Here is a 139,219-nt window from a genome sequence, read left to right as displayed (position 1 = left end):
CCCCCCCCCCCCCCCAAGATTTGAAAGTATCTTGTCCCCTTATTGGTCCCTCTAGGTCAGATGCCAGCCAGGTTACCTGAGCTTCTTAACCCTTTACAGGGAAAAGGATTTTGGAGTCTCTGGCCAGGAGGGATTTTATAGTAGTGTACACAGGACAGCTGTTACCCTTCCCTTTATAGTTATTACACGCCCCCCAAAGCACAGATAGTGTTGTACGTTCAGTTCCACACTGGCTGGATTTCTTCCTGGAGTTTTAGGAGAAAACAGAGTTAATAAGACACATGTACCTTTAGACATACTACTGATTATATAAAAACTAACAATATGTTTTATTTCAAGAACAATTGTTAACCAGTTAACTTTGGGAAACTTTTCCGGGGAGAGTGCATCAACCACTTGGTTAGAAGCTTCAGAAATGTGTTGTATTTTAAAATTAAAATTTTGGAGAGCTAAACTTCACCGAAGAAGTTTTTTGTTATTTTCCTTGGCGGTATGAAGCCACTGTAGTGCAGCATGGTTTGTTTGTAGTTGGAAACGCCGTTCCCAAACGTATGGGCGTAGCTTTTTCAGCGCGTACACAATGGCGTAAGCATTCCTTTTTTGCTGATTGACCAGTGGCTTTTCCTCTTAGACAGTTTTTTGCTGAGAAACACGACAGGATGGAATTTTTGATTCGGTTCTTCCTGCATTAAAACTGCTTCCACGCCTCGCTCGGACGCATTTGTGGTTACTAGGAACGGTTGTTAAAGTTTGGGGCCCTTAGCACAGGGGTTAGACATGAGTGTTGCCTTAAGCTGGTTAAAGGCCTTTTGACACTTATTAGTTTACTGAACTGCATTTGGCTGGGTTTTTTTTGGTTAGGTTTGTTAGCGGGGCGGCGATTTGGCTGTAGTGGGGTACAAATTGCCTATAATATTTAGCCAAAGCCTAAGAAGGATTGGACCTGTTTTTTAGATTTTGGAACCGGCCACTTTTGGATAGCATTCACTTTGGCCAGTAGGGGATTTATAGTTTTTGACCCCACCTGGTGCCCCAGGTAAGTTACTCTGTTTTGGCCTATTTGACACTTTTTAGCCTTAACTGTTAGTCCTGCCTGCTGGATGCGCTTGAAGACTTTTTTTAGGTGCTCCATGTGCTCTGCCCATGAATTAGAAAAAATGGCCACATCATTGAGGTAGGCAACTGCAGATTCTTCCAATTCCGCTAGGAGACCATCTACAAGTTTTTGGAAGGTGGCGGGTGCATTTTGCAACCGAAAGGGAGTACATTGAATTTATACACCCTGCCTGGGTGACGAAGGCTGACCTTTTTTAGCGGGTTTATCTAGTGGTACTTGCCAGTACCCCTTGGTTAAGTCTAAAGTAGAGATGAATTGGGCATGTCCCAATTTTTCCAGTAGCTTATCTGTGCGTGGCATTGGATAGTTGTTAGGACGAGTTACAGCATTTAACTTACGGTAGTCCACGCAAAAGCGTATTTTCCCATCTGGTTTGGGAACTAGAACCACTGGAGATGCCCATGCACTATTAGAGGGGCGGATTATACCCATCAGTAGTATGTCCTGGATCTCTCTTTGTATAGCAGTTTTGTGATGAGGTGACTCCCGGTAGGGTGGGGTTCTAATTGGGTGAGCATTACCTGTGTTAATGGAGTGGTATGCCCCTTCGGTCCGTTTTGGAGTGGCTGAGAAAATTGGTGCAAAGCTTGTGCACAGCTCCTTGATCTGCTGTCGCTGCAGACGTCCAAGGGTCGTGGAGAGGTTCACCTCTTCTACGCCACCATCCTTTTTTTCTTCGTAATAGACACCTTTAGGCCACTTTGCGTTATTTGTTTTCTGGGCTGTAAACTGGCAAACCTTTAATTTTTTGGAATAAAAGGGCTTAAGAGAATTAACATGGTATACCTTGGGCTTTATGTTGGAGGTCGGGGAGGCTATGAGATAATTAACGGCTCCTAGGCGCTCCTGGACCATGAATGGTCCTTTCCACGACGCTTCCATTTTATGGGCCTGGAGCGCCTTTAAGACCATGACTTGGTTTCCTACTTTGAAGGGACCGTTCTCTGGAATGTTTATCATACCAGGCCTTTTGCTCTTTCTGAGCATTTTTTAGGTTTTCTTTAGCAAGGGCTAAAGAGTGTCGGAGGGTGCTTTGTAGGTTGCTTACAAAGTTTAGAATGTTAGTTCCTGGAGAAGGTGTAAGCCCCTCCATTGCTGTTTCACCAACTGTAATGGCCCCTTAACCTCGCGGCCATACACAAGTTCAAATGGTGAAAACCCTAAACTGGGATGTGGTACAGCCCTGTAGGCGAAAAGCAACTGCTGCAACACTAGGTCCCAATTATTGGAGTGTTCATTTATGAATTTACATATTATGGCCCCCAAAGTTTTATTAAACCTCTCCACCAGGCCATTGGTTTTATGGTGGTAAGGGGTGGCAACCAAGTGATTCACCCCATGAGCTTCCACAGGTTTTTCATGGTCCCTGCCAGGAAATTAGTTCCGAATCTGCAAGGATGTTGGAGGGCCAATGTACCCCGGCAAAAATGTCTGTTAATGCCTGGCACACACTTTTAGCCCTGGTGTTGCTTAAGGGTACTGCTTCCGGCCATCGGATAGCAAAATCCATGAAAGTCAGTACGTACTGCTTTCCTTTGGGTGTCTTTTTTGGGAAAGGACCCAGAATATTCACAGCTACGCGCTGAAATGGGACCTTAATTATGGGTAGTGGCTGGAGAGGGGCTTTAACCTAGTCTTGGGCTTTTCCACTCGTTGGCACACCTCACAAGACCGGACATATTAGCAACGTCCTTGCCCATTCCCTCCCAGTGGAAGGACTTCCCCAACCGGTCCCTTGGTTCTGTTCACCCCAGAATGGCCACTGGGATGATCGTGGGCTAAGCTCAAGAGCTTTACCCGATACTTAGTGGGAACTACCAACTGTCTTTGAGGATGCCAGTTTTTCTGGTGCCCACCAGAAAGAGTCTCCTTGTATAAAAGTCCTTGTTCTATAACAAAACCGGGATGGGTTAGAAGAGCTGAGAGGCGGTGGGGTGCTCCGCGCCGCCCGCCCAAGCTTTCTGAAGGCTGTTATCTGCTTCCTGCTCGGCCTGGAACTGTTTCCTTGATGCTGGAGACATCAGTTCCTCCTTGGATTGTGGGACTGGGGCTTGGTCCCTCTGGAAGTGATGCAGGTGCTGGGGCTGTTTCCATTGACTGTGATCCCTGTCCACTGGTGCACTATGTGGTATCTCAGGCTCTGGCTGAGCCTCTTGGGTAGGGTTATCTGCTGCTTCCGCCAGGTCAGGCTCGCTGGTGCCCTCTGGCGTTGGAGTTGTAGACGGGTTTGCAAGCGCTGGACTCAGTGCTGGCAATGGTCCTGGTGCTGGTTGCGTTGCCAGTTCCGGTTCTGGGACTGGCTTTGGCTGGGTCTCTGGGATTGGATTCACTACGGCTGTTGCAGTCGTTGGCAGGGGATCCGGTTCCACCACCTTTGTCTGGGTCTCTGGTAAGACAGACGGGGCCCTGGTGGACGGCTCAGGAACAGGGATGGGGGTGAAAGCTTGCTTAGCCTTTGCTACTTCCAGTTCATGCTTCCTTTCTTTTTCTCTCTCCTCCATCTCTTTTTTTTTTCAGCTCCATTTCTTTTTCTTTCAGCTTCATCTCTCTCTTGTGGGCCTCCTCTTTGGCTTTTTCTTCTCTTTTTCTCTGCTGTGTCTTGAGTTTTGTTAATTGAAGCAGTCTCTGATGTTTTCTTTCATTTTCTTCTGCTTTTAGTTTGGCCAGTTCTATTTTTTTAGCTACTTCTTTGGTAGTCATTTTCCTGTTTTCTTGTGCTGGGTCACCCCCTCTGCAGTTGACTGAAACTGGGAAGCTCTCAGCTCTGGCTGCTGCTGAGTTAACAGAGACTTTCTAACTAGCTACTCCCGAGGATGTAAAAAGAAAAAAAAAATAATTCAGCTTGTAAATTCCTTTTACCCTGTCGTTTGCTCATTTCAACACTTCTCTTAACAAAGGACCTTGTTAAAAAAACTTAACACCTCTGCCTTCAGGCAAGGATAGATAAGATATGCATCTATCTCCAGCTCTGCTTTTCAAGCAGCTAGAAGGAAAAAAAAATCTCACTGGCTTTGGGTTTAAAATGATACCACCGCTACCACCCTGTCAAGGCTGTATCCCCACTTTGAACTTTAGGGTACAAATGTAGGGGCCTGCATGAAAACTTCTAAGCTTAACTACCAGCTTATCTCTGGTCCGCTGCCACCATCCCGAGGCTAATTTCCTTCCCCGGGTAGCCTTGAGAGACCTTCACCAATTCCCTGGTGAATACAGATCCAAACCCCTTGGATCTTAAAACAATGAGAAATTAACCATCCCCCCTTCTTTCTCCCACCAACTCCTGGAGAAAGGACAAAAGAAGTAAGAGATGAAGAGAAAGGAAGGAGGGATGGAGGAAAAGGTAAAACGAAAAGAACAAACCCTAATGTCCCCAGTGATTCTAAGGGGCAAAATCCCAGGGAGGGAATAAAATTCTGCCTTTGTGATGTCACTGCCACACCCACCCAAACCCTGAAGTGCTAATGTCCCGCTGCTGGCCTGACACTTTGAAGGTTTGAGGTACTCTCTGTGGATCACCCCACTCAATGCGTCCTTGGATCTAAAACAAGGAGAAATTAACCATCCCCCCTTCTTTCTCCCACCAACTCCTGGTGAATACAGATCCAACCCCCTTGGATCTAAAACAAGGAAAAAATCAATCAGGTTCTTAAAAAGAAGGTTTTTAATTAAAGAAAAAGGTAAAAATCATCTCTGTAAAATCAGTATGGAAATAACCATACAGGGTAATCAAACTTAAAGAGCTCAGAGGACTCCCCTCTAGTTTTAGGTTCAAAGTACAGCAAACAAAGATAAACACTCTAGTAAAAGGTACATTTACATGTTGAGAAAACAAAGGAAAACTAACACGCCTTGCCTGGCTATTTACTTAGAACTTTGAAATAGGAGAGACTTGTTTAGAAAGATGTGGAGAACCTGGATTGATGTCTGGTCCCTCTCAGTCCCGAGAGCGAACGCACAACCAAAACAAAGAACACAAACAAAAGCCTTCCCCCCCCCCCAAGATTTGAAATTATCTTGTCCCCTTATTGGTCCTTTAGGTCAGATGCCAGCCAGGTTACCTGAGCTTCTTAACCCTTTACAGGGAAAAGATTTTGGAGTCTCTGGCCAGAAGGGATTTTATAGTACTGTACACAGGACAGCTGTTACCCTTCCCTTTATAGTTATGACACAGGTTCTCGTTCCCTTGCAGCAGGAGGACGTCACGGCCAAAGCGATGCACCTGCTCCGCATCATCCGGCACTTGCGCCAGGTGCCTGAGACACTGCAGGGGCTGTGCTTCTGAGGCCATCAGCAACTCCGGCTCCCTGCTGCAGGTACTGCTCTGGCTTACTGTAAGTGGGGAGCTGGTGGAAGGGGAAGTGGAGCCCCCTGGCACTCACTAAAAGGGAAAGTGGTGGATTCTCCATCTCTTGATGTCATTGAATGAAGATTAGATGCCTTTCCGGAATGTGTGTGCCCAAAAAGTAACTATTGTACTATACAGGAAGCCTATGAATTGCAGGGGCTTAGATTAGATGCTGTAAAGGTCTCTTCTGCCCATCAAGTCTACTAATTTTGTTAAAACTGAGTGTAGCGTTGGGAGCAGCCTCTGATGTTTTACCGTCTAGCCGGCTTGCTTCCTAGAATGAAGACGCATTGAGTGGGGTGATCCACAGAGAGTAGCTCAAACCTTCAAAGTGTCAGGCCAGCAGCGGGACATTAGCACTTCAGGGTTTGGGTGGGTGTGGCAGTGACATCACAAAGGCCTTTTGCAGGACCTCAGCCTATTGGTCAAAGGTGTTAGGGAGGTGGTGACCTCAGAGAGAGATGCTGACATCAGCCAGGCAGGAGAGGGGCGCAGGGCCAGGGAAACCTCAGAGACCCTTGTGGCTTTGCTTCAGCAAGTCTCCTTCTCGTGGTCTCTCTTTGAGGACTGAGAGAGTATTAGGGTTCACCTATGTGAGTGCGAGGAGGAACCTCTTTAGAGTTTTCTCCTTTCCTTTTACTGATTTTACTAGAAAACAGACGTCCCTTTTGAGAAGGTCAGAGCCTCGGAAAGGTTTTGGAACCTGTTCAGTCTGATCCACCTTGTGCCAGCTGAATTCTAGGCATGGAAAACACTAGTTCAAGGTGGCAGAATATTATACGCCACCTGGGATTTTGTCCCGTAGAATCACTGGGGACATTAGGGTTTGTCCTTTTCGTTTTACCTTTTCCTCCATCCCTCCTTCCTTTCTCTTTATCTCTTACTTCTTCTGTCCTTTGTCTTGTTCCCCTCCCACCACCAGGAGTGGTGTGTGTGTGTGTTGCTGGGGGTACTCTTCACCTCCCCTTGTGGGAAGTTGATCCACGACTGTGGGGTTGAAATAGTGCTTGGACTCCACTGACACAAGATGCTGCCATCCTGTGGCTTAGCATTAGTGTCTGGGATGACTTGGGGCAAGATCTCAACCTCCCCTCAACCCACTTCACTTCTGGCAGAATCCCTCCTGCCCCCCCGCTAGAGCCGCCTCCATGCCCAACCTGGGTGGGGGTGGAGAAGAGGGTTCTGATAACTTGAGGTTTGGTTTGGAGGTGGAACAGCTGTCAAGAACACTGAGGGGGAGGTACCAGGAGCTCACCCTCGAAGGAGGGGGTTTGGCACTGGAGGTTACTAGAAAGGACAAGAAGACTCCATTCTGGGGTTCAGGAGGTGAATTCATCCCTCAGTGGTGGGCAGGTGCTGAGTGGAAATACTGCTAGTTCCAGGTGCCCTTAATTGCCCCTGATTCCTCGGGGCGTTTGAGTCTCTGACAGGTTCTCGTTCCCTTGCAGCAGGAGGACGTCACGGCCAAAGTGATGCACCCGCATCATCCGCCACTTGCGCCAGGTGCCTGAGACACTGCAGGGGGTGCGCCTGTGAGTCCTTCAGCAACTCCCGCTCCCTGCTGCAGGTACTGCTCTGTCTCCCTGTAAATGGCGAGCTAGTGGAAGGGGAAATGGAGCCCCCTGGCACTCACTAAAAGGGAAAGTGGTGGATTCTCCATCTCTTGATGTCATTGAATGAAGACTAGATGCCTTTCTGGAATGTGTGTGCCCAAAAAGTAACTATTGTACTATACAGGAGGCCTATGATATGCAGGGGCTTAGATGAGATGCTCTAAAGGTCTCTTGTGGCCATAAAGTCTACAAATTTTGGAAACACTGAGTGTAGTATTGGGAGCAGCCTGTGATGTTTTACTGTCTAGCCGGCTTGCTTCCTAGAATGAAGACGCATTGAGTGGGGTGATCCACAGAGAGTACCTGTGTCAAGGCTGTATCCCCACTTTGAAGTTTAGGGTACAAATGTAGGGGCCTGCATGAAAACTTCTAAGCTTAACCACCATCCCAAGGCTAATTTCCTCCCCTGGGTAGCCTTGAGAAACCTTTCACCAATTCCCTGGTGAATACAGATCCAAACCCCTTGGATCTTAAAACAAGGAGAAATTAACCATCCCCCCTCCTTCCTCCCACCAACTTCTGGTGAATACAGATCCAACCCCCTTGGATCTAAAAGAAGGAGAAATTAACCATTCCCCTCCTTCCTCCCACCAACTCCTGGTGAATCAAGATCCAAACTCCTTGGATCTTAAAACAAGGAAAAATCAATCAGGTTCTTAAAAATAAGGCTTTTAATTAAAGAAAAAGGTAAAAATCATCTCTGTAAAATCAGTATGGAAATTAACCTTACAGGGTAATCAAACTTAAAGAGCTCAGAGGACTCCCCTCTAGTCTTAGGTTCAAAGTACAGCAAACAAAGATAAACACTCTAGTAAAAGATACATTTACAAGTTGAGAAAACAAAGGAAAACTAACACGCCTTGTTTGAAATAGGAGAGACTTGTTTAGAAAGATGTGGAGAACCTGGATTGATGTCTGGTCCCTCTCAGTCCCGAGGGCGAACACCCACACAAACAAAGAACAGAAACAAAAGCCTTCCCCTCCCCAAGATTTGAAAGTATCTTGTCCCCTTATTGGTCCTTTAGGTCAGATGCCAGCCAGGTTACCTGAGCTTCTTAACCCTTTACAGGGAAAAGGATTTTGGAGTCTCTGGCCAGGAGGGATTTTATAGTACTGTACACAGGACAGCTGTTACCCTTCCCTTTATAGTTATGACAACCTCAAACCTTCAAAGTGTCAGGCCAGCAGCAGGACATTAGCACTTCAGGGTTTCGTTGGGTGTGGCAGTGACATCACAAAGGCCTTTTGCAGGATGTCAGCTTATTGGTCAAATGTGTTAGGGAGGTGGTGACCTCAGAGAGAGATGCTGACATCAGCCTGGCAGGAGAGGGGCGCAGGGCCAGGGAAACCTCAGAGACCCCTGTGGCTTTGCTTCAGCAAGTCTCCTTCTCGAGGTCTCTCTTTGAGGACTGAGAGAGTATTAGGCTTCACGTATTTGAGTTAGAGCAGGAGCCTCTTTCGAGTTGTCTCCTTTCCTTTTACTGATTTTACTAGAAAACAGACGTCCCTGTTTAGAAGGTAAGAGCCTCCAAGAGGTTTTGGCAGCTGCTCAGTCTGATCCATCTGGTGCCAGCTGAATTCTAGGCATGGAAAACACTAGTTCAAGGTGGCAGAATTTTATAGCCCACCTGGAATTTTGTGCCGTAGCATCACTGGGGACATTAGGGTTTGTCCTTTTCGTTTTACCTTTTCCTCCATCCCTCCTTCCTTTCTCTTCATCTCTTACTTCTTTTGTCCTTTCTCCTGTTCCCCTCCCACTACCAGGAGTGGTGTGTGTGTGTATGTGTGTGTTGCTGGGGGTGCTCTTCACCTCCCCTTGTGGGAAGTTGATCCAAAATTGTGGCAAGATCTCAACCTTCCCGCAACCCACTTCACTGCTGCCAGAATCCCTCCTGCCCCCCCTGCTAGAGCCACCTCCCTGCCCAACCTGGGTGGGGGTGGAGAAGAGGGTTCTGATAACTTGAGCTGTGGTTTGGAGGTGGAACAGCGGTCAAGGGCACTGAGGGGGAGGTAGCAGGAGCTCACCCTACAACAACGGGGGTTGGTATTGGAGGTTACTAGAAAGGACAAGAAGACTCCATTCTGGGGTTCAGGAGGTGAATTCATCCCTCAGTGGTGGGCAGGTGCTAAGTGGAAATACTGCTGGTTCCAGGTTCCCTTAATTCCCCCTGATTCCTCGGGGCGTTTGAGTCTCTGACAGGTTCTCGTTCCCTTGCAGCAGGAGGACGTCATGGCCAAAGTGATGCACCAGCATCATCCGGCACTTGCGCCAGCTTCCTGAGACACTGCAGGGGCTGTTCCTCTGAGGCCATCAGCAACTCCCGCTCCCTGCTGCAGGTACTGCTCTGGCTCACTGTAAACGGGGAGCTAGTGGAAGGGGAAATGGAGCCCCCTGGCACTCACTAAAAGGGAAAGTGGTGGATTCTCCATCTCTTGATGTCATTGAATGAAGACTAGATGCCTTTCTGGAATGTGTGTGCCCAAAAAATAACTATTGTACTATACAGGAAGCCTATGATATGCAGGGGCTTAGATGAGATGCTCTAAAGGTCTCTTCTGGCCATAAAGTCTACTAATTTTGGAAACAGTGAGTGTAGCATTGGAAGCAGCCTCTGATGTTTTACTGTCGAGCCGGCTTGCTTCCTAGAATGAAGACGCATTGAGTGGGGTGATCCACAGAGAGTAGCTCAAACCTTCAAAGTGTCAGGCCAGCAGCAGGACATTAGCACTTCAGCGTTTGGTTGGGTGTGGCAGTGACATCACAAAGGCCTTTTGCAGGAGCTCAGCCTATTGGTCAAAGGTGTTAGGGAGGTGGTTACCTCAGAGAGAGATGCTGACATCAGCCAGGCAGGACAGGGGCGCAGGGCCAGGGAAACCTCAGAGACCCTTTTGGCTTTACTTCAGCAAGTCTCCTTCTCCAGGTCTCTCTTTGAGGACTGAGAGAGTATTAGGGTTCACGTATTTGAGTGCCAGCAGGAGCCTGTTTAAAGTTTTCTCCTTTCCTTTTACTGATTTTACTAGAAAACAGACGTCCCTGTTAGAATCATAGAATCATAGAATATCAGAGTTGGAAGGGACCTCAAGAGGTCATCTAGTCCAACCCCCTGCTCAAAGCAGGACCAATTCCCAGCTAAATCATCCCAGCCAGGGCTTTGTCAAGCCGGGCCTTAAAAACCTCCAAGGAAGGAGACTCCACCACCTCCCTAGGTAACGCATTCCAGTGTTTCACCACCCTCCTAGTGAAATAGTTTTTCCTGATATCCAACCTGGACCTCCCCCACTGCAACTTGAGACCATTGCTCCTTGTTCTGTCATCTGCCACCACTGAGAACAGCCGAGCTCCATCCTCTTTGGAACCCCCCTTCAGGTAGTTGAAGGCTGCTATCAAATCCCCCCTCATTCTTCTCTTCTGGAGACTAAACAATCCCAGTTCTCTCAGCCTCTCCTCATAAGTCATGTGCTCCAGACCCCTAATCATTTTTGTTGCCCTCTGCTGGACTCTTTCCAATTTTTCCACATCCTTCTTGTAGTTTGGGGCCCAAAACTGGACACAGTATTCCAGATGAGGCCTCACCAATGTCGATTAAAGGGGAACGATCACGTTCCCCGATCTGCTGGCAATGCCCCTACTTATACAGCCCAAAATGCCGTTAGCCTTCTTGGCAACAAGAGCACACTGTTGACTCATATCCAGCTTCTCGTCCACTGTGACCCCTAGGTCCTTTTCAGCAGAACTGCTACCTAGCCATTCGGTCCCTAGTCTGTAGCAGTGCCTGGGATTCTTCCGTCCTAAGTGCAGGACTCTGCACTTGTCCTTGTTGAACCTCATCAGGTTTTTTTCTGCCCAATCCTCTAATTTGTCTAGGTCCCTCTGTATCCGATCCCTACCCTCTAGTGTATCTACCACGCCTCCTAGTTTAGTGTCATCTGCAACTTGCTGAGAGTGCAGTCCACACCATCCTCCAGATCATTAATAAAGATATTAAACAATACCGGCCCCAGGACCGACCCTTGGGGCACTCCACTTGAAACCGGCTGCCAACTAGACATGGAGCCATTGATCACTACCCGTTGAGCCCGACGATCTAGCCAGCTTTCTATCCACCTTACAGTCCATTCATCCAGCCCATACTTCTTTAACTTGGTGGCAAGAATACTGTGGGAGAGCGTATCAAAAGCTTTGCTAAAGTCAAGAAATAACACATCCACTGCTTTCCCCTCATCCACAGAGCCAGTTATCTCATCATAGAAAGCAATTAGGTTAGTCAGGCACGACTTCCCCTTCGTGAATCCATGCTGACTGTTCCTGATCACTTTCCTTTCCTCTAAATGTTTCATAATTGATTCCTTGAGGACCTGCTCCATAATTTTTCCAGGGACTGAGGTGAGGCTGACTGGCCTGTAGTTCCCCGGATCCTCCTTCTTTCCTTTTTTAAAGATGGGCACTACATTAGCCTTTTTCCAGTCATCTGGGACCTCCCCCGATCGCCATGAGTTTTCAAAAATAATGGCTAATGGCTCTGCAATCTCACCCGCCAACTCCTTTAGCACCCTCGGATGCAGCGCATCCGGCCCCATGGACTTGTGCACGTCCAGTTTTTCTAAATAGTCGCGAACCACTTCTTTCTCCACAGAGGGCTGGTCACCTTCTCCCCATGCTGTACTGCCCAGTGCAGCAATCTGGGAGCTGACCTTGTGCGTGAAGACAGAGGCAAAAAAATCATTGAGTACATTAGCTTTTTCCATATCCTCGGTCACTAGGTTGCCTCCCTCATTCAGTAAGGGGCCCACACTTTCCTTGATTTTCTTCTTGTTGCTAACATACCTGAAGAAACCCTTCTTGTTACTCTTAACATCTCTTGCTAACTGCAACTCCAAGTGTGATTTGGCCTTCCTGATTTCACTCCTGCACGCCTGAGCAATATTTTTATACTCCTCCCTGGTCATTTGTCCAATCTTCCACTTCTTATAAGCCTCTTTTTTGCGTTTAAGATCAGCAAGGATTTCACTGTTTAGCCAAGCTGGTCGCCTGCCATATTTACTATTCTTTCTACACATCGGGATGGTTTGTTCCTGCAACCTCAATAAGGATTCTTTAAAATACAGCCAGCTCTCCTGGACCCCTTTGCCCTTCATGTTATTCTCCCAGGGGATCCTGCCCATCTGTTCCCTGAGGGAGTCAAAGTCTGCTTTTCTGAAGTCCAGGGTCCATATTCTGCTGCTCTCCTTTCTTCCTTGTGTCAGGATCCTGAACTCGACCATCTCATGGTCACTGCCTCCCAGGTTCCCATCCACTTTTGCTTCCCCTACTAGTTCTTCCCTGTTTGTGAGCAGCAGGTCAAGAAAAGCTTTGCCCCTAGTTGGTTCCTCCAGCACTTGCACCAGGAAATTGTCCCCTACGCTTTCCAAAAATTTCCTGGATTGCCTGTGCACCGCTGTATTGCTCTCCCAGCAGATATCGGGGTGATTAAAGTCTCCCATGAGAACCAGGGCCTGCGATCTAGCAACTTCTGCTAGTTGCCAGAAGAAAGCCTCGTCCACCTCATCCCCCTGGTCTGGTGGTCTATAGCAGACTCCGACCACGACATCACCCTTGTTGCTCCCACTTCTCAACTTTATCCAGAGACTCTCAGGTTTTTCTGCAGTATCATACCGGAGCTCTGAGCAGTCATACTCCTCTCTTACATACAACGCAACTCCCCCACCTTTTCTGCCCTGCCTGTCCTTCCTGAACAGTTTATATCCATCCATGACAGTACTCCAGTCATGTGAGTTATCCCACCAAGTCTCTGTTATTCCAATCACATCATAGTTCCCTGACTGTGCCAGGACTTCCAGTTCTCCCTGCTTGTTTCCCAGGCTTCTTGCATTTGTGTATAGGCACTTAAGATAACTCAATGATCGTCCCTCTTTCTCAGCATGAGACAGGAGTCCTCCCCTCTTGCGCTCTCCTGCTTGTGCTTCCTCCCAGGATCCCATTTCCCCACTTACCTCAGGGCTTTGGTCTCCTTCCCCCGGTGAACCTAGTTTAAAGCCCTCCTCACTAGGTTAGCCAGCCTGCTGGCGAAGATGCTCTTCCCTCTCTTCGTTAGGTGGAGCCCGTCTCTGCCTAGCACTCCTTCTTCTTGGAACACCATCCCATGGTCAAAGAATCCAAAGCCTTCTCTCCGACACCACCTGCGTAGCTATTCGTTGACTTCCACAATTCGACGGTCTCTACCCCGGCCTTTTCCTTGCACAGGGAGGATGGACGAGAACACCACTTGCGCCTCAAACTCCTTTATCCTTCTTCCCAGAGCCACGTAGTCTGCAGTGATCCGCTCAAGGTCATTCTTGGCAGTATCATTGGTGCCCACGTGGAGAAGCAGGAAGGGGTAGCGATCCGAGGGCTTGATGAGTCTCGGCAGTCTCTCCGTCACATCGTGTATCCTAGCTCCTGGCAAGCAGCAGACCTCTCGGTTTTCCCGGTCAGGGCGGCAGATAGATGACTCAGTCCCCCTGAGGAGGGAGTCCCCGACCACCACCACCCTCCTCCTCCTCTTGGGAGTGGTGGTCGTGGAACCCCCATCCCTAGGACAGTGCATCTTTTGCCTTCCAATCGGTGGAGTCTCCTTCTGCTCCCTTCCCTCAGATGGGCCATCTAGTCCACTCTCCGCATTAGCACCTGTAGAGAGAACATGGAAACGATTGCTCACCTGTATCTACATTGCCGGTGCATGGACGCTCCTCTTTCTTCTTCTGGAGGTCACATGCTGCCAAACCTCCTCACAATCCTTCTGTCCCTGCTGCGCCTGCTCTGAATCTTCAGAACATTGTGGCCGTAGAAGCATCTCCTGACGTCTGTCCAGGAAATCTTCATTTTCCCTTATGCAACGCAGAGTCGATACTTGTTTCTCCAGCCCTCGAACCTTCTCCTCCAATATGGAGACCAGCTTGCCCTTCGTACAGACAAAGTCACTTCTGTCCTGCGGAAGAAAGACAAACATGGCACAACCTGTGCAGGTTACAACAGCTGATCGCTCACCTTCCATATCACCGTCCTCTTAGGAGCTTCCTCAACTGTTGCAGGAACTACTCGGAGAAACCTGCAGATGAAAGCCTCAGTGCGCTCTCCCCACGCGAACTCCCAGGCAAACTCCCGCTGTTAGCCTCTGCTGTTCACCGCTCAGCTGGTTCGCTGCTGACTGCCCTTATATACCAGTCAGGCCCACTCAAGGCCCACCAACACAGCCCCCCTAATGCAGCACTTAGCATACCTCCTCTTGGACAGCTCCCAGGCAAACTCCTGCTGTTAGCCTCTGCTGTTCGCCGCTCAGCTGGTTCGCTGCTGACTGCCCTTGTATACCAGTCAGGCCCACTCAAGGCCCACCTGGAACAAAGCACTCCCAATTCACACTTTTCAAACAAACAAGCAAGCAATCAAGCACACGGTCAAACTGACCAACTGTCCCAGCAGCAGGCACTCAGATACTCACCAACACAGCCCCCCTAATGCAGCACTTAGCGTACCTCCTCTTGGACAGCTCCCAGGCAAACTCCTGCTGTTAGCCTCTGCTCTTCTTCACAAATCCATGCTGGCTGTTCCCTATCAGAACCCTCTTCTCCACCCCCACCCAGGTTGGCCAGGGAGGCGGCTCTAGCAGGGGGGGCAGGTGGGATTCTGGCAGCAGTGAAGTGGGTTGCGGGGAGGTTGAGATCTTGCCCCAAGTCATCCCAGACACTAATGCTAAACCACACGATGGCAGCATCTAGTGTCAGTGGAGTCCAAGCACTATTTCAACCATACAGTTCTGGATCAACTCCCAACAAGGGGAGGTGAAGAGCACCCCCAGCAACACACACACACACACACATACACACACACACACATATACCACTCCTGGTGGTGGGAGGGGAACAAGAGAAAGGATAAAAGAAGTAAGAGATAAAGAGGAAGGAAGGAGGGATGGAGGAAAAGGTAAAACGAAAAGGACAAACCCTAATGTCCCCAGTGATTCTACCAGACAAAATTACAGGGAGGGATTAAAATTCTGCCACCTTGAACTAGTGTTTTCCATGCCTAGAATTCAGCTGGCACCAGATGGATCAGACTGAGCAGGTTCCAAAACCTCTTGGAGGCTCTTACTTTCTAAACAGGGATGTCTGTTTTCTAGTAAAATCAGTAAAAGGAAAGGAGACAACTCGAAAGAGGCTCCTGCTCTCACTCAAATACGTGAATCCTAATACTCTCTCAGTCCTCAAGAGAAACCTCGAGAAGGAGACTTGCTGAAGCAAAGCCACAGGGGTCTCTGAGGTTTCCCTGGCCATGCGCCCCTGTCCTGCCTCGCTGATGGCAGCATCTCTCTCTGAGGTTACCACCTCCCTAACACCTTTGACCAATATGCTGAGGTCCTGCAAAAGACCTTTGTGATATCACTGCCACCAATCAAACCCTTAAGTGCTAATGTCCTGCTGCTGGCCTGACACTATGAAGGTTTGAGCTACTCTCTGTGGATCACCCCACTCAATGCGTCTTCATTCTAGGAAGCAAGTGGGCTAGACAGTAAAACATCAGAGGCTGCTCCCAATGCTACACTCAGTGTTTCCAAAATTAGTAGACTTTATGGCCACAAGAGACCTTTAGAGCATCTAATCTAAGCCCCTGCATATCATAGGCTTCCTGTATAGTACAATAGTTACTCTTTGGGCACACACATTCCAGAAAGGCATCTAGTCTTCATTCAATGACATCAAGAGATGGAGAATCCACCACTTTCCCTTTTAGTGAGTGCCAGGGGGTTCCATTTCCCCTTCCACTAGCACCCCATTTACAGTGAGCCAGAGCAGTACCTGCAGCAGGCGAGTGGGAGTTGCTGATGTCCACAGAGGCACAGCCCTTGCAGTGTCAACTTCCCACAAGGGGAGGTGAAGAGCACCCCCAGCAACACACACACACACACCACTCCTGGTGGTGGGAGGGGAACAAGAGAAAGCAAGGAGGGATGGAGGAAAAGGTAAAACGAAAAGGACAAACCCTAATGTCCCCAGTGATTCTACGGCACAAAATCCCAGGTGGGCTATAAAATTCTGCCACCTTGAACTAGTGTTTTCCATGCCTAGAATTCAGCTGGCACCAGATGGATCAGACTGCAGACTGAGCAGGTTAAAACCTCTCCAAGGTTCTTACCTTCTCAACAGGCACGTCTGTTTTCTAGTAAAATCAATAAAAGGAGAAACTCGAAAGAGGTTCCTCCTCGCACTCACATACTTGAACCCTAATACTCTCTGAGTCCTAAAAAGGGAGACCTCGAGAAGGAGACTTGCTAAAGCAAAGCCAAAGGGGTCTCTGAGGTTTCCCTGGCCCTGCGCTCCTGTCCTGCCTGGCTGATGTCAGCATCTCTCTCTCAGGTAACCACCTCCCTAACACCTTTGATCCATAGGCTGAGGTCCAGGATAAGGCCTTTGTGATATCACTGCCACACCCAACCAAACCCTAAAGTGCTCATGTCCTGCTACTGGCCTGACACTTAGAAGGTTTGAGCTACTCTCTGTGGATCACCCCACTCAATGCATCCTCATTCTAGGAAGCAAGCAGGCTAGACAGTAAAACATCAGAGGCTGCTCCCAATGCTACACTCAGTGTTTCCAAAATTAGTAGACTTTATGGTCAGAAGAGACCTTTAGAGCATCTAATCTAACCCGCTGCATATCATAGGCTTACTGTATAGTACAATAGTTACTCTTTGGGCACACACATTCCAGAAAGGCATCTAGTCTTCATTCAATGACATCAAGAGATGGAGAATCCACCACTTTCCCTTTTAGTGAGGGCCAGGGGACTCCATTTCCCCTTCCACTAGCTCCCCATTTACAGTGAGCCAGAGCAGTACCTGCAGCAGGGAGCGGGAGTTGCTGAAGGCCTCAGAGGAACAGCCCCTGCAGTGTCTCAGGCACCTGGCGCAAGTGCCGGATGATGCGGAGCTGGTGCATCACTTTGGCCGTGACGTCCTCCTGCTGCAAGGGAACGAGAACCTGTCAGAGACTCAAAGGCCCCGAGGAATCAGGGGGAATTAAGGGCACCTGGAACCAGCAGTATTTACACCCAGCACCTGCCCACCACTGAGGGATGAATTCACCTCCTGAACCCCAGAATGGAGTCTTCTTGTTCTTTCTAGTATCCTCCAGTGCCAACCCCCCTCCTTGTAGGATTAGCTCCTGCTACCTCCTCCTCAGTGTTCTTCACAGCTGTTCCACCTCCAAACCAAACCTCAAGTTATCAGAACCCTCTTCTGCACCCCAAACCAGGTTGGGCATCGAGGCGGCTCTAGCGGGGGGGCAGGAGGGATTCTGCCAGAAGTGAAGTGGGTTGAGGGGAGGTTGAGATCTTGCCCCAAGTCATCCCAGACACTAATGCTAAGCCACAGGATGGCAGCATCTAGTGTCAGTGGAGTCCAAGCACTATTTCAACCATACAGTTTTGGATGAACTCCCCACAAGGGGACGTGAAGAGCACCCCCAGCAAGACACACACAAACACACACACACCACTCCTGGTGGTGAAAGGGGAACAGGAGAAAGGACAAAAGAAGTAAGAGATGAAGAGAAAGGAAGGGGGGATGGAGGAAAAGGTAAAACGAAAAGGACAAACCCTAATGTCCCCAGTGATTCTACGGGACAAAATCCCAGGGAGGGAATAAAATTCTGCCATCTTAAACTACTGTTTTCCATGCCTAGAATTCAGCTGGCACCAGATGGATCAGACTGAGCAGGTTCCAAAACCACTTGGAGGCTCTTACCTTCTAAATAGGGACGTCTGTTTTCTAGTAAAATCCGTCAAAGGAAAGGAGAAAACTCGAAAGAGGCTCCTGCACACACTCACATACGTCAACCCTAACACTCTCTCAGTCCTCAAAGAGAGACCTCGAGAAGGAGACTTGCTGAAGCAAAGCCACAGGGGTCTCTGAGGTTTCCCTGGCCCTGTGCTCCTGTCCTGCCAGGCTGATGTCAGCATCTCTCTCGGAGGTCACCACCTCCCTAACACCTTTGACCAATAGGCTGACGTCCTGCAAAAGGCCTTTGTGATATCACTGCCACACCCACCCTTCCCCGGAAGTGCTAATGTCCTGCTGCTGGCCTGACACTTTGAAGGTTTCAGCTACTCTCTGTGGATCACCCCACTCAATGCCTGTTCATTCTAGGAAGCAAGCCGGCTAGACGGTAAAACATCAGAGGCTGCTCCCAATGCTACACTCAGTATTTCCAAAATTAGGGGACTTTATGGCCAGAAGAGACCTTTAGAGCATCTCATCTAACCCCTTGCATACCATAGGCTTGCTGTATAGTACAATAGTTACTTTTTGGGCACACACATTGCAGAAAGGCATCTAGTCTTCCTTCAATGGCATCAAGAGATGGAGAATCCACCACTTTCCCTTTTAGTGAGTGCCACGGGGCTCCATTTCCCCTTCCACTAGCTCCCCATTTACAGTGAGCCAGAGCAGTACCTGCAGCAGGGAGAGGGAGTTGCTAAGGCCTCAGAGGAACAGCCCCTGCAGTGTCTCAGGAATCTGGCGCAAGTGCCGGATGATGCGGAGCTGGTGCATCACTTTTGGCCGTGACGTCCTCCTCCTGCAAGGGAACGAGAACCTGTCAGAGACTCAAATGCCCCGAGGAATCAAGGGCAATTAAGGACACCTGGAACCAGCAGTATTTACACCCATCACCTGCCCACCACTGAGGGATAAATTCACCTCCTGAACCCCAGAATGGAGTCTTCTTATCCTTTCTAGTAACCTCCAGTGCCAACCCCCCTCCTTGAAGGATGAGCTCCTGCTATCTCCCCCTCAGTGCCCTTGACAGCTGTTCCACCTCCAAACCACAGCTCAAGTTATTAGTACCTTTGGACACAGACTGGCTAACCTAGTGAGGAGGGCTTTAAACTAGGTTCGACGGGGACAGGTGAGCAAAGCCCACAGGTAAGTGGGGAACATGGAGACCGGGGAGATGGGTCAAAAACGAGAGGGAGTGTGGGCTATATTGTCAGAGGGAAAGGAGGGTCAGGACAAAACTGGGAGGAAAGATCAAACCAGTATCTTAGATGCCTATATACAAATGCGAGAAGTATGGGGAATAAGCAGGAAGAACTGGAAGGGCTAATAAATAAATACAACTATGACATTGTTGGCATCACTGAAACTTGGTGGGATAATACACATGATTGGAATGTTGGTGTGGATGGGTACAGCTTGCTCAGGAAGGATAGACAGGGGAAAAAGGGAGGAGGTGTTGCCTTGTATATTAAAAATGTACACACTTGGACTGAGGTAGAGATGGACATAGGAGACGGAAGTGTTGAGAGTCTCTGGGTTAGGCTAAAAGGGGTAAAAAACAAGGGAGATGTCATGCTAGGAGTCTACTACAGGCCACCTAACCAGGTGGAAGAGGTGGATGAGGCGTTTTTTAAGCAACTAACAAAATCATCCAAAGCCCAAGATTTGGTGGTGATGGGGGACTTCAACTATCCGGCTATATGTTGGGAAAATAACACAGCGGGGCACAGACTATCCAACAAATTCCTGGACTGCATTGGAGACAACTTTTTATTTCAGAAGGTTGAAAAAGCTACTGGGGGGAAGCTGTTCTTGACTTGATTTTAACAAATAGGGAGGAACTCGTTGAGAATTTGAAAGTAGAAGGCAGCCTGGGTGAAAGTGATCATGAAATCATAGAGTTTGCAATTCTAAGGAAGGGTAGAAGGGAGAACAGCAAAATAGAGACAATGGATTTCAGGAAGGCAGATTTTGGTAAGCTCAGAGAGCTGATAGGTAAGGTCCCATGGAAATCAAGACTGAGGGGAAAAACAACTGAGGAGAGTTGGCAGTTTTTCAAAGGGACACTATTAAGGGCCCAAAAGCAAGCTATTCCGCTGGTTAGGAAAGATAGAAAATGTGGCAAAAGACCACCTTGGCTTAACCATGAGATCTTGCATGATCTAAAAAATAAAAAGGAGTCATATAAAAAATGGAAACTGGGACAGATTACAAAGGATGAATATAGGCAAACAACACAGGAATGCAGGGGCAAGATTAGAAAGGCAAAGGCACAAAATGAGCTCAAACTAGCTACGGGAATAAAGGGAAACAAGAAGACTTTTTATCAATACATTAGAAGCAAGAGGAAGACCAAAGACAGGGTAGGCCCACTGCTTAATGAAGAGGGAGAAACAGTAACAGGAAACTTGGAAATGGCGGAGATGCTTAATGACTTCTTTGTTTCGGTCTTCACCGAGAAGTCTGAAGGAATGCCTAACATAGTGAATGCTAATGGGAAGGGGGTAGGTTTAGCAGATAAAATAAAAAAAGAACAAGTTAAAAATCACTTAGAAAAGTTAGATGCCTGCAAGTCACCCGGGCCTGATGAAATGCATCCTAGAATACTCAAGGAGCTAATAGAGGAGGTATCTGAGCCTCTAGCTATTATCTTTGGAAAATCATGGGAGACGGGAGAGATTCCAGAAGACTGGAAAAGGGCAAATATAGTGCCCATCTATCAAAAGGGAAATAAAAACAACCCAGGAAACTACAGACCCCAGTGAGTTTAACTTCTGTGCCAGGGAAGATAATGGAGCAAGTAATTAAGGAAATCATCTGCAAACACTTGGAAGGTGGTAAGGTGATAGGGAACAGCCAGCATGGATTTGTGAAGAACAAATCATGTCAAACCAATCCGATAGCTTTCTTTGATAGGATAACGAGCCTTGTGGATAAGGGTGAGGCTGTGGATGTGGTATACCTAGACCTTAGTAAGGCATTTGATACGGTCTCGCATGATATTTTTATTGATAAACTAGGCAAATACAATTTAGATGGGGCTACTATAAGGTGGGTGCATAACTGGCTGGATAACCGTACTCAGAGAGTTGTTATTAATAGTTCCCAATCCTGCTGGAAAGGCATAACGAGTGGGGTATCGCAGGGGTCTGTTTTGGGACCGGCGCTGTTCAATATCTTCATCAACGACTTAGATATTGGCATAGAAAGTACGCTTATTAAGTTTGCGGATGATACCAAACTGGGAGGGATTGCAACTGCTTTGGAGGACAGGGTCATAATTCAAAATGATCTGGACAAATTGGAGAAATGGTCTGAGTTAAACAGGATGAAGTTTAACAAAGACAAATGCAAAGTGCTCCACTTAGGAAGGAACAATCAGTTTCACACATACAGAATGGGAAGAGACTGTCTAGGAAGGAGTACGGCAGAAAGGGATCTCGGGGTTATAGTGGACCACAAGCTAAATATGAGTCAACAGTGTGATGCTGTTGCAAAAAAAGCAAACCTGATTCTGGGATGTATTAACAGGTGTGTTGTGAGCAAGACACGAGAAGTCATTCTTCCGCTCTACTCTGCTCTGGTTAGGCCTCAGCTGGAGTATTGTGTCCAGTTCTGGGCACCGCATTTTAAAAAAGATGTGGAGAAATTGGAAAGGGTCCAGAGAAGAGCAACAAGAATGATTAAAGGTCTTGAGAACATGACCTATGAAGGAAGGCTGAAAGAATTGGCTTTGTTTAGTTTGGAAAAGAGAAGACTGAGAGGAGACATGATAGCAGTTTTCAGGTATTTAAAAGGGTGTCATAAGGAGGAGGGAGAAAACTTGTTCACCTTAGCCTCTAAGGATAGAACCAGAAGCAATGGGTTTAAAGTGCAGCAAGGGAGGTCTAGGTTGGACATTAGGAAAAAGTTCCTAACTGTCAGGGTGGTTAAACACTGGAATAAATTGCCGAGGGAGGTTGTGGAATCTCCATCTCTTGAGATATTTAAGAGTAGGTTAGATAAATGTCTATCAGGGATGGTATTTGGTCTTATAGACTCATAGACTTTAAGGTCAGAAGGGACCATTATGATCATCTGGTCTGACCCCCTGCATGCTGCAGGCCACAAGACCCTTCCCTGGACTGTGCCGTTGAAGTCCCCAATCCTGTGTTTTAGTGACTTCAATCGGCAGGGACCCTCCTGCTAGTGATCCCTGCCCCATGCTGCGGAGGAAGGCGAAAAACCTCCAGAGGCTCAGCCAATCTACCCTGGAGGAAAATTCCTTCCCGACCCCAAATATGGCGATCAGTAATACCCCGAGCATGTAGGCAAGAGTCTCTAGCCTGACCCTTGTTTGCCATTATGCTATTTACGTACCATTGCTTGGTTTTCCTCGGCTACTATGTTTTACCATTAAACCATTCCCTCCATAAACTTATCCAACTTAATCTTAAAACCAGACAGGTCCGTTGCCCCCACCGTTTCCCTCGGAAGGCCGTTCCAATATTTCACCCCTCTGACGGTCAGAAACCTTCGTCTGATTTCAAGCCTGAACTTCCCCACGGCCAGTTTATATCCATTGGTTCTCGTGTCCACATTAGTACTCAGCTGAAATAATTCCTCTCCCTCCCTTGTATTTATCCCTCTGATATATTTAAAGATAGCAATCATATTCCCCCCTCAGCCTTCGTTTTGTCAGACTAAACAACCCGAGCTCCTCTAATCTCTTTTCATACGACAGGTTTTCTAGCAGGGGGGGCAGGAGGGATTCTCGCAGCAGTGAAGTGGGTTGTGGGGAAGTTGAGATCTTGACCCAAGTCATCCCAGACACTAATGCTAAGCCACAGGATGGCAGCATCTAGTGTCAGTGGAGTCCAAACACTATTTCAACCCCACAGTTTTCGATGAACTTCCCACAAGGAGAGGTGATGAGCACCCCCAGCAACACACACACACACACACACACACACCCCACTCCTGGTGGTGGGAGGGGAACAGGAGAAAGGACAAAAGAAGTAAGAGATGAAGAGAAAGGAAGGAGGGATGGAGGAAAAGGTAAAACGAAAAGGACAAACCCTAATGTCCCCAGTGATTCTATGGCACAAAATCCAAGGGATGGAATAAAATTCTGCCATCTTAAACTACTGTTTTCCATGCCTAGAATTCAGCTGGCACCACGTGGATCAGACTGAGCAGCTGCCAAATCCTCTTGGAGGCTCTTACCTTCTACACAGGGACGTCTGTTTTCTAGTAAAATCAGTAAAAGGAAAGGAGAAAACTCGAAAGAGGCTCCTGCACGCACTCACGTACGTGAACCCTAATACTCTCTCAGTCCTCAAAGAAAGACCCCGAGAAGGAGACTTGCTGAAGCAAAGCCACAGGGTCTCTGAGGTTTCCCTGGCCCTGTGCTCCTGTCCAGCCAGGCTGATGTCAGCATCTCTCTCTGAGCTCACCACCTCCCTAACACATTTGACCAATAAGCTGACATCCTGCAAAAGGCCTTTGTGATGTCACTGCCACACCCAACCAAACCCTGAAGTGCTAATGTCCTGCTGCTGGCCTGACACTTTGAAGGTTTGAGGTTGTCATAACTATAAAGGGAAGGGTAACAGCTGTCCTGTGTACAGTACTATAAAATCCTCCTGGCCAGAGACTCCAAAATCCTTTTCCCTGTAAAGGGTTAAGAAGCTCAGGTAACCTGGCTGGCATCTGACCTAAAGGACCAATAAGGGGACAAGATACTTTCAAATCTTGGGGAGGGGAAGGCTTTTGTTTGTGTTCTTTGTTTGTGTGGGTGTTCGCCCTCGGGACTGAGAGGGACCAGACATCAATCCAGGTTCTCCACATCTTTCTAAACAAGTCTCTCCTATTTCAAACAAGGCGTGTTAGTTTTCCTTTGTTTTCTCAACTTATAAATGTACCTTTTACTAGAGTGTTTATCTTTGTTTGCTGTACTTTGAACCTAAGACTAGAGGGGAGTCCTCTGAGCTCTTTAAGTTTGATTACCCTGTAAGGTTAATTTCCATACTGATTTTACAGAGATGATTTTTACCTTTTCCTTTAATTAAAAGCCTTATTTTTAAGAACCGGATTGTTTTTTCCTTGTTTTAAGATCCAAGGAGTTTGGATCTGGATTCACCATGAGTTGGTGGGAGGAAGGAGGGGAATGGTTAATTTCTCCTTCTTTTAGATCCAAGGGGGTTGGATCTGTATTCACCAGAAGTTGGTGGGAGGAAGGAGGGGGGATGGTTTATTTCTCCTTGTTTTAAGATCCAAGGGGTTTGGATCTGTATTCACCAGGGAATTGGTGAAAGGTTTCTCAAGTTAAGCTTAGAAGTTTTCATGCAGGCCCCTACATTTGTACCCTAAACTTCAAAGTGGGGATACAGCCTTGACACAGGTACTCTCTGTGGATCACCCCACTCAATGCGTCTTCATTCTAGGAAGCAAGTGGGCTAGACAGTAAAACATCAGAGGCTGCTCCCAATGCTACACTCAGTGTTTCCAAAATTAGTAGACTTTATGGCCACAAGAGACCTTTAGAGCATCTAATCTAAGCCCCTGCATATCATAGGCTTCCTGTATAGTACAATAGTTACTCTTTGGGCACACACATTCCAGAAAGGCATCTAGTCTTCATTCAATGACATCAAGAGATGGAGAATCCACCACTTTCCCTTTTAGTGAGTGCCACGGGGCTCCATTTCCCCTTCCACTAGCTCCCCATTTACAGTGAGCCAGAGCAGTACCTGCAGCAGGGAGAGGGAGTTGCTAAGGCCTCAGAGGAACAGCCCCTGCAGTGTCTCAGGCACATGGCGTAAGTGCCGGATGATGCGGAGCTGGTGCATCCCTTTGGCCGTGAGGTCCTCCTCCTGCAAGGGAACGAGAACCTGTCAGAGACTCAAATGCCCCGAGGAATCAGGGGCAATTAAGGACACCTGGAACCAGCAGTATTTACACCCAGCGCCTGCCCACCACTGAGGGATGAATTCACCTCCTGAACCCCAGAATGGAGTCGTCTTCTCCTTTCTAGTAATCTCCAGTGCCAACCCCCGTCCTTGTAGGGTGAGCTCCTGCTACCTCCCCCTCAGTGCCCTTGACAGCTGTTCCACCTCCAAACCACAGCTCAAGTTATCAGAACCCTCTTCTCCACCCCAACCCAGGTTGGGCAGGGAGGCGGCTCTAGCAGGGTGGGCAGGTGGGATTCTGGCAGCAGTGAAGTGGGTTGCGGGGAGGTTGAGATCTTGCCCCAAGTCATCCCAGACACTAATGCTAAACCACACGATGGCAGCATCTAGTGTCAGTGGAGTCCAAGCACTATTTCAACCATACAGTTTTGGATCAACTCCCAACAAGGGGAGGTGAAGAGCACCCCCAGCAACACACACACACACACACACACACACATATGCCACTCCTGGTGGTGGGAGGGGAACAAGAGAAAGGACAAAAGAAGTAAGAGATAAAGAGAAAGGAAGGAGGGATGGAGGAAAAGGTAAAACGAAAAGGACAAACCCTAATGTCCCCAATGATTCTACCAGACAAAATTACAGGGAGGGATTAAAATTCTGCCACCTTGAACTAGTGTTTTCCATGCCTAGAATTCACTGCTGCCAGAATCCCACCTGCCCCCCCTGCTAGAGCCGCCTCCCTGGCCAACCTGGGTGGGGGTGGAGAAGAGGGTTCTGATAACTTGAGCTGTGGTTTGGAGGTGGAACAGCTGTCAAGGGCACTGAGGGGGAGATAGCAGGAGCTCATCCTTCAAGGAGGGGGGTTGGCACTGGAGGTTTCTAGAAAGGACAAGAAGACTCCATTCTGGGGTTCAGGAGGTGAATTTATCCCTCAGTGGTCGGCAGGTGCTGGGTGGAAATACTGCTGGTTCCAGGTGCCCTTAATTCCTCCAGATTCCTCGGGGCGTTTGAGTCTCTGACAGGTTCTCGTTCCCTTGCAGCAGGAGGACGTCACGGCCAAAAGTGATGCACCAGCTCCGCATCATCCGGCACTTGCGCCAGATTCCTGAGACACTGCAGGGGCTGTGCCTCTGAGGCCATCAGCAACTCCCGCTCCCTGCTGCAGGTACTGCTCTGTCTCACTGTAAATGGGGAGCTAGTGGAAGGGGAAATGGAGCCCCGTGGCACTCACTAAAAGGGAAAGTGGTGGATTCTCCATCTCTTGATGTCATTTCATGAAGACTAGATGCCTTTCTGGAATGTGTGTGCCCAAAAAGTAACTATTGTACTATACAGGAAGCCTATGATATGCAGGGGCTTAGATGAGATGCTCTAAAGGTCTCTTGTGGCCATAAAGTCTACAAATTTTGGAAACACTGAGTGTAGTATTGGGAGCAGCCTCTGATGTTTTACTGTCTAGCCGGCTTGCTTCCTAGAATGAAGACGCATTGAGTGGGGTGATCCACACAGAGTAGCTCAAACCTTCAAAGTGTCAGGCCAGCAGCAGGACATTAGCACTTCCGGGGATGGGTGGGTGTGGCAGTGACATCACAAAGGCCTTTTCAGGACCTCAGCCTATTGGTCAAAGGTGTTAGGGAGGTGGTAACCTCAGAGAGAGATGCTGACATCAGCCAGGCAGGACAGGGGCTTAGGGCCAGGGAAACCTCAGAGACCCCTGTGACTTTCATAGAATCATAGAATATCAGGGTTGGAAGGGACCTCAAGAGGTCATCTACTCCAACCCCGTCCTCAAAGCAGGACCAATTCCCAACTAAATCATCCCAGCCAGGGCTTTGTCAAGCCGGGCCTTAAAAACCTCCAAGGAAGGAGACTCCACCACCTCCCTAGTTAACGCATTCCAGTGCTTCACCACCCTCCTAGTGAAATAGTGTTTCCTAATATCCAACCTGGACCTCCCCCACTGCAACTTGAGACCATTGCTCCTTGTTCTGTCATCTGCCACCACTGAGAACAACCGAGCTCCATCCTCTTTGGAACCCCCCTTCACGTAGTTGAAGGCTGCTATCAAATCCCCCCTCATTCTTCTCTTCTGGAGACTAAACAATCCCAGTTCCCTCAGCCTCTCCTCATAAGTCATGTGCTCCAGACCCCTAATCATTTTTGTTGCTCTCCACTGGACTCTTTCCAATTTTTCCACATCCTTCTTGTAGTGTGGGGCCTGTTGGAGAAAAACAGAGTTCTCACTATTTGTTTAGGTACAGCAAGTCAGATGCTTTATTAACTCTCACAATTGCCCAGAGGGAGAGAGCTAAGCAGGTCTCTCCCAGGTAACTAATTACAGCAAGCATTTATACCTTTCATTACAGAAATAACGAGGGACAGCTGCGTTTTGTTTATACATAGGCCATCTTGATATCTCATTTCTTCACTTGTTTTGACTCTTGCCAACATACAATATTTTCTATACCTTATCTACACAAGGTCTTCTACACCTTATCTATACCAGGTCATAATGACTTCTTACACAGTTCTTTCTCACCCGCCTCACACATTCCTCGCTTCTACAAATCTCGCGTTATTAGGGTTACAGTTAGCCTAACTCTTGCTAACGAACTGTCATGCATTGCATCCCCTTCCTGTGAGCTCTTTCTCTGCTTCCACAGGCCCAAAACTGGACACAGTATTCCAGATGAGGCCTCACCAATGTCGAATAAAGGGGAACGATCACGTTCCTCGATCTGCTGGCAATGCCCCTACTTATACAGCCCAAAATGCCGTTAGCCTTCTTGGCAACAAGAGCACACTGTTGACTCATATCCAGCTTCTCGTCCACTGTGACCCCTAGGTCCTTTTCTGCAGAACTGCTACCTAGCCATTCGGTCCCTAGTCTGTAGCAGTGCATGGGATTCTTCCGTCCTAAGTGCAGAACTCTGCACTTGTCCTTGTTGAACTTCATCAGGTTTTTTTTGGCTCAATCCTCTAATTTGTCTAGGTCCCTCTGTATCCGATCCCTACCCTCTAGCGTATCTACCACGCCTCCTAGTTTAGTGTCATCTGCAAACTTGCTGAGAGTGCAGTCCACACCATCCTCCAGATCATTAATAAAGATATTAAACAAAACCGGCCCCAGGACCGACCCTTGGGGCACTACTCCGCTTGAAACCGGCTGCCAACTAGACATGGAGCCATTGATCACTACCCGTTGAGCCCGACGATCCAGCCAGCTTTCTATCCACCTTACAGTCCATTCATCCATCCCATACTTCTTTAACTTGGTGGCAAGAATACTGTGGGAGAGCGTATCAAAAGCTTTGCTAAAGTCAAGGAATAACACATCCACTGCTTTCCCCTCATCCACAGAGCCAGTTATCTCATCATAGAAGGCAATTAGGTTAGTCAGGCACGACTTCCCCTTGGTGAATCCATGCTGACTGTTCCTGATCACTTTCCTCTCCTCTAAGTGTTTCATAATTGATTCCTTGAGGACCTGCTCCATGATTTTTCCAGGGACTGAGGTGAGGCTGACTGGCCTGTAGTTCCCCGGATCCTCCTCCTTCCCTTTTTTAAAGATGGGCACGACATTAGCCTTTTTCCAGTCATCCGGGACCTCCCTCGATCGCCATGAGTTTTCAAAAATAATGGCTAATGGCTGTGCAATCTCATCCGCCAAGTCCTTTAGCACCTTCGGATGCAGCGCATCCAGCCCCATGGAGTTGTGCACGTCCAGTTTTTCTAAATAGTCCCGAACCACTTCTTTCTCCACAGAGGGCTGGTCACCTTCTCCCCATATTGTGCTGCCCAGTGCAGCAATCTGGGAGCTGACCTTGTTCGTGAAGACAGAGGCAAAAAAAGCATTGAGTACATTAGCTTTTTCCACATCCTCAGTCACTAGGTTGCCTCCCTCATTCAGTAAGGGGCCCACACTTTCCTTGACTTTCTTCTTGTTGCTAACATACCTGAAGAAACCCTTCTTGTTACTCTTAACATCTCTTGCTAGCTGCAACTCCAAGTGTGATTTGGCCTTCCTGATTTCACTCCTGCATGCCTGAGCAATATTTTTATACTCCTCCCTGGTCATTTGTCCAATCTTCCACTTCTTGTAAGCTTCTTTTTTGCGTTTAAGATCAGCAAGGATTTCACTGTTTAGCCAAGCTGGTCGCCTGCCATATTTACTATTCTTTCTACACATCGGGATGGTTTGTTCCTGCAACCGCAATAAGGATTCTTTAAAATACAGCCAGCTCTCCTGGACCCCTTTGCCCTTCATGTTATTCTCCCAGGGGATCCTGCCCATCTGTTCCCTGAGGGAGTCAAAGTCTGCTTTTCTGAAGTCCAGGGTCCGTATTCTGCTGCTCTCCTTTCTTCCTTGTGTCAGGATCCTGAGCTCGACCATCTCATGGTCACTGCCTCCCAGGTTCCCATCCACTTTTGCTTCCCCTACTAATTCTTCCCTGTTTGTGAGCAGCAGGTCGAGAAAAGCTCTGCCCCTAGTTGGTTCCTCCAGCACTTGCACCAGGAAATTGTGCCCTACACTTTCCAAAAACTTCCTGGATTGTCTGTGCACCGCTGTATTGCTCTCCTAGCAGATATCAGGGTGATTAAAGTCTCCCATGAGAACCAGGGCCTGCGATCTAGCAACTTCTGCTAGTTGCCAGAAGAAAGCCTCGTCCACCTCATCCCCCTGGTCTGGTGGTCTATAGCAGACTCCAACCGTGACATCCCCCTTGTTGCTCACACTTCTCAACTTTATCCAGAGACTCTCAGGTTTTTCTACAGTTTCATACCGGACCTCTGAGCACTCATACTCCTCTCTTACATACAATGCAACTCCCCCACCTTTTCTGCCCTGCCTGTCCTTCCTGAACAGTTTATATCCATCCATGACAGTACTCCAGTCATGTGAGTTATCCCACCAAGTGTCTGTTATTGCTTCAGCAAGTCTCCTTCTCGAGGTCTCTCTTTGAGGACTGAGAGAGTATTAGTGTTCACATGTGTGAGTGCGAGCAGGAGCCTCTTTGGAGTTTTCTCCTTTCCTTTGACGGATTTTACTAGAAAACAGACGTCCCTATTTAGAAGGTAAGAGCCTCCAAGAGGTTTTGGAACCTGCTCAGTCTGATCCATCTGGTGCCAGCTGAATTCTAGGCATGGAAAACACTAGGTTAAGGTGGCAGAATTTTATTCCCTCTGTGGGATTTTGTCCCGTAGAATCACAGGGGACATTAGTGTTTGTCATTTTCGTTTTACCTTTTCCTCCATCCCTCCTTCCTTTCTCTTCATCTCTTACTTCTTTTGTCCTTTCTCCTGTTCACCTGCCACCACCAGGAGTGGGGTGTGTGTGTGTGTGTGTGTGTGTGTGTGTGTGTTTGTGTGTGTGTGTGTGTGTTGCTGGGGGTGCTCTTCACTTCCCCTTGTGGGAAGTTGATCCAAAACTGTGAGGTTGAAATAGTGCTTGAACTCCAATGACACTAGATGCTGCCATCCTGTGGCTTAGCATTAGTGTCTGGGATGATTGGGGCAAGATCTCAACCTCCCCGCAACCCACTTCACTGCTGGCAGAATCCCTCCTGCCCCCCCTGCTAGAGCCGCCTCCCTGCCCAACCTGGGTGGGGGTGGAGAAGAGGGTTCTGATAACTTGAGCTGTGGTTTGGAGGTGGAACAGCTGTCAAGGGCACTGAGGGGGAAGTAGCAGGATCTCATCCTTCAAGGAGGGGGGTTGGCACTGGAGGTTACTAGAAAGGACAAGAAGACTCCATTCTGGGGTTCAGGAGGTGAATTCATCCCTCAGTGGTGGGGAGGTGCTGGGTGGAAATACTGCTGGTTCCAGATGCCCTTAATTCCCCCTGATTCCTCGGGGCGTTTGAGTCTTTGACAGGTTCTCGTTCCCCTGCAGCAGGAGGACGTCATGGCCAGAGTGATGCACCAGCTCTGCATCATCCGGCACTTGTGCCAGGTGCCTTAGACACTGCAAGGGCTGTGCCTCTGTGGACATCAGCAACTCCCATTCCCTGCTGCAGGTACTGCTCTGGCTCACTGTAAATGGCGAGCTAGTGGAAGGGGAAATGGAGCCCCCTGGCACTCAGTAAAAGGGAAAGTGGTGGATTCTCCATCTCTTGATGTCATTTCATGAAGACTAGATGCCTTTCTGGAATGTGTGTGCCCAAAAAGTACCTATTGTACTATACAGGAAGCCTATGATATGCAGGGGGTTAGATGAGATGTTCTAAAGGTCTCTTCTGGCCATAAAGTGTATTAATTTTGGAAACACTGAGTGTAGCATTGGGAGCAGCCTCTAATGTTTTACTGTCTAACCGGCTTGCTTCCTAGAATGAAGACGCATTGAGTGGGGTGATCCACAGAGAGTAGCTCAAACCTTCAAAGTGTCAGGCCAGCAGCAGGACATTAGCACTTCAGGGGATGGGTGGGTGTGGCAGTAACATCACAAAGGCCTTTTGCAGGAGCTCAGCCTATTGGTCAAAGTTGTTAGGGAGGTGGTGACCTCAGAGAGAGATGCTCACATCAGCCAGGCAAAACAGGGGCGCAGGGCCAGGGAAACCTCAGAGACCCCTGTGGCTTTGCTTCAGCAAGTCTCCTTCTCGAGCTCTCTTTGAGGACTGAGAGAGTATTAGGGTTCACATATGTGAGTGTGAGCAGGAGCCTCTTTCGAGTTTTCTCCTTTCCTTTTACCCATTTTACTAGAAAACAGAAGTCCCTGTGGAGAAAGTAAGTGCCTCGGAGAGGTTTGTAACCTGTTCAGTCTGATCCACCTGGTGCCATCTGAATTCTAGGCATGGAAAACACTAGCTTAAGGTGGCAGAATTTTATTCCCTCCCTGGGATTTTGTCCCGTAGAATCACTGGGGATATTAGGAAAACAACAAGGAGTCTGGTGGCACCTTAAAGACTAACAGATTTATTTGGGCATAAGCTTTCGTGAGTAAAAACCTCACTTCTTCGGATGCATAGAGTGAAAGTTACAGATGCAGGCATTATATACTGACACATGGAGAGCAGGGAGTTACTTCACAAGTGGAGAACCAGTGTTGACAGGGCCAATTCAAAAATCAGGGTGGATGTAGTCCACTCCCAATAATAGATGAGGAGGTGTCAATTCCAGGAGAGGAAAAGCTGCTTCTGTAGTGAGCCAGCCACTCCCAGTCCCTATTCAAGCCCAGATTAATGGTGTTGAATTTGCAAATGAATTTTAGTTCTGCTGTTTCTCTTTGAAGTCTGTTTCTGAAGTTTTTTTGTTCAATGATAGTGACTTTTAAATCTGTAATAGAATGACCAGGGAGATTGAAGTGTTCACATACTGTCTTATGTATGTTACCATTGCTGATGTCCGACATGGGGACATTAGGGTTTGTCCTTTTCCTTTTACCTTTTCCTCCATCCCTCCTTCCTTTCTCTTCATCTCTTACTTCTTTTGTCCTTTCTCTTGTTCCCCTCACACCACCAGGAGTGGTGTGTGTGTGTGTGTGTGTGTGTGTGTGTGTGTGTGTGTGTGTGTGTGTGGTGCTGATGGTTCTCTTCTCCTCCCCTTGTGGGGAGTTGATCCAAAACTGTGGGGTTGAAATAGTGCTTGGACCCCACTGACAGTAGATGCTGCCATTGTGTGACTTAGCATTAGTGTCTGGGATGACTTGGGTCAAGATCTCAACCTCCCTGCAACCCACTTCACTGCTGTCAGAATCCCTCCTGCACACCCTGTTAGAGCCGCCTCCCAGCCCAACCTGTGTCGGGGTGGAGAAGAGGATTCTGATGACTTGAGCTGTGGTTTGGAGGTGGAATATCTGTGAAGGGCACTGAGCAGGAGGTAGCAGGAGCTCACCCTACAAGGAGGGGGGTTGGCTCTGGAGGTTTCTAGAAAGGACAAGAAGACTCCATTTTGGGGTTCAGGAGGTGAATTCATCTCTCATTGATGGGCAGGTGCTGGGTGGAAATACTGCTGGTTCCAGGTTCCCTTAATTCCCCCTGATTCCTCGGGGCGTTTGAGTCTCTGACAGGTTCTCGTTCCCTTGCAGCAGGAGGACGTCACGGCAAAAATGATGCACCAGCTCCGCATCATCCTGCACTTACGCCACGTGCCTGAGACACTGCAGGGGCTGCGCCTCTGAGGCCTTCAGGAACTCCCGCTCCCTGCTGCAGGTACTGCTCTGGCTCACTGTAAATGGGGAGCTAGTGGAAGGGGAAATGGAGCCCCCTGGCACTCACTAAAAGGGAAAGTGATGGATTCTCCATCTCTTAATGTCATTTAATTTAGACTAGATACCTTTCTGGAATGTTTGTGCCCAAAAAGTAACTATTGTACTATACAGGAAGCCCATGATATGCAGGGGCTTAGATGAGATGCTCTAAAGGTCTCTTCTGGCCATAAAGTGTAGTAATTTTGGAAACAGTGAGTGTAGCATTGGGAGCAGCCTCTGATGTTTTATTGTCTAGCCGGCTTGCTTCCTAGAATGAAGACCCATTGAGTGGGGTGATTCACACAGAGTAGCTCAAACCTTCAAAGTGTCAGGCCAGCAGGAGGACATTAGCACTTCAGGGTTTGGTTGGGTGTGGCAGTGACACCACAAAGGCCTTTTGCAGGACGTCAGCTTATTGGTCAAATGTGTTAGGGAGGTGGTGACCTCAGAGAGAGATGCTGACATCAGAGAGAGATGCTGACATGAGGGCCAGGGAAACCTCAGAGACCCCTCTGGCTTTGCTTCAGCAAGTCTCCTCCTTGAGGTCTCTCTTTGAGGAAAGTAAGTGCCTCGGAGAGGTTTGTATCCTGTTCAGTCTGATCCACCTGGTGCCAGCTGAATTCTAAGCATGGAAAACACTAGTTCAAGGTGGCAGAATTTTATTCCCTCCCTGTGATTTTGTCCCGTAGAATCACTGGGGACATTAGTGTTTGTCCTTTTCATTTTACCTTTTCCTCCCTCCCTCCTTCCTTTCTCTTCATCTCTTACTTCTTTTGTCCTTTCTCCTGTTCCCCTCCCACCACCGGGAGTGGTTTGTGTGTGTGTGTGTGTTTGTGTGTTGCTGGGGGTGCTCTTCACCTCCCTTTGTGGGGAGTTCATCCAAACCTGTGTGGTTGAAATAGTGCTTGGACTCCACTGACACTAGATGCTGCCATCGTGTGGATTAGCATTGGTGTCTGGGATGACTTGGGGCAAGATCTCAACCTCCCCGGAACCCACTTCACTGCTGGCAGAATCCCTCCTGCCACCCCTGCTAGAGCCGCCTCCCTGGCCAACCTGGGTGGGGGTGGAGAAGAGGGTTCTGATAACTTGAGCTGTGGTTTGGTGGTGGAACATCTGTCAAGGGCACTGAGAGGGAGGTAGCAGCAGCTCACCCTTCAAGGAGGGGATTTGGCACTGGAGGTTACTAGAAAGGACAAGAAGACTCCATTCTGGGGTTCAGGAGGTGAATTCATCCCTCAGCGGTGGGCAGGTGCTGAGTGGAAATACTGCTGGTTCCAGGTGCCCTTAATTGCCCCTGATTCCTCGGGGCATTTGAGTCTCTGACAGGTTCTCGTTCCCTTGCAGCAGGAGGACGTCACGGCCAAAGTGATGCACCCGCATCATCCGCCACTTGCGCCAGGTGCCTGAGACACTGCATGGGTTGTTCCTCTGAGTCTTTCAGCAACTCCCGCTCCCTGCTGCAGGTACTGCTCTGTCTCACTGTAAATGGGGAACTAGTGGAAGGGGAAATGGAGCCCCCTGGCACTCACTAAAAGGGAAAGTGGTGGATTCTCCATCTCTTGATGTCATTGAATGAAGACTAGATGCCTTTCTGGAATGTGTGTGCCCAAAAAGTAACTATTGTACTATACAGGAGGCCTGTGATATGCAGGGGCTTAGATGAGATGCTCTAAAGGTCTCTTGTGGCCATAAAGTCTACAAATTTTGGAAACACTGAGTGTAGTATTGGGAGCAGCCTGTGATGTTTTACTGTCTAGCCGGCTTGCTTCCTAGAATGAAGACGCATTGAGTGGGGTGATCCACAGAGAGTACCTGTGTCAAGGCTGTATCCCCACTTTGAAGTTTAGGGTACAAATGTAGGGGCCTGCATGAAAACTTCTAAGCTTAACCACCATCCCAAGGCTAATTTCCTCCCCTGGGTAGCCTTGAGAAACCTTTCACCAATTCCCTGGTGAATACAGATCCAACCCCCTTGGATCTTAAAACAAGGAGAAATTAACCATCCCCCCTCCTTCCTCCCACCAACTCCTGGTGAATCAAGATCCAAACTCCTTGGATCTTAAAACAAGGAAAAATCAATCAGGTTCTTATAAATAAGGCTTTTAATTAAAGAAAAAGGTAAAAATCATCTCTGTAAAATCAGTATGGAAATTAACCTTACAGGGTAATCAAACTTAAAGAGCTCAGAGGACTCCCCTCTAGTCTTAGGTTCAAAGTACAGCAAACAAAGATAAACACTCTAGTAAAAGGTACATTTACAAGTTGAGAAAACAAAGGAAAACTAACACGCCTTGTTTGAAATAGGAGAGACTTGTTTAGAAAGATGTGGAGAACCTGGATTGATGTCTGGTCCCTCTCAGTCCCGAGGGCGAACACCCACACAAACAAAGAACAGAAACAAAAGCCTTCCCCTCCCCAAGATTTGAAAGTATCTTGTCCCCTTATTGGTCCTTTAGGTCAGATGCCAGCCAGGTTACCTGAGCTTCTTAACCCTTTAGAGGGAAAAGGATTTTGGAGTCTCTGGCCAGGAGGGATTTTATAGTACTGTACACAGGACAGCTGTTACCCTTCCCTTTATAGTTATGACAACCTCAAACCTTCAAAGTGTCAGGCCAGCAGCAGGACATTAGCACTTGAGAGTTTGGTTGGGTGTGGCAGTGACATCACAAAGGCCTTTTGCAGGATGTCAGCTTATTGGTCAAATGTGTTAGGGAGGTGGTGAGCTCAGAGAGAGATGCTGACATCAGCCTGGCAGGACAGGAGCACAGGGCCAGGGAAACCTCAGAGACCCCTGTGGCTTTGCTTCAGCAAGTCTCCTTCTCGAGGTCTCTCTTTGAGGACTGAGAGAGTATTAGGGTTCACGTACGTGAGTGCGTGCAGGAGCCTCTTTCGAGTTTTCTCCTTTCCTTTTACTGATTTTACTAGAAAACAGACGTCCCTGTTTAGAAGGTAAGAGCCTCCAAGAGGTTTTGGCAGCTGCTCAGTCTGATCCATCTGGTGCCAGCTGAATTCTAGGCATGGAAAACAGTAGTTTAAGATGGCAGAATTTTATTCCATCCCTTGGATTTTGTGCCGTAGAATCACTGGGGACATTAGGGTTTGTCCTTTTTGTTTTACCTTTTCCTCCATCCCTCCTTCCTTTCTCTTCATCTCTTACTTCTTTTGTCCTTTCTCCTGTTCCCCTCCCACCACCAGGAGTGGGGTGTGTGTGTGTGTGTGTGTGTGTGTTGCTGGGGGTGCTCATCACCTCTCCTTGTGGGAAGTTCATCGAAAACTGTGGGGTTGAAATAGTGTTTGGACTCCACTGACACTAGATGCTGCCATCCTGTGGCTTAGCATTAGTGTCTGGGATGACTTGGGTCAAGATCTCAACTTCCCCACAACCCACTTCACTGCTGCGAGAATCCCTCCTGCCCCCCCTGCTAGAAAACCTGTCGTATGAAAAGAGATTAGAGGAGCTCGGGTTGTTTAGTCTGACAAAACGAAGGCTGAGGGGGGAATATGATTGCTATCTTTAAATATATCAGAGGGATAAATACAAGGGAGGGAGAGGAATTATTTCAGCTGAGTACTAATGTGGACACGAGAACCAATGGATATAAACTGGCCGTGGGGAAGTTCAGGCTTGAAATCAGACGAAGGTTTCTGACCGTCAGAGGGGTGAAATATTGGAACGGCCTTCCGAGGGAAACGGTGGGGGCAACGGACCTGTCTGGTTTTAAGATTAAGTTGGATAAGTTTATGGAGGGAATGGTTTAATGGTAAAACATAGTAGCCGAGGAAAACCAAGCAATGGTACGTAAATAGCATAATGGCAAACAAGGGTCAGGCTAGAGACTCTTGCCTACATGCTCGGGGTATTACTGATCGCCATATTTGGGGTCGGGAAGGAATTTTCCTCCAGGGTAGATTGGCTGAGCCTCTGGAGGTTTTTCGCCTTCCTCCGCAGCATGGGGCAGGGATCACTAGCAGGAGGGTCCCTGCCGATTGAAGTCACTAAAACACAGGATTGGGGACTTCAACGGCACAGTCCAGGGAAGGGTCTTGTGGCCTGCAGCATGCAGGGGGTCAGACCAGATGATCATAATGGTCCCTTCTGACCTTAAAGTCTATGAGTCTATAAGACCAAATACCATCCCTGATAGACATTTATCTAACCTACTCTTAAATATCTCAAGAGATGGAGATTCCACAACCTCCCTCGGCAATTTATTTCAGTGTTTAACCACCCTGACAGTTAGGAACTTTTTCCTAATGTCCAACCTAGACCTCCCTTGCTGCACTTTAAACCCATTGCTTCTGGTTCTATCCTTAGAGGCTAAGGTGAACAAGTTTTCTCCCTCCTCCTTATGACACCCTTTTAAATACCTGAAAACTGCTATCATGTCTCCTCTCAGTCTTCTCTTTTCCAAACTAAACAAAGCCAATTCTTTCAGCCTTCCTTCATAGGTCATGTTCTCAAGACCTTTAATCATTCTTGTTGCTCTTCTCTGGACCCTTTCCAATTTCTCCACATCTTTTTTAAAATGCGGTGCCCAGAACTGGACACAATACTCCAGCTGAGGCCTAACCAGAGCAGAGTAGAGCGGAAGAATGACTTCTCGTGTCTTGCTCACAACACACCTGTTAATACATCCCAGAATCAGGTTTGCTTTTTTTGCAACAGCATCACACTGTTGACTCATATTTAGCTTGTGGTCCACTATAACCCCTAGATCCCTTTCTGCCGTACTCCTTCCTAGACAGTCTCTTCCCATTCTGTATGTGTGAAACTGATTGTTCCTTCCTAAGTGGAGCACTTTGCATTTGTCTTTGTTAAACTTCATCCTGTTTAACTCAGACCATTTCTCCAATTTGTCCAGATCATTTTGAATTATGACCCTGTCCTCCAAAGCAGTTGCAATCCCTCCCAGTTTGGTATCATCCGCAAACTTAATAAGCGTACTTTCTATGCCAATATCTAAGTCGTTGATGAAGATATTGAACAGCGCCGGTCCCAAAACAGACCCCTGCGATACCCCACTCGTTATGGCTTTCCAGCAGGATTGGGAACTATTAATAACAACTCTCTGAGTACGGTTATCCAGCCAGTTATGCACCCACCTTATAGTAGCCCCATCTAAATTGTATTTGCCTAGTTTATCAATAAGAATATCATGCGAGACCGTATCAAATGCCTTACTAAAGTCTAGGTATACCACATCCACAGCCTCACCCTTATCCACAAGGCTCGTTATCCTCTCAAAGAAAGCTATCAGATTGGTTTGACATGATTTGTTCTTCACAAATCCATGCTGGCTGTTCCCTATCACCTTACCACCTTCCAAGTGTTTGCAGATGATTTCCTTAATTACTTGCTCCATTATCTTCCCTGGCACAGAAGTTAAACTCACTGGGGTCTGTAGTTTCCTGGGTTGTTTTTATTTCCCTTTTTATAGATGGGCACTATATTTGCCCTTTTCCAGTCTTCTGGAATCTCTCCCGTCTCCCATGATTTTCCAAAGATAATAGCTAGAGGCTCAGATACCTCCTCTATTAGCTCCTTGAGTATTCTAGGATGCATTTCATCAGGCCCGGGTGACTTGCAGGCATCTAACTTTTCTAAGTGATTTTTAACTTGTTCTTTTTTTATTTTATCTGCTAAACCTACCCCCTTCCCATTAGCATTCACTATGTTAGGCATTCCTTCAGACTTCTCGGTGAAGACCGAAACAAAGAAGTCATTAAGCATCTCCGCCATTTCCAAGTTTCCTGTTACTGTTTCTCCCTCTTCACTAAGCAGTGGGCCTACCCTGTCTTTGGTCTTCCTCTTGCTTCTAATGTATTGATAAAAAGTCTTCTTGTTTCCCTTTATTCCCGTAGCTAGTTTGAGCTCATTTTGTGCCTTTGCCTTTCTAATCTTGCCCCTGCATTCCTGTGTTGTTTGCCTATATTCATCCTTTGTAATCTGTCCCAGTTTCCATTTTTTATATGACTCCTTTTTATTTTTTAGATCATGCAAGATCTCATGGTTAAGCCAAGGTGGTCTTTTGCCACATTTTCTATCTTTCCTAACCAGCGGAATAGCTTGCTTTTGGGCCCTTAATAGTGTCCCTTTGACAATCTGCCAACTCTCCTCAGTTGTTTTTCCCCTCAGTCTTGATTCCCATGGGACCTTACCTATCAGCTCTCTGAGCTTACCAAAATCTGCCTTCCTGAAATCCATTGTCTGTATTTTGCTGTTCTCCCTTCTACCCTTCCTTAGAATTGCAAACTCTATGATTTCATGATCACTTTCACCCAGGCTGCCTTCTACTTTCAAATTCTCAACGAGTTCCTCCCTATTTGTTAAAATCAAGTCTAGAACAGCTTCCCCCCAGTAGCTTTTTCAACCTTCTGAAATAAAAAGTTGTCTCCAATGCAGTCCAGGAATTTGTTGGATAGTCTGTGCCCCGCTGTGTTATTTTCCCAACATATAGCCGGATAGTTGAAGTCCCCCATCACCACCAAATCTTGGGCTTTGGATGATTTTGTTAGTTGCTTAAAAAAAGCCTCATCCACCTCTTCCACCTGGTTAGGTGGCCTGTAGTAGACTCCTAGCATGACATCTCCCTTGTTTTTTACCCCTTTTAGCCTAACCCAGAGACTCTCAACACTTCCGTCTCCTATGTCCATCTCTACCTCAGTCCAAGTGTGTACATTTTTAATATACAAGGCAACACCTCCTCCCTTTTTCCCCTGTCTATCCTTCCTGAGCAAGCTGTACCCATCCACACCAACATTCCAATCACGTGTATTATCCCACCAAGTTTCAGTGATGCCAACAATGTCATAGTTGTATTTATTTATTAGCACTTCCAGTTCTTCCTGCTTATTCCCCATACTTCTCGCATTTGTATATAGGCATCTAAGATACTGGTTTGATCTTTCCTCCCAGTTTTGTCCTGACCCTCCTTTCTCTCTGACAATATAGCCCACACTCCCTCTCGTTTTTGACCCATCTCCCCGGTCTCCATGTTCCCCACTTACCTTTGGGCTTTGCTCACCTGTCCCCGTCGAACCTAGTTTAAAGCCCTCCTCACTAGGTTAGCCAGTCTGTGTCCAAAGGTACTAATAACTTGAGCTGTGGTTTGGAGGTGGAACAGCTGTCAAGGGCACTGAGGGGGAGATAGCAGGAGCTCATCCTTCAAGGAGGGGGGTTGTCACTGGAGGTTACTAGAAAGGACAAGAAGACTCCATTCTGGGGTTCAGGAGGTGAATTTATCCCTCAGTGGTGGGCAGGTGATGGGTGGAAGTAGTGCTGGTTCCAGGTGCCCTTAATTCCCGCTGATTCCTCGGGGCGTTTGAGTCTCTGACAGGTTCTCGTTCCCTTGCAGCAGGAGGACGTCACGGCCAAAAGTGATGCACCAGCTCCGCATCATCCGGCACTTGCGCCAGATTCCTGAGACACTGCAGGGGCTGTGCCTCTGAGGCCATCAGCAACTCCCGCTCCCTGCTGCAGGTACTGCTCTGTCTCACTGTAAATGGGGAGCTAGTGGAAGGGGAAATGGAGCCCCGTGGCACTCACCAAAAGGGAAAGTGGTGGATTCTACATCTCTTGATGTCATTGAAGGAAGACTAGATGCCTTTCTGCAAAGTGTGTGCCCAAAAAGTAACTATTGTACTATACAGCAAGCCTATGGTATGCAAGGGGTTAGATGAGATGCTCTAAAGGTCTCTTCTGGCCATAAAGTGTATTAATTTTGGAAACACTGAGTGTAGCATTGGGAGCAGCCTCTGATGTTTTACCGTCTAGCCGGCTTGCTTCCTAGAATGAACAGGCATTGAGTGGGGTGATCCACAGAGAGTAGCTGAAACCTTCAAAGTGTCAGCCCAGTAACAGGACATTAGCACTTCCGGGGAAGGGTGGGTGTGGCAGTGATATCACAAAGGCCTTTTGCAGGACGTCAGCCTATTGGTCAAAGGTGTTAGGGAGGTGGTGACCTCCGAGAGAGATGCTGACATCAGCCTGGCAGGACAGGAGCACAGGGCCAGGGAAACCTCAGAGACCCCTGTGGCTTTGCTTCAGCAAGTCTCCTTCTCGAGGTCTCTCTTTGAGGACTGAGAGAGTGTTAGGGTTGACGTATGTGAGTGTGAGCAGGAGCCTCTTTCGAGTTTTCTCCTTTCCTTTTGACGGATTTTACTAGAAAACAGACGTCCTGTTGAGAAGGTAAGAGCCTCCAAGAGGTTTTGGTACTTGCTCAGTCTGATCCACCTGGTGCCAGCTGAATTCTAGGCATGGAAAACAGTAGTTCAAGGTGGCAGAATTTTATAGTCCACCTGGGATTTTGTCCCGTAGAATCACTGGGGACATTAGGGTTTGTCCTTTTCGTTTTACCTTTTCCTCCATCCCTCCTTCCTTTCTCTTCATCTCTTACTTCTTTTGTCCTTTCTCCTGTTCCCCTCCCACTACCAGGAGTGGTGTGTGTGTGTGTATGTGTGTGTTGCTGGGGGTGCTCTTCACCTCCCCTTGTCGGGAGTTCATCCAAAACTGTGGGGTTGAAATAGATAGATTCTAGGACTGGAAGGGACCTCCAGAGGTCATCGAGTCCTGTCCCCTGCCCGCATGGCAGGACCAAATACCATCTAGACCATCCCTGATAGACATTTATCTAACCTACTCTTAAATATCTCAAGAGATGGAGATTCCACAACCTCCCTAGGCAATTTATTCCAGTGTTTAACCACCCTGACAGTTAGGAACTTTTTCCTAATGTCCAACCTAGACGTCCCTTGCTGCAGTTTAGACCCATTGCTTCTGGTTCTATCCTTAGAGGCTAAGGTGAACAAGTTTTCTCCCTCCTCCTTATGACACCCTTTTAAATACCTGAAAACTGCTATCATGTCTCCTCTCAGTCTTCTCTTTTCCAAACTAAACAAAGCCAATTCTTTCAGCCTTCCTTCATAGGTCATGTTCTCAAGACCTTTAATCATTCTTGTTGCTCTTCTCTGGACCCTTTCCAATTTCTCCACATCTTTTTTAAAATGCGGTGCCCAGAACTGGACACAATACTCCAGCTGAGGCCAAACCAGAGCAGAGTAGAGCGGAAGAATGACTTCTCGTGTCTTGCTCACAACACACTTGTTAATACATCCCAGAATCAGGTTTGCTTTTTTTGCAACAGCATCACACTGTTGACTCATATTTAGCTTGTGGTCCACTATAGCCCCTAGATCCCTTTCTGCCGTACTCCTTCCTAGACAGTCTCTTCCCATTCTGTATGTGTGAAACTGATTGTTCCTTCCTAAGTGGAGCACTTTGCATTTGTCTTTGTTAAACTTCATCCTGTTTAACTCAGACCATTTCTCCAATTTGTCCAGATCATTTTGAATTATGACCCTGTCCTCCAAAGCAGTTGCAATCCCTCCCAGTTTGGTATCATCCGCAAACTTAATAAGCGTACTTTCTATGCCAATATCTAAGTCGTTGATGAAGATATTGAACAGCGCCGGTCCCAAAACAGACCCCTGCGATACCCCACTCGTTATGGCTTTCCAGCAGGATTGGGAACTATTAATAACAACTCTCTGAGTACGGTTATCCAGCCAGTTATGCACCCACCTTATAGTAGCCCCATCTAAATTGTATTTGCCTAGTTTATCAATAAGAATATCATGCGAGACCGTATCAAATGCCTTACTAAAGTCTAGGTATACCACATCCACAGCCTCACCCTTATCCACAAGGCTCGTTATCCTATCAAAGAAAGCTATCAGATTGGTTTGACATGATTTGTTCTTCACAAATCCATGCTGGCTGTTCCCTATCACCTTACCACCTTCCAAGTGTTTGCAGATGATTTCCTTAATTACTTGCTCCATTATCTTCCCTGGCACAGAAGTTAAACTCACTGGAGTCTGTAGTTTCCTGGGTTGTTTTTATTTCCCTTTTTATAGATGGGCACTATATTTGCCCTTTTCCAGTCTTCTGGAATCTCTCCCGTCTCCCATGATTTTCCAAAGATAATAGCTAGAGGCTCAGATACCTCCTCTATTAGCTCCTTGAGTATTCTAGGATGCATTTCATCAGGCCCGGGTGACTTGCAGGCATCTAACTTTTCTAAGTGATTTTTAACTTGTTCTTTTTTTATTTTATCTGCTAAACCTACCCCCTTCCCTTTAGCATTCACTATGTTAGGCATTCCTTCAGACTTCTCGGTGAAGACCGAAACAAAGAAGTCATTAAGCATCTCCGCCATTTCCAAGTTTCCTGTTACTGTTTCTCCCTCTTCACTAAGCAGCGGGCCTACCCTGTCTTTGGTCTTCCTCTTGCTTCTAATGTATTGATAAAAAGTCTTCTTGTTTCCCTTTATTCCCGTAGCTAGTTTGAGCTCATTTTGTGCCTTTGCCTTTCTAATCTTGCCCCTGCATTCCTGTGTTGTTTGCCTATATTCATCCTTTGTAATCTGTCCCAGTTTCCATTTTTTATATGACTCCTTTTTATTTTTTAGATCATGCAAGATCTCATGGTTAAGCCAAGGTGGTCTTTTGCCACATTTTCTATCTTTCCTAACCAGCGGAATAGCTTGCTTTTGGGCCCTTAATAGTGTCCCTTTGAAAAACTGCCAACTCTCCTCAGTTGTTTTTCCCCTCAGTCTTGATTCCCATGGGACCTTACCTATCAGCTCTCTGAGCTTACCAAAATCTGCCTTCCTGAAATCCATTGTCTCTATTTTGCTGTTCTCCCTTCTACCCTTCCTTAGAATTGCAAACTCTATGATTTCATGATCACTTTCACCCAGGCTGCCTTCTACTTTCAAATTCTCAACGAGTTCCTCCCTATTTGTTAAAATCAAGTCTAGAACAGCTTCCCCCCTAGTAGCTTTTTCAACCTTCTGAAATAAAAAGTTGTCTCCAATGCAGTCCAGGAATTTGTTGGATAGTCTGTGCCCCGCTGTGTTATTTTCCCAACATATATCCGGATAGTTGAAGTCTCCCATCACCACCAAATCTTGGGCTTTGGATGATTTTGTTAGTTGCTTAAAAAAAGCCTCATCCACCTCTTCCACCTGGTTAGGTAGCCTGTAGTAGACTCCTAGCATGACATCTCCCTTGTTTTTTACCCCTTTTAGCCTAACCCAGAGACTCTCAACACTTCCGTCTTCTATGTCCATCTCTACCTCAGTCCAAGTGTGTACATTTTTAATATACAAGGCAACACCTCCTCCCTTTTTCCCCTGTCTATCCTTCCTGAGCAAGCTGTACCCATCCACACCAACATTCCAATCATGTGTATTATCCCACCAAGTTTCAGTGATGCCAACAATGTCATAGCTGTATTTATTTATTAGCACTTCCAGTTCTTCCTGCTTATTCCCCATACTTCTCGCATTTGTATATAGGCATCTAAGATACTGGTTTGATCTTTCCTCCCAGTTTTGTCCTGACCCTCCTTTCCCTCTGACAATATAGCCCACACTCCCTCTCGTTTTTGACCCATCTCCCCGGTCTCCATGTTCCCCACTTACCTGTGGGTTTTGCTCACCTGACCCTGTCGAACCTAGTTTAAAGCCCTCCTCACTAGGTTAGCCAGTCTGTGTCCAAAGGTACTAATAACTTGAGCTGTGGTTTGGAGGTGGAACAGCTGTCAAGGGCACTGAGGGGGAGATAGCAGGAGTTCATCCTTCAAGGAGGGGGGTTGGCACTGGCGGTTACTAGAAAGGACAAGAAGACTCCATTCTGGGGTTCAGGAGGTGAATTCATTCCTCAGTGGTGGGCAGGTGCTGGGTGGAAATACTGCTGGTTCCAGGTGCCCTTAATTCCCGCTGATTCCTCGGGGCGTTTGAGTCTCTGACAGGTTCTCGTTCCCTTGCAGCAGGAGGACGTCACGGCCAAAGTGATGCACCAGCATCATCCGGCACTTGCGCCAGGTTCCAGAGACACTGCAGGGTTTGTGCCTCTGAGGCCATCAGCAGCGGGTTAGATTAGATGCTCTAAAGGTCTCTTGTGGCCATAAAGTCTCCTAATTTTGGAAACACTGAGTGTAGCATTGGGAGCAGCCTCTGATGTTTTACTGTCTAGCCCGCTTGCTTCCTAGAATGAGGACGCATTGAGTGCGGTGATCCACAGAGAGTAGCTCAAACCTTCAAAGTGTCAGGCCAGTAGCAGGACATTAGCACTTTAGGGTTTGGTTGGGTGTGGCAGTGATATCACAAAGGCCTTATCCTGGACCTCAGCCTATATGTCAAAGGTGTTAGGGAGGTGGTTACCTGAGAGAGAGATGCTGACATCAGCCAGGCAGGACAGGAGCGCAGGGCCTGGGAAACCTCAGAGACCCCTGTGGCTTTGCTTCAGCAAGTCTCCTTCTCGACGTCTCCCTTTAGGACTCAGAGAGTATTAGGGTTCAAGTATGTGAGTGCGAGGAGGAACCTCTTTCGGGTTTTCTCCTTTTATTGATTTTACTAGAAAACAGACGTGCCTGTTGAGAAGGTAAGAGCCTTGGAGAGGTTTTTAACCTGCTCAGTCTGATCCATCTGGTGCCAGCTGAATTCTAGGCATGGAAAACACTAGTTCAAGGTGGCAGAATTTTATAGACCACCTGGGATTTTGTGCCGTAGAATCACTGGGGACATTAGGGTTTTTCCTTTTCGTTTTACCTTTTCCTCCATCCCTCCTTCCTTTCTCTTGTTCCCCTCTCACCACCAGGAGTGGTGTGTGTGTGTGTGTTGCTGGGGGTGCTCCTCACCTCCCCTTATGGGAAGTTGACACTGCAGGGGCTGTGCCTCTGTGGACATCAGCAACTCCCACTCCCTGCTGCATGTACTGCTCTGGCTCACTGTAAACGGGGTGCTAGTGGAAGGGGAAATGGAGCCCCCTGGCACTCACTAAAAGGGAAAGTGGTGGATTCTCCATCTCTTGATGTCATTGAATGAAGACTAGATGCCTGTCTGGAATGTGTGTGCCCAAAAAGTAACTATTGTACTATACAGGAAGCCTGTGATATGCAGGGGCTTAGATTAGATGCTCTAAAGGTCTCTTGTGGCCATAAAGTCTACTAATTTTGGAAACACTGAGTGTAGCATTGGGAGCAGCCTCTGATGTTTTACTGTCTAGCCCGCTTGCTTCCTAGAATGAGGACGCATTGAGTGGGGTGATCCACAGAGAGTAGCTCAAACCTTCAAAGTGTCAGGCCAGTAGCAGGATATTAGCACTTTAGGGTTTGGTTGGGTGTGGCAGTGATATCACAAAGGCCTTTCCCAGGACCTCAGCCTATTGGTCAAAGGTGTTAGGGAGGTGGTGACCTCAGAGAGAGATGCTGACATCAGCCAGGCAGGAGAGGGGCGCAGGGCCAGGGAAACCTCAGAGACCCCTGTGGCTTTGCTTCAGCAAGTCTCCTTCTCGACGTCTCTCTTTGAGGACTGAGAGAGTATTAGGCTTCACGTATTTGAGTTAGAGCAGGAGCCTCTTTCGAGTTGTCTCCTTTCCTTTTACTGATTTTACTAGAAAACAGACGTCCCTGTTTAGAAGGTAAGAGCCTCCAAGAGGTTTTGGAAGCTGCTCAGTCTGATCCATCTGGTGCCAGCTGAATTCTAGGCATGGAAAACACTAGTTCAAGGTGGCAGAATTTTATAGCCCACCTGGGATTTTGTGCCGTAGAAGCACTGGGGACATTAGGGTTTGTCCTTTTCGTTTTACCTTTTCCTCCATCTCTCCTTCCTTTCTCTTCATCTCTTACTTCTTTTGTCCTTTCTCCTGTTCCCCTCCCACTACCAGGAGTGGTGTGTGTGTGTGTATGTGTGTGTTGCTGGGGGTGCTCTTCAGCTCCCCTTGTGGGAAGTTGATCCAAAATTGTGGCAAGATCTCAACCTTCCCGCAACCCACTTCACTGCTGCCAGAATCCCTCCTGCCCCCCCTGCTAGAGCCACCTCCCTGCCCAACCTGGGTGGGGGTGGAGAAGAGGGTTCTGATAACTTGAGCTGTGGTTTGGAGGTGGAACAGCGGTCAAGGGCACTGAGGGGGAGGTAGCAGGAGCTCACCCTACAAGAACGGGGGTTGGTATTGGAGGTTACTAGAAAGGACAAGAAGACTCCATTCTGGGGTTCAGGAGGTGAATTCATCCCTCAGTGGTGGGCAGGTGCTAAGTGGAAATACTGCTGGTTCATGGTTCCCTTAATTCCCCCTGATTCCTCGGGGCGTTTGAGTCTCTGACAGGTTCTCGTTCCCTTGCAGCAGGAGAACGTCATGGCCAAAGTGATGCACCAGCATCATCCGGCACTTGCGCCAGCTTCCTGAGACACTGCAGGGGCTGTTCCTCTGAGGCCATCAGCAACTCCCGCTCCCTGCTGCAGGTACTGCTCTGGCTCACTGTAAACGGGGAGCTAGTGGAAGGGGAAATGGAGCCCCCTGGCACTCACTAAAAGGGAAAGTGGTGGATTCTCCATCTCTTGATGTCATTGAATGAAGACTAGATGCCTTTCTGGAATGTGTGTGCCCAAAAAGTAACTATTGTACTATAGAGGAAGCCTATGATATGCAGGGGCTTAGATGAGATGCTCTAAAGGTCTCTTCTGGCCATAAAGTCTACTAATTTTGGAAACAGTGAGTGTAGCATTGGAAGCAGCCTCTGATGTTTTACTGTCGAGCCGGCTTGCTTCCTAGAATGAAGACGCATTGAGTGGGGTGATCCACAGAGAGTAGCTCAAACCTTCAAAGTGTCAGGCCAGCAGCAGGACATTAGCACTTCAGCGTTTGGTTGGGTGTGGCAGTGACATCACAAAGGCCTTTTGCAGGAGCTCAGCCTATTGGTCAAAGGTGTTAGGGAGGTGGTTACCTCAGAGAGAGATGCTGACATCAGCAAGGCAGGACAGGGGCGCAGGGCCAGGGAAACCTCAGAGACCCTTGTGGCTTTACTTCAGCAAGTCTCCTTCTCCAGGTCTCTCTTTGAGGACTGAGAGAGTATTAGGGTTCACGTATTTGAGTGCCAGCAGGAGCCTGTTTAAAGTTTTCTCCTTTCCTTTTACTGATTTTACTAGAAAACAGACGTCCCTGTTAGAATCATAGAATCATAGAATATCAGAGTTGGAAGGGACCTCAAGAGGTCATCTAGTCCAACCCCCTGCTCAAAGCAGGACCAATTCCCAGCTAAATCATCCCAGCCAGGGCTTTGTCAAGCCGGGCCTTAAAAACCTCCAAGGAAGGAGACTCCACCACCTCCCTAGGTAACGCATTCCAGTGTTTCACCACCCTCCTAGTGAAATAGTTTTTCCTGATATCCAACCTGGACCTCCCCCACTGCAACTTGAGACCATTGCTCCTTGTTCTGTCATCTGCCACCACTGAGAACAGCCGAGCTCCATCCTCTTTGGAACCCCCCCTTCAGGTAGTTGAAGGCTGCTATCAAATCCCCCCCTCATTCTTCTCTTCTGGAGACTAAACAATCCCAGTTCCCTCAGCCTCTCCTCATAAGTCATGTGCTCCAGACCCCTAATCATTTTTGTTGCCCTCCGCTGAACTCTTTCCAATTTTTCCACATCCTTCTTGTAGTGTGGGGCCCAAAACTGGACACAGTATTCCAGATGAGGCCTCACCAATGTCGAATAAAGGGGAATGATCACGTTCCTCGATCTGCTGGCAATGCCCCTACTTATACAGCCCAAAATGCCGTTAGCCTTCTTGGCAACAAGAGCACACTGTTGACTCATATCCAGCTTCTCGTCCACTGTGACCCCTAGGTCCTTTTCTGCAGAACTGCTACCTAGCCATTCGGTCCCTAGTCTGTAGCAGTGCATGGGATTCTTCCGTCCTAAGTGCAGGACTCTGCACTTGTCCTTGTTGAACCTCATCAGGTTTTTTCGGCCCAATCCTCTAATGTGTCTAGGTCCCTCTGTATCCTATCCCTACCCTCTAGTGTATCTACCACGCCTCCTAGTTTAGTGTCATCTGCAAACTTGCTGAGAGTGCAGTCCACACCATCCTCCAGATCATTAATAAAGATATTAAACAAAACCGGTTCAGGACCGACCCTTGGGGCACTCCGCTTGAAACCGGCTGCCAACTAGACATGGAGCCATTGATCACTACCCGTTGAGCCCGACGATCTAGCCAGCTTTCTATCCAGCTTACAGTCCATTCATCCAGCCCATACTTCTTTAACTTGGCGGCAAGAATACTGTGGGAGACCGTATCAAAAGCTTTGCAAAAGTCAAGGAATAACACATCCACTGCTTTCCCCTCATCCACAGAGCCAGTTATCTCATCATAGAAGGCAATTAGGTTAGTCAGGCACGACTTCCCCTTCGTGAATCCATGCTGACTGTTCCTGATCACTTTCCTCTCCTCTAAATGTTTCATAATTGATTCCTTGAGGACCTGCTCCATGATTTTTCCAGGGACTGAGGTGAGGCTGACTGGCCTATAGTTCCCCGGATCCTCCTCCTTCCCTTTTTTAAAGGTGGGCACGACATTCGCCTTTTTCCAGTCATCTGGGACCTCCCCCGATCGCCATGAGTTTTCAAAAATAATGGCTAATGGCTCTGCAATCTCACCCGCCAACTCCTTTAGCACCCTCGGATGCAGCGAACCCGGCCCCATGGACTTGTGCATGTCCAGTTTTTCTAAATAGTCCCGAACCACTTCTTTCTCCACAGAGGGCTGGTCACCTTCTCCCCATGCTGTACTGCCCAGTGCAGCAATCTGGGAGCTGACCTTGTGCGTGAAGACAGAGGCAAAAAAATCATTGAGTACATTAGCTTTTTCCACATCCTCGGTCACTAGGTTGCCTCCCTCATTCAGTAGGGGGCCCACACTTTCCTTGATTTTCTTCTTGCTAACATACTTGTAGAAACCCTTCTTGTTACTCTTAACATCTCTTGCTAACTGCAACTCCAAATGTGATTTGGCCTTCCTGATTTCACTCCTGCATGCCTGAGCAATATTTTTATACTCCTCCCTGGTCATTTGTCCAATCTTCCACTTCTTGTAAGCTTCTTTTTTGCGTTTAAGATCAGCAAGGATTTCACTGTTTAGCCAAGCTGGTCTGCCATATTTACTATTCTTTCTACACATCGGGATGGTTTGTTCCTGCAACCTCAATAAGGATTCTTTAAAATACAGCCAGCTCTCCTGGACCCCTTTGCCCTTCATGTTATTCTCCCAGGGGATCCTGCCCATCTGTTCCCTGAGGGAGTCAAAGTCTGCTTTTCTGAAGTCCAGGGTCCGTATTCTGCTGCTCTCCTTTCTTCCTTGTGACAGGATCCTGAACTAGACCATCTCATGGCCACTGCCTCCCAGGTTCCCATCCACTTTTGCTTCCCCTATTAATTCTTCCCTGTTTGTGAGTAGCAGGTCAAGAAAAGCTCTGCCCCTAGTTGGTTCCTCCAGCACTTGCACCAGGAAATTGTCCCCTACACTTTCCAAAAATTTCCTGGATTGTCTGTGCACCGCTGTATTGCTCTCCCAGCAGATATCAGGGTGATTAAAGTCTCCCATGAGAACCAGGGCCTGCGATTTAGCAACTTCTGCTAGTTGCCAGAAGAAAGCCTCGTCCACCTCATCCCCCTGGTCTGGTGGTCTATACCAGACTCCAACCGTGACATCCCCCTTGTTGCTCACACTTCTCAACTTTATCCAGAGACTCTCAGGTTTTTCTGCAGTTTCATACCGGAGCTCTGAGCAGTCATACTCCTCTCTTACATACAACGCAACTCCCCCACCTTTTCTACCCTGCCTGTCCTTCCTGAACAGTTTATATCCATCCATGACAGTACTCCAGTCATGTGAGTTATCCCACCAAGTCTCTGTTATTCCAATCACATCATAGTTCCCTGACTGTGCCAGGACTTCCAGTTCTCCCAGCTTGTTTCCCAGGCTTCTTGCATTTGTGTATAGGCACTTAAGATAACTCATCGATCGTCCCTCTTTCTCAGCATGAGACAGGAGTCCTCCCCCCTTGCGCTCTCCTGCTTGTGCTTCCTCCCAGGATCCCATTTCCCCACTTACCTCAGGGCTTTGGTCTCCTTCCCCCGGTGAACCTAGTTTAAAGCCCTCCTCACTAGGTTAGCCAGCCTGCTGGCGAAGATGCTCTTCCCTCTCTTCGTTAGGTGGAGCCCGTCTCTGCCTAGCACTCCTCCTTCTTGGAACACCATCCCATGGTTGAAGAATCCAAAGCCTTCTCTCCGACACCACCTGCATAGCCATTCGTTGACTTCCACGATTCGACGGTCTCTACCCCGGCCTTTTCCTTGCACAGGGAGGATGGACGAGAACACCACTTGCGCCTCAAACTCCTTTATCCTTCTTCCCAGAGCCACGTAGTCTGCAGTGATCTGCTCAAGGTCATTCTTGGCAGTATCATTGGTGCCCACGTGGAGAAGCAGGAAGGGGTAGCGATCCGAGGGCTTGATGAGTCTCGGCAGTCTCTCCGTCACATCGTGTATCCTAGCTCCGGGCAAGCAGCAGACCTCTTGGTTTTCCCAGTCGGGGCGGCAGATAGATGACTCAGTCCCCCTGAGGAGGGAGTCCCCGACCACCACCACCCTCCTCCTCCTCTTGGGAGTGGTGGTCGTGGAACCCCCATCCCTAGGACAGTGCATCTTTTGCCTTCCAATCGGTGGAGTCTCCTTCTGCTCCCTTCCCTCAGATGGGTCATCTAGTCCACTCTCCGCATTAGTACCTGTAGAGAGAACATGGAAACGATTGCTCACCTGTATCTCCATTGCTGGTGCATGGACGCTCCTCTTTCTCCTTCTGGAAGTCACATGCTGCCAAACCTCTTCACAATCCTTCTGTCCCTGCTGCGCCTGCTCTGAATCTTAAGAACATTGTGGCCGTAGAAGCATCTCCTGACGTCTGTCCAGGAAATCTTCATTTTCCCTTATGCAACGCAGAGTCGATACTCGTTTCTCCAGGCCTCGAAGCTTCTCTTCCAATATGGAGACCAGCTTGCCCTTCGTACAGACAAAGTCGCTTCTGTCCTGTGGAAGAAAGACAAACATGGCACAGCCTGTGCAGGTGACAACAGCTGATCGCTCACCTTCCACATCACCGTCCTCTTAAGAACTTCCTCAACTGTTGCAGGAACTACTCAGAGAAACCTGCAGATGTAAGCCTCAGTGAGCTCTCCCCAAGCGAACTCCCAGGCAAACTCCCGCTCTTAGCCTCTGCTGTTTGCCGCTCCTTCTCCAAGTCTCTCTCTTTGAGGACTGAGAGAGTATTAGGGTTCACGTATTTGAGTGCCAGCAGGAGCCTGTTTAAAGTTTTCTCCTTTCCTTTTACTGATTTTACTAGAAAACAGACGTCCCTGTTAGAATCATAGAATCATAGAATATCAGAGTTGGAAGGGACCTCAAGAGGTCATCTAGTCCAACCCCCTGCTCAAAGCAGGACCAATTCCCAGCTAAATCATCCCAGCCAGGGCTTTGTCAAGCCGGGCCTTAAAAACCTCCAAGGAAGGAGACTCCACCACCTCCCTAGGTAACGCATTCCAGTGTTTCACCACCCTCCTAGTGAAATAGTTTTTCCTGATATCCAACCTGGACCTCCCCCACTGCAACTTGAGACCATTGCTCCTTGTTCTGTCATCTGCCACCACTGAGAACAGCCGAGCTCCATCCTCTTTGGAACCCCCCCTTCAGGTAGTTGAAGGCTGCTATCAAATCCCCCCCTCATTCTTCTCTTCTGGAGACTAAACAATCCCAGTTCCCTCAGCCTCTCCTCATAAGTCATGTGCTCCAGACCCCTAATCATTTTTGTTGCCCTCCGCTGAACTCTTTCCAATTTTTCCACATCCTTCTTGTAGTGTGGGGCCCAAAACTGGACACAGTATTCCAGATGAGGCCTCACCAATGTCGAATAAAGGGGAATGATCACGTTCCTCGATCTGCTGGCAATGCCCCTACTTATACAGCCCAAAATGCCGTTAGCCTTCTTGGCAACAAGAGCACACTGTTGACTCATATCCAGCTTCTCGTCCACTGTGACCCCTAGGTCCTTTTCTGCAGAACTGCTACCTAGCCATTCGGTCCCTAGTCTGTAGCAGTGCATGGGATTCTTCCGTCCTAAGTGCAGGACTCTGCACTTGTCCTTGTTGAACCTCATCAGGTTTTTTCGGCCCAATCCTCTAATGTGTCTAGGTCCCTCTGTATCCTATCCCTACCCTCTAGTGTATCTACCACGCCTCCTAGTTTAGTGTCATCTGCAAACTTGCTGAGAGTGCAGTCCACACCATCCTCCAGATCATTAATAAAGATATTAAACAAAACCGGTTCAGGACCGACCCTTGGGGCACTCCGCTTGAAACCGGCTGCCAACTAGACATGGAGCCATTGATCACTACCCGTTGAGCCCGACGATCTAGCCAGCTTTCTATCCAGCTTACAGTCCATTCATCCAGCCCATACTTCTTTAACTTGGCGGCAAGAATACTGTGGGAGACCGTATCAAAAGCTTTGCAAAAGTCAAGGAATAACACATCCACTGCTTTCCCCTCATCCACAGAGCCAGTTATCTCATCATAGAAGGCAATTAGGTTAGTCAGGCACGACTTCCCCTTCGTGAATCCATGCTGACTGTTCCTGATCACTTTCCTCTCCTCTAAATGTTTCATAATTGATTCCTTGAGGACCTGCTCCATGATTTTTCCAGGGACTGAGGTGAGGCTGACTGGCCTATAGTTCCCCGGATCCTCCTCCTTCCCTTTTTTAAAGGTGGGCACGACATTCGCCTTTTTCCAGTCATCTGGGACCTCCCCCGATCGCCATGAGTTTTCAAAAATAATGGCTAATGGCTCTGCAATCTCACCCGCCAACTCCTTTAGCACCCTCGGATGCAGCGAACCCGGCCCCATGGACTTGTGCATGTCCAGTTTTTCTAAATAGTCCCGAACCACTTCTTTCTCCACAGAGGGCTGGTCACCTTCTCCCCATGCTGTACTGCCCAGTGCAGCAATCTGGGAGCTGACCTTGTGCGTGAAGACAGAGGCAAAAAAATCATTGAGTACATTAGCTTTTTCCACATCCTCGGTCACTAGGTTGCCTCCCTCATTCAGTAGGGGGCCCACACTTTCCTTGATTTTCTTCTTCTTGCTAACATACTTGTAGAAACCCTTCTTGTTACTCTTAACATCTCTTGCTAACTGCAACTCCAAATGTGATTTGGCCTTCCTGATTTCACTCCTGCATGCCTGAGCAATATTTTTATACTCCTCCCTGGTCATTTGTCCAATCTTCCACTTCTTGTAAGCTTCTTTTTTGCGTTTAAGATCAGCAAGGATTTCACTGTTTAGCCAAGCTGGTCTGCCATATTTACTATTCTTTCTACACATCGGGATGGTTTGTTCCTGCAACCTCAATAAGGATTCTTTAAAATACAGCCAGCTCTCCTGGACCCCTTTGCCCTTCATGTTATTCTCCCAGGGGATCCTGCCCATCTGTTCCCTGAGGGAGTCAAAGTCTGCTTTTCTGAAGTCCAGGGTCCGTATTCTGCTGCTCTCCTTTCTTCCTTGTGACAGGATCCTGAACTAGACCATCTCATGGCCACTGCCTCCCAGGTTCCCATCCACTTTTGCTTCCCCTATTAATTCTTCCCTGTTTGTGAGTAGCAGGTCAAGAAAAGCTCTGCCCCTAGTTGGTTCCTCCAGCACTTGCACCAGGAAATTGTCCCCTACACTTTCCAAAAATTTCCTGGATTGTCTGTGCACCGCTGTATTGCTCTCCCAGCAGATATCAGGGTGATTAAAGTCTCCCATGAGAACCAGGGCCTGCGATTTAGCAACTTCTGCTAGTTGCCAGAAGAAAGCCTCGTCCACCTCATCCCCCTGGTCTGGTGGTCTATACCAGACTCCAACCGTGACATCCCCCTTGTTGCTCACACTTCTCAACTTTATCCAGAGACTCTCAGGTTTTTCTGCAGTTTCATACCGGAGCTCTGAGCAGTCATACTCCTCTCTTACATACAACGCAACTCCCCCACCTTTTCTACCCTGCCTGTCCTTCCTGAACAGTTTATATCCATCCATGACAGTACTCCAGTCATGTGAGTTATCCCACCAAGTCTCTGTTATTCCAATCACATCATAGTTCCCTGACTGTGCCAGGACTTCCAGTTCTCCCAGCTTGTTTCCCAGGCTTCTTGCATTTGTGTATAGGCACTTAAGATAACTCATCGATCGTCCCTCTTTCTCAGCATGAGACAGGAGTCCTCCCCCCTTGCGCTCTCCTGCTTGTGCTTCCTCCCAGGATCCCATTTCCCCACTTACCTCAGGGCTTTGGTCTCCTTCCCCCGGTGAACCTAGTTTAAAGCCCTCCTCACTAGGTTAGCCAGCCTGCTGGCGAAGATGCTCTTCCCTCTCTTCGTTAGGTGGAGCCCGTCTCTGCCTAGCACTCCTCCTTCTTGGAACACCATCCCATGGTTGAAGAATCCAAAGCCTTCTCTCCGACACCACCTGCATAGCCATTCGTTGACTTCCACGATTCGACGGTCTCTACCCCGGCCTTTTCCTTGCACAGGGAGGATGGACGAGAACACCACTTGCGCCTCAAACTCCTTTATCCTTCTTCCCAGAGCCACGTAGTCTGCAGTGATCTGCTCAAGGTCATTCTTGGCAGTATCATTGGTGCCCACGTGGAGAAGCAGGAAGGGGTAGCGATCCGAGGGCTTGATGAGTCTCGGCAGTCTCTCCGTCACATCGTGTATCCTAGCTCCGGGCAAGCAGCAGACCTCTTGGTTTTCCCAGTCGGGGCGGCAGATAGATGACTCAGTCCCCCTGAGGAGGGAGTCCCCGACCACCACCACCCTCCTCCTCCTCTTGGGAGTGGTGGTCGTGGAACCCCCATCCCTAGGACAGTGCATCTTTTGCCTTCCAATCGGTGGAGTCTCCTTCTGCTCCCTTCCCTCAGATGGGTCATCTAGTCCACTCTCCGCATTAGTACCTGTAGAGAGAACATGGAAACGATTGCTCACCTGTATCTCCATTGCTGGTGCATGGACGCTCCTCTTTCTCCTTCTGGAAGTCACATGCTGCCAAACCTCTTCACAATCCTTCTGTCCCTGCTGCGCCTGCTCTGAATCTTAAGAACATTGTGGCCGTAGAAGCATCTCCTGACGTCTGTCCAGGAAATCTTCATTTTCCCTTATGCAACGCAGAGTCGATACTCGTTTCTCCAGGCCTCGAAGCTTCTCTTCCAATATGGAGACCAGCTTGCCCTTCGTACAGACAAAGTCGCTTCTGTCCTGTGGAAGAAAGACAAACATGGCACAGCCTGTGCAGGTGACAACAGCTGATCGCTCACCTTCCACATCACCGTCCTCTTAAGAACTTCCTCAACTGTTGCAGGAACTACTCAGAGAAACCTGCAGATGTAAGCCTCAGTGAGCTCTCCCCAAGCGAACTCCCAGGCAAACTCCCGCTCTTAGCCTCTGCTGTTTGCCGCTCCTTCTCCAAGTCTCTCTCTTTGAGGACTGAGAGAGTATTAGGGTTCACGTATTTGAGTGCAAGCAGGAGCCTCTTTCGAGTTTTTTCCTTTCCTTTTACTGATTTTACTAGAAAACAGACGTCCCTGTTTAGAAGGTAAGAGCCTCCAAGAGGTTTTGGAAGCTGCTCAGTCTGATCCATCTGTTGCCAGCTGAATTCTAGGCATGGAAAACACTAGTTTAATGTGTCAGAATTTTATAGTCCACCTGGGATTTTGTCCCGTAGAATCACTGGGGACATTAGGGTTTGTCCTTTTCGTTTTACCTTTTCCTCCATCCCTCCTTCCTTTCTCTTCATCTCTTACTTCTTTTGTCCTTTCTCCTGTTCCCCTCCCACCACCAGGAGTGGTGTGTGTGTGTGTGGGTTGCTGGGGGTGCTCTTCACCTCCCCTTGTGGGAAGTTGATCCAAAACTGTGGGGTTGAAATAGTGCTTGGACTCCACTGACACTAGATGCTGCCATCCTGTGGCTTCGCATTAGTGTCTGGGATGACTTGGAGCAAGATCTCAACCTCCCTGCAACCTACTTCACTCTTGGCAGAATCCCTCCTGCCCCCCATGCTAGAGCCGCCTCCCTGCCCAACCTGGGTGGGGGTATAGAAGAGGGTTCTGATAACTTGAGCCGTGGTTTGGAGGTGGAACAGCTGTCAAGGGCACTGAGGGGGAGGTAGCAGGAGCTCACCCTACATGGAGGCGGGTTGGCACTGGAGGTTACTAGAAAGGAGAAGAAGACTCCATTCTGGGGTTCAGGTGGTGAATTCATCCCTCAGTGGTGGGCAGGTGCTGAGTGGAAATGCTGCTGGTTCCAGGTGCCCTGAATTCCCCCTGATTCCTCGGGGCGTTTGAGTCTCTGACAGGTTGTTAAGGCTGTATTCCCATTTTGAACTTTAGGGTACAAATGTAGGGGCCTGCATGAAAACTTTTAAGCTTAACTACCAGCTTAGCTCTGGTTCGCTGCCACCATTCCAAGGCTAATTTCCTTCCCTGGGTAGCCTTGAGAGACCTTCACCAATTCCCTGGTAAATACAGATCCAAACCCCTTGGATCTTAAAACAAGGAGAAAGTAACCATTCCCCTCCTTCCTCCCACCAACTTTTCGTGAATACAGTTCCAACCCCCCTGGGATTTTAAAAGAAGGAGAAATTAACCATCCCCCCTTCTTTCTCCCACCAACTCCTGGTGAATACAGATCCAACCCCCTTGGATTTAAAACAAGGAAAAAAATAATTAGGTTTTTAAAAAGAAGATTTTTAATTAAAGAAAAAGGTAAAAATTATTTTTGTAAAATCAGTATGGAAATAACCTTACAGGGTAATTAAACTTAAAGAGCTCAGAGGACTCCCCTTTAGTTTTAGGTTCAAAGTACAGCAAACAAAGATAAACACTCTAGTAAAAGGTACATTTACAAGTTGAGAAAACAAAGGAAAACTAACACGCCTTGCCTGGCTATTTGCTTACAAGTTTGAAATAGGAGAGACTTGTTTAGAAAGATGTGGAGAACCTGGATTGATGTCTGGTCCCTCTCAGTCCCGAGAGCGAACGCACAACCAAAACAAAGAACACAAACAAAAGCCTTCCCCCCCCCCAAGATTTGAAAGTATCTTGTCCCCTTATTGGTCCTCTAGCTCAGATGCCAGCCAGGTTACCTGAGCTTCTTAACCCTTTACAGGGAAAAGGATTTTGGAGTCTCTGGCCAGGAGGGATTTTATAGTACTGTACACAGGACAGCTGTTACCCTTCCCTTTATAGTTATGACAGTACTATAGATGAAGCCTATGATATGCAATGCCCCTCTGCTATGTACATTGGCCAAACTGGACTGGACCTAACCAGATCAGCTACAACATCACCGGCTCATTCACCTGCACGTCCACCAATGTTATATATGCCATCATATGCCAGCAATGCCCCTCTGCTATGTACATTGGCCAAACTGGACAGTCACTACGCAAGAGGATAAATGGACACAAGTCAGATATCAGGAATGGCAATATACAAAAACCTGTAGGAGAACACTTCAACCTCCCTGGCCACACAATAGCAGATGTTAAGGTAGCCATCTTACAGCAAAAAAACTTCAGGACCAGACTCCAAAGAGAAACTGCTGAGCTTCAGTTCATCTGCAAATTTGACACCATCAGATCAGGATTAAACAAAGACTGTGAATGGCTATCCAACTACAGAAACAGTTTCTCCTCCCTTGGTGTTCACACCTCAACTGCTAGCAGAGCACCTCACCCTCCCTGATTGAACTAACCTCGTTATCTCCACACTGATATATACCTGCCTCTGGAGATTTCCATTACTTGCATCTGAAGAAGTGAGGTTCTGACCCACGAAAGCTTATGCTCCCAGTACTTCTGTTAGTCTCAAAGGTGCCACAGGACCCTCTGTTGCTTTTTACAGATTCAGACTAACACGCCTACCCCTCTGATACTTGACACCATGCAAGGCACTGCATTTAGCCGTATGGAATGGAAATCTATCAACCTCATGAAGAAACTTGCACAAATACAGACAGATATCATCTTCCTTTCCAAATGCAAACGGATGGACATCATACCAAATGGACTGAAGGTGAAAAATCCATTGCTATCTACATACTGCACAGACCACAGTGAGAGATTATGCCATACATTATCAAAGAAACTGAGGAACCACCTGATCAGCATCCTATACAGCAAACAGAAAAACATCAAGAAAGAGCTCTCCAACCTGGAGACTTTCATAAATAACCAACCCTCCACACAAATGGACTTTACTAAAATAAGACAGGAGATCTACTTTACACACCTCACCTCTCTACAAAGGAAAAAGGACCGTAAGCTGTCTAAAATCCTACCTGCCACATGGGGCCACAACAGGGGTACCCCGAACTCACCCAGCAATATCGTCAATTTATCCAGCTACACACTCAACCCAGCAGAAGAGTCTGTCCTATCTCGGGGACTCTCCTTTTGCCCCAGCACCCCCACGAACATGATACAGTTCTGTGGTGATCTGGAAGCCTACTTTCGCCGCCTCCGACTCAAAGAATACTTTCATGATAACACTGAACAGCGCACTGATACACAGATACCCTCCCACCAACAACACAGGAAGAAGAACTCCACATGGACTCCTCCTGAGGGTCGAAATGACAGTCTGGACCTATACATAGAATGCTTCCGCCGACGTGCACAGGCAGAAATTGTGGAAAAACAACATCGCTTGCCTCATAACCTAAGTCGTGCAGAACGCAATGCCATCCACAGCCTCAGAAACCACCCTGACATTATCATCAAAGAGGCTGATAAAGGAGGTGCTGTTGTCATCATGAACAGGTCTGACTACCAGAAGGAGGTTGCCAGACAACTCTCCAATACCAAATTCTACAGGCTGCTTTCCTCAGATCCCACTGAGGAATACACTAGGAAACTGCACCATCTACTCAGGACACTCCCTACACTAACACAGGAACAAATCAACATACCCTTAGAGCCCCGACCGGGGTTATTCTATCTACTACCTAAGATCCACAAACCTGGAAATCCTGGACGCCCCATCATCTCGGGCATTGGCACTCTCACTGAAGGACTGTCTGGATATGTGGACTCCCTACTCAGACCCTACGCCACCAGCACTCCCAGCTATCTCCGTGACACCACAGATTTCCTGAGAAAACTACAATGCATTGGTGACCTCCCAGAAACACCATCCTAGCCACCATGGATGTAGAGGCTCTCTACACAAACATCCCGCATACAGATGGAATACAAGCTGTCAGGAACAGTATCCCTGATGATGACACAGCACAACTTATTACTGAGCTCTGTGACTTTATCCTCACGCACAATTATTTCAAATTTGGTGACAATATATACCTCCAAACCAGTGGCACTGCTATGGGCACCCGCATGGCCCCACAATATGCCAACATTTTTATGGCTGACCTGGAACAACGCTTCCTCAGCTCTCGTCCACTCATGCCCCTTCTCTACCTACGCTATATTGATGACACCTTCATCATCTGGACCCATGGGAAGGAGGCCCTGGAAGAATTCCACCATGCTTTCAACAGCTTCCACCCCACCATCAACCTCAGCCTGGACCAATCTACACGGGAGGTCCACTTCCTGGACACCACCGTACAAATAAGCGATGGCCACATTAACACCACCCTATACCGAAAGCCCACCGACCGCTACGCCTACCTTCATGCCTCCAGCTTCCACCCCGGTCACACCACACGATCCATCGTCTACAGCCAAGCACTGAGGTACAATCGCATCTGCTCCAACCCCTCAGACAGAGACCAACACCTACAAGATCTTCACCAAGCATTCTCAAAACTACGATACCCACACAAGGAAATAAAGAAACAAATCAGCAGAGCCAGACGTGTACCCAGAAGACTCCTGCTACAAGACAGGCCCAGAAGAGAAACCAACAGAACTCCACTGGCCATCACCTACAGTCCTCAGCTTAAACCTCTCCAACGCATCATCAGTGATCTACAACCCATCCTGGACAATGATCCCTCACTTTCACAGACCTTGGGAGGCAGGCCAGTCCTCGCCCACAGACAACCTGCCAACCTTAAGCATATTCTCACCAGCAACCACGCATCGCACCATAACAACTCTAACTCAGGAACCAACCCATGCAACAAACCTCGATGCCAACTCTGCCCACATATCTACACCAGCAACACCATCACTGGACCTAACCAGATCAGCTACAACATCACCGGCTCATTCACCTGCACGTCCACCAATGTTATATATGCCATCATATGCCAGCAATGCCCCTCTGCTATGTACATTGGCCAAACTGGACAGTCACTACGCAAGAGGATAAATGGACACAAGTCAGATATCAGGAATGGCAATATACAAAAACCTGTAGGAGAACACTTCAACCTCCCTGGCCACACAATAGCAGATGTTAAGGTAGCCATCTTACAGCAAAAAAACTTCAGGACCAGACTCCAAAGAGAAACTGCTGAGCTTCAGTTCATCTGCAAATTTGACACCATCAGATCAGGATTAAACAAAGACTGTGAATGGCTATCCAACTACAGAAACAGTTTCTCCTCCCTTGGTGTTCACACCTCAACTGCTAGCAGAGCACCTCACCCTCCCTGATTGAACTAACCTCGTTATCTCCACACTGATATATACCTGCCTCTGGAGATTTCCATTACTTGCATCTGAAGAAGTGAGGTTCTGACCCACGAAAGCTTATGCTCCCAGTACTTCTGTTAGTCTCAAAGGTGCCACAGGACCCTCTGTTGCTTTTTACAGATTCAGACTAACACGCCTACCCCTCTGATACTTGACACCATGCAAGGCACTGCATTTAGCCGTATGGAATGGAAATCTATCAACCTCATGAAGAAACTTGCACAAATACAGACAGATATCATCTTCCTTTCCAAATGCAAACGGATGGACATCATACCAAATGGACTGAAGGTGAAAAATCCATTGCTATCTACATACTGCACAGACCACAGTGAGAGATTATGCCATACATTATCAAAGAAACTGAGGAACCACCTGATCAGCATCCTATACAGCAAACAGAAAAACATCAAGAAAGAGCTCTCCAACCTGGAGACTTTCATAAATAACCAACCCTCCACACAAATGGACTTTACTAAAATAAGACAGGAGATCTACGTTACACACCTCACCTCTCTACAAAGGAAAAAGGACCGTAAGCTGTCTAAAATCCTACCTGCCACATGGGGCCACAACAGGGGTACCCCGAACTCACCCAGCAATATCGTCAATTTATCCAGCTACACACTCAACCCAGCAGAAGAGTCTGTCCTATCTCGGGGACTCTCCTTTTGCCCCAGCACCCCCACGAACATGATACAGTTCTTTGGTGATCTGGAAGCCTACTTTCGCCGCCTCCGACTCAAAGAATACTTTCATGATAACACTGAACAGCGCACTGATACACAGATACCCTCCCACCAACAACACAGGAAGAAGAACTCCACATGGACTCCTCCTGAGGGTCGAAATGACAGTCTGGACCTATACATAGAATGCTTCCGCCGACGTGCACCGGCAGAAATTGTGGAAAAACAACATCGCTTGCCTCATAACCTAAGTCGTGCAGAACGCAATGCCATCCACAGCCTCAGAAACCACCCTGACATTATCATCAAAGAGGCTGATAAAGGAGGTGCTGTTGTCATCATGAACAGGTCTGACTACCAGAAGGAGGCTGCCAGACAACTCTCCAATACCAAATTCTACAGGCCGCTTTCCTCAGATCCCACTGAAGAATACACTAAGAAACTGCACCATCTACTCAGGACACTCCCTACACTAACACAGGAACAAATCAACATAGCCTTAGAGCCCCGACCGGGGTTATTCTATCTACTACCTAAGATCCACAAACCTGGAAATCCTGGACGCCCCATCATCTCGGGCATTGGCACTCTCACTGAAGGACTGTCTGGATATGTGGCCTCCCTACTCAGACCCTACGCCACCAGCACTCCCAGCTATCTCCGTGACACCACAGATTTCCTGAGAAAACTACAATGCATTGGTGACCTCCCAGAAAACACCATCCTAGCCACCATGGATGTAGAGGCTCTCTACACAAACATCCCGCATACAGATGGAATACAAGCTGTCAGGAACAGTATCCCTGATGATGACACAGCACAACTTATTGCTGAGCTCTGTGACTTTATCCTCACGCACAATTATTTCAAATTTGGTGACAATATATACCTCCAGACCAGTGGCACCGCTATGGGCACCCGCATGGCCCCACAATATGCCAACATTTTTATGGCTGACCTGGAACAACGCTTCCTCAGCTCTCGTCCACTCATGCCCCTTCTCTACCTACGCTATATTGATGACACCTTCATCATCTGGACCCATGGGAAGGAGGCCCTGGAAGAATTCCACCATGCTTTCAACAGCTTCCACCCCACCATCAGCCTCAGCCTGGACCAATCTACACGGGAGGTCCACTTCCTGGACACCACCGTACAAATAAGCGATGGCCACATTAACACCACCCTATACCGAAAACCCACCGACCGTTACGCCTACCTTCATGCCTCCAGCTTCCACCCCGGTCACACCACACGATCCATCGTCTACAGCCAAGCACTGAGGTACAATCGCATCTGCTCCAACCCCTCAGACAGAGACCAACACCTACAAGATCTTCACCAAGCATTCTCAAAACTACGATACCCACACAAGGAAATAAAGAAACAAATCAACAGAGCCAGACGTGTACCCAGAAGACTCCTGCTACAAGACAGGCCCAGAAGAGAAACCAACAGAACTCCACTGGCCATCACCTACAGTCCTCAGCTTAAACCTCTCCAACGCATCATCAGTGATCTACAACCCATCCTGGACAATGATCCCTCACTTTCACAGACCTTGGGAGGCAGGCCAGTCCTCGCCCACAGACAACCTGCCAACCTTAAGCATATTCTCACCAGCAACCACGCATCGCACCATAACAACTTTAACTCAGGAACCAACCCATGCAACAAACCTCGATGCCAACTCTGCCCACATATCTACACCAGCAACACCATCACTGGACCTAACCAGATCAGCTACAACATCACCGGCTCATTCACCTGCACGTCCACCAATGTTATATATGCCATCATATGCCAGCAATGCCCCTCTGCTATGTACATTGGCCAAACTGGACAGTCACTACGCAAGAGGATAAATGGACACAAGTCAGATATCAGGAATGGCAATATACAAAAACCTGTAGGAGAACACTTCAACCTCCCTGGCCACACAATAGCAGATGTTAAGGTAGCCATCTTACAGCAAAAAAACTTCAGGACCAGACTCCAAAGAGAAACTGCTGAGCTTCAGTTCATCTGCAAATTTGACACCATCAGATCAGGATTAAACAAAGACTGTGAATGGCTATCCAACTACAGAAACAGTTTCTCCTCCCTTGGTGTTCACACCTCAACTGCTAGCAGAGCACCTCACCCTCCCTGATTGAACTAACCTCGTTATCTCCACACTGATATATACCTGCCTCTGGAGATTTCCATTACTTGCATCTGAAGAAGTGAGGTTCTGACCCACGAAAGCTTATGCTCCCAGTACTTCTGTTAGTCTCAAAGGTGCCACAGGACCCTCTGTTGCTTTTTACAGATTCAGACTAACACGCCTACCCCTCTGATACTTGACACCATGCAAGGCACTGCATTTAGCCGTATGGAATGGAAATCTATCAACCTCATGAAGAAACTTGCACAAATACAGACAGATATCATCTTCCTTTCCAAATGCAAACGGATGGACATCATACCAAATGGACTGAAGGTGAAAAATCCATTGCTATCTACATACTGCACAGACCACAGTGAGAGATTATGCCATACATTATCAAAGAAACTGAGGAACCACCTGATCAGCATCCTATACAGCAAACAGAAAAACATCAAGAAAGAGCTCTCCAACCTGGAGACTTTCATAAATAACCAACCCTCCACACAAATGGACTTTACTAAAATAAGACAGGAGATCTACTTTACACACCTCACCTCTCTACAAAGGAAAAAGGACCGTAAGCTGTCTAAAATCCTACCTGCCACATGGGGCCACAACAGGGGTACCCCGAACTCACCCAGCAATATCGTCAATTTATCCAGCTACACACTCAACCCAGCAGAAGAGTCTGTCCTATCTCGGGGACTCTCCTTTTGCCCCAGCACCCCCACGAACATGATACAGTTCTGTGGTGATCTGGAAGCCTACTTTCGCCGCCTCCGACTCAAAGAATACTTTCATGATAACACTGAACAGCGCACTGATACACAGATACCCTCCCACCAACAACACAGGAAGAAGAACTCCACATGGACTCCTCCTGAGGGTCGAAATGACAGTCTGGACCTATACATAGAATGCTTCCGCCGACGTGCACAGGCAAAAATTGTGGAAAAACAACATCGCTTGCCTCATAACCTAAGTCGTGCAGAACGCAATGCCATCCACAGCCTCAGAAACCACCCTGACATTATCATCAAAGAGGCTGATAAAGGAGGTGCTGTTGTCATCATGAACAGGTCTGACTACCAGAAGGAGGCTGCCAGACAACTCTCCAATACCAAATTCTACAGGCCGCTTTCCTCAGATCCCACTGCGGAATACACTAAGAAACTGCACCATCTACTCAGGACACTCCCTACACTAACACAGGAACAAATCAACATAGCCTTAGAGCCCCGACCGGGGTTATTCTATCTACTACCTAAGATCCACAAACCTGGAAATCCTGGACGCCCCATCATCTCGGGCATTGGCACTCTCACTGAAGGACTGTCTGGATATGTGGACTCCCTACTCAGACCCTACGCCACCAGCACTCCCAGCTATCTCCGTGACACCACAGATTTCCTGAGAAAACTACAATGCATTGGTGACCTCCCAGAAAACACCATCCTAGCCACCATGGATGTAGAGGCTCTCTACACAAACATCCCGCATACAGATGGAATACAAGCTGTCAGGAACAGTATCCCTGATGATGACACAGCACAACTTATTGCTGAGCTCTGTGACTTTATCCTCACGCACAATTATTTCAAATTTGGTGACAATATATACCTCCAGACCAGTGGCACCGCTATGGGCACCCGCATGGCCCCACAATATGACAACATTTTTATGGCTGACCTGGAACAACGCTTCCTCAGCTCTCGTCCACTCATGCCCCTTCTCTACCTACGCTATATTGATGACACCTTCATCATCTGGACCCATGGGAAGCAGGCCCTGGAAGAAATCCACCATGCTTTCAACAGCTTCCACCCCACCATCAACCTCAGCCTGGACCAATCTACACGGGAGGTCCACTTCCTGGACACCACCGTACAAATAAGCGATGGCCACATTAACACCACCCTATACCGAAAGCCCACCGACCGCTACGCCTACCTTCATGCCTCCAGCTTCCACCCCGGTCACACCACACGATCCATCGTCTACAGCCAAGCACTGAGGTACAATCGCATCTGCTCCAACCCCTCAGACAGAGACCAACACCTACAAGATCTTCACCAAGCATTCTCAAAACTACGATACCCACACAAGGAAATAAAGAAACAAATCAACAGAGCCAGACGTGTACCCAGAAGACTCCTGCTACAAGACAGGCCCAGAAGAGAAACCAACAGAACTCCACTGGCCATCACCTACAGTCCTCAGCTTAAACCTCTCCAACGCATCATCAGTGATCTACAACCCATCCTGGACAATAATCCCTCACTTTCACAGACCTTGGGAGGCAGGCCAGTCCTCGCCCACAGACAACCTGCCAACCTTAAGCATATTCTCACCAGCAACCACGCCTCGCACCATAACAACTCTAACTCAGGAACCAACCCATGCAACAAACCTCAATGCCAACTCTGCCCACATATCTACACCAGCAACACCATCACTGGACCTAACCAGATCAGCTACAACATCACCGGCTCATTCACCTGCACGTCCACCAATGTTATATATGCCATCATATGCCAGCAATGCCCCTCTGCTATGTACATTGGCCAAACTGGACAGTCACTACGCAAGAGGATAAATGGACACAAGTCAGATATCAGGAATGGCAATATACAAAAACCTGTAGGAGAACACTTCAACCTCCCTGGCCACACAATAGCAGATGTTAAGGTAGCCATCTTACAGCAAAAAAACTTCAGGACCAGACTCCAAAGAGAAACTGCTGAGCTTCAGTTCATCTGCAAATTTGACACCATCAGATCAGGATTAAACAAAGACTGTGAATGGCTATCCAACTACAGAAACAGTTTCTCCTCCCTTGGTGTTCACACCTCAACTGCTAGCAGAGCACCTCACCCTCCCTGATTGAACTAACCTCGTTATCTCCACACTGATATATACCTGCCTCTGGAGATTTCCATTACTTGCATCTGAAGAAGTGAGGTTCTGACCCACGAAAGCTTATGCTCCCAGTACTTCTGTTAGTCTCAAAGGTGCCACAGGACCCTCTGTTGCTTTTTACAGATTCAGACTAACACGCCTACCCCTCTGATACTTGACACCATGCAAGGCACTGCATTTAGCTGTATGGAATGGAAATCTATCAACCTCATGAAGAAACTTGCACAAATACAGACAGATATCATCTTCCTTTCCAAATGCAAACGGATGGACATCATACCAAATGGACTGAAGGTGAAAAATCCATTGCTATCTACATACTGCACAGACCACAGTGAGAGATTATGCCATACATTATCAAAGAAACTGAGGAACCACCTGATCAGCATCCTATACAGCAAACAGAAAAACATCAAGAAAGAGCTCTCCAACCTGGAGACTTTCATAAATAACCAACCCTCCACACAAATGGACTTTACTAAAATAAGACAGGAGATCTACGTTACACACCTCACCTCTCTACAAAGGAAAAAGGACCGTAAGCTGTCTAAAATCCTACCTGCCACATGGGGCCACAACAGGGGTACCCCGAACTCACCCAGCAATATCGTCAATTTATCCAGCTACACACTCAACCCAGCAGAAGAGTCTGTCCTATCTCGGGGACTCTCCTTTTGCCCCAGCACCCCCACGAACATGATACAGTTCTTTGGTGATCTGGAAGCCTACTTTCGCCGCCTCCGACTCAAAGAATACTTTCATGATAACACTGAACAGCGCACTGATACACAGATACCCTCCCACCAACAACACAGGAAGAAGAACTCCACATGGACTCCTCCTGAGGGTCGAAATGACAGTCTGGACCTATACATAGAATGCTTCCGCCGACGTGCACCGGCAGAAATTGTGGAAAAACAACATCGCTTGCCTCATAACCTAAGTCGTGCAGAACGCAATGCCATCCACAGCCTCAGAAACCACCCTGACATTATCATCAAAGAGGCTGATAAAGGAGGTGCTGTTGTCATCATGAACAGGTCTGACTACCAGAAGGAGGCTGCCAGACAACTCTCCAATACCAAATTCTACAGGCCGCTTTCCTCAGATCCCACTGCGGAATACACTAAGAAACTGCACCATCTACTCAGGACACTCCCTACACTAACACAGGAACAAATCAACATACCCTTAGAGCCCCGACCGGGGTTATTCTATCTACTACCTAAGATCCACAAACCTGGAAATCCTGGACGCCCCATCATCTCGGGCATTGGCACTCTCACTGAAGGACTGTCTGGATATGTGGCCTCCCTACTCAGACCCTACGCCACCAGCACTCCCAGCTATCTCCGTGACACCACAGATTTCCTGAGAAAACTACAATGCATTGGTGACCTCCCAGAAAACACCATCCTAGCCACCATAGATGTAGAGGCTCTCTACACAAACATCCCGCATACAGATGGAATACAAGCTGTCAGGAACAGTATCCCTGATGATGACACAGCACAACTTATTGCTGAGCTCTGTGACTTTATCCTCACGCACAATTATTTCAAATTTGGTGACAATATATACCTCCAGACCAGTGGCACCGCTATGGGCACCCGCATGGCCCCACAATATGACAACATTTTTATGGCTGACCTGGAACAACGCTTCCTCAGCTCTCGTCCACTCATGCCCCTTCTCTACCTACGCTATATTGATGACACCTTCATCATCTGGACCCATGGGAAGCAGGCCCTGGAAGAAATCCACCATGCTTTCAACAGCTTCCACCCCACCATCAACCTCAGCCTGGACCAATCTACACGGGAGGTCCACTTCCTGGACACCACCGTACAAATAAGCGATGGCCACATTAACACCACCCTATACCGAAAGCCCACCGACCGCTACGCCTACCTTCATGCCTCCAGCTTCCACCCCGGTCACACCACACGATCCATCGTCTACAGCCAAGCACTGAGGTACAATCGCATCTGCTCCAACCCCTCAGACAGAGACCAACACCTACAAGATCTTCACCAAGCATTCTCAAACTTACGATACCCACACAAGGAAATAAAGAAACAAATCAACAGAGCCAGACGTGTACCCAGAAGACTCCTGCTACAAGACAGGCCCAGAAGAGAAACCAACAGAACTCCACTGGCCATCACCTACAGTCCTCAGCTTAAACCTCTCCAACGCATCATCAGTGATCTACAACCCATCCTGGACAATGATCCCTCACTTTCACAGACCTTGGGAGGCAGGCCAGTCCTCGCCCACAGACAACCTGCCAACCTTAAGCATATTCTCACCAGCAACCACGCATCGCACCATAACAACTCTAACTCAGGAACCAACCCATGCAACAAACCTCGATGCCAACTCTGCCCACATATCTACACCAGCAACACCATCACTGGACCTAACCAGATCAGCTACAACATCACTGGCTCATTCACCTGCACGTCCACCAATGTTATATATGCCATCATATGCCAGCAATGCCCCTCTGCTATGTACATTGGCCAAACTGGACAGTCACTACGCAAGAGGATAAATGGACACAAGTCAGATATCAGGAATGGCAATATACAAAAACCTGTAGGAGAACACTTCAACCTCCCTGGCCACACAATAGCAGATGTTAAGGTAGCCATCTTACAGCAAAAAAACTTCAGGACCAGACTCCAAAGAGAAACTGCTGAGCTTCAGTTCATCTGCAAATTTGACACCATCAGATCAGGATTAAACAAAGACTGTGAATGGCTATCCAACTACAGAAACAGTTTCTCCTCCCTTGGTGTTCACACCTCAACTGCTAGCAGAGCACCTCACCCTCCCTGATTGAACTAACCTCGTTATCTCCACACTGATATATACCTGCCTCTGGAGATTTCCATTACTTGCATCTGAAGAAGTGAGGTTCTGACCCACGAAAGCTTATGCTCCCAGTACTTCTGTTAGTCTCAAAGGTGCCACAGGACCCTCTGTTGCTTTTTACAGATTCAGACTAACACGCCTACCCCTCTGATACTTGACACCATGCAAGGCACTGCATTTAGCCGTATGGAATGGAAATCTATCAACCTCATGAAGAAACTTGCACAAATACAGACAGATATCATCTTCCTTTCCAAATGCAAACGGATGGACATCATACCAAATGGACTGAAGGTGAAAAATCCATTGCTATCTACATACTGCACAGACCACAGTGAGAGATTATGCCATACATTATCAAAGAAACTGAGGAACCACCTGATCAGCATCCTATACAGCAAACAGAAAAACATCAAGAAAGAGCTCTCCAACCTGGAGACTTTCATAAATAACCAACCCTCCACACAAATGGACTTTACTAAAATAAGACAGGAGATCTACGTTACACACCTCACCTCTCTACAAAGGAAAAAGGACCGTAAGCTGTCTAAAATCCTACCTGCCACATGGGGCCACAACAGGGGTACCCCGAACTCACCCAGCAATATCGTCAATTTATCCAGCTACACACTCAACCCAGCAGAAGAGTCTGTCCTATCTCGGGGACTCTCCTTTTGCCCCAGCACCCCCACGAACATGATACAGTTCTGTGGTGATCTGGAAGCCTACTTTCGCCGCCTCCGACTCAAAGAATACTTTCATGATAACACTGAACAGCGCACTGATACACAGATACCCTCTCACCAACAACACAGGAAGAAGAACTCCACATGGACTCCTCCTGAGGGTCGAAATGACAGTCTGGACCTATACATAGAATGCTTCCGCCGACGTGCACCGGCAGAAATTGTGGAGAAACAACATCGCTTGCCTCATAACCTAAGTCGTGCAGAACGCAATGCCATCCACAGCCTCAGAAACCACCCTGACATTATCATCAAAGAGGCTGATAAAGGAGGTGCTGTTGTCATCATGAACAGGTCTGACTACCAGAAGGAGGCTGCCAGACAACTCTCCAATACCAAATTCTACAGGCCGCTTTCCTCAGATCCCACTGAGGAATACACTAAGAAACTGCACCATCTACTCAGGACACTCCCTACACTAACACAGGAACAAATCAACATAGCCTTAGAGCCCCGACCGGGGTTATTCTATCTACTACCTAAGATCCACAAACCTGGAAATCCTGGACGCCCCATCATCTCGGGCATTGGCACTCTCACTGAAGGACTGTCTGGATATGTGGACTCCCTACTCAGACCCTACGCCACCAGCACTCCCAGCTATCTCCGTGACACCACAGATTTCCTGAGAAAACTACAATGCATTGGTGACCTCCCAGAAAACACCATCCTAGCCACCATGGATGTAGAGGCTCTCTACACAAACATCCCGCATACAGATGGAATACAAGCTGTCAGGAACAGTATCCCTGATGATGACACATCACAACTTATTGCTGAGCTCTGTGACTTTATCCTCACGCACAATTATTTCAAATTTGGTGACAATATATACCTCCAGACCAGTGGCACCGCTATGGGCACCCGCATGGCCCCACAATATGCCAACATTTTTATGGCTGACCTGGAACAACGCTTCCTCAGCTCTCGTCCACTCATGCCCCTTCTCTACCTACGCTATATTGATGACACCTTCATCATCTGGACCCATGGGAAGGAGGCCCTGGAAGAATTCCACCATGCTTTCAACAGCTTCCACCCCACCATCAGCCTCAGCCTGGACCAATCTACACGGGAGGTCCACTTCCTGGACACCACCGTACAAATAAGCGATGGCCACATTAACACCACCCTATACCGAAAGCCCACCGACCGCTACGCCTACCTTCATGCCTCCAGCTTCCACCCCGGTCACACCACACGATCCATCGTCTACAGCCAAGCACTGAGGTACAATCGCATCTGCTCCAACCCCTCAGACAGAGACCAACACCTACAAGATCTTCACCAAGCATTCTCAAAACTACGATACCCACACAAGGAAATAAAGAAACAAATCAACAGAGCCAGACGTGTACCCAGAAGACTCCTGCTACAAGACAGGCCCAGAAGAGAAACCAACAGAACTCCACTGGCCATCACCTACAGTCCTCAGCTTAAACCTCTCCAACGCATCATCAGTGATCTACAACCCATCCTGGACAATGATCCCTCACTTTCACAGACCTTGGGAGGCAGGCCAGTCCTCGCCCACAGACAACCTGCCAACCTTAAGCATATTCTCACCAGCAACCACGCATCGCACCATAACAACTCTAACTCAGGAACCAACCCATGCAACAAACCTCGATGCCAACTCTGCCCACATATCTACACCAGCAACACCATCACTGGACCTAACCAGATCAGCTACAACATCACCGGCTCATTCACCTGCACGTCCACCAATGTTATATATGCCATCATATGCCAGCAATGCCCCTCTGCTATGTACATTGGCCAAACTGGACAGTCACTACGCAAGAGGATAAATGGACACAAGTCAGATATCAGGAATGGCAATATACAAAAACCTGTAGGAGAACACTTCAACCTCCCTGGCCACACAATAGCAGATGTTAAGGTAGCCATCTTACAGCAAAAAAACTTCAGGACCAGACTCCAAAGAGAAACTGCTGAGCTTCAGTTCATCTGCAAATTTGACACCATCAGATCAGGATTAAACAAAGACTGTGAATGGCTATCCAACTACAGAAACAGTTTCTCCTCCCTTGGTGTTCACACCTCAACTGCTAGCAGAGCACCTCACCCTCCCTGATTGAACTAACCTCGTTATCTCCACACTGATATATACCTGCCTCTGGAGATTTCCATTACTTGCATCTGAAGAAGTGAGGTTCTGACCCACGAAAGCTTATGCTCCCAGTACTTCTGTTAGTCTCAAAGGTGCCACAGGACCCTCTGTTGCTTTTTACAGATTCAGACTAACACGCCTACCCCTCTAATACTTGACACCATGCAAGGCACTGCATTTAGCCGTATGGAATGGAAATCTATCAACCTCATGAAGAAACTTGCACAAATACAGACAGATATCATCTTCCTTTCCAAATGCAAACGGATGGACATCATACCAAATGGACTGAAGGTGAAAAATCCATTGCTATCTACATACTGCACAGACCACAGTGAGAGATTATGCCATACATTATCAAAGAAACTGAGGAACCACCTGATCAGCATCCTATACAGCAAACAGAAAAACATCAAGAAAGAGCTCTCCAACCTGGAGACTTTCATAAATAACCAACCCTCCACACAAATGGACTTTACTAAAATAAGACAGGAGATCTACGTTACACACCTCACCTCTCTACAAAGGAAAAAGGACCGTAAGCTGTCTAAAATCATACCTGCCACATGGGGCCACAACAGGGGTACCCCGAACTCACCCAGCAATATCGTCAATTTATCCAGCTACACACTCAACCCAGCAGAAGAGTCTGTCCTATCTCGGGGACTCTCCTTTTGCCCCAGCACCCCCACGAACATGATACAGTTCTGTGGTGATCTGGAAGCCTACTTTCGCCGCCTCCGACTCAAAGAATACTTTCATGATAACACTGAACAGCGCACTGATACACAGATACCCTCCCACCAACAACACAGGAAGAAGAACTCCACATGGACTCCTCCTGAGGGTCGAAATGACAGTCTGGACCTATACATAGAATGCTTCCGCCGACGTGCACCGGCAGAAATTGTGGAAAAACAACATCGCTTGCCTCATAACCTAAGTCGTGCAGAACGCAATGCCATCCACAGCCTCAGAAACCACCCTGACATTATCATCAAAGAGGCTGATAAAGGAGGTGCTGTTGTCATCATGAACAGGTCTGACTACCAGAAGGAGGCTGCCAGACAACTCTCCAATACCAAATTCTACAGGCCGCTTTCCTCAGATCCCACTGAGGAATACACTAAGAAACTGCACCATCTACTCAGGACACTCCCTACACTAACACAGGAACAAATCAACATAGCCTTAGAGCCCCGACCGGGGTTATTCTATCTACTACCTAAGATCCACAAACCTGGAAATCCTGGACGCCCCATCATCTCGGGCATTGGCACTCTCACTGAAGGACTGTCTGGATATGTGGACTCCCTACTCAGACCCTACGCCACCAGCACTCCCAGCTATCTCCGTGACACCACAGATTTCCTGAGAAAACTACAATGCATTGGTGACCTCCCAGAAAACACCATCCTAGCCACCATGGATGTAGAGGCTCTCTACACAAACATCCCGCATACAGATGGAATACAAGCTGTCAGGAACAGTATCCCTGATGATGACACAGCACAACTTATTGCTGAGCTCTGTGACTTTATCCTCACGCACAATTATTTCAAATTTGGTGACAATATATACCTCCAGACCAGTGGCACCGCTATGGGCACCCGCATGGCCCCACAATATGCCAACATTTTTATGGCTGACCTGGAACAACGCTTCCTCAGCTCTCGTCCACTCATGCCCCTTCTCTACCTACGCTATATTGATGACACCTTCATCATCTGGACCCATGGGAAGGAGGCCCTGGAAGAATTCCACCATGCTTTCAACAGCTTCCACCCCACCATCAGCCTCAGCCTGGACCAATCTACACGGGAGGTCCACTTCCTGGACACCACCGTACAAATAAGCGATGGCCACATTAACACCACCCTATACCGAAAGCCCACCGACCGCTACGCCTACCTTCATGCCTCCAGCTTCCACCCCGGTCACACCACACGATCCATCGTCTACAGCCAAGCACTGAGGTACAATCGCATCTGCTCCAACCCCTCAGACAGAGACCAACACCTACAAGATCTTCACCAAGCATTCTCAAAACTACGATACCCACACAAGGAAATAAAGAAACAAATCAACAGAGCCAGACGTGTACCCAGAAGACTCCTGCTACAAGACAGGCCCAGAAGAGAAACCAACAGAACTCCACTGGCCATCACCTACAGTCCTCAGCTTAAACCTCTCCAACGCATCATCAGTGATCTACAACCCATCCTGGACAATGATCCCTCACTTTCACAGACCTTGGGAGGCAGGCCAGTCCTCGCCCACAGACAACCTGCCAACCTTAAGCATATTCTCACCAGCAACCACGCATCGCACCATAACAACTTTAACTCAGGAACCAACCCATGCAACAAACCTCGATGCCAACTCTGCCCACATATCTACACCAGCAACACCATCACTGGACCTAACCAGATCAGCTACAACATCACCGGCTCATTCACCTGCACGTCCACCAATGTTATATATGCCATCATATGCCAGCAATGCCCCTCTGCTATGTACATTGGCCAAACTGGACAGTCACTACGCAAGAGGATAAATGGACACAAGTCAGATATCAGGAATGGCAATATACAAAAACCTGTAGGAGAACACTTCAACCTCCCTGGCCACACAATAGCAGATGTTAAGGTAGCCATCTTACAGCAAAAAAACTTCAGGACCAGACTCCAAAGAGAAACTGCTGAGCTTCAGTTCATCTGCAAATTTGACACCATCAGATCAGGATTAAACAAAGACTGTGAATGGCTATCCAACTACAGAAACAGTTTCTCCTCCCTTGGTGTTCACACCTCAACTGCTAGCAGAGCACCTCACCCTCCCTGATTGAACTAACCTCGTTATCTCCACACTGATATATACCTGCCTCTGGAGATTTCCATTACTTGCATCTGAAGAAGTGAGGTTCTGACCCACGAAAGCTTATGCTCCCAGTACTTCTGTTAGTCTCAAAGGTGCCACAGGACCCTCTGTTGCTTTTTACAGATTCAGACTAACACGCCTACCCCTCTGATACTTGACACCATGCAAGGCACTGCATTTAGCCGTATGGAATGGAAATCTATCAACCTCATGAAGAAACTTGCACAAATACAGACAGATATCATCTTCCTTTCCAAATGCAAACGGATGGACATCATACCAAATGGACTGAAGGTGAAAAATCCATTGCTATCTACATACTGCACAGACCACAGTGAGAGATTATGCCATACATTATCAAAGAAACTGAGGAACCACCTGATCAGCATCCTATACAGCAAACAGAAAAACATCAAGAAAGAGCTCTCCAACCTGGAGACTTTCATAAATAACCAACCCTCCACACAAATGGACTTTACTAAAATAAGACAGGAGATCTACTTTACACACCTCACCTCTCTACAAAGGAAAAAGGACCGTAAGCTGTCTAAAATCCTACCTGCCACATGGGGCCACAACAGGGGTACCCCGAACTCACCCAGCAATATCGTCAATTTATCCAGCTACACACTCAACCCAGCAGAAGAGTCTGTCCTATCTCGGGGACTCTCCTTTTGCCCCAGCACCCCCACGAACATGATACAGTTCTGTGGTGATCTGGAAGCCTACTTTCGCCGCCTCCGACTCAAAGAATACTTTCATGATAACACTGAACAGCGCACTGATACACAGATACCCTCCCACCAACAACACAGGAAGAAGAACTCCACATGGACTCCTCCTGAGGGTCGAAATGACAGTCTGGACCTATACATAGAATGCTTCCGCCGACGTGCACCGGCAGAAATTGTGGAAAAACAACATCGCTTGCCTCATAACCTAAGTCGTGCAGAACGCAATGCCATCCACAGCCTCAGAAACCACCCTGACATTATCATCAAAGAGGCTGATAAAGGAGGTGCTGTTGTCATCATGAACAGGTCTGACTACCAGAAGGAGGCTGCCAGACAACTCTCCAATACCAAATTCTACAGGCCGCTTTCCTCAGATCCCACTGAGGAATACACTAAGAAACTGCACCATCTACTCAGGACACTCCCTACACTAACACAGGAACAAATCAACATACCCTTAGAGCCCCGACCGGGGTTATTCTATCTACTACCTAAGATCCACAAACCTGGAAATCCTGGACGCCCCATCATCTCGGGCATTGGCACTCTCACTGAAGGACTGTCTGGATATGTGGACTCCCTACTCAGACCCTACGCCACCAGCACTCCCAGCTATCTCCGTGACACCACAGATTTCCTGAGAAAACTACAATGCATTGGTGACCTCCCAGAAAACACCATCCTAGCCACCATGGATGTAGAGGCTCTCTACACAAACATCCCGCATACAGATGGAATACAAGCTGTCAGGAACAGTATCCCTGATGATGACACAGCACAACTTATTGCTGAGCTCTGTGACTTTATCCTCACGCACAATTATTTCAAATTTGGTGACAATATATACCTCCAGACCAGTGGCACCGCTATGGGCACCCGCATGGCCCCACAATATGCCAACATTTTTATGGCTGACCTGGAACAACGCTTCCTCAGCTCTCGTCCACTCATGCCCCTTCTCTACCTACGCTATATTGATGACACCTTCATCATCTGGACCCATGGGAAGGAGGCCCTGGAAGAATTCCACCATGCTTTCAACAGCTTCCACCCCACCATCAGCCTCAGCCTGGACCAATCTACACGGGAGGTCCACTTCCTGGACACCACCGTACAAATAAGCGATGGCCACATTAACACCACCCTATACCGAAAGCCCACCGACCGCTACGCCTACCTTCATGCCTCCAGCTTCCACCCCGGTCACACCACACGATCCATCGTCTACAGCCAAGCACTGAGGTACAATCGCATCTGCTCCAACCCCTCAGACAGAGACCAACACCTACAAGATCTTCACCAAGCATTCTCAAAACTACGATACCCACACAAGGAAATAAAGAAACAAATCAACAGAGCCAGACGTGTACCCAGAAGACTCCTGCTACAAGACAGGCCCAGAAGAGAAACCAACAGAACTCCACTGGCCATCACCTACAGTCCTCAGCTTAAACCTCTCCAACGCATCATCAGTGATCTACAACCCATCCTGGACAATGATCCCTCACTTTCACAGACCTTGGGAGGCAGGCCAGTCCTCGCCCACAGACAACCTGCCAACCTTAAGCATATTCTCACCAGCAACCACGCATCGCACCATAACAACTCTAACTCAGGAACCAACCCATGCAACAAACCTCGATGCCAACTCTGCCCACATATCTACACCAGCAACACCATCACTGGACCTAACCAGATCAGCTACAACATCACCGGCTCATTCACCTGCACGTCCACCAATGTTATATATGCCATCATATGCCAGCAATGCCCCTCTGCTATGTACATTGGCCAAACTGGACAGTCACTACGCAAGAGGATAAATGGACACAAGTCAGATATCAGGAATGGCAATATACAAAAACCTGTAGGAGAACACTTCAACCTCCCTGGCCACACAATAGCAGATGTTAAGGTAGCCATCTTACAGCAAAAAAACTTCAGGACCAGACTCCAAAGAGAAACTGCTGAGCTTCAGTTCATCTGCAAATTTGACACCATCAGATCAGGATTAAACAAAGACTGTGAATGGCTATCCAACTACAGAAACAGTTTCTCCTCCCTTGGTGTTCACACCTCAACTGCTAGCAGAGCACCTCACCCTCCCTGATTGAACTAACCTCGTTATCTCCACACTGATATATACCTGCCTCTGGAGATTTCCATTACTTGCATCTGAAGAAGTGAGGTTCTGACCCACGAAAGCTTATGCTCCCAGTACTTCTGTTAGTCTCAAAGGTGCCACAGGACCCTCTGTTGCCCTTTGTGGGAAGTTCATCGAAAACTGTGGGGTTGAAATAGTGCTTCGACACCATTGACACTAGATGCTGCCATCGTGTGGCTTAGCATTAGTGTCTGGGATGACTTGGGGCAAGATCTCAACCTCCTCGCAACCCACTTCACTGCTGCCAGAATCCCTCCTGGATCAGCTGTCAAGGACACCGACGGGGAGGTAGCAGGAACTCACCCTACAAGGAGGGGGGTGGACACTGGAGGTTACTAGAAAGGAGAAGACTCCATTCTGGGGTTGAGGAGGTGAATTCATCCCTCAGTGGTGGGCAGGTGCTGGGTGGAAATACTGCTGGTTCCATTTGCCCTTAATTCCTCCTGATTCCTCGGAGCGTTTGAGTCTCTGACAGGTTTTCGTTCCCTTGCAGCAGGAGGACGTCATGGCCAGAGTGATGCACCAGCTCCGCATCATCCGGCACTTGCGCCAGGTGCCTGAGACACTGCAGGGGCTGCGCCTCTGAGGCCTTCAGGAACTCCCGCTCCCTGCTGCAGGTACTGCTCTGGCTGATTGTAAATGGGGAGCTAGTGGAAGGGGAAATGGAGCCCCCTGGCATTCACTAAAAGGGAAAGTGGTGGATTCTCCATCTCTTGATGTCATTGAATGAAACTAGATGCCTTTCTGGAATGTGTGTGCCCAAAAAGTAACTATTGTACTATACAGGAAGCCTATGATATGCAGGGGGTTAGACTAGATACTCTAAAGGTCTCTTCTGACCATAAAGTCTACTAATTTTGGAAACTCTGAGTGTAGCATTGGGAGCAGCCTCTGATGTTTTACTGTCTAGCCGGCTTGCTTCCTAGAATGAGGGCGCATTGAGTGGGGTGATCCACAGAGAGTAGCTCAAACCTTCAAAGTGTCAGGCCAGAATCAGGACATTAGCACTTCAGAGGATGGGTGGCTGTGGCAGTGACATCACAAAAGCCTTTTGCAGGACCTCAGCTTATTGGTCAAATGTGTTAGGGAGGTGGTGATGTGTTGCTTGGGGTGCTCTTCACCTCCCCTTTTGGGAAGTTAATCCAAAACTGTGGGGTTGAAATAGTGCTTGGACTCCACTGACACTAGATGCTGCCATCGTGTGGATTAGCATTGGTGTCTGGGATGACTTGGGGCAAGATCTCAACCTCCCCGGAACCCACTTCACTGCTGGCAGAATCCCTCCTGCCCCCCCTGCTAGAGCCGCCTCCCTGGCCAACCTGGGTGGGGGTGGAGAAGAGGGTTCTGATAACTTGAGGTGTGGTTTGGAGGTGGAACAGCTGTCAAGGGCACTGAGGGGGAGGTAGCAGGAGCTCACCCCAGAAGGAGCGGGGTTGGCACTGGAGGTTACTAGAAAGGACAAGAAGACTCCATTCTGGGGTTCAGGAGGTGAATTCATCTCTCAGTGGTGTTCAGGTGCTGAGTGGAAATACTGCTGGTTCCAGGTGCCCTTAAATCCCCCAGATTCCTCGGGGCGTTTGAGTCTCTGACAGGTTCTCGTTCCCTTGCAGGAGGAGGACGTCACGGCCAAAGTGATGCACCCGCATCATCCGCCACTTGCGCCAGGTGCCTGAGACACTGCAGAGGCTGCGCCTCTGAGGCCTTCAGCAACTCCCGCTCCCTGCTGCAGGTACTGCTCTGTCTCCCTGTAAATGTCGAGCTAGTGGAAGGGGAAATGGAGCCCCCTGGCCCTCACTAAAAGGGAAAGTGATGGATTCTCCATCTCTTAATGTCATTTAATTTAGACTAGATACCTTTCTGGAATGTTTGTGCCCAAAAAGTAACTATTGTACTATACAGGAAGCCCATGATATGCAGGGGCTTAGATTAGATGCTCTAAAGGTCTCTTCTGGCCATAAAGTGTAGTAATTTTGGAAACACGGAGTGTAGCATTGGGAGCAGCCTCTGATGTTTTACTGTCTAGCCGGCTTGCTTCCTAGAATGAAGACCCATTGAGTGGGGTGATTCACACAGAGTAGCTCAAACCTTCAAAGTGTCAGGCCAGCAGGAGGACATTAGCACTTCAGGGTTTGGTTGGGTGTGGCAGTGACATCACAAAGGCCTTTTGCAGGACGTCAGCTTATTGGTCAAATGTGTTAGGGAGGTGGTGATCTCAGAGAGAGATGCTGACATCAGAGAGAGATGCTGACATGAGGGCCAGGGAAACCTCAGAGACCCCTCTGGCTTTGCTTCAGCAAGTCTCCTCCTTGAGGTCTCTCTTTGAGGAAAGTAAGTGCCTCGGAGAGGTTTGTATCCTGTTCAGTCTGATCCACCTGGTGCCAGCTGAATTCTAGGCATGGAAAACACTAGTTCAAGGTGGCAGAATTTTATTCCCTCTCTGTGATTTTGTCCCGTAGAATCACTGGGGACATTAGTGTTTGTCCTTTTCGTTTTACCTTTTCCTCCCTCCCTCCTTCCTTTCTCTTCATCTCTTACTTCTTTTGTCCTTTCTCCTGTTCCCCTCCCACCACCGGGAGTGGTTTGTGTGTGTTTGTGTGTTGCTGGGGGTGCTCTTCACCTCCCTTTGTGGGGAGTTCATCCAAACCTGTGTGGTTGAAATAGTGCTTGGACTCCACTGACACTAGATGCTGCCATCGTGTGGATTAGCATTGGTGTCTGGGATGACTTGGGGCAAGATCTCAACCTCCCCGGAACCCACTTCACTGCTGGCAGAATCCCTCCTGCCACCCCTGCTAGAGCCGCCTCTCTGGCCAACCTGTGGCTTTGCTTCAGCAAGTCTCCTTCTCGAGGTTTCTCTTGAGGACTGAGAGAGTATTAGGATTCACGTATTTGAGTGAGAGCAGGAGCCTCTTTCGAGTTGTCTCCTTTCCTTTTACTGATTTTACTAGAAAACAGACATCCCTGTTTAGAAAGCAAGAGCCTCCAAGAGGTTTTGGAACCTGCTCAGTCTGATCCATCTGGTGCCAGCTGAATTCTAGGCATGGAAAACACTAGTTGAAGGTGGCAGAATTTTAATCCCTCCCTGTAATATTGTCTGGTAGAATCACTGGGGACATTAGTGTTTGTCCTTTTCGTTTTACCTTTTCCTCCATCCCTCCTTCCTTTCTCTTTATCTCTTACTTCTTTTGTCCTTTCTCTTGTTCCCCTCCCACCACCAGGAGTGGTATATATATGTGTGTGTGTGTGTGTGTGTGTGTGTGTGTTTGTGTGTGTGTGTGTGTGTGTGTTGCTGGGGGTGCTCTTCACCTCCCCTTGTTGGGAGTTGATCCAAAACTGTATGGTTGAAATAGTGCTTGGACTCCACTGACACTAGATGCTGCCATCGTGTGGTTTAGCATTAGTGTCTGGGATGACTTGGGGCAAGATCTCAACCACCCCGCAACCCACTTCACTGCTGCCAGAATCCCACCTGCCCCCCCGCTAGAGCCGCCTCCCTGCCCAACCTGGGTGGGGGTGGAGAAGAGGGTTCTGATAACTTGAGCTGTGGTTTGGAGGTGGAACAGCTGTCAAGGGCACTGAGGGGGAGGTAGCAGGAGCTCACCCTACAAGGACGGGGGTTGGCACTGGAGATTCCTAGAAAGGAGAAGACGACTCCATTCTGGGGTTCAGGAGGTGAATTCATCCCTCAGTGGTGGGCAGGTGCTGGGTGTAAATACTGCTGGTTCCAGGTGTCCTTAATTGCCCCTGATTCCTCGGGGCATTTGAGTCTCTGACAGGTTCTCGTTCCCTTGCAGGAGGAGGACGTCATGGCCAAAGGGATGCACCAGCTCCGCATCATCCGGCACTTACGCCATGTGCCTGAGACACTGCAGGGGCTGTTCCTCTGAGGCCTTAGCAACTCCCTCTCCCTGCTGCAGGTACTGCTCTGGCTCACTGTAAATGGGGAGCTAGTGGAAGGGGAAATGGAGCCCCCTGGCACTCACTAAAAGGGAAAGTGGTGGATTCTCCAACTCTTGATGTCATTGATTGAAGACTAGATGCCTTTCTGGAATGTGTGTGCCCAAAAAGTAACTATTGTACTATACTGGAAGCCTATGATATGGAGGGGGTTAGATGAGATGCTGTAAAGGTCTCTTCTGGCCAGAAAGTCTCCTACTTTTGGAAACACTGAGTGTAGTATTGGGAGCAGCCTCTGATGTTTTACTGTCTAGCTAGCTTGCTTCCTAGAATGAAGACGAATTTTGTGGTGTGATCCACAGAGCGTAGCTCAAACCTTCAAAGTGTTAGGCCAGCAGCAGGACATGAGCACTTTAGGGTTTGGTTGGGTGTGGAAGTGATATCACAAAGGCTTTTTCAAGGACCTCAGCGTACTGGTCAAAGGTGTTAGGGAGGTGGTGACCTCAGAGAGAGATGCTGTCTTCAGCCAGGGAGGACAGGGGCTTACGACCAGGGAAACCTCAGAGACCCCTGTGGCTTTGCTTCAGCAAGTCTCCTTCTCGAGGTTTCTTTTTGAGGACTGAGAGAGTGTTAGGGTTGACGTATGTGAGTGCGAGCAGGAGCCTCTTTCGAGTTTTCTCCTTTCCTTTTACTGATTTTACTTGAAAATTAGAAGGTAAGAGCCTCCAAGAGGTTTTGGAACCTGCTCAGTCTGATCCATCTGGTGCCAGCTGAATTCTCGGCATGGAAAACAGTATTTTAAGGTGGCAGAATTTTCTTCCCTCCCTGGAATTTTGTCCCGTGGAATCACTGGGGACACTAGGGTTTGTCCTTTTCGTTTTACCTTTTCCTCCATCCCTCCTTCCTTTCTCTTCATCTGTTACTTCTTTTGTCCTTTCTCTTGTTCCCCTCCCACCTCCAGGAGTGGTGTGTGTGTTGCTGGGGGTGCTCTTCACCTCCCCTTGTGGGAAGTTGATCCAAAACTGTCGGGTTCAAATAGTGCTTGGACTCCACTGACACTAGATGCTGCCATCCTGTGGCTTAGCATTAGTGTCTGGGACAACTTGGGGCAAGATCTCAACTTCCCCGCAACCCACTTCACTGCTGGCAGAATCGCTCCTGCCCCCCCTGCTAGGGCCGCCTCCCTGCGCAACCTGGGTTGGGGTGGAGAAGAGGGTTCTGATAACTTGAGCTGTGGTTTGGAGGTAGAACAGCTGTCAAGGGTACTGAGGGGGAGGTAGCAGGAGCTCACCCTACAAGGTGGTGGGTTGGCACTGGAGGTTACTAGAAAGGACAAGAAGACTCCATTCTGGGGTTCAGGAGGTGAATTCATCCCTCAGTGGTGGGCAGGTAGTCAGTTTAAATACTGCTGGTTCCAGGTGCCCTTAATTCCCCCTGATTCCTCGGGGCGTTTGAGTCTCTGACAGGTTCTCGTTCCCTTGCAGGAGGAGGACGTCACGGCCAAAGTGATGCACCCGCATCATCCGCCACTTGCGCCAGGTGTCTGAGACACTGCAGGGGCTGCGCCTCTGAGGCCTTCAGCAACTCCCGCTCCCTGCTGCAGGTACTGCTCTGTCTCCCTGTAAATGGCGAGCTAGTGGAAGGGGAAATGGAGCCCCCTGGCACTCACTAAAAGGGAAAGTGGTGGATTCTCATCTCTTGATGTCATTGAATGAAGACTAGATGCCTTTCTGGAATGTGTGTGCCCAAAAAGTAACTATTGTACTATACAGGAGGCCTATGATATGCAGGGGCTTAGACGAGATGCTCTAAAGGTCTCTTGTGGCCATAAAGTCTACAAATTTTGGAAACACCGAGTGTAGTATTGGGAGCAGCCTCTGATGTTTTACTGTCTAGCCGGCTTGCTTCCTAGAATGAAGACGCATTGAGTGGGGTGATCCACAGAGAGTACCTGTGTCAAGGCTGTATCCCCACTTTGAAGTTTAGGGTACAAATGTAGGGGCCTGCATGAAAACTTCTAAGCTTAACCACCATCCCAAGGCTAATTTCCTCCCCTGGGTAGCCTTGAGAAACCTTTCACCAATTCCCTGGTGAATACAGATCCAAACCCCTTGGATCTTAAAACAAGGAGAAATAAACCATCCCCCCTCCTTCCTCCCACCAACTTCTGGTGAATACAGATCCAACCCCCTTGGATCTAAAAGAAGGAGGAATTAACCATTCCCCTCCTTCCTCCCACCAACTCCTGGTGAATCAAGATCCAAACTCCTTGGATCTTAAAACAAGGAAAAATCAATCCGGTTCTTAAAAATAAGGCTTTTAATTAAAGAAAAAGGTAAAAATCATCTCTGTAAAATCAGTATGGAAATTAACCTTACAGGGTAATCAAACTTAAAGAGCTCAGAGGACTCCCCTCTAGTCTTAGGTTCAAAGTACAGCAAACAAAGATAAACACTCTAGTAAAAGGTACATTTACAAGTTGAGAAAACAAAGGAAAACTAACACGCCTTGTTTGAAATAGGAGAGACTTGTTTAGAAAGATGTGGAGAACCTGGATTGATGTCTGGTCCCTCTCAGTCCCGAGGGCGAACACCCACACAAACAAAGAACACAAACAAAAGCCTTCCCCTCCCCAAGATTTGAAAGTATCTTGTCCCCTTATTGGTCCTTTAGGTCAGATGCCAGCCAGGTTACCTGAGCTTCTTAACCCTTTAGAGGGAAAAGGATTTTGGAGTCTCTGGCCAGGAGGATTTTATAGTACTGTACACAGGACAGCTGTTACCCTTCCCTTTATATTTATGACAACCTCAAACCTTCAAAGTGTCAGGCCAGCAGCAGGACATTAGCACTTGAGGGTTTGGTTGGGTGTGCCAGTGACATCACAAAGGCCTTTTGCAGAATGTCAGCTTATTGGTCAAATGTGTTAGGGAGGTGGTGAGCTCAGAGAGAGATGCTGACATCAGCCTGGCAGGACAGGAGCACAGGGCCAGGGAAACTTCAGAGACCCTGTGGCTTTGCTTCAGCAAGTCTCCTTCTCGGGGTCTTTCTTTGAGGACGAGAGTATTAGGGTTCACGTACGTGAGTGCGTGCAGGAGCCTCTTTCGAGTTTTCTCCTTTCCTTTTACTGATTTTACTAGAAAACAGACGTCCCTGTTTAGAAGGTAAGAGCCTCCAAGAGGTTTTGGCAGCTGCTCAGTCTGATCCACGTGGTGCCAGCTGAATTCTAGGCATGGAAAACAGTAGTTTAAGATGGCAGAATTTTATTCCATCCCTTGGATTTTGTGCCGTAGAATCACTGGGGACATTAGGGTTTCTCCTTTTTGTTTTACCTTTTCCTCCCTCCCTCCTTCCTTTCTCTTCATCTCTTACTTCTTTTGTCCTTTCTCCTGTTCCCCTCCCACCACCAGGAGTGGTGTGTGTGTGTGTGTGTGTGTGTGTGTGTGTGTGTGTGTGTTGCTGGGGGTGCTCATCACCTCTCCTTGTGGGAAGTTCATCGAAAACTGTGGGGTTGAAATAGTGTTTGGACTCCACTGACACTAGATGCTGCCATCCTGTGGCTTAGCATTAGTGTCTGGGATGACTTGGGGCAAGATCTCAACTTCCCCGCAACCCACTTCACTGCTGCCAGAATCCCTCCTGCCCCCCCTGCTAGAGCCGCCTCCCTGGCCAACCTGGGTGGGGGTGGAGAACAGTGTTTTTTTCATACGTTCATAGATTCTAGGACTGGAAGGGACCTCGAGAGGTCATCGAGTCCAGTCCCCTGCCCGCATGGCAGGACCATGTAACGGACTTATTAGATAAGGGAAATGCGGTGGATCTAATATACCTGGATTTCAGTAAAGCGTTTGATACTGTACCCCATGAGGAATTATTGGTTAAACTGGAAAACATGGGGATCGATATGAAAATCCAGAGGTGGATAAAGAATTGGTTAATGGGGAGAATGCAGCGGGTCGTATTAAAGGGTGAACTGTCGGGTTGGAGGGAGGTTACTAGTGGAGTGCCTCAAGGTTCGGTTTTGGGACCCATTTTATTTAATCTATTTATAACTGACCTCGGAACCGATTGCAAGAGTGGGCTGATAAAGTTTGCGGATGATACGAAGGTGGGAGGAGTTGCAAATTCGGAGGAGGATAGGGATATTCTGCAGGGAGACTTGAATGAGCTTGTGAATTGGAGTGTCAGAAATAAGATGAAATTTAATAGTGAAAAGTGTAAGGTGATGCACTTGGGGATGACTAATAACAATTTTAGTTACAAGATGGGGACGCATTGGTTAGAAGTAACGGAAGAGGAGAAGGACCTAGGGGTCCTTGTAGACCGCAGGATGACTATGAGTCGACAATGTGACGTGGCTGTGAAAAAAGCCAATGCGGTCTTGGGATGTATTAGGCGAGGTATATCTAGTAGGGATAAGGAGGTCCTGCTTCCGTTGTATACGGCGCTGGTGAGACCTCATTTGGAGTACTGTGTGTAGTTCTGGTCTCCCATGTTTAAAAAAGATGAACTCAAATTGGAACGGGTGCAGAGAAGGGCGACTAGGATGATCAGAGGAATGGAAAACCTGTCGTATGAAAAGAGATTAGAGGAGCTCGGGTTGTTTAGTCTGACAAAACGAAGGCTGAGGGGGGATATGATTGCTATCTTTAAATATATCAGAGGGATAAATACAAGGGAGGGAGAGGAATTATTTCAGCTGAGTACTAATGTGGACACGAGAACCAATGGATATAAACTGGCCGTGGGGAAGTTCAGGCTTGAAATCAGACGAAGGTTTCTGACCGTCAGAGGGGTGAAATATTGGAACGGCCTTCCGAGGGAAACGGTGGGGGCAACGGACCTGTCTGGTTTTAAGATTAAGTTGGATAAGTTTATGGAGGGAATGGTTTAATGGTAAAACATAGTAGCCGAGGAAAACCAAGCAATGGTACGTAAATAGCATAATGGCAAACAAGGGTCAGGCTAGAGACTCTTGCCTACATGCTCGGGGTATTACTGATCGCCATATTTGGGGTCGGGAAGGAATTTTCCTCCAGGGTAGATTGGCTGAGCCTCTGGAGGTTTTTCGCCTTCCTCCGCAGCATGGGGCAGGGATCACTAGCAGGAGGGTCCCTGCCGATTGAAGTCACTAAAACACAGGATTGGGGACTTCAACGGCACAGTCCAGGGAAGGGTCTTGTGGCCTGCAGCATGCAGGGGGTCAGACCAGATGATCATAATGGTCCCTTCTGACCTTAAAGTCTATGAGTCTATGAGACCAAATACCATCCCTGATAGACATTTATCTAACCTACTCTTAAATATCTCAAGAGATGGAGATTCCACAACCTCCCTCGGCAATTTATTCCAGTGTTTAACCACCCTGACAGTTAGGAACTTTTTCCTAATGTCCAACCTAGACCTCCCTTGCTGCACTTTAAACCCATTGCTTCTGGTTCTATCCTTAGAGGCTAAGGTGAACAAGTTTTCTCCCTCCTCCTTATGACACCCTTTTAAATACCTGAAAACTGCTATCATGTCTCCTCTCAGTCTTCTCTTTTCCAAACTAAACAAAGCCAATTCTTTCAGCCTTCCTTCATAGGTCATGTTCTCAAGACCTTTAATCATTCTTGTTGCTCTTCTCTGGACCCTTTCCAATTTCTCCACATCTTTTTTAAAATGCGGTGCCCAGAACTGGACACAATACTCCAGCTGAGGCCTAACCAGAGCAGAGTAGAGCGGAAGAATGACTTCTCGTGTCTTGCTCACAACACACCTGTTAATACATCCCAGAATCAGGTTTGCTTTTTTTGCAACAGCATCACACTGTTGACTCATATTTAGCTTGTGGTCCACTATAACCCCGAGATCCCTTTCTGCCGTACTCCTTCCTAGACAGTCTCTTCCCATTCTGTATGTGTGAAACTGATTGTTCCTTCCTAAGTGGAGCACTTTGCATTTGTCTTTGTTAAACTTCATCCTGTTTAACTCAGACCATTTCTCCAATTTGTCCAGATCATTTTGAATTATGACCCTGTCCTCCAAAGCAGTTGCAATCCCTCCCAGTTTGGTATCATCCGCAAACTTAATAAGCGTACTTTCTATGCCAATATCTAAGTCGTTGATGAAGATATTGAACAGCGCCGGTCCCAAAACAGACCCCTGCGATACCCCACTCGTTATGGCTTTCCAGCAGGATTGGGAACTATTAATAACAACTCTCTGAGTACGGTTATCCAGCCAGTTATGCACCCACCTTATAGTAGCCCCATCTAAATTGTATTTGCCTAGTTTATCAATAAAAATATCATGCGAGACCGTAACAAATGCCTTACTAAGGTCTAGGTATACCACATCCACAGCCTCACCCTTATCCACAAGGCTCGTTATCCTATCAAAGAAAGCTATCAGATTGGTTTGACATGATTTGTTCTTCACAAATCCATGCTGGCTGTTCCCTATCACCTTACCACCTTCCAATTGTTTGCAGATGATTTCCTTAATTACTTGCTCCATTATCTTCCCTGGCACAGAAGTTAAACTCACTGGGGTCTGTAGTTTCCTGGGTTGTTTTTATTTCCCTTTTTATAGATGGGCACTATATTTGCCCTTTTCCAGTCTTCTGGAATCTCTCCCGTCTCCCATGATTTTCCAAAGATAATAGCTAGAGGCTCAGATACCTCCTCTATTAGCTCCTTGAGTATTCTAGGATGCATTTCATCAGGCCCGGGTGACTTGCAGGCATCTAACTTTTCTAAGTGATTTTTAACTTGTTCTTTTTTTATTTTATCTGCTAAACCTACCCCCTTCCCATTAGCATTCACTATGTTAGGCATTCCTTCAGACTTCTCGGTGAAGACCGAAACAAAGAAGTCATTAAGCATCTCCGCCATTTCCAAGTTTCCTGTTACTGTTTCTCCCTCTTCACTAAGCAGTGGGCCTACCCTGTCTTTGGTCTTCCTCTTGCTTCTAATGTATTGATAAAAAGTCTTCTTGTTTCCCTTTATTCCCGTAGCTAGTTTGAGCTCATTTTGTGCCTTTGCCTTTCTAATCTTGCCCCTGCATTCCTGTGTTGTTTGCCTATATTCATCCTTTGTAATCTGTCCCAGTTTCCATTTTTTATATGACTCCTTTTTATTTTTTAGATCATGCAAGATCTCATGGTTAAGCCAAGGTGGTCTTTTGCCACATTTTCTATCTTTCCTAACCCGCGGAATAGCTTGCTTTTGGGCCCTTAATAGTGTCCCTTTGAAAAACTGCCAACTCTCCTCAGTTGTTTTTCCCCTCAGTCTTGATTCCCATGGGACCTTACCTATCAGCTCTCTGGGCTTACCAAAATCTGCCTTCCTGAAATCCATTGTCTCTATTTTGCTGTTCTCCCTTCTACCCTTCCTTAGAATTGCAAACTCTATGATTTCATGATCACTTTCACCCAGGCTGCCTTCTACTTTCAAATTCTCAACGAGTTCCTCCCTATTTGTTAAAATCAAGTCTAGAACAGCTTCCCCCCAGTAGCTTTTTCAACCTTCTGAAATAAAAAGTTGTCTCCAATGCAGTCCAGGAATTTGTTGGATAGTCTGTGCCCCGCTGTGTTATTTTCCCAACATATAGCCGGATAGTTGAAGTCCCCCATCACCACCAAATCTTGGGCTTTGGATGATTTTGTTAGTTGCTTAAAAAAAGCCTCATCCACCTCTTCCACCTGGTTAGGTGGCCTGTAGTAGACTCCTAGCATGACATCTCCCTTGTTTTTTACCCCTTTTAGCCTAACCCAGAGACTCTCAACACTTCCGTCTCCTATGTCCATCTCTACCTCAGTCCAAGTGTGTACATTTTTAATATACAAGGCAACACCTCCTCCCTTTTTCCCCTGTCTATCCTTCCTGAGCAAGCTGTACCCATCCACACCAACATTCCAATCATGTGTATTATCCCACCAAGTTTCAGTGATGCCAACAATGTCATAGTTGTATTTATTTATTAGCACTTCCAGTTCTTCCTGCTTATTCCCCATACTTCTCGCATTTGTATATAGACATCTAAGATACTGGTTTGATCTTTCCTCCCAGTTTTGTCCTGACCCTCCTTTCCCTCTGACAATATAGCCCACACTCCCTCTCATTTTTGACCCATCTCCCCGGTCTCCATGTTCCCCACTTACCTGTGGGCTTTGCTCACCTGTCCCCGTCGAACCTAGTTTAAAGCCCTCCTCACTAGGTTAGCCAGTCTGTGTCCAAAGGTACTAATAACTTGAGCTGTGATTTGGAGGTGGAACAGCTGTCAAGGGCACTGAGGGGGAGATAGCAGGAGCTCATCCTTCAAGGAGGGGGGTTGGCACTGGAGGTTACTAGAAAGGACAAGAAGACTCCATTCTGGGGTTCAGGAGGTGAATTTATCCCTCAGTGGTGGGCAGGTGATGGGTGGAAGTAGTGCTGGTTCCAGGTGCCCTTAATTCCCGCTGATTCCTCGGGGCGTTTGAGTCTCTGACAGGTTCTCGTTCCCTTGCAGCAGGAGGACGTCACGGCCAAAGCGATGCACCAGCTCCGCATCATCCGGCACTTGCGCCAGATTCCTGAGACACTGCAGGGGCTGTGCCTCTGAGGCCATCAGCAACTCCCGCTCCCTGCTGCAGGTACTGCTCTGGCTCACTGTAAATGGGGAGCTAGTGGAAGGGGAAATGGAGCCCCCTGGCCCTCACTAAAAGGGAAAGTGGTGGATTCTCCATCTCTTGATGTCATTGAAGGAAGACTAGATGCCTTTCTGCAATGTGTGTGCCCAAAAAGTAACTATTGTACTATACAGCAAGCCTATGGTATGCAAGGGGTTAGATGAGATGCTCTAAAGGTCTCTTCTGGCCATAAAGTCCCCTAATTTTGGAAACACTGAGTGTAGCATTGGGAGCAGCCTCTGATGTTTTACCGTCTAGCCGGCTTGCTTCCTAGAATGAACAGGCATTGAGTGGGGTGATCCACAGAGAGTAGCTCAAACCTTCAAAGTGTCAGGCCAGTAGCAGGACATTAGCACTTTAGGGTTTGGTTGGGTGTGGCAGTGATATCACAAAGGCCTTATCCTGGACCTCAGCCTATGGGTCAAAGGTGTTAGGGAGGTGGTTACCTGAGAGAGAGATGCTGACATCAGCCAGGCAGGACAGGAGCGCAGGGCCAAGGAAACCTCAGAGACCCCTTTGGCTTTGCTTTAGCAAGTGTCCTTCTCGAGGTCTCCCTTTTTAGGACTCAGAGAGTATTAGGGTTCAAGTATGTGAGTGCGAGGAGGAACCTCTTTCGAGTTTCTCCTTTTATTGATTTTACTAGAAAACAGACGTGCCTGTTGAGAAGGTAAGAACCTTGGAGAGGTTTTTAACCTGCTCAGTCTGCAGTCTGATCCATCTGGTGCCAGCTGAATTCTAGGCATGGAAAACACTAGTTCAAGGTGGCAGAATTATACAGCCCACCTGGGATTTTGTGCCGTAGAATCACTGGGGACATTAGGGTTTGTCCTTTTCGTTTTACCTTTTCCTCCATCCCTCCTTGCTTTCTCTTGTTCCCCTCCCACCACCAGGAGTGGTGTGTGTGTTTGTGTGTTTCTGGGGGTGCTCTTCACCTCCCCTTGTGGGAAGTTGACACTGCAAGGGCTGTGCCTCTGTGGACATCAGCAACTCCCACTCCCTGCTGCAGGTACTGCTCTGGCTCACTGTAAATGGGGTGCTAGTGGAAGGGGAAATGGAACCCCCTGGCCCTCACTAAAAGGGAAAGTGGTGGATTCTCCATCTCTTGATGTCATTGAAGGAAGACTAGATGCCTTTCTGGAATGTGTGTGCCCAAAGAGTAACTATTGTACTATACAGGAAGCCTATGATATGCAGGGGCTTAGATTAGATGCTCTAAAGGTCTCTTGTGACCATAAAGTCCCCTAATTTTGGAAACACTGAGTGTAGCATTGGGAGCAGCCTCTGATGTTTTACTGTCTAGCCCACTTGCTTCCTAGAATGAACAGGCATTGAGTGGGGTGATCCACAGAGAGTAGCTCAAACCTTCAAAGTGTCAGGCCAGTAGCAGGACATTAGCACTTTAGGGTTTGGTTGGGTGTGGCAGTGATATCACAAAGGCCTTATCCTGGACCTCAGCCTATGGGTCAAAGGTGTTAGGGAGGTGGTTACCTGAGAGAGAGATGCTGACATCAGCCAGGCAGGACAGGAGCGCAGGACCAGGGAAACCTCAGAGACCCCTTTGGCTTTGCTTTAGCAAGTGTCCTTCTCGAGGTCTCCCTTTTTAGGACTCAGAGAGTATTAGGGTTCAAGTATGTGAGTGCGAGGAGGAACCTCTTTCGAGTTTCTCCTTTTATTGATTTTACTAGAAAACAGACGTGCCTGTTGAGAAGGTAAGAACCTTGGAGAGGTTTTTAACCTGCTCAGTCTGCAGTCTGATCCATCTGTTGCCAGCTGAATTCTAGGCATGGAAAACACTAGTTCAAGGTGGCAGAATTTTATAGCCCACCTGGGATTTTGTGCCGTAGAATCACTGGGGACATTAGGGTTTGTCCTTTTCATTTTACCTTTTCCTCCATCCCTCCTTGCTTTCTCTTGTTCCCCTCCCACCACCAGGAGTGGTGTGTGTGTTTGTGTGTGTTGCTGGGGGTGCTCTTCACCTCCCCTTGTGGGAAGTTGACACTGCAAGGGCTGTGCCTCTGTGGACATCAGCAGCTCCCACTCCCTGCTGCAGGTACTGCTCTGGCTCACTGTAAATGGGGTGCTAGTGGAAGGGGAAATGGAACCCCCTGGCCCTCACTAAAAGGGAAAGTGGTGGATTCTCCATCTCTTGATGTCATTGAATGAAGACTAGATGCCTTTCTGGAATGTGTGTGACCAAAGAGTAACTATTGTACTATACAGGAAGCCTATGATATGCAGGGGCTTAGATTAGATGCTCTAAAGGTCTCTTGTGGCCATAAAGTCTACTAATTTTGGAAACACTGAGTGTAGCATTGGGAGCAGCCTCTGATGTTTTACTGTCTAGCCCACTTGCTTCCTAGAATGAAGACGCATTGAGTGGGGTGATCCACAGAGAGTAGCTCAAACCTTCATAGTGTCAGGCCAGCAGCAGGACACTAGCACTTAAGGGTTTGATTGGTGGCAGTGATATCACAAAGGTCTTTTGCAGGACCTCAGCATATTGGTCAAAGGTGTTAGGGAGGTGGTAACCTCAGAGAGAGATGCTGCCATCAGCGAGGCAGGACAGGGGCGCATGGCCAGGGAAACCTCAGAGACCCCTGTGGCTTTGCTTCAGCAAGTCTCCTTCTCGAGGTTTCTCTTGAGGACTGAGAGAGTATTAGGATTCACGTATTTGAGTGAGAGCAGGAGCCTCTTTCGAGTTGTCTCCTTTCCTTTTACTGATTTTACTAGAAAACAGACATCCCTGTTTAGAAAGTAAGAGCCTCCAAGAGGTTTTGGAACCTGCTCAGTCTGATCCATCTGGTGCCAGCTGAATTCTAGGCATGGAAAACACTAGTTCAAGGTGGCAGAATTTTAATCCCTCCCTGTAATTTTTCTGGTAGAATCACTGGGGACATTAGGGTTTGTCCTTTTCGTTTTACCTTTTCCTCCATCCCTCCTTCCTTTCTCTTCATCTCTTACTTCTTTTGTCCTTTCTCTTGTTCCCCTCCCACCACCAGGAGTGGTATATGTGTGTGTGTGTGTGTGTGTGTGTGTGTTGCTGGGGGTGCTCTTCACCTCCCCTTGTTGGGAGTTGATCCAAAACTGTATGGTTGAAATAGTGCTTGGACTCCACTGACACTAGATGCTGCCATCGTGTGGTTTAGCATTAGTGTCTGGGATGACTTGGGGCAAGATCTCAACCTCCCCGCAACCCACTTCACTGCTGCCAGAATCCCACCTGCCCCCCCTGCTAGAGCCGCCTCCCTGCCCAACCTGGGTGGGGGTGGAGAAGAGGGTTCTGATAACTTGAGCTGTGGTTTGGAGGTGGAACAGCTGTCAAGGGCACTGAGGGGGAGGTAGCAGGAGCTCACCCTACAAGGACGGGGGTTGGCACTGGAGATTCCTAGAAAGGAGAAGACGACTCCATTCTGGGGTTCAGGAGGTGAATTCATCCCTCAGTGGTGGGCAGGTGCTGGGTGTAAATACTGCTGGTTCCAGGTGTCCTTAATTGCCCCTGATTCCTCGGGGCATTTGAGTCTCTGACAGGTTCTCGTTCCCTTGCAGGAGGAGGACGTCACGGCCAAAGGGATGCACCAGCTCCGCATCATCCGGCACTTACGCCATGTGCCTGAGACACTGCAGGGGCTGCGCCTCTGAGGCCTTCAGCAACTCCCGCTCTCTGCTGCAGGTACTGCTCTGTCTCCCTGTAAATGGCGAGCTAGTGGAAGGGGAAATGGAGCCCCCTGGCACTCACTAAAAGGGAAAGTGGTGGATTCTCCAACTCTTGATGTCATTGATTGAAGACTAGATGCCTTTCTGGAATGTGTGTGCCCAAAAAGTAACTATTGTACTATACTGGAAGCCTATGATATGGAGGGGGTTAGATGAGATGCTGTAAAGGTCTCTTCTGGCCAGAAAGTCTCCTACTTTTGGAAACACTGAGTGTAGTATTGGGAGCAGCCTCTGATGTTTTACTGTCTAGCTAGCTTGCTTCCTAGAATGAAGACGAATTTTGTGGTGTGATCCACAGAGCGTAGCTCAAACCTTCAAAGTGTCAGGCCAGCAGCAGGACATTAGCACTTTAGGGTTTGGTTGGGTGTGGCAGTGATATCACAAAGGCTTTTTCAAGGACCTCAGCGTACTGGTCAAAGGTGTTAGGGAGGTGGTGACCTCAGAGAGAGATGCTGTCTTCAGCCAGGGAGGACCGGGGCTTACGACCAGGGAAACCTCAGAGACCCCTGTGGCTTTGCTTCAGCAAGTCTCCTTCTCGAGGTTTCTTTTTGAGGACTGAGAGAGTGTTAGGGTTGACGTATGTGAGTGCGAGCAGGAGCCTCTTTCGAGTTTTCTCCTTTCCTTTTACTGATTTTACTTGAAAATTAGAAGGTAAGAGCCTCCAAGAGGTTTTGGAACCTGCTCAGTCTGATCCATCTGGTGCCAGCTGAATTCTCGGCATGGAAAACAGTAGTTTAAGGTGGCAGAATTTTCTTCCCTCCCTGGAATTTTGTCCCGTGGAATCACTGGGGACACTAGGGTTTGTCCTTTTCGTTTTACCTTTTCCTCCATCCCTCCTTCCTTTCTCTTCATCTCTTACTTCTTTTGTCCTTTCTCTTGTTCCCCTCCCACCTCCAGGAGTGGTGTGTGTGTTGCTGGGGGTGCTCTTCACCTCCCCTTGTGGGAAGTTGATCCAAATCTGTCGGGTTCAAATAGTGCTTGGACTCCACTGACACTAGATGCTGCCATCCTGTGGCTTAGCATTAGTGTCTGGGACAACTTGGGGCAAGATCTCAACTTCCCCCAACCCACTTCACTGCTGGCAGAATCCCTCCTGCCCCCCCTGCTAGGGCCGCCTCCCTGCGCAACCTGGGTTGGGGTGGAGAAGAGGGTTCTGATAACTTGAGCTGTGGTTTGGAGGTAGAACAGCTGTCAAGGGTACTGAGGGGGAGGTAGCAGGAGCTCACCCTACAAGGTGGTGGGTTGGCACTGGAGGTTACTAGAAAGGACAAGAAGACTCCATTCTGGGGTTCAGGAGGTGAATTCATCCCTCAGTGGTGGGCAGGTAGTCAGTTTAAATACTGCTGGTTCCAGGTGCCCTTAATTCCCCCTGATTCCTCGGGGCGTTTGAGTCTCTGACAGGTTCTCGTTCCCTTGCAGGAGGAGGACGTCACGGCCAAAGTGATGCACCCGCATCATCCGGCACTTGCGCCAGGTGCCTGAGACACTGCAGGGGCTGCGCCTCTGAGGCCTTCAGCAACTCCCGCTCTCTGCTGCAGGTACTGCTCTGTCTCCCTGTAAATGGCGAGCTAGTGGAAGGGGAAATGGAGCCCCCTGGCACTCACTAAAAGGGAAAGTGGTGGATTCTCCATCTCTCGATGTCATTGAATGAAGACTAGATGCCTTTCTGGAATGTGTGTGCCCAAAAAGTAACTATTGTACTATACAGGAGGCCTATGATATGCAGGGGCTTAGATGAGATGCTCTAAAGGTCTCTTGTGGCCATAAAGTCTACAAATTTTGGAAACACTGAGTGTAGTATTGGGAGCAGCCTCTGATGTTTTACTGTCTAGCCGGCTTGCTTCCTAGAATGAAGACGCATTGAGTGGGGTGATCCACAGAGAGTACCTGTGTCAAGGCTGTATCCCCACTTTGAAGTTTAGGGTACAAATGTAGGGACCTGCATGAAAACTTCTAAGCTTAACCACCATCCCAAGGCTAATTTCCTCCCCTGGGTAGCCTTGAGAAACCTTTCAGCAATTCCCTGGTGAATACAGATCCAACCCCCTTGGATCTAAAAGAAGGAGAAATTAACCATTCCCCTCCTTCCTCCCACCAACTCCTGGTGAATCAAGATCCAAACTCCTTGGATCTTAAAACAAGGAAAAATCAATCAGGTTCTTAAAAATAAGGCTTTTAATTAAAGAAAAAGGTAAAAATCATCTCTGTAAAATCAGTATGGAAATTAACCTTACAGGGTAATCAAACTTAAAGAGCTCAGAGGACTCCCCTCTAGTCTTAGGTTCAAAGTACAGCAAACAAAGATAAACACTCTAGTAAAAGGTACATTTACAAGTTGAGAAAACAAAGGAAAACTAACACGCCTTGTTTGAAATAGGAGAGACTTGTTTAGAAAGATGTGGAGAACCTGGATTGATGTCTGGTCCCTCTCAGTCCCGAGGGCGAACACCCACACAAACAAAGAACACAAACAAAAGCCTTCCCCTCCCCAAGATTTGAAAGTATCTTGTCCCCTTATTGGTCCTTTAGGTCAGATGCCAGCCAGGTTACCTGAGCTTCTTAACCCTTTAGAGGGAAAAGGATTTTGGAGTCTCTGGCCAGGAGGATTTTATAGTACTGTACACAGGACAGCTGTTACCCTTCCCTTTATAGTTATGACAACCTCAAACCTTCAAAGTGTCAGGCCAGCAGCAGGACATTAGCACTTGAGGGTTTGGTTGGGTGTGGCAGTGACATCACAAAGGCCTTTTGCAGGATGTCAGCTTATTGGTCAAATGTGTTAGGGAGGTGGTGACCTCAGAGAGAGATGCTGACATCAGCCTGGCAGGACGGGAGCACAGGGCCAGGGAAACCTCAGAGACCCTGTGGCTTTGCTTCAGCAAGTCTCCTTCTCGGGGTCTTTCTTTGAGGACTGAGAGAGTATTAGGGTTCACGTACGTGAGTGCGTGCAGGAGCCTCTTTCGAGTTTTCTCCTTTCCTTTTACTGATTTTACTAGAAAACAGACGTCCCTGTTTAGAAGGTAAGAGCCTCCAAGAGGTTTTGGCAGCTGCTCAGTCTGATCCACGTGGTGCCAGCTGAATTCTAGGCATGGAAAACAGTAGTTTAAGATGGCAGAATTTTATTCCATCCCTTGGATTTTGTGCCGTAGAATCACTGGGGACATTAGGGTTTGTCCTTTTTGTTTTACCTTTTCCTCCATCCCTCCTTCCTTTCTCTTCATCTCTTACTTCTTTTGTCCTTTCTCCTGTTCCTCGAAAATTGTGGGGTTGAAATAGTGTTTGGACTCCACTGACACTAGATGCTGCCATCCTGTGGCTTAGCATTAGTGTCTGGGATGACTTGGGGCAAGATCTCAACCTCCCCGCAACCCACTTCACTGCTGCCAGAATCCCACCTGCCCCCCCTGCTAGAGCCGCCTCCCTACCCAACCTGGGTGGGGGTGGAGAAGAGGGTTCTGATAACTTGAGCTGTGGTTTGGAGGTGGAACAGCTGTCAAGGGCACTGAGGGGGAGGTAGCAGGAGCTCACCCTACAAGGACGGGGGTTGGCACTGGAGATTACTAGAAAGGAGAAGACGACTCCATTCTGGGGTTCAGGAGGTGAATTCATCCCTCAGTGGTGGGCAGGGGCTGGGTGTACATACTGCTGGTTCCAGGTGTCCTTAATTGCCCCTGATTCCTCGGGGCATTTGAGTCTCTGACAGGTTCTCGTTCCCTTGCAGGAGGAGGACGTCACGGCCAAAGGGATGCACCAGCTCCGCATCATCCGACACTTACGTCATGTCCCTGAGACACTGCAGGGGCTGTTCCTCTGAGGCCTTAGCAACTCCCTCTCCCTGCTGCAGGTACTGCTCTGGCTCACTGTAAATGGGGAGCTAGTGGAAGGGGAAATGGAGCCCCCTGGCACTCACTAAAAGGGAAAGTGGTGGATTCTCCAACTCTTGATGTCATTGATTGAAGACTAGATGCCTTTCTGGAATGTGTGTGCCCAAAAAGTAACTATTGTACTATACTGGAAGCCTATGATATGGAGGGGGTTAGATGAGATGCTGTAAAGGTCTCTTCTGGCCAGAAAGTCTCCTACTTTTGGAAACACTGAGTGTAGTATTGGGAGCAGCCTCTGATGTTTTACTGTCTAGCTAGCTTGCTTCCTAGAATGAAGACGAATTTTGTGGTGTGATCCACAGAGCGTAGCTCAAACCTTCAAAGTGTCAGGCCAGCAGCAGGACATGAGCACTTTAGGGTTTGGTTGGGTGTGGCAGTGATATCACAAAGGCTTTTTCAAGGACCTCAGCGTACTGGTCAAAGGTGTTAGGGAGGTGGTGACCTCAGAGAGAGATGCTGTCTTCAGCCAGGGAGGACAGGGGCTTACGACCAGGGAAACCTCAGAGACCCCTGTGGCTTTGCTTCAGCAAGTCTCCTTCTCGAGGTTTCTTTTTGAGGACTGAGAGAGTGTTAGGGTTGACGTATGTGAGTGCGAGCAGGAGCCTCTTTCGAGTTTTCTCCTTTCCTTTTACTGATTTTACTTGAAAATTAGAAGGTAAGAGCCTCCAAGAGGTTTTGGAACCTGCTCAGTCTGATCCATCTGGTGCCAGCTGAATTCTCGGCATGGAAAACAGTAGTTTAAGGTGGCAGAATTTTATTCCCTCCCTGGAATTTTGTCCCGTGGAATCACTGGGGACACTAGGGTTTGTCCTTTTCGTTTTACCTTTTCCTCCATCCCTCCTTCCTTTCTCTTCATCTCTTACTTCTTTTGTCCTTTCTCTTGTTCCCCTCCCACCTCCAGGAGTGGTGTGTGTCTTGCTGGGGGTGCTCTTCACCTCCCCTTGTGGGAAGTTGATCCAAAACTGTCGGGTTCAAATAGTGCTTGGACTCCACTGACACTAGATGCTGCCATCCTGTGGCTTAGCATTAGTGTCTGGGACAACTTGGAGCAAGATCTCAACTTCCCCGCAACCCACTTCACTGCTGGCAGAATCCCTCCTGCCCCCTCTGCTAGGGCCGCCTCCCTGCGCAACCTGGGTTGGGGTGGAGAAGACGGTTCTGATAACTTGAGCTGTGGTTTGGAGGTGGAACAGCTGTCAAGGGCACTGAGGGGGAGGTAGCAGGAGCTCACCCTACAAGGTGGTGGGTTGGCACTGGAGGTTACTAGAAAGGACAAGAAGACTCCATTCTGGGGTTCAGGAGGTGAATTCATCCCTCAGTGGTGGGCAGGTAGTCAGTTTAAATACTGCTGGTTCCAGGTGCCCTTAATTCCCCCTGATTCCTCGGGGCGTTTGAGTCTCTGACAGGTTCTCGTTCCCTTGCAGGAGGAGGACGTCACGGCCAAAGTGATGCACCCGCATCATCCGGCACTTGCGCCAGGTGCCTGAGACACTGCAGGGGCTGCGCCTCTAAGGCCTTCAGCAACTCCCGCTCCCTGCTGCAGGTACTGCTCTGTCTCCCTGTAAATGGCGAGCTAGTGGAAGGGGAAATGGAGCCCCCTGGCACTCACTAAAAGGGAAAGTGGTGGATTCTCCATCTCTTGATGTCATTGAATGAAGACTAGATGCCTTTCTGGAATGTGTGTGCCCAAAATGTAACTATTGTACTATACAGGAGGCCTATGATATGCAGGGGCTTAGATGAGATGCTCTAAAGGTCTCTTGTGGCCATAAAGTCTACAAATTTTGGAAACACTGAGTGTAGCATTCTGAGCAGCCTGTGATGTTTTACTGTCTAGCCGGCTTGCTTCCTAGAATGAAGACGCATTGAGTGGGGTGATCCACAGAGAGTACCTGTGTCAAGGCTGTATCCCCACTTTGAAGTTTAGGGTACAAATGTAGGGGCCTGCATGAAAACTTCTAAGCTTAACCACCATCCCAAGGCTAATTTCCTCCCCTGGGTAGCCTTGAGAAACCTTTCACCAATTCCCTGGTGAATACAGATCCAACCCCCTTGGATCTAAAAGAAGGAGAAATTAACCATTCCCCTCCTTCCTCCCACCAACTCCTGGTGAATCAAGATCCAAACTCCTTGGATCTTAAAACAAGGAAAAATCAATCAGGTTCTTAAAAATAAGGCTTTTAATTAAAGAAAAAGGTAAAAATCATCTCTGTAAAATCAGTATGGAAATTAACCTTACAGGGTAATCAAACTTAAAGAGCTCAGAGGACTCCCCTCTAGTCTTAGGTTCAAAGTACAGCAAACAAAGATAAACACTCTAGTAAAAGGTACATTTACAAGTTGAGAAAACAAAGGAAAACTAACACGCATTTTTTGAAATAGGAGAGACTTGTTTAGAAAGATGTGGAGAACCTGGATTGATGTCTGGTCCCTCTCAGTCCCGAGGGCGAACACCCACACAAACAAAGAACACAAACAAAAGCCTTCCCCTCCCCAAGATTTGAAAGTATCTTGTCCCCTTATTGGTCCTTTAGGTCAGATGCCAGCCAGGTTACCTGAGCTTCTTAACCCTTTACAGGGAAAAGGATTTTGGAGTCTCTGGCCAGGAGGGATTTTATAGTACTGTACACAGGACAGCTGTTACCCTTCCCTTTATAGTTATGACAACCTCAAACCTTCAAAGTGTCAGGCCAGCAGCAGGACATTAGCACTTGAGAGTTTGGTTGGGTGTGGCAGTGACATCACAAAGGCCTTTTGCAGGATGTCAGCTTATTGGTCAAATGTGTTAGGGAGGTGGTGAGCTCAGAGAGAGATGCTGACATCAGCCTGGCAGGACAGGAGCACAGGGCCAGGGAAACCTCAGAGACCCCTGTGGCTTTGCTTCAGCAAGTCTCCTTCTCGAGGTCTCTCTTTGAGGACTGAGAGAGTATTAGGGTTCACGTACGTGAGTGCGTGCAGGAGCCTCTTTCGAGTTTTCTCCTTTCCTTTTACTGATTTTACTAGAAAACAGACGTCCCTGTTTAGAAGGTAAGAGCCTCCAAGAGGTTTTGGCAGCTGCTCAGTCTGATCCATCTGGTGCCAGCTGAATTCTAGGCATGGAAAACAGTAGTTTAAGATGGCAGAATTTTATTCCATCCCTTGGATTTTGTGCCGTAGAATCACTGGGGACATTAGGGTTTGTCCTTTTTGTTTTACCTTTTCCTCCATCCCTCCTTCCTTTCTCTTCATCTCTTACTTCTTTTGTCCTTTCTCCTGTTCCCCTCCCACCACCAGGAGTGGGGTGTGTGTGTGTGTGTGTGTGTGTGTTGCTGGGGGTGCTCATCACCTCTCCTTGTGGGAAGTTCATCGAAAACTGTGGGGTTGAAATAGTGTTTGGACTCCACTGACACTAGATGCTGCCATCCTGTGGCTTAGCATTAGTGTCTGGGATGACTTGGGGCAAGATCTCAACTTCCCCGCAACCCACTTCACTGCTGCCAGAATCCCTCCTGCCCCACCTGCTAGAGCCGCCTCCCTGGCCAACCTGGGTGGGGGTGGAGAACAGTGTTTTTTTCATACATTCATAGATTATCGGACTGGAAGGGACCTCGAGAGGTCATCGAGTCCAGTCCCCTGCCCGCGTGGCAGGACCAAATACCATCTAGACCATCCCTGATAGACATTTATCTAACCTACTCTTAAATATCTCAAGAGATGGAGATTCCACAACCTCCCTCGGCAATTTATTCCAGTGTTTAACCACCCTGACAGTTAGGAACTTTTTCCTAATGTCCAACCTAGACCTCCCTTGCTGCACTTTAAACCCATTGCTTCTGGTTCTATCCTTAGAGGCTAAGGTGAACAAGTTTTCTCCCTCCTCCTTATGACACCCTTTTAAATACCTGAAAACTGCTATCATGTCTCCTCTCAGTCTTCTCTTTTCCAAACTAAACAAAGCCAATTCTTTCAGCCTTCCTTCATAGGTCATGTTCTCAAGACCTTTAATCATTATGGTTGCTCTTCTCTGGACCCTTTCCAATTTCTCCACATCTTTTTTAAAATGCGGTGCCCAGAACTGGACACAATACTCCAGCTGAGACCTAACCAGAGCAGAGTAGAGCGGAAGAATGACTTCTCGTGTCTTGCTCACAACACACCTGTTAATACATCCCAGAATCAGGTTTGCTTTTTTTGCAACAGCATCACACTGTTGACTCATATTTAGCTTGTGGTCCACTATAACCCCTAGATCCCTTTCTGCCGTACTCCTTCCTAGACAGTCTCTTCCCATTCTGTATGTGTGAAACTGATTGTTCCTTCCTAAGTGGAGCACTTTGCATTTGTCTTTGTTAAACTTCATCCTGTTTAACTCAGACCATTTCTCCAATTTGTCCAGATCATTTTGAATTATGACCCTGTCCTCCAAAGCAGTTGCAATCCCTCCCAGTTTGGTATCATCCGCAAACTTAATAAGCGTACTTTCTATGCCAATATCTAAGTCGTTGATGAAGATATTGAACAGCGCCGGTCCCAAAACAGACCCCTGCGATACCCCACTCGTTATGGCTTTCCAGCAGGATTGGGAACTATTAATAACAACTCTCTGAGTACGGTTATCCAGCCAGTTATGCACCCACCTTATAGTAGCCCCATCTAAATTGTATTTGCCTAGTTTATCAATAAGAATATCATGCGAGACCGTATCAAATGCCTTACTAAAGTCTAGGTATACCACATCCACAGCCTCACCCTTCTCTACAAGGCTCGTTATCCTATCAAAGAAAGCTATCAGATTGGTTTGACGTGATTTGTTCTTCACAAATCCATGCTGGCTGTTCCCTATCACCTTACCACCTTCCAAGTGTTTGCAGATGATTTCCTTAATTACTTGCTCCATTATCTTCCCTGGCACAGAAGTTAAACTCACTGGTCTGTAGTTTCCTGGGTTGTTTTTATTTCCCTTTTTATAGATGGGCACTATATTTGCCCTTTTCCAGTCTTCTGGAATCTCTCCCGTCTCCCATGATTTTCCAAAGATAATAGCTAGAGGCTCAGATACCTCCTCTATTAGCTCCTTGAGTATTCTAGGATGCATTTCATCAGGCCCGGGTGACTTGCAGGCATCTAACTTTTCTAAGTGATTTTTAACTTGTTCTTTTTTTATTTTATCTGCTAAACCTACCCCCTTCCCATTAGCATTCACTATGTTAGGCATTCCTTCAGACTTCTCGGTGAAGACCGAAACAAAGAAGTCATTAAGCATCTCCGTCATTTCCAAGTTTCCTGTTACTGTTTCTCCCTCTTCACTAAGCAGTGGGCCTACCCTGTCTTTGGTCTTCCTCTTGCTTCTAACGTATTGATTAAAAAGTCTTCTTGTTTCCCTTTATTCCCGTAGCTAGTTTGAGCTCATTTTGTGCCTTTGCCTTTCTAATCTTGCCCCTGCATTCCTGTGTTGTTTGCCTATATTCATCCTTTGTAATCTGTCCCAGTTTCCATTTTTTATATGACTCCTTTTTATTTTTTAGATCATGCAAGATCTCATGGTTAAGCCAAGGTGGTCTTTTGCCACATTTTCTATCTTTCCTAACCAGCGGAATAGCTTGCTTTTGGGCCCTTAATAGTGTCCCTTTGAAAAACTGCCAACTCTCCTCAGTTGTTTTTCCCCTCAGTCTTGATTCGCATGGGACCTTACCTATCAGCTCTCTGAGCTTACCAAAATCTGCCTTCCTGAAATCCATTGTCTCTATTTTGCTGTTCTCCCTTCTACCCTTCCTTAGAATTGCAAACTCTATGATTTCATGATCACTTTCACCCAGGCTGCCTTCTACTTTCAAATTCTCAACGAGTTCCTCCCTATTTGTTAAAATCAAGTCAAGAACAGCTTCCCCCCAGTAGCTTTTTCAACCTTCTGAAATACAAAGTTGTCTCCAATGCAGTCCAGGAATTTGTTGGATAGTCTGTGCCCCGCTGTGTTATTTTCCCAACATATATCCGGATAGTTGAAGTCCCCCATCACCACCAAATCTTGGGCTTTGGATGATTTTGTTAGTTGCTTAAAAAAAGCCTCATCCACCTCTTCCACCTGGTTAGGTGGCCTGTAGTAGACTCCTAGCATGACATCTCCCTTGTTTTTTTACCCCTTTTAGCCTAACCCAGAGACTCTCAACACTTCCGTCTCCTATGTCCATCTCTACCTCAGTCCAAGTGTGTACATTTTTAATATACAAGGCAACACCTCCTCCCTTTTTCCCCTGTCTATCCTTCCTGAGCAAGCTGTACCCATCCACACCAACATTCCAATCATGTGTATAATCCCACCAAGTTTCAGTGATGCCAACAATGTCATAGTTGTATTTATTTATTAGCACTTCCAGTTCTTCCTGCTTATTCCCCATACTTCTCGCATTTGTATATAGGCATCTAAGATACTGGTTTGATCTTTCCTCCCAGTTTTGTCCTGACCCTCCTTTCTCTCTGACAATATAGCCCACACTCCCTCTCGTTTTTGACCCATCTCCCCGGTCTCCATGTTCCCCACTTACCTGTGGGCTTTGCTCACCTGTCCCCGTCGAACCTAGTTTAAAGCCCTCCTCACTAGGTTAGCCAGTCTGTGTCCAAAGGTACTAATAACTTGAGCTGTGGTTTGGAGGTGGAACAGCTGTCAAGGGCACTGAGGGGGAGATAGCAGGAGCTCATCCTTCAAGGAGGGGGGTTGGCACTGGAGGTTACTAGAAAGGACAAGAAGACTCCATTCTGGGGTTCAGGAGGTGAATTTATCCCTCAGTGGTCGGCAGGTGCTGGGTGGAAATACTGCTGGTTCCAGGTGCCCTTAATTCCTCCAGATTCCTCGGGGCGTTTGAGTCTCTGACAGGTTCTCGTTCCCTTGCAGCAGGAGGACGTCACGGCCAAAAGTGATGCACCAGCTCCGCATCATCCGGCACTTGCGCCAGATTCCTGAGACACTGCAGGGGCTGTGCCTCTGAGGCCATCAGCAACTCCCGCTCCCTGCTGCAGGTACTGCTCTGTCTCACTGTAAATGGGGAACTAGTGGAAGGGGAAATGGAGCCCCCTGGCACTCACTAAAAGGGAAAGTGGTGGATTCTCCATCTCTTGATGTCATTGAATGAAGACTAGATGCCTTTCTGGAATGTATGTGCCCAAAAAGTAACTATTGTACTATACAGGAGGCCTATGATATGCAGGGGCTTAGATGAGATGCTCTAAAGGTCTCTTGTGGCCATAAAGTCTACAAATTTTGGAAACACTGAGTGTAGTATTGGGAGAAGCCTGTGATGTTTTACTGTCTAGCCGGCTTGCTTCCTAGAATGAAGACGCATTGAGTGGGGTGATCCACAGAGAGTACCTGTGTCAAGGCTGTATCCCCACTTTGAAGTTTAGGGTACAAATGTAGGGGTCTGCATGAAAACTTCTAAGCTTAACCACCATACCAAGGCTAATTTCCTCCCCTGGGTAGCCTTGAGAAACCTTTCACCAATTCCCTGGTGAATACAGATCCAAACCCCCTGGATCTTAAAACAAGGAGAAATAAACCATCCCCCCTCCTTCCTCCCACCAACTTCTGGTGAATACAGATCCAACCCCCTTGGATCTAAAAGAAGGAGAAATTAACCATTCCCCTCCTTCCTCGCACCAACTCCTGGTGAATCAAGATCCAAACTCCTTGGATCTTAAAACAAGGAAAAATCAATCAGGTTCTTAAAAATAAGGCTTTTAATTAAAGAAAAAGGTAAAAATCATCTCTGTAAAATCAGTATGGAAATTAACCTTACAGGGTAATCAAACTTAAAGAGCTCAGAGGACTCCCCTCTAGTCTTAGGTTCAAAGTACAGCAAACAAAGATAAACACTCTAGGAAAAGGTACCTTTACAAGTTGAGAAAACAAAGGAAAACTAACACGCCTTGTTTGAAATAGGAGAGACTTGTTTAGAAAGATGTGGAGAACCTGGATTGATGTCTGGTCCCTCTCAGTCCCGAGGGCGAACACCCACACAAACAAAGAACACAAACAAAAGCCTTCCCCTCCCCAAGATTTGAAAGTATCTTGTCCCCTTATTGGTCCTTTAGGTCAGATGCCAGCCAGGTTACCTGAGCTTCTTAACCCTTTACAGGGAAAAGGATTTTGGAGTCTCTGGCCAGGAGGATTTTATAGTACTGTACACAGGACAGCTGTTACCCTTCCCTTTATAGTTATGACAACCTCAAACCTTCAAAGTGTCAGGCCAGCAGCAGGACATTAGCACTTGAGGGTTTGGTTGGGTGTGGCAGTGACATCACAAAGGCCTTTTGCAGGATGTCAGCTTATTGGTCAAATGTGTTAGGGAGGTGGTGACCTCCGAGAGAGATGCTGACATCAGCCTGGCAGGACAGGAGCACAGGGCCAGGGAAACCTCAGAGACCCCTGTGGCTTTGCTTCAGCAAGTCTCCTTCTCGAGGTCTCTCTTTGAGGACTGAGAGAGTGTTAGGGTTGACGTATGTGAGTGCGAGCAGGAGCCTCTTTCGAGCTTTCTCCTTTCCTTTTACTGATTTTACTAGAAAACAGACGTCCCTGTTAGAATCATAGAATCATAGAATATCAGAGTTGGAACGGACCTCAAGAGGTCATCTAGTCCAACCCCCTGCTCAAAGCAGGACCAATTCCCAGCTAAATCATCCCAGCCAGGGCTTTGTCAAGCCGGGCCTTAAAAACCTCCAAGGAAGGAGACTCCACCACCTCCCTAGGTAACGCATTCCAGTGTTTCACCACCCTCCTAGTGAAATAGTTTTTCCTGATATCCAACCTGGACCTCCCCCACTGCAACTTGAGACCATTCCTCCTTATTCTGTCATCTGCCACCACTGAGAACAGCCGAGCTCCATCCTCTTTGGAACCCCCCTTCAGGTAGTTGAAGGCTGCTATCAAATCCCCCCTCATTCTTCTCTTCTGGAGACTAAACAATCCCAGTTCCCTCAGCCTCTCCTCATAAGTCATGTGCTCCAGACCCCTAATCATTTTTGTTGCCCTCCGCTGGACTCTTTCCAATTTTTCCTCATCCTTCTTGTAGTGTGGGGCCCAAAACTGGACACAGTATTCCAGATCAGGCCTCACCAATGTCGAATAAAGGGGAACGATCACGTTCCTCGATCTGCTGGCAATGCCCCTACTTATACAGCCCAAAATGCCGTTAGCCTTCTTGGGAACAAGAGCACACTGTTGACTCATATCCAGCTTCTCATCCACTGTGACCCCTAGGTCCTTTTCTGCAGAACTGCTACCTAGCCATTCGGTCCCTAGTCTGTAGCAGTGCATGGGATTCTTCCGTCCTAAGTGCAGGACTCTGCACTTGTCCTTGTTGAACCTCATCAGGTTTTTTTCGGCCCAATCCTCTAATGTGTCTAGGTCCCTCTGTATCCTATCCCTACCCTCTAGTGTATCTACCACGCCTCCTAGTTTAGTGTCATCTGCAAACTTGCTGAGAGTGCAGTCCACACCATCCTCCAGATCATTAATAAAGATATTAAACAAAACCGGCCCCAGGAGCGACCCTTGGGGCACTCCGCTTGAAACAGGCTGCCAACTAGACATGGAGCCATTGATCACTACCCGTTGAGCCCGACGATCTAGCCAGCTTTCTATCCAGCTTACAGTCCATTCATCCAGCCCATACTTCTTTAACTTGGCGGCAAGAATACTGTGGGAGACGTATGTGAGTGCGAGCAGGAGCCTCTTTCGAGATTTCTCCTTTTATTGATTTTACTAGAAAACAGACGTGCCTGTTGAGAAGGTAAGAGCCTTGGAGAGGTTTTTAACCTCCTCAGTCTGATCCATCTGGTGCCAGCTGAATTCAAGGCATGGAAAACACTAGTTCAAGGTGGCAGAATTTTATAGCCCACCTGGGATTTTGTGCCGTAGAATCACTGGGGACATTAGGGTTTGTCCTTTTCGTTTTACCTTTTCCTCCATCCCTCCTTCCTTTCTCTTGTCCCCCTCCCACCACCAAGAGTGGTGTGTGTGTGTGTGTGTGTTGCTGGGGGTGCTCTTCACCTCCCCTCGTGCAAAGTTGACACTGCAGGGGCTGTGCCTTTGTGAACATCAGCAACTCCTACTCCCTGCTGCAAGTACTGCTCTGGCTCACTGTAAATGGGGTGCTAGTGGAAGGGGAAATGGAGCCCCCTGGCACTCACTAAATGGGAAAGTGGTGGATTCTCCATCTCTTGATGTCATTGAATGAAGACTAAATGCCTTTGTGGAATGTTTCTGCCCAAAAAGTAACTATTGTCCTATACAGGAAGCCTATGATATGCAGGGGCTTAGATGAGATGCTCTAAAGGTCTCTTGTGGCCATAAAGTCTCCTAATTTTGGAAACACTGAGTGTAGCATTGGGAGCAGCCTCTGATGTTTTACCGTCTAGCCGGATTGCTTCCTAGAATGAAGACGCATTGAGTGGGGTGATCCACAGAGAGTAGCTCAAACCTTCAAAGTATCAGGCCAGTAGCAGGACATTAGCACTTCCGGGGATGGGTGGGTGTGGCAGTGACATCACAAAGGCCTTTTCAGGACCTCAGCGTATTGGTCAAAGGTGTTAGGGAGGTGGTGACCTCCGTGAGAGATGCTGACATCAGCCAGGCAGGACAGGGGCGCATGGCCAGGGAAACCTCAGAGACCCCTGTGGCTTTGCTTCAGCAAGTCTCCTTCTCGGGGTTTCTCTTGAGGACTGAGAGAGTATTAGGATTCACGTATTTGAGTGAGAGCAGGAGCCTCTTTCGAGTTGTCTCCTTTCCTTTTACTGATTTTACTAGAAAACAGACATCCCTGTTTAGAAAGTAAGAGCCTCCAAGAGGTTTTGGAACCTGCTCAGTCTGATCCATCTGGTGCCAGCTGAATTCTAGGCATGGAAAACACTAGTTCAAGGTGGCAGAATTTTAATCCCTCCCTGTGATTTTGTCTGGTAGAATCACTGGGGACATTAGGGTTTGTCCTTTTCGTTTTACCTTTTCCTCCATCCCTCCTTCCTTTCTCTTTATCTCTTACTTCTTTTGTCCTTTCTCTTGTTCCCCTCCCACCACCAGGAGTGGTATATGTGTGTGTGTGTGTGTGTTGCTGGCCAAACTAAAAGCAGAAGAAAATGAAAGAAAACATCAGAGACTGCTTCAATTAACAAAACTCAAGACACAGCAGAGAAAAAGAGAAGAAAAAGCCATCCTCCAGATCATTAATAAAGATATTAAACAAAACCCGCCCCAGGACCGACCCTTGGGGCACTACTCCGCTTGAAACCGGCTGCCAACTAGACATGGAGCCATTGATCACTACCCGTTGAGCCCGACAATCCAGCCAGCTTTCTATCCACCTTACAGTCCATTCATCCATCCCATACTTCTTTAACTTGGTGGCAATAATACTGTGGGAGAGCGTATCAAAAGCTTTGCTAAAGTCAAGGAATAACACATCCACTGCTTTCCCCTCATCCACAGAGCCAGTTATCTCATCATAGAAGGCAATTAGGTTAGTCAGGCACGACTTCCCCTTGGTGAATCCATGCTGACTGTTCCTGATCACTTTCCTCTCCTCTAAGTGTTTCATCATTGATTCCTTGAGGACCTGCTCCATGATTTTTCCAGGGACTGAGGTGAGGCTGACTGGCCTGTAGTTCCCTGGATCCTCCTCCTTTCCTTTTTTAAAGATGGACACGACATTAGCCTTTTTCCAGTCATCCGGGACCTCCCTCGATCGCCATGAGTTTTCAAAAATAATGGCTAATGGCTGTGCAATCTCATCCGCCAAGTCCTTTAGCACCCTTGGATGCAGCGCATCCAGCCCCATGGAGTTGTGCACGTCCAGTTTTTCTAAATAGTCCCGAACCACTTCTTTCTCCACAGAGGGCTGGTCACCTTCTCCCCATATTGTGCTGCCCAGTGCAGCAGTCTGGGAGCTGACCTTGTTCGTGAAGACAGAGGCAAAAAAAGCATTGAGTACATTAGCTTTTTCCACATCCTCGGTCACTAGGTTGCCTCCCTCATTCAGTAAGGGGCCCACACTTTCCTTGACTTTCTTCTTGTTGCTAACATACCTGAAGAAACCCTTCTTGTTACTCTTAACATCTCTTGCTAGCTGCAACTCCAAGTGTGATTTGGCCTTCCTGATTTCACTCCTGCATGCCTGAGCAATATTTTTATACTCCTCCCTGGTCATTTGTCCAATCTTCCACTTCTTGTAAGCTTCTTTTTTGCGTTTAAGATCAGCAAGGATTTCACTGTCTAGCCAAGCTGGTCGCCTGCCATATTTACTATTCTTTCTACACATCGGGATGGTTTGTTCCTGCAACCGCAATAAGGATTCTTTAAAATACAGCCAGCTCTCCTGGACCCCTTTGCCCTTCATGTTATTCTCCCAGGGGATCCTGCCCATCTGTTCCCTGAGGGAGTCAAAGTCTGCTTTTCTGAAGTCCAGGGTCCGTATTCTGCTGCTCTCCTTTCTTCCTTGTGTCAGGATCCTGAACTCGACCATCTCATGGTCACTGCCTCCCAGGTTCCCATCCACTTTTGCTTCCCCTACTAATTCTTCCCTGTTTGTGAGCAGCAGGTCGAGAAAAGCTCTGCCCCTAGTTGGTTCCTCCAGCACTTTCACCAGGAAATTGTGCCCTACGCGTACCAAAAACTTCCTGGATTGTCTGTGCACCGCTGTATTGCTCTCCTAGCAGATATCAGGGTGATTAAAGTCTCCCATGAGAACCAGGGCCTGCGATCTAGCAACTTCTGCTAGTTGCCAGAAGAAAGCTTCGTCCACCTCATCCCCCTGGTCTGGTGGTCTATAGCAGACTCCAACCATGACATCCCCCTTGTTGCTCACACTTCTCAACTTTATCCAGAGACTGTCAGGTTTTTCTGCAGTTTCATACAGGAGCTCTGAGCAGTCATACTCCTCTCTTACATACAACGCAACTCCCCCACCTTTTCTGCCCTGCCTGTCCTTCCTGAACAGTTTATATACATCCATGACAGTACTCCAGTCATGTGAGTTATCCCACCAAGTCTCTGTTATTCCAATCACATCATAGTTCCCTGACTGTGCCAGGACTTCCAGTTCTCCCAGCTTGTTTCCCAGGCTTCTTGCATTTGTGTATAGGCACTTAAGATAACTCATCGATCGTCCCTCTTTCTCAGCATGAGACAGGAGTCCTCCCCCCTTGCGCTCTCCTGCTTGTGCTTCCTCCCAGGATCCCATTTCCCCACTTACCTCAGGGCTTTGGTCTCCTTCCCCCCGGTGAACCTAGTTTAAAGCCCTCCTCACTAGGTTAGCCAGCCTGCTGGCGAAGATGCTCTTCTCTCTCTTCGTTAGGTGGAGCCCGTCTCTGCCTAGCACTCCTCCTTCTTGGAACACCATCCCATGGTTGAAGAATCCAAAGCCTTCTCTCCAACACCACCTGTGTAGCCATTCGTTGACTTCCACGATTCGACGGTCTCTACCCCGGCCTTTTCCTTGCACAGAGAGGATGGACGAGAACACCACTTGCGCCTCAAACTCCTTTATCCTTCTTCCCAGAGCCACATAGTCTGCAGTGATCCGCTCAAGGTCATCTCTGATCGCTCACCTTCCACATCACCGTCTTCTTAAGAACTTCCTCAACTGTTGCAGGAACTACTCAGAGAAACCTGCAGATGTAAGCCTCAGTGAGCTCTCCCCAAGCGAACTCCCAGTCAAACTCCCGCTCTTAGCCTCTGCTGTTCGCCGCTCCTTCTTCAAGTCTCTCTTGGAGGACTGAGAGAGTATTAGGGTTCACGTATTTGAGTGCGAGCAGGAGCCTCTTTCGAGTTTTTTCCTTTCCTTTTACTGATTTTACTAGAAAACAGACGTCCCTGTTGAGAAGGTAAGAGCCTCCAAGAGGTTTTGGAACCTGCTCAGTCTGATCCATCTGGCGCCAGCTGAATTCTAGGCATGGAAAACACTAGTTTAATGTGTCAGAATTTTATTCCCTCCCTGGGATTTTGTCCCGTAGAATCACTGGGGACATTAGGGTTTGTCCTTTTCGTTTTACCTTTTCCTCCATCCCTCCTTCCTTTCTCTTCATCTCTTACTTCTTTTGTCCTTTCTCCTGTTCCCCTCCCACCACCTATTAGAGGGGCGGATTATACCCATCAGTAGTATGTCCTGGATCTCCCTTTGTATAGCAGTTTTGTCATGAGGTGACTCCCGGTAGGGTGGGGTTCTAATTGGGTGAGCATTACCTGTGTTAATGGAGTGGTATGCCCGTTCGGTCCGTTTTGGAGTGGCTGAGAAAATTGGTGCAAAGCTTGTGCACAGCTCCTTGATCTGCTGTCGCTGCAGACGTCCAAGGGTCGTGGAGAGGTTCACCTCTTCTACGCCACCATCCTTTTTTTCTTCGTAATAGACACCTTTAGGCCACTTTGCGTTATTTGTTTTCTGGGCTGTAAACTGGCAAACCTTTAATTTTTTGGAATAAAAGGGCTTAAGAGAATTAACATGGTATACCTTGGGCTTTATGTTGGAGGTGGGGGAGGCTATGAGATAATTAACAGCTCCTAGGCGCTCCTGGACCGCGAATGGTCCTTTCCACGACGCTTCCATTTTATGGGCCTGGAGCGCCTTTAAGACCATGACTTGGTTTCCTACTTTGAAGGACCGTTCTCTGGAATGTTTATCATACCAGGCCTTTTGCTCTTTCTGAGCATTTTTTAGGTTTTCTTTAGCAAGGGCTAAAGAGTGTCGGAGGGTGCTTTGTAGGTTGCTTACAAAGTTTAGAATGTTAGTTCCTGGAGAAGGCGTAAGCCCCTCCCATTGCTGTTTCACCAACTGTAATGGCCCCTTAACCTCGCGGCCATACACAAGTTCAAATGGTGAAAACCCTAAACTGGGATGTGGTACAGCCCTGTAGGCGAAAAGCAACTGCTGCAACACTAGGTCCCAATTATTGGAGTGTTCATTTATGAATTTACATATTATGGCCCCCAAAGTTTTATTAAACCTCTCCACCAGGCCATTGGTTTTATGGTGGTAAGGGGTGGCAACCAAGTGATTCACCCCATGAGCTTCCCACAGGTTTTTCATGGTCCCTGCCAGGAAATTAGTTCCCGAATCTGCAAGGATGTTGGAGGGCCAATCTACCCCGGCAAAAATGTCTGTTAATGCCTGGCACACACTTTTAGCCCTGGTGTTGCTTAAGGGTACTGCTTCCGGCCATCGGGTAACAAAATCCATGAAAGTCAGTACGTACTGCTTTCCTTTGGGTGTCTTTTTGGGAAAAGGACCCAGAATATTCACAGCTACGTGCTGAAATGGGACCTTAATTATGGGTAGTGGCTGGAGAGGGGCTTTAACCTGGTCTTGGGGCTTTTCCACTCGTTGGTACACCTCACAAGACCGGACATAATTAGCAACGTCCTTGCCCATTCCCTCCCAGTGGAAGGACTTCCCCAACCGGTCCTTGGTTCTGTTCACCCCAGAATGGCCACTGGGATGATCGTGGGCTAAGCTCAAGAGCTTTACCCGATACTTAGTGGGAACTACCAACTGTCTTTGAGGATGCCAGTTTTTCTGGTGCCCACCAGAAAGAGTCTCCTTGTATAAAAGTCCTTGTTCTATAACAAACCGGGATGGGTTAGAAGAGCTGAGAGGCGGTGGGGTGCTCCACGCCGCCGCCCAAACTTTCTGAAGGCTGTTATCTGCTTCCTGCTCGGCCTGGAACTGTTTCCTTGATGCTGGAGACATCAGTTCCTCCTTGGATTGTGGACTGGGGCTTGGTCCCTCTGGAAGTGATGCAGGTGCTGGGGCTGTTTCCATTGACTGTGATCCGCTGTCCACTGGTGCACTATGTGGTATCTCAGGCTCTGGCTGAGCCTCTTGGGTAGGGTTATCTGCTGCTTCCGCCAGGTCAGGCTCGCTGGTGCCCTCTGGCGTTGGAGTTGTAGACGGGTTTGCAAGCGCTGGACTCAGTGCTGGCAATGGTCCTGGTGCTGGTTGCGTTGCCAGTTCCGGTTCTGGGACTGGCTTTGGCTGGGTCTCTGGGATTGGATTCACTACGGCTGTTGCAGTCGTTGGCAGGGGATCCGGTTCCACCACCTTTGTCTGGGTCTCTGGTAAGACAGCCGGGGCCCTGGTGGACGGCTCAGGAACAGGGATGGGGGTGAAAGCTTGCTTAGCCTTTGCTACTTCCAGTTCATGCTTCCTTTCTTTTTCTCTCTCCTCCATCTCTTTTTTTTTTCAGCTCCATTTCTTTTTCTTTCAACTTCATCTCTCTCTTGTGGGCCTCCTCTTTGGCTTTTTCTTCTCTTTTTCTCTGCTGTGTCTTGAGTTTTGTTAATTGAAGCAGTCTCTGATGTTTTCTTTCATTTTCTTCTGCTTTTAGTTTAGCCAGTTCTATTTTTTTAGCTACTTCTTTGGTAGTCATTTTCCTGTTTTCTTGTGCTGGGTCACCCCCTCTGCAGTTGACTGAAACTGGGAAGCTCTCAGCTCTGGCTGCTGCTGAGTTAAGAGAGACTTTCTAACTAGCTACTCCCGAGGATGTAAAAAGAAAAAAAAACCAATTCAGCTTGTAAATTCCTTTTACCCTGTCGTTGGCTCATTTGAACACTTCTCTTAACAAAGGACCTTGTTAAAAAAACTTAACACCTCTGCCTTCAGGCAAGGAGAGATAAGATATGCATCTATCTCCAGCTCTGCTTTTCAAGCAGCTAGAAGGAAAAAAAAATCTCACTGGCTTTGGGTTTAAAATGATCCCACCGCTACCACCATGTCAAGGCTGTATCCCCACTTTGAACTTTAGGGTACAAATGTAGGGGCCTGCATGAAAACTTCTAAGCTTAACTACCAGCTTAGCTCTGGTCCGCTGCCACCGTCCCAAGGCTAATTTCCTTCCCTGGGTAGCCTTGAGAGACCTTCACCAATTCCCTGGTGAATACAGATCCAAACCCCTTGGATCTTAAAACAAGGAGAAATTAACCATTCCCCCTTCTTTCTCCCACCAACTCCTGGTGAATACAGATCCAACCCCCTTGGATCTAAAACAAGGAAAAAATCGATCAGGTTCTTAAAAAGAAGGTTTTTAATTAAAGAAAAAGGTAAAAATCATCTCTGTAAAATCAGTATGGAAATAACCATACAGGGTAATCAAACTTAAAGAGCTCAGAGGACTCCCCTCTAGTTTTAGGTTCAAAGTACAGCAAACAAAGATAAACACTCTAGTAAAAGGTACATTTACATGTTGAGAAAACAAAGGAAAACTAACACGCCTTGCCTGGCTATTTACTTAGAAGTTAGAAATAGGAGAGACTTGTTTAGAAAGATGTGGAGAACCTGGATTGATGTCTGGTCCCCCTCAGTCCCGAGAGCGAACGCACAACCAAAACAAAGAACACAAACAAAAGCCTCCCCCCCCACCCCCCCAAGATTTGAAATTATCTTGTCCCCTTATTGGTCCTTTAGGTCAGATGCCAGCCAGGTTACCTGAGCTTCTTAACCCTTTACAGGGAAAAGATTTTGGAGTCTCTGGCCAGAAGGGATTTTATAGTACTGTACACAGGACAGCTGTTACCCTTCCCTTTATAGTTATGACACAGGTTCTCATTCCCTTGCAGCAGGAGGACGTCACGGCCAAAGCGATGCACCTGCTCCGCATCATCCGGCACTTGCGCCAGGTGCCTGAGACACCGCAGGGGCTGTTCCTCTGAGGCCTTAGCAACTCCCACTCCCTGCTGCAGGTACTGCTCTGGCTCCCTGTAAATGGCGAGCTAGTGGAAGGGGAAATGGAGACCGCTGGCACTCACTAAAAGGAAAAGTGTTGGATTCTCCATCTCTTGATGTCATTTAATCAAGACAAGATGCCTTTCTGGAATGTGTGTGCCCAAAAAGTAACTATTGTACTATACAGGAAGCCTATGATATGCAGGGGCTTAGATTAGATGCTCTAAAGGTCTCTTCTGCCCATCAAGTCTACTAATTTTGGAAACACTGAGTGTAGCATTGGGAGCAGCCTCTGATGTTTTACTGTTTGGCCGGCTTGCTTCGTAGAATGAAGACGCATGGAGTGGGGTGATCCCCAGAGAGTAGCTCAAACCTTCAAAGTGTCAGGCCAGCAGCAGGACATTAGCACTTCAGGGGATGGTTGGGTGTGACAGTGACATCACAAAGGACTTTTGCAGGAGCTCAGCCTATTGGTCAAAGTTGTTAGGGAGGTGGTGACCTCAGAGAGAGATGCTGACATCAGCCAGGCATGACAGGAGCACAGGGCCAGGGAAACCTCAGAGACACCTGTGGCTTTGCTTCAGCAAGTCTCCTTCTCGAGGTCTCTCTTTGAGGACTGAGAGAGTATTAGGGCTGACGTATGTGAGTGCGAGCAGGAGCCTCTTTCGAGATTTCTCCTTTCTCTTTACTGATTTTACTAGAAAACAGACGTCCCTGTTAAGAAGGTAAGAGCCTCGGAGAGGTTTGTAACCTTTTCAGTCTGATCCACCTGGTGCCAGCTGAATTCTAGGCATGGAAAACACTAGCTCAAGGTGGCAGAATTTTATTCCCTCCCTGGGATTTTGTCCCGTGGAATCACTGGGGACATTAGGTTTTGTCCTTTTCGTTTTACCTTTTCCTCCATCCCTCCTTCCTTTCTCTTCAACTCTTACTTCTTTTGTCCTTTCTCCTGTTCCCCTCCCACCACCAGGAGTGGGGTGTGTGTGTGTTGCTGGGGGTGGGCTTCACCTCCCCTTGTGGAAAGTTGATCCAATACTGTGAGGTTGAAATAGTGCTTGGACTCCACTGACACTAGATGCTCCCATCCTGTGGCTTAACATTACTGTCTGGGATGACTTCGGGCAAGGTCTCAACCTCCCCGCAACGCACTTTTCTGCTTTCAGAATCCCTGCTGCCCCCCCTCCTAGATCCGCCTCCCTGCCCAACCAGGGTGGGGGTGGAGAAGAGGGTTCTGATAACTTGAGCTGTGGTTTGGAGGTGGAACAGCTGTCAAGGGCACTGAGCGGGAGGTAGCAGGAGCTCATCCTACAAGGAGTGGGGTTGGCACTGGAGGTTACTAGAAAGGTCAAGAAGATTCCATTCTGGGGTTGAGGAGGTGAATTGCTCAAAGGTGTTAGGGAGGTGGTGACCTCAGAGAGAGATGCTGACATGAGCCAGGCAGGACAGGGGGGCAGGGCCAGGGCAACCTCAGAGACCCCTGTGATTTTGCTTCAGCAAGTCTCCTTCTCGAGGTCTCTCTTTGAGGACTGACAGAGTATTAGGGTTCACGTATGTGAGTGGGAGTAGGAGCCTCTTTCGAGTTTTCTCCTTTCCTTTTACTGATTTTACTAGAAATCAGTTAGAAGCAACAAAGCACATTTGGTGATTTTTTGATGGTTGGGGTCTCTGGTGATTGGTTCCATATAAGATGGGGGAAAAAAATGGAGTCTCCTTCCTTGGAGGTTTTTAAGGCCCGGCTTGACAAAGCCCTGGCTGGGATGATTTAGCTGGGAATTGGTCCTGCTCTGAGCAGGGGGTTGGACTAGATGACCTCTTGAGGTCCCTTCCAACTCTGATATTGTATGATTTTATGATTCTATGAAAACAGACTTCCCTGTTGAGAAGGTAAGAGCCTCCAATAGGTTTTGCAACCTCCACAGTCTGATCCATCTGGTGCCAGCTGAATTCTAGGCATGGAAAACACTAGTTCAAGGTGGCAGAATTTTATTCCGTCCCTGGGATTTTATCCCGTAGAATCACTAGGGATATTAGCGTTTGTCCTTTTCATTTTACCTTTTCCTGCATCCCTCCTTCCTTTCTCTTCATCTCTTACTTCTTTTGTCCTTTCTCTTGTTCCCCTCCCACCACCAGGAGTGGTGTGTGTGTGTGTCTGTGTGTGTATTGCTGGGGGTTCTCTTCACCTCTCCCTGTGGGAAGTTCCTCTAAAACTGTGGGGTTGAAATAGTGCTTGGACTCCACTGACACAAGATGCTGCCATCCTGTGGCTTAGCATTAGTGTCTGGGATGACTTGGGGCAAGATCTCAACCTCCCCTCAACCCACTTCACTTCTGGCAGAATCCCTCTTGCCCCCCCGCTAGAGCCGCCTCCATGCCCAACCTGGTTGGGGGTGGAGAAGAGGGTTCTGATAACTTGAGGTTTGGTTTGGAGGTGGAACAGCTGTCAAGAACACTGAGTGGGAGGAAGCAGGAGCTCACCCTAGAAGGAGGGGGGTTGGCACTGGAGGTTACTAGAAAGGACAAGAAGACTCCATTCTGTGGTTCAGGAGGTGAATTTATCCCTCAGTGGTGGGCAGGTGATGGGTGGAAGTAGTGCTGGTTCCAGGTGCCCTTAATTCCCGCTGATTCCTCGGGGCGTTTGAGTCTCTGACAGGTTCTCGTTCCCTTGCAGCAGGAGGACGTCATGTCCAAAGTGATGCACCAGCTCCGCATCATCCGGCACTTGTGCCAGGTGCCTGAGACACTGCAGGGGCTGTGCCTCTGAGGCCATCAGCAACTCCCGCTCCCTGCTGCAGGTACTGCTCTGGCTCACTGTAAATGGGGAGCTAGTGGAAGGGGAAATGGAACCCCCTGGCACTCACTAAAAGGGAAAGTGGTGGATTCTCCATCTCTTGATGTCATTGAATGAAGACTAGATGCCTTTCTGGAAATTGTGTGCCCAAAGAGTAACTATTGTACTATACAGGAAGCCTATGATATGCAGGGGCTTAGATTAGATGCTCTAAAGGTCTCTTGTGGCCATAAAGTCTACTAATTTTGGAAACACTGAGTGTAGCATTGGGAGCAGCCTCTGATGTTTTACTGTCTAGCCCACTTGCTTCCTAGAATGAAGACGCATTGAGTGGGGTGATCCACAGAGAGTAGCCCAAACCTTCATAGTGTCAGGCCAGCAGCAGGACATTAGCACTTAAGGGTTTGATTGGTGGCAGTGATATCACAAAGGTCTTTTGCAGGACCTCAGCATATTGGTCAAAGGTGTTAGGGAGGTGGTAACCTCAGAGAGAGATGCTGCCATCAGCGAGGCAGGACAGGGGCGCATGGCCAGGGAAACCTCAGAGACCCCTGTGGCTTTGCTTCAGCAAGTCTCCTTCTCGAGGTTTCTCTTGAGGACTGAGAGAGTATTAGGATTCACGTATTTGAGTGAGAGCAGGAGCCTCTTTCGAGTTGTCTCCTTTCCTTTTACTGATTTTACTAGAAAACAGACATCCCTGTTTAGAAAGTAAGAGCCTCCTAGAGGTTTTGGAACCTGCTCAGTCTGATCCATCTGGTGCCAGCTGAATTCTAGGCATGGAAAACACTAGTTCAAGGTGGCAGAATTTTAATCCCTCCCTGTGATTTTGTCTGGTAGAATCACTGGGAACATTAGGGTTTGTCCTTTTCGTTTTACCTTTTCCTCCATCCCTCCTTCCTTTCTCTTTATCTCTTACTTCTTTTGTCCTTTCTCTTGTTCCCCTCCCACCACCAGGAGTGGTATATGTGTGTGTGTGTGTTGCTGGGGGTGCTCTTCACCTCCCCTTGTTGGGAGTTGATCCAAAACTGTATGGTTGAAATAGTACTTGGACTCCACTGACACTAGATGCTGCCATCGTGTGGTTTAGCATTAGTGTCTGGGATGACTTGGGGCAAGATCTCAACCTCCCCGCAACCCACTTCACTGCTGCCAGAATCCCACCTGCCCCCCCTGCAAGAGCCGCCTCCCTGCCCAACCTGGGTGGGGGTGGAGAAGAGGGTTCTGATAACTTGAGCTGTGGTTTGGAGGTAGAACAGCTGTCAAGGATACTGAGGGAGAGGTAGCAGGAGCTCACCCTACAAGGACGGGGGTTGGCACTGGAAATTACTAGAAAGGAGAAGACGACTCCATTCTGGGGTTCAGGAGGTGAATTCATCCCTCAGTGGTGGGCAGGTAGTCAGTTTAAATACTGCTGGTTCCAGGTGCCCTTAATTCCCCCTGATTCCTCGGGGCGTTTGAGTCTCTGACAGGTTCTCGTTCCTTTGCAGGAGGAGGACGTCACGGCCAAAGTGATGCACCCGCATCATCCGCCACTTGCGCCAGGTGCCTGAGACACTGCAGGGGCTGCGCCTCTGAGGCCTTCAGCAACTCCCGCTCCCTGCTGCAGGTACTGCTCTGTCTCCCTGTAAATGGCGAGCTAGTGGAAGGGGAAATGGAGCCCCCTGGCACTCACTAAAAGGGAAAGTGGTGGATTCTCCATCTCTTGATGTCATTGAATGAAGACTAGATGCCTTTCTGGAATGTGTGTGCCCAAAAAGTAACTATTGTACTATACAGGAGGCCTATGATATGCAGGGGCTTAGATGAGATGCTGTAAAGGTCTCTTGTGGCCATAAAGTCTACTAATTTTGGAAACACTGAGTGTAGTATTGGGAGCAGCGTCTGATGTTTTACTGTCTAGCCGGCTTGCTTCCTAGAATGAAGACGCATTGAGTGGGGTGATCCACAGAGAGTACCTGTGTCAAGGCTGTATCCCCACTTTGAAGTTTAGGGTACAAATGTAGGGGCCTGCATGAAAACTTGTAAGCTTAACCACCATCCCAAGGCTAATTTCCTCCCCTGGGTAGCCTTGAGAAACCTTTCACCAATTCCCTGGTGAATACAGATCCAAACCCCTTGGATCTTAAAACAAGGAGAAATTAACCATCCCCCCTCCTTCCTCCCACCAACTTCTGGTGAATACAGATCCAACCCCCTTGGATCTAAAAGAAGGAGAAATTAACCATTCCCCTCCTTCCTCCCACCAACTCCTGGTGAATCAAGATCGAAACTCCTTGGATCTTAAAACAAGGAAAAATCAATCAGGTTCTTAAAAATAAGGCTTTTAATAAAAAAAAAGGTAAAAATCATCTCTGTAAAATCAGTATGGAAATTAACCTTACAGGGTAATCAAACTTAAAGAGCTCAGAGGACTCCCCTCTAGTCTTCGGTTCAAAGTACAGCAAACAAAGATAAACACTCTAGGAAAAGGTACATTTACAAGTTGAGAAAACAAAGGAAAACTAACACGCCTTGTTTGAAATAGGAGAGACTTGTTTAGAAAGATGTGGAGAACCTGGATTGATGTCTGGTCCCTCTCAGTCCCGAGGGCGAACACCCACACAAACAAAGAACACAAACAAAAGCCTTCCCCTCCCCAAGATTTGAAAGTATCTTGTCCCCTTATTGGTCCTTTAGGTCAGATGCCAGCCAGGTTACCTGAGCTTCTTAACCCTTTAGAGGGAAAAGAATTTTGGAGTCTCTGGCCAGGAGGATTTTATAGTACTGTACACAGGACAGCTGTTACCCTTCCCTTTATAGTTATGACAACCTCAAAGCTTCAAAGTGTCCGGCCAGCAGCAGGACATTAGCACTTCAGGGTTTGGTTGGGTGTGTCAGTGACATCACAAAGGCCTTTTGCAGGATGTCAGCTTATTGGTCAAATGTGTTAGGGAGGTGGTGACCTCCGAGAGAGATGCTGACATCAGCCTGGCAGGACAGGAGCACAGGGCCAGGGAAACCTCAGAGACCCTGTGGCTTTGCTTCAGCAAGTCTCCTTCTCGAGGTCTTTCTTTGAGGACTGAGAGAGTATTAGGGTTCACGTACGTGAGTGAGTGCAGGAGCCTCTTTCGAGTTTTCTCCTTTCCTTTTACTGATTTTACTAGAAAACAGACGTCCCTGTTTAGAAGGTAAGAGCCTCCAAGAGGTTTTGGCAGCTGCTCAGTCTGATCCACGTGGTGCCAGCTGAATTCTAGGCATGGAAAACAGTAGTTTAAGATGGCAGAATTTTATTCCATCCCTTGGATTTTGTGCCGTAGAATCACTGGGGACATTAGGGTTTGTCCTTTTTGTTTTACCTTTTCCTCCATCCCTCCTTCCTTTCTCTTCATCTCTTACTTCTTTTGTCCTTTCTCCTGTTCCCCTCCCACCACCAGGAGTGGTGTGTGTGTGTGTGTTGCTGGGGGTGCTCATCACCTCCCCTTGTGGGAAGTTCATCGAAAACTGTGGGGTTGAAATAGTGTTTGGACTCCACTGACACTAGATGCTGCCATCCTGTGGCTTGGTATTAGTGTCTGGGATGACTTGGGGCAAGATCTCAACTTCCCCGCAACCCACTTCACTGGGTTGCGGGGCCATCAGCAACTCCCGCTCCCTGCTGCAGGTACTGCTCTGGCTCACTGTAAATGGGGAGCTAGTGGAAGTGGAAATGGAGCCCCCTGGCACTCACTAAATGGGAAAGTGGTGGATTCTCCATCTCTTGATGTCATTGATTGAAGACTAGATGCCTTTCTGGAATGTGTGTGCCCAAAAAGTAACTATTGTACTATACAGGAAGCCCATGATATGCAGGGGGTTAGATGAGATGCTCTAAAGGTCTCTGCTGGCCATAAAGTCTACTAATTTTGGAAACACTGAGTGTAGCATTGAGAGCAGCCTCTGATGTTTTACCGTCTAGCCGGCTTGCTTCCTAGAATGAAGACGCATTGAGTGGGGTGATCTGTAGAGAGTAGCTCAAACCTTCAAAGTGTCTGTTCAGCAGCAGGTGATTAGCACTTTACGGGATGGGTGGGTGTGGCAGTGACATCACAAAGGCCTTTTGCAGGACCTCAGCCTATTGGTCAAAGGTGTTAGGGAGGTGGTGACCTCAGAGAGAGATGCTGACATCAGCCAGGCAGGACAGGGGCGCAGGACCAGGGAAACCTCAGAGACCCCTGTGGCTTTGCTTCAGCAAGTCTCCTTCTCGAGGTCTCTCTTTGAGGACTGAGAGAGTATTAGGGTTCACATACGTGAGTGCGAGCAGGAGCCTCTTTCGAGTTTTCTCCTTTCCTTTTACTGATTTTACTAGAAAACAGACGTCCCAGTTTACAAGGTAAGAGCCTCCAAGAGATTTTGGAACCTACTCAGTCTGATCCATCTGGTTGGGGAGGGCGTTGGGGGGACAAGGAGAAGGATAGGTCAGGGATTCTGAGGGGGCAGTTGGGGGGCAGGAAGTGGGTGGGGGTCAGATAGGGGGCAGGGCCAGGCTGTTTGGGGAGGCACAGCCTTCCCTACCCTAAAGCTCATTCAGCAGTTGGAGGCTTGCAGACAGCTATTTAACACAATGAGTCAAGCTGTTATCTTTTCCCTTAGGGCTACCATCCCTTTCACTTCTCAAATGGTGTCCCTAGCCTCTGTTTGTCAGAGGGTGGAGATGGATGGCAGGAGAGAGATCACTTGATCATTACGTGTTAGGTTCACTCCCTCTGGGGCACTTGGCTTTGGCCACTGTCGGTAGACAGGATACTGGGCTGGACGGACCTTTGGTCTGACCCAGTACGGCCTTTCTTATGTTCTAATCTAAATGAACCCAAAGTTCTGGAGACAGATATGAGTCAAGGAAGCCAGCAGAGTATTAGAAACCTGGAAGAATCTCTGACTGGATGGGCTCAGGCGTTTGGTCACAAGCTGAGGTGGTTCAAAAGTTTTGGATTTTTTTTAAGCAGAATTTTTTATTGTTTCTTTAAACAATCAAACACAGCAAGCAGCAAATATTTGGCCACACATTTCTGAAACCCCAAACCATGTTCAGGTTTTGGCAGACTAATTTCAGCTTTTCAATTAAAAAAAAACCACAACAAATTTTGAAGGAAAGCAGACATTGTCCGTGATTTTTTCTGCTTTTTAAAAACCCCTAAGTTTTCGATCCAAAAAAAGTTTTGACGGAAAATATTTTCCCAACCCTTTTAGTGCCTTTTAGCACTAGCTGATGCTGAGAACCAGTGATACCTTGTAAAGGTGACTTGAAAAGAAGTTTTCTCAAAACTGAGTTTGTGCTGAGATGTGGAAGGTTTTTAAATGTTTATTTTTCCCAGGGCCACCCGGGGGGTGGGGGGAGGCAAATGGGGCAGTTTGCCCCAGGGCCACAGGGGTCCCCACGAGAATATAGTATTCTATAAGTATTGCAACTTTTTTTTATGGAAGGGGCCCCCAAAATTGCTTTGCCCCAGGCCCCCTGAATCCTCTGGGCGGCCCTGAACTTACCTTGGTGTCTTGTGGCTCTGCTCCTCCCTGAAACAAGGAGAAAGTGAGCGATGAGAACTCCCCTGAACATAGACACTCTGAATAGTATGCACTTTCAGTCTATATTAGGAATTAATGAGATTTACAAAATTTGGGCAGGATCGCGGTACAAACAAACAAGCAGAAATGAATAGACAGTAAATTACCTGGGAGCTTCTACTCTAACACTCAAATAAAGTCCTTAAAAATATGTTTCAGTCAATCTCTATTCAGAGCCTTCTCAAATTTAAATAGTGGGAGTTGGGTACCGAAGTGTCCCTTGTTCCCATGAAAATCCTTCCCTTCAAAGCATCTCAAACTGACAACTCTGTTAACTTTGTGTCAGGTTTAATATTAGAAAAAACACACACTAGACGAATGTGTTATATAAATATTAAACCAAACCAAACCACTAAATATCTGAAATTTCAACTAAATTTCCAATCCTATCCTTCCCCCAGCTGGTACATTCCTGACCCCTAATATGAACACGTATGGGTATGTTATAAATATTACAAGTCAAGAACATTCTCACAGTATGTAACACACACAGCTGCTTTCGACAGAACCCCCAACCTCAACACCTAACAAGAGGCAAGATAAATAAAAATCAGATAAACTGTATGGGTTTTATCTTGACCTGCATTCTGATTACCAAGAATCTTCACTCCCCAGGAATGAAGATTATTTAGATAGAATCAATAATACAGAATACGCCATATAAAGCAATTCAGAATCACCATTTACCCTGACTCAATACTTTAAGGAGAAGAACACTCTGATGGCTTGGATACCATCTGCCAAGACATTGTATCTTATCGGATTCAGTGTTGTTGAAAGCTATGACACTGATAGAAATAGAGCAGACATTTGTCTGACACTTCATCGAGAGGCCTTCGGGAGCCACTGAAGGAAGATCAGTCAATAGGCAGACAAATGTAACTGGGGCCGAGCTGTGCACCCAGCAGGCCAAACATGGTTCCCCACACACCTGGAAATGTGAGTTACGGGGAGGCAATGCGGGGTAATCACGATGGACAAGGAAGCTTTCCTCACCAAGTGAATGATGGACATCGTACTGGAAAAGGGGGAGGGAGGGATGCTGATGCTCTGTGTAATTCAAAACTGAGTAGGCTAATGTACATTCATGCCTGGCAATAACTGAGGGAACATTGTTAGGGGGCTTATTCCTTCACCCTCTCACTTCCCTGGTCCTTCTCGCATGAACAGAGAGTAACAATACCCAAAGTCCGAAGGTGCAAACAATTCGATGAACTTCCAGGAAGCATGATTCCAGTTTCCTTCTCAATCCAAGATACGCAACTTCAGCTACGTGAATAGCATAGCTGAAGTCGAAGTATCTTGGATCGAATTACCTGGGGTCCAGACAGCGCGGGATCGGTGGCCGTGGCTCCCCCGTCAACTGCACTACCGCCGCTCACTCTGGTGGAGTTCCGGAGTCGACGGTGTGCACGTTCGGGGATCGATATATCGATCCCAGATAAATCGATTGCTACCCGCCGATACGGCGCGTAGTGAAGACGTACCCTAGTGTCCCCCTTCCCAGCTCTGACACCACAGAGCCTTGCCTGTGTCCCTGTTCCTGTTCCCATTCCCTGTTCCCATTCCTGCCCTTAGCAAAACATGATCCCAATTCCCCCACCCACAGTCTCTGTTCCCATTCCCCCCTTACTTCCTGATTGACTGCAGACTATATAGTAAAACTTGAGTTCTGCTTAGCTAGGGTTACCATATTTCAGCAAGCAAAACAGAGGACGGGAGGAGCCCCGCCCCTGCCCCTCCCACTTCCCACCCCCCAGAACCCCCAACCCTCCCCCCGTTCCTTGTCCCCTGACTGCCCCCTCCTGGGACCCCTGCCCCTAACTGCCCCCCAGGACTCCACCCCCTACCTAAGCCTCCCTGTTCCTTATCCCCTAACTGCTCCTTCCTAAGACCCCCCCCCAACTGCCCCCCAGGACCCTACCCCCTACCTGTACCCTGACTGCCCAAAACTTTCTCCACTCCCCCCAAAAAGCCCCCCCCTGAACTCCCGACCCCCCCCGTTTCTTGACTGCCCCCTCCAGAACCTCCCTGCCCCTTCTCCTGCCCCCCTGGCCCCCTTACCCTGCTGCTCAGAACAGGGTGTTGGGCTCTGCGCGAGCCGGAGATGTGGCTGCGCTCCCCAGCACAACACACAACACGGTCCCTGGCCCTGCACAGTGCTGCTGGAGCCGGGCGCGGGGCTGCCGGGGAGGAGCTGCCGGCTCAGAATGCAGGGAGGGAGGGAGGAGGAGGAGCTCCTCTACAGCTGCTCCGGAGTCCAGCCCGTGACTTTCCTGCAGCCCTCCCAGCCGCTCGCTCTGCTCTGCCGGGGGGGGGGGGGAAATCCCGGACATTTTGAGTGATTTACAAATTCCCCCCGGACGCTATTTTTAGCACAAAAAGGAGGACATGTCCGGGTAAATCCGGACGAATGGTAACCCTAGCCGACCCAGGCTGGAGACGCGCCTCCTCCCCCCACACCCTCCTTACCTGCTTCAGGCTTCCCGCGAATCAAATATTCGTGGGAAGCAGGGGAGGGGGCGGAGTTGGGGCGGGGACTTTGGGGAAGGGGCAGAGTTGGGGCGGGGGGGCATGGGCGGGGCCCCGTGGAGTGTCCTCCTTTTGGAGGCTCAAAATATGGTAACCCTAGGGTCGGCCCGCCCAGCACTGCCAGTCCCCGGCCCGGCCCCCGGCCGAGCACCTCCGGCCCGCCCAGCACTGCCGGCCCCCGGCCGAGCACCCCCGGCCCAGCCTCGCCGACCGCCGGCCCCCGAGCCCCCGGCCCGGCCCGGCCCGGCCGACCTCCGTCCCCCGAGCCCCCGGCCCGGCCCGGCCGACCTCCGTTCCCCGAGCCCCCGAGCCGGCGGCCCCCGAGCCCCCGGCCCGGCACCACTGGCTCCCGAGCCCCCGGCCCGGCACCGCTGACCGCCGGCCACCGGCCCGCATGTCCCGATTTTCCCGGACATGTCCGGCTTTGGGGGATTTCCCCCCGGACGGGGATTTGGAGCCCAAAAAGCCGGACATGTCCGGGAAAATCCAGACGTATGGTAACCCTACTCTATGCACGGTAAGAGAAGGGACAAAGGAAGCAGCCATTAAACAGAAGACTAGATCCTGGATGAAATTTGGCCAGTAAGACTGTTGAGAGCTTTGCTTTGAATGTAACACAATTTGTTAAGTTAGGCGCCAATTGTGTTTTATCGTCATTTTTCTTCTAACCATTTTGGACGTTTATGCCTCCTTACTTGTATTCACTTAAAATCACTCTCTTTGTAGTTAATAAACTTGTTTAATTGTTATATCTAATCGAGTGTGATTAAATTGAAGTGTCTGGGAAACTCAATTTGGTGTAACAAATTGTGCATATTATTTCTTTTAAAGAAATATGGACTTTTTATGAATTTGTCTTGTGCAGAGAGGGCTTGGCATTACAGGACAGATATTGCTGGGGGAACACCCTGAAATATAACCAAGGTGTGGCTGGCTGGTAGGATTGCCAGATTTCTAATCACACAAAACAGAACACCTCTGCCCTGTCCTCTCTCTTCTTCGAGGCCCCGCCTATGCCCTGCTCCTTCTCCGAGGCCCCGCCTCTGCTTGCTTCATGCCCCTCTCCAATCGTTGCTCACTCTTCTTCACCCTCATTCACTTTCACCGGGCTGGGGCAGAGGATTGGAGGGGGAGGCGAGGACTCTGGCCTGGGGGGTGCAGGCTCTGGGGTGGGGCCAGGGATGAGGGGTGCGGGGTTCCAGCTGCAGTTACTGCAGCTGCGAGGAAGCAGCTGCCAAGACCCTGCAGCCTCTGGGCACATGGGTGGTCCTGCAGCTCTACACATTGGTCACTGTACCCTCTACACATTGGAGCACTTAGGGGCCACAGGGACTTAGTGGCCACTTCTAGGAGCCACGTGGCGCTGGGGCAGGCAAGGAGCCTGCCTTAGTCCCAAGCCCCTGCTGCACCGCCGACTGGACTTTTAACAGTCCACCAGAGCCACCACGGGCCCTTTTCGACCAGGCGTTCTGGTGGAAAACTGGCTGCCTGGCAACCCTACTGGCTGGCTGCTGCACACACACAGACGTAGCTGGGAGGGACTTGCATGCTGGAGGCTGTTTGTGAGCAGTCCTGACTGGTGCGTACAGCAGCAAAGCAGTGAAAAGGGAACCCCAGGTTAGGGGGAAAGGGTGACCCAGCTACGCACTAGTCTAGATTGTCCCCTGGGTATGTCACACCTGCCTTCTGCAGGGTTTTGTGACTCACAGTCTAAGGCGTCAGTCTCTCCCCCATTTGTTGTGCAGGAGCTCAGGCGCCTAACTCAGGCTTTGTGAATCCCAGTGATTTTTCTAGGTGCCTAGAAGTGAAGTGTTGTGACGCTCAGCATCACTGTGCCTAACTCCTGTTGTGTATTCAGACCGTCGGGCCAACGTCCCTTTGTGGAGCTGGGCCTAATCTCATTTTGTAATGGCAGCACAATATCATAATCTTGTGCTTAGAGTTTAGACATGGAGCCCTGGGTGAACTTGATTTTCTCTGTGAACTGCTGCATGTGAATCAGATTAAAGCAAAGTGGCAGCACATCACAAGTCAAATCAGCTTTAAGGAAACCCACGAAACCAAAAGAAGGGGTTACTCTCCTGTGCAGTAACTGTAGTTCTTCTAGAGGGTGTGTCCCTAGGGGTGCACCACACTGGGCCTGCGTGTGCCCCTTGTGCCCTGCATCTAGGCCAGTGGCTCTCAAACTTTTGTACTGGTGACCCCTTTCACATAGCAAGCTTCTGAGTGCGACCCCCTCCCCTATAAATTAAAATTTATTTTTTTTAAATTAACCATTATAAATGCTGGAGGCAAACCGGGATTTGGGGTGGAGGTTGACAGCTCACGACCTCCCATGTAATAACCTCGCGACTCCCTGAGGGGTCCTGACCCCAGTTTGAGAACCCCTGGTCTAGGCCATATCAGGCTGCATGGCCAAACAGTCCGCTGAGTTCCTTCTGCACCACCAAGTCTGAGCAGAAACTCTGAAGCAGAGGGGAGGCGGACGGGTAGTGGGGCATCCAGAGGGGGACACATCTCAAAGAACTACAGTTACTACACAGGGGGAGTAACCCCTTTTTCTTCTTCAAGTCCTATCCCTACTACCGCTCAGGGTGATTTCTGAGCAGTATCCCCAGTAGGAGGAAGAAGCTTTGGAATGGAGTCCAGAACAGAAGAGAAAATTGCGTTGCTGACTGCAGCATCAGACCTGGAGACATCGACTAATGCATAGTGTCTAGCGAAAATATCTACTGAAGACCACATATCGGTCCTGCAGCTGTCTGAAATGGGCACATTTTAAAGTAGATCTATAGATGTAGACTGTGATCTGGTTGAATGTGCCAAAATACTGATAGGGAGTGTAATGGCGACAGCTTGGTATCAAGTTGTGATTCAAAAGTCTCTGGATGGAAATGACAAATCCCTTAAATCTATCTGCAATCAAAATGAATAGTCTATTGGATTTGTGAAATGGTTTAGTTCTGTCGAGGTAGAAGGCTTCTGCCCTCCTGACATCTGGAGTGTGGAGAACTGTCTCCTGGTGGGAAGTATGTGGTTTTGGGAAGAAAACTGGCAGCTATATGGTCTGATTCAGGTGAAAATTGGAAGTCACGTTAGGAAGAAAGCTGGGATGCAGTCGGAAGGAGACCTTCTCCTTGTGAAACATTGAAAGGGGGTGTGGGGAGGGGCTGCCATGAATGCACCAATCTCGCTGACTCTGTGAGCTGAGGTATAAGTATGAAAGGGATTTTTGAGCCATTGGTGATCCACTGAATCTCTGTTTGTTTGCAGGAGTGTAGATGCCCAAAGTGCATAATATGGTCCTGGAATCTTTAAGGGGATTTAATGACTTGTCAGTGTTCTCTGCAAACAACTTTCATCTGCCAAATTGAAGAGCCTCAACTGTATTCTGAATTTCCCTGGGGAAGCCAGACAATATCAGCCAGGAAGCCCGGCACAGAACTGCCGCCACAGAGATGCAGTGTCTGTATCATCAAGAGCTGCCTGCAAAGACATTCTTGCCAACAACTGACCCTCAGCAACAATTGCCTGGAATTGTTCTCTTTGATCCGAGTGAAGGCATTCAATAAATGACTCAAATTATGTATAGTTGGTAAAGTATTTGGCCATAAATGCTGGGTAATTTGCATAGAGGAATTGCAGCATAGCTGATGAATAGGCCTTCCAGCCTAGTGGGGTCCAAATGCTTTTGGTCTCTGTCATATGGGGTGGATTTGTAATGGTGTTCACCACATCAACAAAGAGAGGTTGGAAAACAGCAATTCAGAGTCCTTGGAGGGGACATAGTATTATTTGTTAGCCCTCCTACAAGTGGGTGTCACCGTAGCTGGGATTTGCCAGATGGTTCTAGTGGGTTCCCATAGAGCCTCATTAATGGGAAAGGTGACTCCTGATGGCGTCACAGAGTGCAGAATATCCAGCAGCTTGTGTTGGAGTTCTCCACGATCTTCCAGTGGTATCTGCAGATTCTGGCACTGGCTTAATGTGGTCCTGGAACTGGCAAAAATCATGAACTAGCAGAAAGGCATCAGGGCCTCATCTGGGAAGGAGGTCTGAGATGTGGCTTCTTTGTCTGCCCTGGACTGCTGTTCCTGAAATGTTTCCTCTTGCTGCTGGGGAGGGGAAGTTTGGGTCTCCCTGTCATCCCAATGGGATGGGGCTGGGACCTAGAGAACTGCTGACAATAGGCAGTATAGGGATTCCAATATGTCCCTTGAGGCCATTACTGGGAAGGGGGTAGCATCCGGAGCTGCTCCCACCAGGATCGATGAGGTCCCAAAACATCTCCCCTGCCCCTTCGGGAAAGGGGTGTGTGTGTGTGAGGATGCTTTGGAGAACCTTGCACAAAAAGAGAGGAGGTAGAGGGAAGGTCATCTGGAGCAGCTCCCAGAGAATGGGACTGGCGGGACAATGGCACCGGGGAGGCAAAGGGATCTGGAGATGGGGGATTCTCGATACCGAAAGGTGCTCTGTGGCTGCTACCAACAGAGACTGAGGTTCAGCACTCATCACCAATTCCTTTTGTAGTCTGACGTCCTGAGGTACCGAGAGCTTTTGTGGTACCGAGAGGTGTCTGTCCTTTTCTGATGGCAATGGAGTCCTGGGGTGCCACGGGGCTGGTGCAGATGAGGTTGAAGGCTTTCATGGTACCTCAGCAGTTGGTAAGGATATTGAGAGTGGAGTCTGAGATGACAGTACTGCTCCTTCTTGTTTGGTGCTACCAGGGTCTTCCCAGAGCTCTGGTTGGACTTAGAATCGTGGCATTTTCCCATGTCCACCATATTGGAGGAGCCTCTTCCACCTTGAGGAAAACCTCTCAGAGGCTGTAGATCTGGCTGGAGTGAATTCTTTTTGTGGAGGAACCCCTGGGAAGGGCACTAGATTTGCTCTTCTGGGAGACTTCAGAGGAAGGCTCTGAGAATTTCTCCTTCCCAGAAGAATGCTGAGCTGAGGTGGAAGGGCCCTATTTGCCCCTGGTAACTGATGTCCAGGGGTTTCCTGACCTGGCTCAGGAGCAGGCTGGAGGGAATTCTCCATCATAAGGTGTCAAAGTTTGACTGCCTGGTTCTTCCCAGCCCTATAGTTCAGGCCTAGGCATACATTGCACTTCTGCAGCATGTATGATTCACCCAGGCATCTTTACAAGAGAGGCAGCATTTGAGCTGAATGAAGCGGACATGCCCCTTACAGGGGAGTCTGTGATGGATCCCGCACTTTCTCTTCTTGTGAGGGTGTTCAGGGCGCCATTTCTCGCCCCTGATCTGGGGTATTAACTGTCCCACTAGTATCCCAGAAAAGGGAGTGGAGAGGGAGGGACCCCAGCCCGACCTCTACTCCGGGTCCCAGCCCAGGGGCCCTTGGTATAGTGGCAAACCACTTGAACTAGTGATTCCTTCCCCTGGGCTACTTTCCTCTCTGGCCCTTCAGCTTGTGGAGCTTCCTGCCCTCTCTCTGCTTGGGCTAAGTTTCTCCCAACCCCTTGTGTCTGTGGAGTTCCTCTGCTCGGTACAAGCTGGGTTTCCCTTTACCAAGGGTCTTGGGCTTCTGGCCCGCCACTGCACTTTTCCAAACTCTCCTCTGCTTCCCTCCAAACTGCTCTCCTTCAAACTGCTCTCTGCTCCAACAACAAAGCACTCTGCTTCAGTTCCTCCAACTGTCTGATTGAAGCAGGGTTTTTTTTATCAGGTGACTGGCTTCAGGTGCTCTAATTGGTCTAATTGGCTTCAGGTGCACTAATTAAACTGTAGCAGCATCTCTTCCCTCTACAGGAAATATGGTTCTCAACATCCTGGGGCTTCCATATAGCCCATCTATCACTCTCCTGCTGCCATCTGGCCATGCTGTATCACAATATATATACCTTTATTTTCTATCAAATGGAGAACAAATACCTAACAAACTGACTAATAAAAAGATACAAGCTACTGTGGTAGATCAGAAGCAGATATACTTGGGGGATGGTTTGCACGCGCAACCTGATATTGCCTTGTCAAGGCTGATTCCCCATTCCGGCACTTTGAGTGCAGAGGGTGGGGGCCCGCAAGGATTTTAAAAGTTAATACTGGCCACTCCAGGCTTCTAAACTCCCAAGGTTACAGTTTCTCTCTGACCTTGGCTTGGTAAACACTGCCATCAACCAAATGCAAAACCCTTTTTGGAACCCAAGAAGACACCCTTGGGAATTCCTTCTGGTGAGGTACCCTCAAGCCCTTTCACCTCCGCCCCCTTTGGGGAAGAGCTGAGAAAGAAAACAAAGGAAATTAGCTGTTGCCACCAGTTAATTAAACATGTGCACAAATCTCTTAGGAAACCAAAAATCCAATCATGTGCTATACAACAGCGCTTCTGGGATTATCCGTTTCAGTCTAACATCTCTTTCTACCTTCTTCAGACTCACTCTTTTCAGCCGCCTCTATGAATTTCTCTTTTCTAAAGTCTTTGTAGTCTTCTTTGATCTTCACACAAATTCCTTTGCACAGTGTTCTGTATTCTTTGCCCATTTTTCCTTCTAATTTCATGCGCACTGTCCTTGCCATCAGATTCACAATTTCCTCACTGATCCTCTGCTTGCATCCCAACATTTTCAATGCTTTTCCCTTCTTAGCTGCTGAGATTAGCTGTGAGATAAACTATTCAGAGGCCTCATCGATGTCCTTGTTGACCTTTATACTCAAGGTTCATTTCACTCACTTCCTGTACAAATGCCTCTTCGTTGAAGTGCCATTTTTGCTTCAGTTTCTGGCTATCTCTCAACTTCATAGACATTGTCAACACATATTTTGAGCGGGCTGATCCTGTGAAAATGATTCGTTCTCGTATTGTCGCTACATCATTAAAGATTCTTCTGGTATCCGTCTTTATATAATCAATCTGATTCAGTGCGACTCCATCCAGATCTTTCCTTGTCCACTGCCGACAAGGTTCTTTTTCAAATATTGTGTTCATTATGTGGAGATGGTTTGCCTCTCTGAATGCAACCAGACAATCATTTCTTACACCTTTACTGAATTTTCTCACATACTTTTCTTTTTCAATCTTTTTTCCACTTACTATTGCATTGAAGTCCCCTTGGATAATTGTGTAGGTGGATCTTTTCTGCATTACCTCCTCCAGCTCTTCGTAGATATGGTCCATTTCTTCATCTTCCTCTTGCTGCGTGGGAGCATACACCTGAATAATTTGAATCGTTCTCCTTCATTTTATCTGAAGCGTGAGACCTGCTATTTGGGGTGACACGATGTTGCCGCTAACTATCCTTGGAACTGTTTCTTTCCTGACAATGACTCCTACACCGCCAATCCTTGCTCTATTGTCAAGTGATCTTCCTAGGAATACTTGCTCTCAGCTTTTCCATTGTGCAATGAGGTCTTTTATTCTTGTGTCAGAGGGGTAGCCGTGTTAGTCTGGATCTGTAAAAAGCAACAAAGAGTCCTGTGGCACCTTAAAGACTAACAGATGTAGTGGAGCATAAGCTTTTGTGGGTGAATGCCCACTTCATCAGATGCATGTCTTTTATTCTTGTTTCACATAACCCTATGACCTCTGCTTTTATTGATTTTCTGACTTCAATGTAAATATCGATATATGAATCGGATGACAGTGTTCTTGTGTTGTGACTTGCAACAAATAGTTAGACTAGCCTCTGTTTTTCGTCCTGTGTTATCCCAGGTCAGGCTGACGCATGAGTCTGAGCTGTTTTCCAGTTTATTCTGCATTGTGTGGCTTGTTTGGCAGGAGAATCTTGCAGCAGTGCATTCGGGGTGCCAACCCTTGTGTCCTGTAGCTGCGGTACCCCCTCCACTTTGGCCAGGTTGCCCTAGCTTAATAGAGGTATGGTCAGACTACCTACTACCCTGGAGGCTAGCTCAACACCATCTCAGCTTGGTAAGACCTGCCACAGCATATGCTCTGCCGTACTTCAAACCCCTTTCACCCTCACACCAATGCTGAAGTAGGGAGGCAGGATTTTGGGGGGGGGCCCTCATGCCCTTCCCAAATGGGAGAGTTTAATTCTCAGCACTCTACATTCAGCATTTTCTGCTTTGCTGTCAAGAGGACCCCTGCCCCCAACACAGACAGACAAACTTAACGGTGCCCCCTTCAATCCCTGCCCTCAGTGGTCCCTCAGGGAGATTGCATTACTTTACCCTCCCTCCACCTCTGCCAACCAGCATCAAGTATCTCCCAGCTCAATGGTGCTACTCAGGCACCGCCAGGGTCCATGGGATGTTATGAATGGGAGCACTGATCTGGAGCTCAGTAAGGCACAGAGACAACGGCAGTTAGGTGGAGGAGCTGTGAGGTGCTGCCATATTCCCAGTTCCTATTGCCATCCTCACAGGGGCAGAATCGCTACTGGTCCCCCAGAATAGCTGTGTCTCATTTATGATGATAAACAGATATCTGCCTACACTATCCGCAAATCCTGAACCAGCAATCACAGTCCTCGGTAAACACCCACATCAGGAACGTGACAGAGCAATGAATATATGAGAGCAGGTGAGGGACTGAGATGTGGCACATTGAACAAACGGGAAATTGATGGAGAATACTTAGAAAATCGTGACAGTGACGCCACCTGCCAGTCCCAACCTTTTCCCAGCTGGTACAATCCTGTCCCAGCTGGGGACACATGTGGGTATGTTATAAATACTGCAGTAAGGAACATCCTCACAGTATGTAAGACACACGCCGCTGCTTTCACCAAACGCCAACCTCCTCCCCTGAGAAGAACCGACGTTCATCCAGAGCCAAAGGAATAAACTTGAAGGATGTTTTGCCCCTACCACAAAAGGAGATTGGATCTGACCTGGGTTTGGTGGTGTTGAAAACTGTTAGACAAGTGGGGAAATGCTTGGCCTAGACTGGGAGAGACTGGCCAGTTGTCTCACAGTTCATGGAAAGGCCTTCAAGGGCCCTAGTGCAGAGAGCCTTTAACAGGCAATAAATGTCATTGGGGCCCAGGGTGCGTATCATTCCTGGATCCCCACACAGGATGACAGACACCTGGAAATGTGAGTTACAGGAGATGGACTGGGAACAGTCACAGTCTAGACAGGGGAGTGCTCTGAAACAGACTGAACGATGGACCACCCCTTCATATGGGAAGAGGGAGGGATTCATTCTCTTCTGAACAGAGTGTAGCTGTGCAAATATTGTCTGGATGCCTTGAGTAACTCCATGGTCAATAGGCTAATGCAGATTCACTCCTGGCCAGAACTCAGAGGCATCCCAAACAAAGAGTGTAGAGACAGGGCCCTAGCCCAGAGAACTGGCTCAACTGCCAGTCCCTCAGAGAACTGACACAAGCTACTGAATCTCTTGGAGGCTAACGCTGAAGGCGCGAAGCTCTGAGATGAGGGCAGCTGTAATCCAGTATCTCCAAAGATGGGCTTTTATTCTTCAGCTTTCACCTCATTATCTAGTCCTCCTGGCCTCATTAGGCTGCTGTAGTGACTCTCCAGACTGAAGGTGTGTGAAGCACTTGGAGCTTCCTGTAATAATCTATGAATACTTAAGGCCCTTCGGTTTTAGTTTTTCAAATTTTTTTTAATTGCCTGGGTTTTACAAAAGCTGTTATTCAGTTTTTACTATTTTCATCCAATTTTTGGACCTCTCCAGTATATGAAAATACAGATTATGTTAAGAACAGCCAATACATTATATTAGATAAATGTGTTTATGTCAATAACAAATTAGCCTAAATGGAAAGGTGATGCTGTCTGTTAAAATAAGGCAATGTAGTGGAAGATCTACACACACACACGCATCCACATATGTAAGCAGGGTCTGAATGAATTCCCGACAGCTAGCTGGGAGTGGGAGAGAGTTCAGGAAAAAATTGTTTACATGAACACACCTAGGCTATGGCTACACTGGCGCTTTACAGCGCTGCAACTTTCTCGCTCAGGGGTGTGAAAAAACACCCCCCTGAGTGCAGCAAGTTACAGCGCTGTAAAATGCCAGTGTAAACAGTGCCCCATCACGGGGAGCCGCGCTCCCAGCGCTGTAAGCTAATCCCCTTGGGGAGGTGGAGTACCTGCAGCGGTGGGAGAGCTCTCTCCCAGTGCTGGCGCCGCGACCACACTCGCACTTCAAAGCGCTGCCCTGGGAGCGCTCCTGCAGCGGCGCCTTGGAGTTTCGAGTGTAGCCATGCCCCTACTCTGCCTAGATATACAGCAGATGGAGCTGTGTTGCTCAAATAAATCAACTTTGGCTGGTGCTGGGTTACAAATCACTCTAGTACTGAATGAAGGAGTAGTGAAATATTGTTTCAATGATGTCATTATTGTAGGAACAACGGGGAGCAGAACTGTGCTTAACCTGTCCCAAATGAGGGGGGGTCACCATCAGCTGACCAGCTTGTTAAGCCAGGGCCTGGAATGCCAGAGGCCTATGAAAGTAAGGGGGGACAGATGTACCAATCAGGAAGTGTGGAGTCTTCTTAAGGGTCTCTGGTCTGGTTTAACCTGTTCCTCCCCACTGTTCAAAGAGAGAGCTAAATAGACTTCATTAGGAGCCCCTTCATTATTTTAAAATCTCAGTTGGAGCTGAAATCAGTTGTGGTTGGGCAGTGTCTCTGCCCACCCTGCTAAGAGCTAAAAATCACTGAGAGCTAAAATTGCTTGTGGTGGGACCGTGTTTGTGCCCAGAGCTGAAAATCACTAAGAGACTGACCTGCAGACGTCACAGCATGAGAGGCAGGTGGCAGTAGAAGGTGACTGACAGTCAGCTGGCGAGGTGGCAATTGGCAGAGCCCGGAGGTGAGGCGCAGTGACGAAGAAGAGCGGGGCACCAATCGGCTGTCAATGCAGCTGGCAAAGAGGAGCGGCACGCAAGTGCTTGGGCAACAGAGCGAGTAATGTGCCTCTTTTACCCGCGCCCTCCACCCAGGGTGGGAGGTGAATTCTGCAGATGCACCTCTGGACTCTGGGTCTGCACTGTAAGGCCTGGTCCACATTGGAGGACGGGGGGTCGATCTAAGATACGGAACTTCAGCTACGAGAATAGTGTAGCTGAAGTCGACATATCCTAGATCAACTTAGAATTACTTCGCGTCCTTGCGGCGCGGGATCGATGGCCGCGGCTCCCCCGTCGACTTTGCTTCCGCCTCTCGCCAAGCTGGAGTTCAGCAGTCGACGGGAAAACAATCAGGGATCAATTTATCATGTCTATACTACACACGATAAATCAATCCCCGATACATCGATTGCTACCCGCTGAGCCGGCGGGTAGTGTGGTGTGCAGAAAAGGGACGGACACGTGAAAGGGACTTTTGGGTTGCTGGACTTAAGAACCTGAGGGAGAAGGACACAGCCCAACTTATTTGTAGGTGGGTCTTTTGCTCATGGTTTATGTTATGAACCCTCCATTTTCCCAAATTAATGCTGAGTTACTTCCCTCCTTTCATTAAAAGTTTCTCTGCTACACTCAGACTCTGTTTGTGAGAGGGGCAGTATTTCCTCTAGAGGTGCCCAGGTCACTGGGTGGAGGCTCAAACCAGTTTTGTGTTGTATTGACTGGCAGAAGGGTTCCACTTGCATACTTGTACATACTAGTTGCTTTAAGACTGAGCCGATCACAACACATCTTCTAATCTTCTCTTGCTCTGGCCATCCTTCGCCATGTTTGTCCATAGGTCCTTGTTAAGAAATCATC

At 48.1% G+C, this 139,219-nt stretch overlaps 2 long non-coding RNA genes across 3 annotated transcripts; both read left to right on the top strand.

The window, feature by feature from the left end:
• Positions 1 to 32,790: 32,790 nt before the first annotated feature.
• On the top strand, positions 32,791 to 79,455 carry LOC135977913 (uncharacterized). 2 transcript variants are annotated; one of them, XR_010595346.1, is made up of 3 exons: positions 32,791 to 32,920; positions 34,306 to 34,424; positions 79,338 to 79,455. It is a non-coding gene; the product is annotated as an uncharacterized LOC135977913 (long non-coding RNA). The 2 variants fall into 2 exon arrangements; XR_010595345.1 differs by lacking the exon at positions 79,338 to 79,455 and adding an exon at positions 40,317 to 40,442.
• Positions 79,456 to 98,825: 19,370 nt separating this feature from the next.
• LOC135977912 (uncharacterized) lies at positions 98,826 to 116,672 on the top strand. Its single transcript, XR_010595344.1, has 3 exons — positions 98,826 to 98,946; positions 105,855 to 105,979; positions 116,556 to 116,672. It is a non-coding gene; the product is annotated as an uncharacterized LOC135977912 (long non-coding RNA).
• The last annotated feature ends 22,547 nt before the right edge of the window (positions 116,673 to 139,219 follow it).

Source organism: Chrysemys picta, unplaced genomic scaffold, assembly GCF_011386835.1.
Source record: "Chrysemys picta bellii isolate R12L10 unplaced genomic scaffold, ASM1138683v2 scaf75, whole genome shotgun sequence".
Classification (NCBI taxonomy): domain Eukaryota; kingdom Metazoa; phylum Chordata; order Testudines; family Emydidae; genus Chrysemys; species Chrysemys picta.
This window is presented reverse-complemented; position numbering and strand designations above follow the sequence as displayed.